Genomic DNA, 144,179 nt, shown 5'->3' with positions numbered 1-144,179 from the left:
CTAAGATAAATGGGGAACCAAATAAAACATGAAAATCGGAAGTCAATGTTGGAGAATGTGCTTTATGTCTAATGTTAAATCCCACATGTTCATACCTCCGGTAGGGTAGAGATACCCCCGGGCCAGCAGTTTCTCTCTCCCCTCCCGCTCTCAGGGACCCACTTCTATAAGACTTATGGCACATAGAGGCTGCCCAGGGTACATGCTTCCTTGATTCCCAAGGAAGGAACTGGATGATACACACTCAGTTTCTCCTAACCCACTCACCAATAATGATGGGTGAGGGGACAGAGAGAAGCCATGAGTGTAATACTAATTCAGTTCCCCTCATATGGAAAGAAACATTAGAAATGAAGAAAAAGCATTTCCTTTACATTTTAATTTGTCCACTTTTCCCACAATTTTAGAGACTGTTATTAAATTTGGAGAAACCAAATTTAGCATCAGTGAACCCAAAGAACCGGGACAGTCGGTGGTTGTAAAAATTCCAGTGATTCGCCAAGGAGATACTTCAAAGGTTTCCATCGTGAGAGTCCACACCAAGGATGGCTCCGCCACCTCTGGAAAAGACTATCACCCTGTGTCAGAAGGTATGGGAGTTCCCGGGGCCTTCCCCCAGGGGGGTGATGCTCACACTCTGTACCGGCACTGGTGCCCTTGAGAAAAAGAAGAGAAATATCCAACTGAAATAAAAATGGGCATACTCCTTTACGTTAATCTCTATCAGAAAAATAATGGCAGTAGAATTTAGTTCCAGAATTTTCCTTTTTGACTTATGGGGTTTATGCATGAGCACTTAGGGAAATTTTGAGTAGACTAGATGACCTTCTGTTCTGAGTCTATTTTTACTTTTAATAGGTTTTACCTTCATTATGGTAATCGGATACTAAATAATATCTATTCTAGAATATTCTAATACACTGAAAATATGCATGGTAGCTGAGATAGCATTTTAGTCTATGGAACATCAATGATCTAAAACTTCAAGGTAGAAAATGTTGTGTTAATGGAGGGCAGGAAAAGGCTGGTGGAATGCCACCCAAAAAGACTATGCATTTTCTGGGCCTTGGGATTTCATTAGAGGTGCTTTTCATCCATCCCCCTCCTCCTTCAAATTTTTGGACCATTTCACCATTTATTTTTATGAGGAATTAATACAAGTCAGTTCTTCTCTCTCTCTTTATGAATTATCTGCTGACAGAATAGATGTAAACTGATGTGCAAAGTTAAGTTTATAAATTATGTAGAGTTCTACTTATCCACTTTGTGTCTAGTTTCCTACTTCTTACTACCAACAATCTTTAGTTCTTGATCGTAGAGCTTCAGGCATTCATCTTGATCTCGAAACTTGTGAAAGACAAAGTTTAGAAAGTGATGGATAGGTTTTACTAAGTCCGTAATAAAGTCGATGAGACAAGAGAAAAAAAAAAAACATCTTCTGCAAAGGAGCTTGTTTTCTTTGCATCTATGGTAAAAAGTTTGACTACTGTAGAGCTTCAGAGTTATCCTCAGATTATTCTCTATGCAGATAATGGTAATATATTTGAAATAAATCACATATAATCCAAAAGGAGAGGAAAAAACACTGATTAGCTACTAAATCAGAAAAATCTAAAATAAGTCTTTCTATAATGAGCAAGAGCAGGTTTTACATGAAGGAAACATCTTCTAAAGATGGGCAATATGACCTTTAAGAGAAAATGTTTTTCTTAGAAACAAAATAATTCTTTTTGTTGAAGCACAAATAAAAATTATACCTCTGTGGTAAACTGACCAATGAAGTCAGGAAAAGGTTAAATGACAGTAAATCAGCCTGTGTCTCTTTTATCCCATAAATGTAAACATGCTGTTTATAATGCTCATGATAAAAATTTAATCTCTTCTGACCCATATTCTAATTTCTCCCTTATGGTCAAAATTCAGGTCAGTCCCTTACAAATAAACAGAAATAATAAAGATAGAAGAAAACTTAAAATATTTTTTGTGCTAAAAATATCTAAAATGACAGATAAAGACTAAAGTAACTGAGGAAACTTAACTAGATATCATCTAGCATGTATACTGTAAGAAAACAACAATTTAAATATTTAAGGGGTGCCTGTGTGGCTCAGTCCATTGAGCGTTGAGCGTCTGACTCTTGGTTTTGGCTCAGGTCACGATCTCAGGGTCCTGGGATCAAGCCAGGAGTTGGGCTCCTCGCTCAGTGGGGTGTCTCCTTGTCACCCCATCCCACCCCCCTCATGCTGTAGCTCTCTCTCTCACGTAAATAAAGATATTAAATCTTTAGTAAATAAATAAATATTTAAAATAAATACTTAAGCGTTTAACTTCTTAGAAATTGGGTTTCTATCATTCTGGGGATTAAAAACTTGAGCTCACAGGGCTAAAACAAGCAATGAATGAGGGAAATAGGAGGGGAAAGTGACAAGATGGGAACATTACTGAACCAGAAAGTCCATTCCCCGCTGAGAAAAGCTTGCACTGCCGTAGCCAGCTGACTTTGGCCAGGCAGGAAAGTACAAGAGAACTTTAAAAAAAAACCTGTGCTTTCCTATGAAATCCCCAGATATTTTTGGTTTTAGAAACTAATATTCTTCTGGTTTTATTTTTATTTTTTTTAAGAGGGAGAAAGTGCACGAATGGGGAGGAGAGGCAGAGGAGAGAGTGAATCTTAAGCAGGCTTCATGCCTAGCGCAGAGCCCAGCACTGGGCTCAATCTCAGGACCCTGAGATCATGACCTGAGCCAAAATCAAGAGTCAGACACTTAACCGACTGAGCCACCCAGGTAGCCCTAGAAACTAATTTTCTAATGAAAGGTCACACAAGTCAGACCGAACAAATTGGTGGGCTGGAGATGATCAGCTGTTTTCATTCTCTGATACAAGAACCCTAAATTCTCTCAGGGTATGAGAAATCTAAGACTAATAGACTCTAGGAACACACTAAGGCTAATGTGGAAAATGGCTATATCTAGAAAGAGAACTCATTTTACTTATTTTTTATTTTTGTTTAAAGATTTTATTTATTCATTTGACTGAGAGAGACACAGCCAGAGAAGGAACACAAGCAGGGGGAGCGGGAGAGGGAGAAGCAGGCTTCCCGCGGAGCAGGGAGCCCGATGCGGGGCTCGATCCCAGGACCCTGGGATCATGACCTGAGCCGAAGGCAGACGCTTAACGACTGAGCCACCCAGGTGCTCCCAGAACTCATTTAAAAGAGGAATCTGGCTTACTCAATTTTAAAGAAAAAAATCTTTTTCATAATTGACAAAAAAATAGAAGTAGCAGAAGAAAAACACATTGGAGACACATTTTCTTCTGCCACATTTTAAAGGATTTATAATTTAGAATTAAAATGATTGAACTTCAGTTACATCAGAAACAACATCTGCTATCTTCTCTAATTAGAACAATTATGCATTATATTTTTTTAATTTTTCTTCTGAGCCAGTTTCTCAAGAGGTATAGTAAAACCAACAAAATAGTTTATCCAAGTCTCATGGTATGGGCAGCTGCTGACTCTTGAGTTCAATAAAATCAATTAATTTTTAATGTTTTAAGACTTTTGAAATGAATCATTTAAAAAAGGGATTTTCATAATTGAGTTTAATTTTCATTATAATGAAGCAAATTTTTTTAGTGAGGAGAAACAGGATTAAGGGAAGCATAGCATTCACATTTATCGAAAAAAGGTTTTAAGTTTCCAAGATTAACATCAACAACAGAAAAAAGTCTTTTTAAAATATAATTTGATATAATATTAAAAAGCTCAACAATTTTATATCCACCTTTAATTATCCATATATATACATAATGCAAATGCCGCTCACACTTCATAATACCTTCAATTGTAGTCACCTGACTTGTGTCCTATAGATTCAGAAATTTTGGAATGAGAGGCCGGTTTATCTGGTTATGCCTCAGTATTAGAACTATTGATCTGTTCCACAACTCAGTGTTTTTTCTGTCAGTCAACAAATCAATTTAGTAGCTTCTGATTAGAATTTTCTTCAGATGAAATGGAATAGAATGGAAAATATTCAGATACAAAGCATACAGTAAAAATAGGTGATGTTTTTCAAACTCGTGATTCCATTTTATTCACACACACACCTACACACGCACACACGCATGCATGTATACACAAATATACTGGGCCACAGTGTACAATATTTTCCTTATTTTGAGTCACTGTCAAGAAAGCTTGACAAAAATTTCACGTATTCCTATGTAAAACACTTAAATCTGTGATTTTTGCATTTGTAGAAATTGAGTTTAAGGAGGGAGAAACCCAGCATATTGTTAACATTGAAGTAATCTTCGACGGGATCAGAGAGATGAGAGAGGCCTTCACCGTTCACCTAAAACCCGATGAGAACATGGTAGCAGAGACGCAGGTACGTACTAAAATATGGATAGAAATTCAGGGCCAGCTGGGGTGCCTGGGTGGTTAAGCGTCTGCCTTTGGCTCAGGTCATGATCTCAGGGTCCTGGGATCAAGCCCCACATTAGGCTCTCTGCTCAGCGGGGAGTCTGCTTCTCCCTCTCCCTCTGTGCTCCCCTCCCCCCCCTCAAATGAATAATAAAATCTTAAAAAAAAAAATTCAGGCCCAGCATTTTAATTGGGGAAAATGCATATAAGCATCCCATAGTGTACAATAGACTACTGGGATTTTGTGCAAGCCTTTATAAAGGAGATGTGCATAATCCCTTTTTCATCTCATAAATTTTGTTCCTATTACTCTTCCTTTGAAAAATCATGTGTATAGAAACTCAGGGACTAGAGTCACTGAGCCCCACGTCAGCCCACTTAGTTTTCTCATTTCAGTTGGCAGCCACTGAATTTGAGATTCATTTCCAGAGAGAAGGCATCATCTCGACACAAAGATGAGACTATGAATTCAGGGCTACTGCTCATTAAAACATACATTTTAATCCACAACACAGTTTGCTAACCCTCAGAATTCCCACTGCTAGTCTTAGTTTTATCAGTTTGATGTCCAGAGCCTCAGGGACCAAATGTTATGGTCCTAATACTGATGTTCTGTGCTTATTAAATTTATATTGTGTCATCAACCAGATTTTCTTCAAGGTAAACATTTTCCACAGAATTTTGACCTTTAAACATTAAATAATTTTTAAAACTAAATAATTTCAGGCACAGACCAATGTTTATTATATCTATGCTTAAATTTACTCTAGTTCTTTTATTATTTGTTTTACTATTAGTACGAGATCAAATTGGGGAGATTTTTTTCCCTTAAGTATTTCTTATCATTTTGTAATCTTTACTACTCGATGGTATTTCTGCTACAATGCCTTACCTTTTTTTTTAAAGTCATATTTAAAATTCAAGAAGTATGGGCAGAAAACCTTTAACACACATATTTTTTATAAGTCTTGATCACATTAAAAATGATTCTTTTAGTGTTACTTTTGTAGAGCACTGTATTAAACTCTGGGGTAAAAGGAACAGAGATTCATTCAAATTGCTTCAAGTGATAACAGCTTTTTACAAATGCAAGTAGATACAGACTTGGAAACTGTGATATATAAGATATTGGAAGGTTATTCAGGAGCTAAGACAAATTTATCAGCAAGGTGTCTTGGCACCTTACCAATAGATGTGCCTAGACTCCTCTCCTGTCTGTGACTCAGTGTCTCACTCTGCCTGGGTTTCAGGCTTTGCTTCTGGTCTCTGCTCATTTATTTTTTTTAATTTGTATTTAAAGCCAATTTAGTTAACATATAGTGCATTATTCATTTCAGGAGTAGAATTTAGTGATTCATCAGTTGCATATAACACCCAGTGCTCATTACATCAAGTGCCCTCCTTAGTGGTCTCTGCTCATTGAGAGCCTTGATTTTCGCTGGCATCCCCGTCAGCATGGCTATGCTATCACATGACCCCTAGGATCTGCTTTTTCTCAGCCTATCACTCAGCATTCCTCTCCCTAGCAACTAACTGGCTTTTTCATGGATCTTCCATGCCATAACCCAAGACAGATTCAGCCACTATCCTCACCAATCTGGAGAGAAAAATAGAACCCAAATACCTCGTGGGCCGCTGGCCAACCCAGGCTGCCCTGGGCTCATGTACCCTCCCCAGGTGCAATAAGACATGGCCAAGGTGTCAGGGTCACCTAGAACAAACCACAAAAGGCCTGTCACCCTGCTGGGGCTCTGCATGTGACAGTTTTCATCGTAATGAAGCCAGGGGCTTGTCAAGCATCATGTGTATCGTACTATACAATAGACGCTCCTAGATCCAAATATTTCAATCATCACAGATAATTATCTTTTCCTTGTAGGTGACCAAAGCCATTGTGTATATAGAAGAAATGAACAGCATGGCAGATGTCACTTTTCCTTCTGTCCCTCAAATTGTGTCATTATTGATGTATGATGACACTTCCAGAGCTAGAGATAGTGCTGGACCCATGTCTGGCTATCCTGTCGTCTGTATCACGGTGAGTAGGAAATTGACAAAATTGAGAAAAATTGTAAAATAGCTAGTTAAAATAATTATAGATGTTAACCGATACAGCATTGGCTTTGCCATGAAGAAAGGAAAGTGGGAATACTACAAGGTATAAGCTTTGAACTTTGGATAGGAAAATATCACATTAATCAAATAAAGCTGCCATTTTTCTTCCTTATCCAACAGAGGTTTATTAACTGATGTGTACACAGTGTGTTATCTCGTGTTATCTCAGGGTGTGCCATTGATAGGAAAATAAATAAGGGTTGAACTCTGCACTCAAGGAACTTAAAAATAAGGAAGAGAAAAATATATAGGAATCAGTCACTTTACCAGAGGGCAAGATGTGATCATTACCATGAGAAGGTCATCAGCCAGCTAGAGATGCAGCTCCGTGTGTGAGGCGAGGCTTGGGCTGCTTAAGTGGAATTTCAGCAGTTTAAGGTAAGAGTCAGACAAGGGGAGGCCGTTCCAGGAAGAAGTGATTACAACACAAGCGACATCTAGAGGAATAGTATTCAAAAATGGCATATTGTTACTACTTTTGTACTTGCCTTTTCTTGACTTTAAATTCTAAGTTCCTTGTGAGCAAAACTGGGAGGTACTTATTTTTATATAACAACAGCCCTGGTATCATGACCTATGTCTAATAGGCACATAATAAATGTTTACTGAATTAACAAGGCAGAAATAGTAATTTGGTGCCAAGTTACAGAGGTCTTTACATGTGATGTTAAAGACTGTGGGCTTCATTGGTGGGGTAGCAGGGGGGTTCTTGGGCAGAAGTATGGTGTGAGAAGAGGGGGTGTCACCTCACAGCAGTGTGTCCCTTGACTAGAAAGACCCCGAATGAGATGAGAGGTGGTGCTCTGAATGGGAAGGAAGGCACCCACTTGAACATTGCAAAAGAAGAATCAGCCAAAGTCACTGACCTACTTGGGGGGCAAGGTGTGAGAGAAGAGGGAAGGAGGGAGGGAGGGAGAAGAGAATGATTTGGGATCTCGGAGATTCCTGAGATGATGCAGAGAATAACAAGTTTACACGCATCAAGTTAGAGTGGAATTGTGCAGGAGGCTGTTTGAAATCAGAGTCCATGAACGCTGTTAGGGCTAGAATAGAAATGTGAAGGTTGCGGGCGCCTGGGTGGCTCAGTTGGTTAAGCGACTGCCTTCGGCTCAGGTCATGATCCCGGAATCCTGGGATGGAGTCCCACATCGAGCTCCCTGCTCAGCGGGGAGCCTGCTTCTCCCTCTGACCCTCTCCCCTCTCATGCTGTTCCTCTCTCTCTCTCTCTCTCTCAAATAAATAAATAAAATCTTAAAAAAAAAAAAAGAACGTGAAGGTTGCATGAATAGCATGTAGCAATGGAAAAAAGCATCAGGGAAAGCACTAGGCTAGAGAGCTTGAGAGTCATAACTTCCACATTGTTCTGTACTGTGGTCCTGACAGTTATTTGTTTCCCGTAGGCTTGCAACCCTAAATACTCAGACTATGACAGAACAGGCTCTATTTGTGCAAGTGAGAACATCAACGACACCTTGACCCGGTACCGATGGCTAACTAGCGCACCCGCTGGCCCTGATGGCGTCACCAGCCCTATGAGAGAAGTGGACTTTGACACCTTTTTTACATCATCCAAGATGATCACCTTGGATTCCATATACTTCCAGCCCGGCTCCAGGGTGCGGTGTGCGGCCCGCGCTGTGAATGCCAATGGCAAGGAGGGCCTGGAGCTGATGAGCCCTATTGTCACCGTCGGCAGAGAAGAAGGTAATGCGCCACCATTTTCACATGAAGACCGCTGGAATACCATGGAATATTATCAATATCTGATCTCTGGTTATTAGTTCTCCCAAATGCCCCCATGTATTCCTTAATATTCATCAAGTACTTAAAAAATGACATCCACTTTTACAAAAATATTCATTAGAAAATAAATATTTATTCATTCCACTTTTTTTTTTGATCACCTGTTATATGCCAGACTTTAAGCTTTCTGCTGGCACTCAGAAAAATGAAGCAAGACTCTTGTTCTCAATGAGTTCACACTCAAGCTGAGGACACAGATAAATTTTAGTCTGGACAAGGCACAGTGAATGTGACTAGTTCTATCCTGAGGGGGTCAGGAAACAGGAGTCTTGAAAACCACAGAGAAAAACAAAAGCATGAGCAATGACTCATAGAAGCATGAAAGAACATGCAATATTCTGGAAACTACAAGCAGAGAAATGGGGAAGCAGGTGAGAGGGAGAGTGGAGAGGAGGTGAAGCAGGATGGTATGCAAAGGTCAGATCTGGACAACGTGGCTCCTATGTGATGAGTTGGTTGTCGCAGCAGTAGGAATTTGCTGGGGACGGGGACAGAGGAATGACAGTGCAGGTGGAAAAGTATCCACAAGTGCCCATAGCTTGTGATTTTAAGGGAGGTTGTGCCCGGGGCTGGAGCCCAGACACATGGCGGGTGGAGAAGAGAATGTAGCTGGAGCAACACTGAAAAGACAAGAAATCCACTTTATAAACTCATCCTTCAGTCTGCCTGAGAACTTTTAAGTTAGATTTTAAAAATAACAGTCTGTTTTTAAGATTCTATTTTTAAAACTTTATCTGCATACAGTGGTTCAGAAGTATATTTGTTGCATAAAGAAAGGTTATATGTACCACCTTCATACACTCAGGATGAATATTTATTGATACCATATATAGTAAACATGCTCTTTTGTTAGGATTAAAATACATGGTTGTTAAGTTTCTCTTAAGACCAAACTATTATGTTGGTACCAAAAGGAAAAAAAATCAAACAACGCCTTAAAATGAGTGCCCCTATTAATAAAATAGCCCAGATGCTGGAGCCTGCCTCTGATTTTATTACTCTTCTAATAAATACTTGTTTATTTCCTTTGTTTTGTACAAATAGAAAAGAGATTATATACTGCCTAGTGCTCTTAAAATTATAAACCAGCATCTTAGTCCCTTTCATGATATTAAAATGAAAACATCACAATTCTTTTAAAGGAAGTATTGGGGCAGATTTTCATGTCAAAATGCTTGAGAGTCACTAAGAGATAGATGATAGCCAGAAAATAATCTTGTCATGTGTTTCAGTATGTATATGGGTATATCAGTATCAGTATGTTTTGTATCAGTATGTATATTATGAATTAAAATTTATAATACACATACTGAAAGAAGTTACATATAGAGAGAAAACTCTACTGTATATAGTTCTCTGATTCTAAGGAGACTTTAGTTTTTGTTTTAAAAATGAGTGCATTTTTAGTTTATTTGATTATAAATAATTATACTTTATGACTAGTCATGCACATTATTCTAGAATAAGCACCAATTCACTTAATTAAACCATAGTTAACTTTTTTCCTGCTGGCTTTTAGTCCTTTTTTACTGTGTCTGTCCACATTTTATATTAGAACGTTTTGCAAATATGATTATAACCTAGAATGTCCAGTGCATATTAAAGTACATTGAACAATAACTGTTATTTCTCAAACTTTATAAACTACCTGAAATGTGAAGAAGTAGCTACTAAACTGTCTGCTGCACTTACTTCTTATGCCAGGGCCTTTGGCTTTTTTACAGCTGCTCTTAGCAATGCCTTAGTCCACGGAGAAGTTTTAATTTTATTATTTAAAAAACTATAGTGCCCAGGGGCGCCTGGGTGGCTCAGTCGTTAAGCGTCTCCCTTCGGCTCAGGTCGTGATCCCAAGGTCCTGGGATCGAGCCCTGCATCGGGCTCCCTGCTCCGCGGGAAGCCTGCTTCTCCCTCTCCCACTCCCCCTGCTTGTGTTCCCTCTCTCGCTGTGTCTCTCTCTGTCAAATAAATAAAATCTTAAAAAAAAAAAATTATAGTGCCTAGCTTAAAAATATTCTTTCGGCATTGTCTATTATGTTCCTTGAGCATAAGTACGTTCATTTTTCCCTGAGGTCTGTGTCAGCCCCGGGTGCCGGGGGCAGTGGGGGCAGAGCCGTTCTCAGCCAAGCTGCGCTACACGGGCCCCGAGGACCCAGACTACACAAACCTTATCAAGCTCACGGTCACGATGCCACACATAGATGGTAGGTGGCTTGGGTAAGCAAATCCATGGGAGTGGTGTGGGCTCCTCATTACCTGGTTTATGCCACTGAATACCCGAAATCACCACGCAGATGATAAGATGTTCATTTTGCAATGTCACCTCAAGTCTTTCTGTTCCTTTCAAGTGATTCTGCTTTCTTTCCATCCTGTTTTTAAAGTCTGACAACTTAAGCCTTCTTTAATATTAAACAAATTTAATACATTGTCCAAACACGATGGAACGAAACTTTGGTCCATGTGCTAGTTTTTATGAAATGGTATGACTGTGTCCTTAAAACTCTTGAACTTGGACTTCCAGTAAAGCATTTCAGTATCTCATTGAGCACCTTCAACATGTATTTGCTATTTCATAGCTGGAATTTTATAAATCCAATTTATAAATTGTGTTCATTTTCTCCAGATAGGAAAGTGTGGCCAGAATTTGTGAGTTGATAACTTTATCCACACTGTCAACATTTCCCCAAGTACAGAAAACATCTTCAAGTTCTGTTCTTTTCAATTGACTTTATACCTAAATTGTTAATATTAACTTTATTACTTGGTAGTTGGTTATATTTTAAGTAGCTAAGTGAGAAGAAACATGAGGCAGTATTAGGAATGATACGGTAGAATTTATCTTTCTCAGAAAAAAGATATAATTCTGCTTTTTCTGCTTATTGCAAACCCAAATTTGTGTTGGTGGGAGGTGGGTGGACAGGAATCTGCACCTCTTTACAGCATAATGTGGGTCTCACATATGGCCAGCCTATCTCTAGACTCATGTTGGGGGTGTGACTCAGAGGTGCAAAGGGCCAAAGGGGGATCCATCAGCAAAGGGCCAAAGGGGGACCCATCAACAGATCCTAATAGAAAGACTGGTTCCTCATGCTATTCCTACAGCTGACTTTGCATTGCCTGACGTGGTCAATAGACACAGCTCCTCCAGAGCATGGCAGAAGCTGACCAGTTCTTTTGTGAGGCCAGGGTTTTGCTCTGGGAGAATCTGAGAATAAGAGGAGGGAGATGTTCCAGGAGAACACCTCTCTCGTGGTCCTTTTTGCTGCATTGCCCATGCCAGGGCTCGACAAACTCTGGCCTCTGTGCCAAATCCAGCTTACTTGCCTGCTTTCATATGATCTTGCAAGCTAAAAAATGGTTTTTATGTTTTTAAATGTTTAGAGAAAAACAAAAGACGAGTATTTCGTGGAACATGAAAATTATACGAAATCATAATCCATTGTGCATGATAAAGTCTTATTGCACAGTTATATGAATTATTTTGCATGTCATCTGTGACAGCTTTCAGTCTAACATTGAGCATCGAGCAGTTGAGACACAGACCTTATGGCCCACAAGTCCTAAAATATTTACCCTTTGACCTTTTAGCCAAGAAGTTTGCCAAACCATAGCTTATACTGTATAGTGCTAGTTTTCAAACATTTTGGTCTCAGGACATCCTTACAAATTATTTAGGATCTCAAAGACCTATAGTTTTTATGAGTTATATCTATAAATCTGAACTGGATTTAAAATTAAAACTGAGGAATTATTAAATACTTATTTTTTTGTTCATTTAAAAATAACCAATCCATCACATATTCACAAGAAAAACATACTTTAAAGAAAAATAGCTATAACTTATAAATAAAAAAAATTGTGTTTTTCTTACATTTTTGGAAATACCTTTAATGTCTGGCTTCATAAAAGACAGCTGAATTCTTTTATCTACCTCTGCATTCAATCTATGGCAATATATGACGACTCTCAAAAACTCCACTATACTGAGAGAATAATGGTGGAAAAGTCAAATATGTCTTAGAATCATTATGAAATGAATGTCACAGATCTCCTGAAAAATGCCAGGGCACCCCTGGGACACCACGTTGGTAGTAATCACCGCCGTACAGTATTTTATAACACTTGTCTTCTTGAGGATAAAGAAATGATAAGTGTTCTAAATCCTTTGCTGGTGACGATGGCAACATGATCACAATTCCTTGCAGGCATGCTCCCTGTGATCTCCACTAAAGAGCTTTCCAACTTTGAGCTCACCCTCAGTCCTGATGGCTCAAGAGTTGGAAACCACCAGTGCTCCAACCTTCTGGATTACACTGAAGTGAAGACTCACCATGGTTTCTTAACTGATGCTACAAAAAATCCAGAAGTAATTGGAGAGACGCATCCCTACCAGTACAGCTCATCTATCAGAGGCACGAGTACATTACGCTTCTATCGAAACCTGAACCTAGAGGCCTGTTTGTGGGAGTTTGTTAGCTACTATGACATGTCAGAACTTCTCACTGACTGTGGAGGCACCATCGGGACCGATGGACAGGTAGGAAAACCAGCTGGTTTTGTTCAGGTATCCAGATGTGGACTAAATCCCAACTCCGGTCTTCCATCTTGGTGGTGAGGGTCATTAGGCACAGGAGGGAACTGGCATGCGTGGTATGAAAATTCATGTTTATTTCTGGAAGAAGGTGTCAAAATTTAGACACATTTTTTTAGCAGTGGGCCCATAACATCTTTGTATCGAAAGGTCACTATATAATTGTTGCCGTAAACTCCAAATCTACTCTGATATTATAAAAATCTAAATACTAATTTTTCTTCAAAGTATACATTATCATTTATTGTGTATATGTATAGATGTCTACTATGTGTCATAAACTATCTAAAGTGAGGATTTATAATCCTTAGAGTCAGACCAATTTTTCTCTCTCCTTTTCTTATACTTCCACCTTCTTTCTCTCCTTTTATCCCCTTTTCTCCTCCCTAGTTTCTTCCCCATTCCCTCCCAGTATGCTTCATTTCTCCATCACTAACATAGTCAAAAGTATTTTCATTAAAAGCTTATTGTTATTTTCTCTCTAGAGTTACTGACTCCTCTTCATACTACACAGACATTTACATATAAAATACACAACACTACACATACACACACAAAATCCCCACCCCTCTTATCATCATCAAAGTTGTCAAAATGATAAGGAAGCAAGGTCTCCATTAGCAGTTCTGATAGAGAATCTAAAATATGTTGGGTGTAGTTGAGAAGTGTAATGACTGTTTGAACTAAAAGCCATGCTCTGTCCTACCTGGACTAAACAAAGAGTTCCTATAGGTTGGCTTACACATTAGAGTGTTGAATGGTACCCAGATATATCACGTCTTTCAGGATTTAACCAGGGTGAGGCCGATCTTGTCAGTGCTATATCCCTGTGGTGGTAGAGTATAAAACAAGTGGTAGCATAAGAACGGGAGATAATAACTGAGTATCAGTTTAACCCCATGGCAGAAGTGTGAAACCTGACACGTTCAGCTGATGCTGATGCAGAATGGGCAGCCATTCATTCCGTCTGGGGACCACTGGACTCCAAGGGAATGAGACATTATCTCCGTCTCCTCTAAAAGCAGCAAAATACTCAGAAATTTGCACGCATTAGTAAAAATCCCCAAACAGCAATAGGAAGACAGTGTGGAAGGGTGGGAAGGGCTTGAGTATTAGAATCCAGCAAATGCAGACCTAAATTTGGATCCCAGGACCCTGAGATCATGACCGGAGCTGAAGGCAGACGCTTAACTGACTGAGCCACCCAGGCGTCTCGGTTCTAGTTCTTTCTTACCATTCACTTTGTACCATGGGGCTTTTCTGTGGCTCTCATCTAGTCTCTAGTCTGTTTTCGCCCTCGAAAATGTTTTCCATCTTCTCTGCAAAATGGCAGCACTTTCTGATCTTTTATATCTGCAAGCTAGACAGCCTTGTCTAACGAAAACCCTGCACTTGCCCTCGGAAGTCCTATCCTATTACATCTGCTCCCTCCCCCAGTGTCTTAAGGGCATTTTGAATACAAATCCTGTCCCTCTAATGTGTGCATCTCTCTGACCAAATCTTACCATAAAATGCTCAGCTGAACTGACGATACTTTGCTGCGTGTGTATTTTCTTAAATTACTGGTCCTCTATTTAATTGTTTAACTTGAGTACTTTTCCTTCCCATTATCGCTGCCAGCTCAGAAAGTCACTGCCCTTCTTCTGTGGCTGAGCTGCCAGGGGCTCTGCTCCATTAGGTGAAAACGAGCAACTGCAGGTTTTTCAGTTAAGATTTACCCGCCTGAAAGGCTCCTGTTACAATAACACTAGGAATATAAGCGTTATCCCGTCCAATTCTTAACGAATTTGTGTTACCTTCTTGATTTTTTGCTTTTGCATTGTTGCAAATAAATTTAATAGCATCACCGCGATGATCAACATACATAGAGATGACCAGATTCAGTGTAAATCATTGACATTTCAGGAGCTTGTTATAAAATTTTAAAAGCCTCAGTGTGAACTCAACATTAATACAGTCTAATAAGACGTGTTGCTCACGCTTAGAGTGGAGCTCAGAGATGGTCATCTCCTTTTCCCCTACTTGGTTCCTTGGGCTTCAAACTTTTACTTCTCCCCTAGCTCTTGATATTCTCCTAAATCCCCATCTCCCCCCAACACACACATTACTTAAATATAGGCGAGGAGGAAGAAAATATAAATTAAAGTGGAAGAAATATAATTCTTTCAGATATTTCCTTAATGCTCCCCATTAGTTTTGGATTCTAGAGAAGAAGAGAAAATACCTAATTGTACCAATGATAAGAATAATGATTATAATAGTAATAGCTAACAATTATTTAATGTTGTACTGTGTGCCCTCCATTCTTCTAAATACTTTACATATTTCTACAAATTCTGTCCTCACAAGAACATTATGAAATAACTATGAGTTTCCCCCCCCCCCTTTTAGAGATGAGGAGGCTGAAGCAAAGAGAATTCAAATAATGTGCCCAAATTCAATTCGCTTGTAAGGCTGTGCTCTTCACCACATCATGATTCTTATCTGGATATTTAATTGAGTGAATTAAATGTCATTTGATTGGGTGAAGGTGAGGAATGGATTTGGTCACAGATACAACTGCAGGAAAGGCAAATGAACTTGTCTGTCGTTCTCGGGACAGTAATGCTGCCCAACGGGTCATGAACATGTCTGCCAGATTACACCTACACCCGTGCTGATAAAATTATGCAAGTCTGTGCCTTCATGACAGGGGTCCACAGACTCAGCTGAGTACCAGCAGATCAGATCGAAATGAAAACATATTTCATGAGGCTACACCTGAAGGAAAACAAACTGAATACTTGAACAGATTCTGCTTTAGGGTTTCATAAGAGTTTTGCAAACTTTCATATTTCCGAATTTAGGATGGGAAAATGGGGAAAAGTAAAGGTAAACCATCAATATGGGCTGTCTTCATGGCAGCTTTGTGGTTGTGTTGCCCACTCTGCTGGACCACAGATCCTGAAGGAAGCCAGTGCTGCCCCCAGTCTGTTTCTCCTCTGCCAAGAACGCACGCCCCCAGCCAAGTATTTAATAGACGTGACTTTTCTCTCTTCTAGTCCTTTTCTAGACTTGGCACCTTAGCTCAAGATGATCACTGTGCAAACAAATTTTACTCACTGGTAATTGCTTCCCCCAGGAACAACATGATGAACTGACTTTTTTTTCTTTGTGTGTTTTTAGTGGCTAAAGCTACTTCTACAAAACATTGGCAAGTCCCTGCATTTCTCTTTGTGATTGAAAAGCTGTTTCTAACACCCTCTGAGAAAGATTCTCTACCTTCCCTAACCTCCCACATTCAGATTATTTAACTTATAAGACAGAGTTGCCAAACTGAAGGAATCATCTGAAATATCCAAGATAGTTCTCTATTCATAGCAGATGAAGTTTTATTAAGTTTTATGCAGTTTGACTACAGCTAGCTTTAGCTGATATCAAGAGTATTTCTGCTTTTCTCACCGTATTCATTACACCTTCGTTCATTAAAGAAATATGAACTGAACACCTACTCTGTGCCAGGGACTATCCCAGGCCCCTGGTGAGGACACCAGACACAGAGCTTACACTCCCAACAAAGTAGAGCTCTAAGAGTCAATCCTCATTCTTATAAAAATTAAGAATTTTATTTGCCGAGAAAAAGAAACACGGACTTTTCTAATCTTCAATGCTAACATCATTTTTAATAGTTTCTAAAATATAAAAGCAGATGAATAACAGGAAAAGAAAAATAGAGATTAATTAAAAAATGATACTGCTCCATTGTTTTGTGTGACAAAACAGTGTTCTGTAAATAAAAATTTAAATTGTTTTGGTGTACAATCAAAAGCACTTGTGCTGCAAAATAATCATTAAAGTTAAACCAAGTTTTTAAAAACTATTGGATATTTTTGGTGGCGACTTTTCTCTTGAAAACAACTTCTTATACAAATGAACGCCCTCAATTCATTCCACTTTTCAGGAGCCTGGCTATTGGTCTTGTGAGGTCAGAATCTTAGCTCTTACCTTGTTGGGTAAACACCAACTGATAACATCCTTCAAGGAGAATAAATAAGCTACAGAAATGCAACCCCAAGTAAGTTTGCACTGAAAACATCAAATTGTAATTTACTTATGAGAAGACATGATTTTCCATGATTCTGGAAAAGTAAATGTGTTTTTTCCTAGTTGCTTGGTTTGAGGAATAATTTTTCTTCCTTGTTACTGTGTGTTGGGATTTAGAAACATGGAACTTTAGGGCAAGAATATACTTTAGAAGTCATCTCTTTCCATCCCAGTATTTTACGCTTAGTACTTGGACTTACTCTTTTACACATGTATGTTACTCTAAATCTTTTTACAAGAAATAAGAAGAATCCAAAATGTGTAGCTTACCTGGAGCACGTTACTTCTTAGTTTGTCAACTTTGTCAATTATTTTTTTTAATAATGTGGTTTCTTTGTTTTTTTTTAAGATTTTATTTATTTATTTGAGACAGAAGAGAGAGAGCACAAGTGGGGAGGAGAGGCAGATGGAGAGGAAGAAGAGACTCCCTGCTGAGCAGGGAGCCTGACACAGGGCTTGATCCTAGGACATCCCAGGACCCTGAGATCATGACCTGAGCTGAAGACAGATGCTTAACTGACTGAGCCACCCAAGCTCCCTGGTTTCTTTGTTTTTTAAGTAATGATAGCACAGTGGAAAGCTGGGGAACTAAAAAAATGTAAAAAAAAAAAAATCTTATTCCACTATCACTGTGCACATACAGATTTTTTAGTGTTTTCCAATGTACATACACATTTTTTAATAGTAGCAGTGTAATGTTAATTTATACCATCTTGTATACTGCTTTTTAACTTAACATTGTGAGCATTTTCTCATGACAAAGAAAATTCTTTAGATACATGACTTTTGATGGCTACATAATATTTTACCTTGTGTGTCATCATAACTTACTTAGCCATTCTTCTATTGTTGGTCATTTAGATAATTTCTAATTCTATTATTGTAAATATCCCATAGGGTTGTCCTTAATACTAAAGAATTTGTGGACCAGTATTGACCCTACCTCATTCCAGGGTCTCCCTTGTGCATCCCCATAGGCCTTTAGAAAGGCTTGTAATTGGACAGAAGCCAAGGTCTCTTTCTTCCAAGTGTTCCTGGATGTGTAGGCTGCTATTACTGCTAATCCCTTGGCTAAGGATTCTAACTTGTTAAAACAGTGTTCTCCACTGAGTAGCTAAGTCCATGCTTTACTGAGACTTCAAGCTATTGAGATTTATGAGCCTTCTTTACACATTCACAAACACCACCATCTTGATGATGTAGACATATTTCTGGAAACAAGAGGAGCAACAGAAATTTCAATCAGTGGGAAATCCGTACCAGTGGTAGCCCTCAGATAATATTTTAACAGCTCTAGTCCAATTTTCAATCTTTGAAGTGAGCACAAACCACATATCCCACATAAAGGAGGGTAGATATTGGATTATAACATATTTTAAAATGATTACTGTTTTCAACCTCTGTGGTCCAATTAAAGACCTTGGGTAGAAGAGTCTAATCAGTGCTGCCCAATATGGTAAGCACTAGCCATGTGTGGTTATTGAGCGTTCAAAATTGAGATGTGTTGTTCCTGTAAAATACAAACCAGATTTCAAAGACTTAGTAGCAAAAAAAAAAAAAAGTCTCAAAAATTACTTTATACTGACTGCATATTAAAATGTAATATGTTTGATATATTGGATTAAGTATTCTTAAAATTAGTTTCACATGTTTCTCTTTACTTTTTGAAGTATGGCTGCTAGAAAAATTTTTAATTACATGTGTGGCTCACATTATATTTTCATTGAATAGTTCTGGTCTACATACTTGGGTGTTAGCACTGATTGTACTGAATAATCTTGGGCAAGCTAATTGACTTCTTCACGGCTTAAGTTCAACACACGTAGAATATGGCCTTGCTCAAATGAAAGTTGCAAAGGAACAAAGTAAATCTAGGTAGTTTTCATTAGTGCATGTGTATACTGCCAACTTCTATAAGAAACAGTGCATATATATACTGCTTATTTCAATAAAGCAATATGTAATTTGGATAGCTTAAGCTGGATGCCCAAATGAGTGAAGAATTCACTCCACTGGGATTTATCTCAACACTAGTCCCCACCTTAGGCAATATTCCGTGTATAATTTCTCTTTTAGCATATTCATTTTCCTCCTTATTCTTCCCTTCTCCTACTATCTGACACAGCCCAGCAGAAGTGCTTTTGTGTCTTCAGCTGCCAATACCTCCCCAAATATATACTTGTTGCCCGTTACTAGCCACTTAGTACCAACAGTAGTAGTAGTAGAAATTTATACCAGTGTTACCTTTGCCAGAAAACTTGCATTTTATGCTTTCCCTTTAAATTTGGAATTTAAAGGCTCACTTGGTTTTGTTGAAGACACTTCAAATGTCTGTAAGGACATGTAAACTCCTGTGTCATGTCATGGTTGCTTTAAGAGCAGTGTACCAGATTTAACATCTATTTCTTTTAGTATAAACAAATCCCTTAAAAAGTCCTGTGATTCAGGCTGAAAGAAAATTAAGTGCTCATTAAGATGATATCCAGAAGTTAGATTGACGGCACTGCATTCTTCAATTTTACAAGAATGAACAGGTAGGCGACCTGGATGATTGATATTGTTCCATTGGCACCAGTTACTCTAGACAGAAGTTCCAAGCAGACAAAGAAGCCCTGGCCATGGTGAACAAGAAAATGCAATAAGATACTGATTCCATGTCCAGAAATGGTCAAGCTCTAGGTTGCCACAAGAATCAAATGAAAGAAAATAAAAATTAGTCAGGGAGCTTTGTGCCAAGTAACTCATTCATAAGAAGTGAGTATTAATAGTTCTGTCCAAAATAGCACACTCAGTAACATTTGATAGATAGAGTATAATGTTGGCAAAAATCATCAGCACCTAGACAGTTTAATTGGAAAGTCATTCCTAAAGCCTAATTTTTAAAAGATGATGGTTTATTAAAATCACAGGATGAAATATTAATCTTAATTTCCAGTGGCATATACATTGGCTTGATCACTCTTCTTTACACTGTTAAAATTGCACTACAAGATCAAGTTCTCACTGAGTGCAATAATATTGACCCTTAACAAATATTATCTCAAAGAACTTTGGTTCCAAGGCCCCTCTTCTGCTGGCTGTGTTAGCAGATGATGGGGAGTGCTAGTTCCTACACAGCTAGGAATTAAATAATTTGCTTGGATGATGGTTTTCTTTTTATATATTTTAGTTGGCGATTCAGGTCATCATTTTTTTGTGATTTAAGGAGTTTATTTTTTTACTCTATGACAAAGTGATACATTATTGTTATCATTCTTTATATTATTCACTAACACATGTGTATGATCCCTGTTGCCAGCTCAATGTGGAAAGAGAATTGGAATGGTATTAGAAAGCCCAACTGGAACTTCTAATGAGTATGATCTGACCTAAGTCCATCTCCTCTTGTGTAGAAGATAGTTATATTTGCCCAGCTCTTCTGCAGAGCTATTTTGAGAATTAAGTATGATAAAGTTGGTTAGGTGATCCTAGGACTGCCCTCAGCTTTGTTTGGAATGTGATGAGGTGTGATAGAGTAGAAAAGCACAGGCCAAAGGCTGGGTTCTAATATTGGCAGGGCCTTTCAGAAAGCTTAAAGAATTCTGTGAGAAATTTGCTTTATTTCTTTGAACCTTAATTTTCCTCTTTTTCCTTTTCTATGCATCATCTATCCATCCATCCATCCATCCATCCATCCATCCATCCATCCACACATACAACCATCCATCCATCCACACATACAACCATCCACCCATACATATAAATATAATTATGGGGGAGAGTAAAAATATTAAATAGCTTTTATTGTGAACATAGGGGCTCAATAAATGAATATTAGTTTATCCTCCACTATTCCTAACTCTCCTACAAAATACCTGAGGAAGAAAAGTATAAAATTCAAAGCAAGTCACTTCATTTCAACTAAAAATTAATTTTGCGACATATTAAGTATTACATGTCATTACTCAACATGTTTGCTTCTAGATCTTTCTTTCTTTCTTCTATATTCCTTTATGTAATAATTTGAAAGTACCTTATAGCAGTGTTATTCATAATAGCTCGGGACAGAAAGTAACCCAAATGTCCATCAACTGACGAACAGATAAATATGTGTTGCATATGCATGCCATGGGATGTTATTCAGAAATAAAAGTATTGAAATGTGCAGCAACACGGAAGCACCTTGAAAACATAAGTGAAAGAAGCCTGTCACAAAAGACCACGTACTGTATGACTCCATATATATGGAATATCCAGAACTGGCAAATACATGGAGACAGAATATAGGCTAGTGGCTACCAGGGGAAGGGAGGAGGAAGGAATGAAGGCGTGACTTCTAATGGGTTTGGAATGTCCTTTGGAGGTGATGAAAGTGTCCTAAAATTGATTGTGGTCAAAGTTACACCTCTCCCTGAATACATTAAATACTGTTGGTTTGTCCACTTTAATCAACTGAATTATATGGTATGTGAATTATATCTTAATAAAGCTTTTATGAAACAAAAAGGACTGTGTAGGTATAATATATGCTCAAAACAATGCAGTTTCCTTTCACGATTGCTGCCGCGTATCCTTTGTTGCAAAGGAAGGTAATGGTAACGACTAGTCAATTCTCCAAAATTAAGTGAGGGGGCAATAGTATAAATGCTGTCACTTCCTTTCCTTAACGGCCACTCAAAATCTCTAGTTGAGTGAAAGGAGAAAGTGGCTTGTACAAAGTTAGGCTCGTCTAGTTAACACTGAATCATGTTGACAGATAATTTTATTGTTTTAGGTCTTAAATCTAGTGCAGTCCTATGTGACCCTTCGAGTGCCTCTGTATGTTTCCTACGTGTTCCATTCCCCGGTTGGGGTAGGAGGCTGGCAACATTTTGACTTGAAGTCAGAGCTCCGCCTGACTTTTGTGTATGACACTGCCATCTTGTGGAATGATGGAATCGGCAGCCCACCAGAAGCCGAACTCCAAGGTGGGTTAATAATTCGGATGAGTTTCCTCATCTATCTGAATTACTTGGGATTTTTTTTTTACTGTAGCTAAAAATAATAAAAGCGACTTTCAATAGATTTTATTTTTATAATCAGTATTTTAAAACTATTTCATTTTGTCATGGAAGAACTAACAAAACCGTATCAGTGCCTCAAACTGCATAACATGTGACTGTTAAATATATTGTATACATTTCATGGGTATTTAACCCTTACAGTCCATTTTAGGCGATTCATCATGTATGCGTTACGCAACACAGTCCATGCGTTTCCTAGATTCTAGAAAACCTATGGAGGCAGTTCCAATTGAAAATAAGAAATGAACCCAAGAGAAAAATTTATGTTTTTTTTTGTTTCTGAAAATGAGATAGATCCTGGATTCTAGTTCTGGCTTCCACCACTAACTAGCTGTGTGATCTTGAACATACTACTTAACCTTTGTGGCACTCAGTTTCTTCTCAAAGGTAGAACAGACTTCTAATATTCTTTTTATTTTAAAATTCTATTATTCTGCAATATTTTAGCAGAATGTCTTGGAACAGTGGTGGTAAGTACAGCTAACTGCTCTGCCCATAAGCATGTGCCAAACTTTGTTTCAATCTCCCTATCAGAATAATAATTCAAAGTCCACAGGCATAAAGCTAATTTACCTATCCGTACAATGAATACTGTTTCTTTTCAGGCACATGCTACTGTTTGGGTTCCATGCCTATCTGAGCATCGTGCCTGCATTCCTTTTTATGAGCCAGAGAGGGAAAGTACTATTAACAGTGCACCAAATTTGCTATCTTATACAGATTAAGATCGCCTTAAAGCTGTGTGAAAGGCAATATGATCACCCTGAGTGATCATCCCAGATTATTTTATATTTCAATGTTTTAGTTACATATCTTGCCTTAGAAAATATATATTTAAGGAAATTTTAATGTGAATCCAGTTGTGGCTCTCAAGTTCTACGTAAGGATCTCATGGTTCCTTCTTATCTCTGGAACCAACTTTGGTCAAACTGCTAAAAGTTTTGGAAAACCTCCAGAGTTTGTATTAAGTCTATAAAACTTGGAATCATTCTGGAGAACACAAACCCACTTCCACGTTCAGATCTTTAAAACTTGACAATTTTACTGTGTCTCTCCCAATTTACAGCTTCATTTATGTAGACTAATGCTTTTAGGGGAAAAAGAAATCTTGGCCTATTGTACTCAATCTGTCTATTTCTCTTTCATATTGACTTCACTTGTGTTACCTGATTCCATTTTGCCTCCCTTCTTGACACCTTTTCTTGTTAGAAAACAGAGCAAAACAAACAAACAAAACACTTCTGCTTCTCTTATCACTCAGAATTCTTCTGATAACAGCTTTTGGCTAGAATGCTTAAAGATGAGAGTATCCAAATTCAAATTGGGAAGAAATCCTGCACGTAAGGAGTCCCTGGTCACCAATATTTCCACTCTTGTGCACTATCCCATGTAGGTTCTCTCTACCCAACAAGCATGCGCATCGGTGAAGAGGGGCGCTTGGTGGTGAACTTCAAGACCGAGGCTCAGTTCCACGGTTTGTTCGTGCTGTCCCATCCCGGTAAGCCCTGTTATCCACCAGGAGCCACTCCCTGCACCACAGGACACAGATTTCCCATAACCCACGCTGCCTGAGGAGCTTCGAAACCCTTAACTTCAAGTGAATTGTCCACGTGACTTATCTGCAGGAGGGCTTGATAATCGTTCAGCTACATCTCAGAAGCTACAAAATCGTCGTTACCGACTCAGACTTCTAGAGAAAATACAAAATGATGAAAATAAATTTAAACAAAAACTCTACTGAGTTCATTTTAAGTGGTGTTTTCTTTAGATAAAGAGCATAGCAACCACAATCCCCTTCTCTACCTCCATTCTTGTTGCATAAAAAGTTGAATTTTAAGTCGTTTGTTCAGCAAGCACTTCTCTGTTCGCAACTCTTTTCTGGATACTGTAAGAAACCTTTATAATAGAGCCAGAAGTGGTACTGCACTATGATACTTATATTTCAAACGTGTTAACTAATTATCTTTAATAAAGATTGGCTGTGTCATTTTACTATGAGGCGCTGTGCTTTGAATACCAATAAGGAAGCAGTCACTCAAGTCCAGTGTCCAGGCTTTTTTTAAATATAAAGGATATTTCATCAGAAATAGTTTTTTATTTGACTCTCCATATCACTAAATTGGTTTTGCATTATTTTGCCCATTTACCAACTATTGTCAGATTGGGCGGGGAACATAGTTCACTTGATGTCTTCTCCCGCCTTCCTTTTTCTGGGTTTGCGCTCCAAATAAGGAGAGAATAGGGCCAAAATTCAGAAGAGAAAGAGGGTTCATTGTATTTTTATGAGGCTGAGCTACAAGAACTGCCAACCCAAAAAGAATCATTTTGCTTTATAGTACTTGACAGTTCTGGAAAATAAGGATTTCTTGGTCTTTAAAGGTCCTTTGCACATGTCTACCTTTCTAATAAACTGAATCTTTGTTTATACACAATTGCAGGCAATCTAATTAAAATTAGATTCCATTTATAAATTGGTTTTGCCCAGCTCTGTGGATGCTAAGAGACTAAAGCTCAGCTCATAGCTTCGGCGCACAATAAATGCATTCACATCAGCTTTTATTACACTGCTGTGCCTTCCCTGGAAAGTAGCCCTGAACTATTTGAGCATTTCTACACAATTATCTTTTCACAGAATCATAGAGTGGAAAAAGCACTGAATTAGGAATCAGAAGGCACACATCCTAGCTGTGTGATCTTGGGAGAGTCACTATAATCAGTCTCAGCCCACATTCTCTGGGGGGGTGTGTGTGGGGGGGGGGGAATGAGGCTAATTATACCAACATTGGGGCTTTGAAGGCTTAGTATTAAGAATAAAAGCAAGCAATGCACAGTCAGGTGCTTTGAAAACTCTAAGCTGTCATGCACTCTTAAAACCACTCTACCATTATTCTTATTGGCACTTTTCTAGCATCCTTCACGAGCTCAATGATCGTGTCAGCTGACCATCCAGGCCTGACCTTCTCCCTGCGCCTCCTAAGGAGTGAGCCGACCTATAACCAGCCGGTGCAGCAATGGAGCTTTGTGTCTGACTTTGCAGTAAGTGACTCGGGCTCTTAATTTTCCTTTTCCGTGGCCTGGGACAACACCTCAGATTCTTAAATGAAAAACATAAATGTCCTCCCTTCTCCTTAAAGGTACGTGACTATTCGGGGACTTACACAGTGAAACTCCTGCCTTGCACCACTCCGTCGCATCAAGAGTACCGCCTGCCAGTCACCTGCAACCCCCGGGAGCCTGTCACCTTTGACCTTGACATACGGTTCCAACAGGTGCATCTCTTGCAGTTATTTTCCCCGGACTTCTCCAATTCCACTTCATTAAGGTCGTGGCTTACTTGTATCAGAAAAAAAAAGAGAGAGAGAGAGAGAAAGAAAGAAAAAAAATTCACACCATGACTTAAATTCTCACATGCTGAGAAAAAAGGAAGTCAGACAGGAGGGAAGCAAGAGAAGAAGGAAGGAGGAAAGAACTGCCCTTTATCTATCGTTGGTTCAGGATATAAAATCCAGAGTTTAAGAGTACGCAAGGGTTGTTCTTTTTCTTACGTGATCGTGTCTCCTCCTGGAGTGTGCTGCCTTGGAGATTTGAGGATCTTTCCCTAGAGTTCTTCTGCATGTCTTTGTCTCGTTCTTGATCTTCAAGGAAAATAAAATCCTGTAGTTCTTGCCATCTCAAAGTACCTAATTGCCATTATATAGTAAAAGAAACATGATGGCACTTTTTGTCCAAGGACGAAGACTAAGTGTTGGCTTTGCACTGAGCATGATATGTATAAGTCCCATAAAACACTCTGTGAAACCAAAGGAAAAGAGCTCAAGTAATGCTATTTAGTCCCAATCAAACCATTTCACCTCGCCAGTTTTGCCTTATCGCGAAGGATAAGGCCAGTGTTACAATTCCCTACATTAGTTTGGTTGGATGTCAAAATTGCAGTGCAGTCTTCAGGAATCTACACGTCCGTGGACAGCACATGTGTGTGTCCGTGAATAATGTATTTGTGCACCACCAGAGCAATCGAAAAACCATAAAAGGGCTTTTACACTTGGTTTTAGGTCAGCGATCCGGTGGCAGCTGAGTTCAGCTTGAACACCCAAATGTACCTCCTCTCCAAGAAGAGTCTCTGGTTGTCTGACGGATCGATGGGATTTGGGCAAGAAAGTGATGTTGCCTTTGCAGAAGGTATTCGTTTCACAAATGAGACATCTGCTCTGTTTGCCATGGCATCTGCTCTGCTTTGCTTTATTGGGATCATGTTGGAGAGGGGAAATTATCACGTCTGGTATGCTTTTGAGAATATTACTGGGTCTTTGCCACTTTGGCAGGGATGGCATAGGGCCACTGAAATTGGATGTATGTTACTGGATGGTTTTTCTTCTGGGGAAATTAATCTCTATTTCACTTACCTAAATGACTTTGGGAACAAATCTAGGTTTTTTTCTTGAATCTTCTTTCAAGTCGCATAGACTCAAATTCTGCAGCTACTTGAGGCTGTAAATGCCTCCTGGGTGAAAGTTATATCTGTCCTGCTCAGTGGCGTGTTCCTGGCACCTAGTAAAATGCGTAACATGCATGGTGGGAGTTCAGTAATAGTTGTGAAATAGATGATTGACTACCAGGGGATTTCCGCAAACTCTCCTTCAAAATCAAATAAAGCCAAGTCAGCTTTTTATCAATATTTTCTTTTTTATATACTTTATTAGTCTGCACCCTGCCAAGTAACTTATTTATATGAAGCGGACTTTAAACCACAGTGGAATTATGAATATTAAATTATAGGCCAAGCCTTGACTGAGCATGTGAGGGTCAATAAATCTGCAGTCATTTGTGGTCCAGTCCCCAAAAGTGGTCTCACCTGAGGCCTGGGAGTGGGTGACATCCTGAAGGTCTTCCAACATTTGATGGCAGATTAGGAAAAGAAGGAAGTACTCCCTAGGGGCATCATTGTCACCATGGTATGCCGTGTCACGTGGACGCGCCTTACCGCGTAACAGAAATGACCCTTCCACATCTCTGTTTCAGGTGACATCATTTATGGGCGTGTCATGGTAGATCCTGTCCAGAATCTGGGTGACTCCTTTTACTGCAGCATTGAGAAGGTTTTCCTGTGCACTGGAGCCGACGGCTATGTTCCCAAATACAGTCCCACGAATGCAGAATACGGCTGCTTAGCTGACTCTCCTTCACTCTTATACAGATTTAAAATTGTGGTAAGTGCTTTGACCCAAACAATGAATTAGACAGATGATCAAAGTTCAATGTTTTTGTCTGGTATTTAAAAACAATAGCATCTTTTCAAATGAAACGAAATGGTGACATTTTATGGTAATCTGTACTTGCACAAACCTAAAGAAACCATTCTGTACTTGCAAAAGTTGGCATTATCTACAGGACTGCTCATTTTCTTTTATTGCTTAAAGGACAAAGCTCAGCCAGAGACACAAGCCACCAGTTTTGGAAATGTCCTGTTTAATGCCAAGCTAGCAGCAGATGACCCTGAAGCTATTCTCTTAGTGAATCAGCCTGGATCCGATGGCTTTAAAGTCGACTCAACACCACTCTTTCAGGTGGGCCAGTAATAAGCTACTTACACTAGCTCTGTGAGCATATGCAAATTACTTAATAGTGGGATGATCCAGTGTCTTCTATTAAAGGGCAGTGATTGTAATATTGCGTAAGTAATAGTAACACTGAATAAGGTAATGTAGGTAAACAACACAGGACCATAGTGAGCACGTGGTGAGCATTCTGTAAAACCTAGCTATTACTATTTTTATTAGTGCATTCATATTATTTTAAGTCTACGGGTAATGAAGATCCTTATTCAGCCCAAAATATAAATCTAAGTCTGATGTTTCGAAACCCTGCTTTTCTTATTCAAAACTTCCTTCCTGTTGACTTTTCATGACCATCTTTATTAGAGTGATCTTGTATGAACTGCTGGATTCAGAAAAAGAAGCAGGCACAGCTCATAAATCTCCACTCTCAAAGACTTTATAAATCAAGACAGAATATGCTAACTGAGTGACAGACGGTAGAAGGAGACACAGGCGACCATAACCCTGAGCAGACAAATGAGACAAGATTCAGAGATGTGTTCCCACTGTGAATCCTTGGGGGAGCAAGTACACCTTTTAGGAAATTTCCTGAAAATTGTCCACACAGGATGGGCTGCAGACACGATATCTGTATTCATCCTAAAGAAGGAATCTTAAGGAAGCATATTTGTTACTCTGAATAATTTTTTAAAATTATTTTCACTGTTAATTCTCAAAGCATTAGACCCTTCTAAATCCTGAAGGCTTCAGAGAGCCATCAGAAATTCCCTTCTTTTCAGAGGCCCTAGAAAAAGCAGAAAAACGGACCCCTTCTATGGTCTTATATGTAAATATGCAGCCAGACGTACTGAAAGAGAGTCCTGAGGGTCAGAAGATCTGAGTTCTAGTCTTGCCTTGGCCACAAGCTAGTTGAGTGACATTGGCAAGTTACATAACTGCTGTGCATCCTTCTTTACCCATTTTTTAGATGAATAATTTAAAACCGTGTGACAGCTCTGACATTCTATGGCAAGTCACAGATTACCAAATATTTACCGGCACACACTCCCTCAAGAGCTGCACAAAATATTTTGGAGTGTTTTGCACAAAGCCTTGCACATAGTACCCACGCAAAAATATGAAGTGTATCAATTCTGCAGACTAAAGTAAATTATCAGTTATTGTCTCTGCCGCTAATTTCTCTTGCAGGAGTCGTGAATTAGGTCGGTGTGGTATTTAATTTTCTTTTTCTTTTTTCTTTTTTTTTAAGATTTTATTTATTTATTTGAGAGAGAGAATGAGATAGAGAGAGCATGAGAGGGGGGAGGGTCAGAGGGAGAAGCAGACTCCCCGCTGAGCAGGGAGCCCGATGCGGGACTCGATCCCAGGACTCAAGGATCATGACCTGAGCCGAAGGCAGTTGCTTAACCAACTGAGCCACCCAGGCGCCCGGTATTTAATTTTCTAACAGAGTTGCGTTTCCTAGGTCGCCCTGGGCCGGGAATGGTACATACACACGATCTACACAGTAAGATCAAAAGACAACGCCAATCGAGGCATTGGCAAAAGAAGCACCGAGTACCAGCACCACTCCTTAGTGAGTCCGGGGAAGCCCCTGGCGATGAGCCAGGGCCGGAAGAAGAGGGAGATCAGGAGCCCACCCCCGCTGGCCTGGGAAATAGGTGCTGACAACAACCGGGGAACAAACATCCAGCACATTGCCCTGCAGCGCCCCAACAGGAAGCAGAGCCCCCAGGGCCGAGTTCCTCCCGACGGCGTCCTCCCCCGCGAGCTCAACCGGCCCAGCTCCGACGACATCAGCCTGGTCACCGTGGTCGGAGGCACCGCGGTGGGATTACTCGCCGTCTGCCTCGCTGCCATCGCAGTGATGATGTGCAGGAACAAGAAGGGCGCCAGGAGGAAGGGCGCTCTGAAGGGCTCAGGCAGCAGCAAGCCCGTGACGCCCCCGCAGAGCCACCACGGCGACAGCTCAGAGGTTTGAGGGGCGCAGGTGGGATTCAGCCTTTGCCTCAAGTGCCTCGGAAAGACGGTAGGAACCCAAATGCTTCTGTCAACGGCCGAGAATTGGGGACTTCTGTTCCGGAGCTGCTCAGAGGGCCTGACTGTACTCATGAACTTGGATTTGAATTCTGTCTACTCTTTTCATGCATCAGAGAACACATGCAGACCACAGACCAGGCCTTTCCTCTGGCCCAGGAGGCAGCAACAATGTATTCACGTGTACACACAGCCATCAGTGGGCTTCTCATTTTAGGCATTTTTCTCTACACAGTGGAGACAAATCTATTCAAAGGTGCTGCAGACTTTCTCAGAAGTTTAAGAGGAGTCTATTATTGCTATATGAGTATGAATCTTGAAGGTGCAATTATCACATGGTTTACTCATTGTGTAACAGTTTATTACTAGAAAGGTTTTAATGGGCAGTCTGCAAGAATGATAAACACACTGTTTATTATGACAGGTTTTCGAATAGGTGAAGACAGCATGGAATTACGACCAGGGGTGGCTCAGCCCATCATTCACCTTTTCTACTACTACGTGGGAGGGAGTGGAAGGAAAGATAGAGGGAAGGAACTCACTAGCTTGGATTTGAATTGTTTCTCATCCTCGTCAGAGCCTCCTTATTTTATTTGCTTATTTAACTTTAAATTAAACCAAAGAATATGTTAAGTCTGGAAGAGATTGTCGAAGAAAGACTTTCCTGTTACATAGTGAGAAATAGTCGAGTTCTTGCGTGATAGTGTACCTTATTGGTGCTCAACACTTGTGGGAAATGAGAGGGTTGGTGGCGTTTTGATGATGAAGAAATGCTATAGAGATAGATTCACATTTATAAGACAATGTTCTCTAAGAACTGAGCCTAGATATTTGCAGTATTGAACCCATCAATGATAATGAGAAATATCATTACAGGTGGTGGAGGGAGAAAGTGGTATTTATTAATATCATGTGTTTAACCAAAGTGCCTCTTCTACATACTTTATGGAATTAAAGAACATTCTGACAGATGATACATGAGGTTAACCCTCAGAGTAGCATAACCACACAACCAATGTCCAGAACTTAAATTGGCCATAGGACATTTTATTAGCCTTCTAATCAGCCTCTGGTTCTAAAAATGGGAACCTCTGCAACTGTCATTCCAGAGATGGCCTTGGAGGTTGCCATCTTCTTTGATCCAGGAGGAAAGCAGCATTCTTTGACATCTCCAGTTCAGTGAGCTGATGCAGTGAGGTCCCTCTCAGTATCTGAAAAAATAACGTGTAACGCTGCTTACAGTGTTAAAAATCAAGAAACTTAGTGAGCTTGCTTGGCAAGGCTCCCGTCGCCTTTCTGAAAAAAATATACTCTCACCAAATGGCAGAAATTTTGGTTGGAAAGCGAAGGAAAATGTCAGTAGTCTAATGACCAATCTTCCAAAAGCTAGTGAATGTATTTCAAGCAAAAATTAGGGTCAGGAGAAAAAGAACTGTACGTAAGGGCTAACTAACCCTCAAGTGTTGCCTGAAATCTTTTTACTTGCGTTCCTAGCCTGGCCACACTGGACATCCTAGTGGAATGGATCTTATCTGGTGTCCGTGGGCACCAGCCATCTCTTTACTGAAAAAAAGGAATATACACTGGTGCTGAGAGAGAGGTGAAAAGTGTCTAATGCTCGCCTCTCTTCTTTTGGGCAGCTCTGCACTTCACATTCAAAGTCTTTCAAAGAATATGGTAGACTGGAGTCTCCTTTCATTGGGGAATTTACAGATATCACCTATAATTCAAAGGTCCCTCGAAGGACTTATATAAAGTACTGTATAGCCCAGGAGTTCATTTGTCAAACATTGATGCTTTCATAATTATCCCCTTTTCTTTTGCTTTGCCTTCTGGCAGATGCTTTGCTACTTTTTCAGCTACCTCATAACTTGTCTAGGTATGAGCATGAGTTAAGTCGCTTCAAATAGTGTGTGGACTTTTCATGACTTAGCAATGGGTTCAATTCACTTAGGCTGTTAGAGCAAGTACTCGCGATTGACTTCATGTTCCTTTAGTAGTTTGGATGCTTCAGAGCCTGACTCTTGTGCAATCTTGATCATCTCTGTCACTGAATATAGTAATCAGTGAAGCATCATTACAACAAGTCTGTTTGGAGCCTTTGGGCCACACTGGTTTTATATCAAATTTCACTCTACAATTAGTTTTTCTAATGAGACTGGCATATATGAATTGGAGGGCTTATAAAATACAGAACATGTCTATCCTTTCCTAACAAAGAAGAGTTTCTTCCTCTCTGCCCATTCCTTCTCTCTTTCTCTCCCTTTCTCTCCTCTTCCTTTCCTTCCTCCCCTTGAAAACAGAGTCTGTGGGAAATAGGCAGATATAGGTTTCTTAAGTATAAAGTGCTTGAATTTCGGCATCATTCTCTTTATCTATTTATTTAATGTGTGATTTTACATACATTAATCATAAAAAAACTCTCTAGTGGAAAAAAGAATCAGGGAAAAATGCTTTATTGTTCAATAAAACAGACGCTTTTCCCTAATATTTTGTTTTTAGACATTTATGCTGGTATTATCAGAACAATTACATAAAATAACTTCCCATAGACAATGGGATGTAAGCTATAATAACTCCTTAGATACCCAGTAGCTTCTGATGCTAATTAAAACTATATAATTGAAATTGTATTGCAGAGTAAACTCAAAGCACAAAAATATATATGGAGCCTTAGCAGCTCTCCCAGCGTATGAACTATGAAACATTACAATACGTAATTACGTTTTAATGATCGTTTTATTTCTTCCAATTCATTCCCTCTGTTAACATTTACTAAATGCTCACCTAGGACTAGCCACTTTGAGAGATTACATAGAAACCAAGATGTCCTGCCTGGTCTCGGGCAGGTTATAATCAAATGAGGCTCTTCCTTTAGACAAGAGTGATCAACGTTTGCATTAGGTTCTGCCCTGGACCAAGAACAAGCCAGGCATGTCTGTGAACCACAACTTAAAACTCTCTCCAGAGCACCGACAGTGGAGTCTACTCTTTTTCATCTAAAAGAACCCCACGTTATGGATCATTGTGATCACAGATCTAAGGCAAATTATTTCAGATCAATAATTTAAATGGAATTGCCTTCACAAATCTACACAGAAAGGGTATATTACAGGGATGTGGGTAGCCTGGCATATTCTTTTCCTCTTAATGGAAGACAGGCCCACTTTATTCCAAGAATGGGATATAGCACATAAATTCTTGTTCCCTTCCATTCACATCCCCAACAGCTCCTGAAGTGCACCCTCCCACAAGCATCCACAGTGTTTGAACAGTATGAGTGAAGGTCAACTAGAATTCCTCTGCCATGCTACTGCATAGCATTTGTGATATGAAGGACCAACTCTAGGCTCAGGATGAAGGGATTTAGTTCTATAAGCAGCAAACAACTTCTTTATCAAGTCATCATACCTCTTAAGTCTTTTCCAGGGTACCAACTCCAAGGTCAGCTTTGAAAATGGAAATGGACCTGCGTGAAAATCACGGAGCCTCTCCTCGTGTAAATCGGTGCTAAGGGTTAAAATAGTCCTAGATTGAGAAACGATAAAGTAGCAATAACAGCAAAATATAATGACATTTAGATCTTTAAAGTTGGAAATTTGATTTCTGCTACTATTTTGAAAATATCTACTTAGTTTTGACTTAGAAACCAATTTAGCCCTTTAAAAGAAAAAGAAAAAAGAATTTTTAAAGATGCAAGTGTTTTACAAATTTGAAATTTACATAATTGTATTCATTTGAAAACAAGGGAGCTATGATTCTTTGAAACTCTTTCGTTTCTTCTAGACAGGAGAGCAATAACAAAAGGAAGAAGACAGGCGTCTTTACTAACTGTAGGGCAAATGATCAATAGGGCTTAAGTGTTCAATCAGTCCGATGGCCATGGCTTAGAAATGTGTAACTTGGCAGAGAATTAGAAATACGACTATTATCTGGCATGCACACAGGCACGTGTGCATATAAAAACAACCAAAGATCTCATTTCTAGAAAAAGATGACCCTAAATACAGTTTTAACTGAAATGGTACATGTGGAGATTTTCAAGAAGGTCAACAGAATGGTCATTTGTGTAAACATACTGTCGTGGGATTTTCTTTGACATTATAATGTTCAAAGGTTACTATGTTTCCTTAAGATTTTTCTTAGAATGGATTCCAGTGTTGCCTGGTAATGACATAAAAATTTTCAGAAAATACTATCAATAGGTTCAAAGTTTCCCTCACTGTCTATTTCTCCTTGTTGCCATATCCTTTGACGTTAAAAATGAAAGACTGAGATTTTGGTAGTTATTTTGCTTTTAATAAGAGATTCTAAAATAGAAGTGCATGGTATTTTCCTACAGTTTTCCCTGGAAAGATTATACAGAAACTTTATAGATAAAAGAAAGCTCAAGAGAGAACTGAAGTTGATAAAACAAACTATACTAATGTGAGCCTCTCTCGAATTTAATTTTATCAGGAAAACAAATCAGAATATTGAATTGGCAGACTTAAACAGTTTTGCTGTCTTCCTTATCTTTCAAGTACATTTGTTACCTTTTCCTGATATCTGTTTGTATGTTGTTTTTTTTTTTTTAGTACTGTGTTTTACTTAAGAGCAACAACATCCAGAAGAAAAAACCAAAACCAAAGCCCTGCTGTAGCAATGACGTCTTCTTCTACTTTCCTTCCTTCCTTCCTCCCTCCCTCCCTTTCTTCCTTCCTTGGTTCCTCTCTGGCACAGACTAGGGTTTTTTCTTCCTCTGAGATTTGTTTATCATTCTTCCAGCAATGCTTCCCTTCTAGTTTGGAAACCATTGCCATTTTCACTACGTAATTAGCATTCTCATTCATCTGAAAGCTAGTAAGTGAGCCCAGCACTTGGGCAGTGTCCCTTCTTTATCAAATGTTAAGGCTTTTAGATGATGGAGAGAAGAACTCCCTTCAAAAGATCAAAAACATCATATTGAATAATGTGATGACAATCTGTGCTTTGATTTTCTCTCAATGAAGGTTCAACACTGACATTTAAGACACACACACAAAATCCCTTTAAAGGTTTAACTGAGCAAAAATAAAAGGCCAGAGATCACATATATGAAGTTGTTTTGCATGATTGAATACTTTGCAATGAAATAAATGGCAAAATAAAAAAAAAACTGTTAAAATGTTAACAGCATTGAAGTGTTTTAAACTGTAATTATTAAATGCACAATGTTCCTTTCACTATGAGCCAGATGTTGCCTACGCTGATTGCATGATTCCTTGAATACTCTAAGTGAATCTCTACTACAGATATTTATTTTTCCAAAGTTTGGATCGTCCGTTCGTGTAAGAATTGTCAGTATTGTGCCTTAGAAAAGAAGAAAGAAAAGAGAGAACTGTGAATTTTTAAGAACTAACACATTAATAATAAAGAGCACTGTAATACAAATCGCTTAAAATATAGACAAGCAATTACTGGTAAAAATAAAAGATAATCTCTGTAAGGGCCCAAATTAAGCCCATTACAAAAAGAAGTACAAAGCCTAGTCTCTTTCTGTGGTTTCAGGAATTCAAGTTTTTGGCAAGGTATTTTTTAAGCCCATTTGTCTCTAAAAGAAAACTTCAGCCTGGACAAGGAGTTGTGTGTTTGATAATTGTATTAAGTTCCTGCTTCCTTCCCCAAAGCCCTCCAAAACAGTAAATTTATATTTATCTAGCCACTGAGTGACATATCTGTGTGTAATGGAATTATTTGCAGAGCTTAATGGCCTTTGTGATTTTCCCATGGGAATTCTTCAAAAACGAACAGGGTCTAGTTTTTATCGTTGTTGTTTATTTACTGGGGTACTTCATGTTTGCTGGCTATTGAAGCTTATCCCTGGGAAACCAATTATGCCAATAATTTGGAGCCATTCAGTCTTCCATCCGTGTCTAAAATAATTCTTGCTGCCACTTGTGTTGCGTAACTACCACTGTTTTCCTTCGAAATATATCACGTTTAATATAAATAAAGCCCATGTAAATGTAAATATGTTAACGTGGTCGAGTTTTTGTGGTTCCTTCTGCAACTTTGATTTACGCTAAAATCCAAGAATTCGTGTAGTCTGCAATGAGTGTCTGTTATTTTCATTCTGGGTCTGAAGCCTAAGCTCCTGCAGGCTTCCAGAATGGGACCTGTGCTCCCAGGACCTCTCTGATGCCGGTGGCAAAATATTGTGGCTCCTCGCCAGGATCTACCTGCAGGATCTTAGTGCTTACTGGCCAGTTGTAGCAGGTGCCAACACAGGCCTGCCAGGGGCAATGTATACTTAAAGGAAACCATATATTTAGGTGAGTAGCTTTGTCCCAGGGTGTCTAGACCCTACTAGACCTTACTACAGATATGAATCCTACTAATCAGGATGAATCCACTGATCGGATCCATTGCTGGGGAGCTTCCCTGACAAGGTAGACCAGTCACCTTTAAGCAAACTTCACTCAAGTCAGTAATCATATGATTTATTATATGGTCAGATTTTTAGTAGGTGGCCACCACTATTTAACACCAGAAGGAAAGGTAAGGACAGCCTCTTATAGCTGTTGAAGGATAATCCCAAGAAAAGGGCCAAATGCACAAGAGAAGGTAGAGTGGAGGGTTGGGGGAGGAAATGGCCGTGTTATAGCAGAAATCTGTGATCAGCTACAGAAATGAGGGGCTCGATCCATCTTCATTACAGAAGAAAAGAAAAGAGCCTGTGTGCTAGGAAATTTCCAAGCTGCTACAGAGAAAGCCTGGCCTTCAGGAAGTTAGGGAAAGGGACCAAGGAAGGGAAGATTCATGATCCAGCCACATCTGGGTATTAACTGGGAGATAAGATCTCCCTGTCATAAAGTCACAGTCACCCCAGAGGCACCCAATTTAAGGGAAAACTCCCCAAATCAGAATGAGTGAAGGTAGACCTGACTAAGGCGGGGGGCGCGGGGAAATCATCAGGAACAGAGTTGGGCCCATCTGAGCCCACAAAGTACTGATTCCCCCGCACACACCGAGCAGCCAGGCCAGGAAGCTGCTGCAGAGGAAGATTGACAGCAATTTTTGAAAATCCTACTCCTAACAGACTGCAAAGCATTTCAAGATGCTGAGATCTCATCCTAGAAATTTAAATGTGACTAATTGTAAAGTGGTTAAAGGTGGTAGAGAAGGTTATGGGACAGAGTAAGACTATCCAAAGGAAGTTGAGGCAGGTCAAAGATGATGCAGGGTACTCACCAGGGGGAGAACATTTGGAGAAGGGCGTATGCAAAAAGAGGTACAAATATTTCCCCAGGATTTCCTCAGAGTTGAAACCATTCAGAAGACGATGAGTCTGAAACATAGGCTGCATTACAACATACGGTGGTTGTGGCCTGACGGTTCTGCAGGAGCCCCATCCCCCTGCACACTTCACCACCACTTGGCTTGAATTCTAAAGAGACCACTAAATCAAGAGGCACTGGGGATACTCAGGTGTCATCAGAGAAGGCCTCAAAGGCAGTGGCCCGATTCAGAGAAGTTTTGTTTATAATTTACAAACATACGATTTTCTGTGGGTATGACCTACACAGTATATTATCTTCAGAGACACTTTATGCACATTAAAACAGGTGCCTGCCCTGAGCTGCCTGGGTGGCTCAGTCGGTTGAGCGTCCGACTCTTGGTTTCAGCTCAGGTCAGGATCTCAGAATCATGAGATCGAGCCCCACATCAGGCTTCTCACTCAGCACGGAGTGTGCTGGAAATTCTCTCCCTTGCCCTCTGCACCTCTCCTCATTCTCTCTCTCTCCCTCTCTCTCATTCTCTCTCAAATAAATAAATAAATAAATAAATAAATAAATCTTTAAAACAACAACAACAGGTATCTGCTCTGTGTAGGTGAATTAGAGAGAAGTACTTTCTCTATGGAGATGAGAACCCCAGGTTCATGACTTGGTATTTTTTAAATGTAAATTTTATTATTATTCAGATATGACAAGGCCAAAGGATCAAAAAAACAATTGCCATTGAAAAGAAAGCTTAGTATGCTCACAGATTCCAAAGGGAGCTGACCTATTACACCAGAGGGGCCACACACAAGGATGCACCAGGGTCAGTCATGAGGCAGAGGAAACAAGGGAAAGTGTGCGCAAGAGACTTTCTTGTAGTTTCCATGGGCAGAAACAGCCAAGGCGGGGTAAACAGGTGGAGGATTAGCCAATCTGAGTAATTTCAATGGGGTCTAGGGCATAGGGCTCTCCCTAGTCGGCTGGTACCTGGCCCTTGGGGGATTGGGCAGTTGGATAGTAGGCCAGAGAGTGGGAGGCAGATAAAGATGGCAGTTAGGGGTAGGGGCTCTGGATTGTTTAGTCTGCCTATGAAAGGCACAAATCTCTAGGAATTGGCTAGCTTGTTTTGAATCTTAGGGGCAGAGTTAAAGTAAACTCTGGAAGAAGAGCTGGGATCTTTTATCTGGAGCCCAGGGTATTTAATTATACCCAAAATCAGAGCAGTGAGAACAAAGACTTTGAAAACCAGTCAGGTTTTGTGTAAGGGAAGTCCTGACAGGAAGAAAAAGGGGTAAAAGCCTACCTATTCTAGTATCAAGGGATTGTGGGAAAGACAGGCTGAGAGAGAGAGGGAGAGGCTGGGAGGCTGGGAAGCTGATTGGGGGGAGGGGAGGCAGGGATTACAGCAAGAGCGAAGGGGGATCTTGCCCCTTCCCTACCATTTCCCATTTAAGACTTTGGAAAGAGATCACCTCTCCAGGGATCCCTGTTCCAAGGTCAGGCACAGCCAAATACACCTTGAGACCAGTGGGTACGATACCATTGTATTGGCCCAGCGTCTAAAGGGCAATCAAAGCCGGGGACACCTGGGGACTTCGGACCCTGCCTGGGCACTCCGATCAATGCCACACCATACCTGCTGCTAAAACAGGAAAAGCACCAGCAGAGGTCATTTGTGCTGGCTTAAATCTTTTTGGGGATTACTGTGATCCAAGCCTGCATCTAAAGAGACCGGATGCTTCCCTCCCTCTAAGAGGTTGTCTGCTATTTCCTCTGCCTGGCCCTTCCAGCTACCACCCCCCTAAAAGAAAAACAAACCTCACCCTATCACCCTAATTCTGGGAGCTGGAGGGGGGGCTAGTGGGGGTGACGACTGTGTTTTGAATATCGTCTTTAGCAGTCACATTCCAGGAGAGCTGTGACCTTCCCTGATTCTTCTATGCCATTCACCCCCCAAAATACTTCCCTTCAAAGGAGATTTCTTTAGTCAGCCCTTAGTAACTGATGTAATCAATGACCTATTGCAATCCTGAAGAATTAATGAGGCTTAATGCAGGAGGGATGTAGTAATTTGAATCTCTCAGAGAGCTTTCAAACCACATCTGCACAGGGCACCTGGGTGGCTCAGTCTGTTAAGCATCTGCCTTAGGCTCAGGTCATGATCTCAGGGTCCTGGGACCAGCCCCTTGTTGGCCTGCCTGCTCAGCGGGGAGTCTGCTTCTCCCTCTCCCTCTGCCCCTCCCCCCACTCATGTGTGCTCTCTCCCTCAAATAAATAAATAAAATCTTTAAAAAAAATGGAAAACACACAATTTAAAAACAAACAAACAAGCAAAAAAACACATCTGCACAGCCCCAGAGATTCTGAATCAGCTCACACCCCTATTCCCACCCTAGGGGGATGGCCCTAGGGGAATGCCAGTGGGCTGTGTGTTTCAAAAAAGAGTTTCTAATGAGTGAGAGAACCATGACCTTCAGGGAGAACCACTGGTTTAGAGTTTGCTGTACATTGACAGGAAAGATTTGCATTTTTAGTGCAATCGTGGAAACCAAAAGAAGTAATAAGTGTGGGTTTCTGGAACAGGGTAGGAAGTGCGCTCACAAAATGTCCCTGTACAAGTAGGGCCTACCCCTCAGGTGACCCTCAGTGTCCAAGCCTGTGGTCAGTCTCTGCACCACTCACTGCTCATCAGATGTACGGTCACTGGCCAAGCGTCTACATGGTGTGACTTCATCGACTCAGATTCTGGCTGGTGTGCGTGAGCTGTGATAGGTTTCCGTTCCCAGCTTTTGTTGAAATGCAAGTATTTAGCTTATAAGGAAAAATATGAACCTCAGTGAGTTAGAAATGAGTGCTAGAGTTATAGAGTCATTAGAATCTACTGAAAAATTTATTAACTGTGAATTGTCCAGAATTCATATCAAGTATGATACGGTTTCATGAAAAAAAAGCAGGTTACAAAACCAAAGGCAGGGATGCCTGGGTGGCTCAGTCAATTAAGCGTCTGCCTTTGGCTCAGGTCATGATCCCAGGGTCCTGGGTTCGAGTCCTGCATCGGGCTCCTTGCTCAGCGGGAAGCCTGCTTCTCCTTCTGCCTTCCACTCCCCCTGCTTTTTGCTCACTCACACTTTCTCTCTCTCTCTGCCAAATAAATAAATAAAGTCTTTAAAACAAAACAAAAAAAACAAAGGCAGAATGCGATCCCTGTTTTACATTTATATACAGCTAATACCTATACATCCCATACAGGATGTGTGTGAGGGGAGCATATGGAGGGGATGTGAGCAGAGCTGGGGGGTGGGGGGGAATGTGAGGGTGGGGGATTATATAGGAAGTACATGTGCAGTGTGAAAAGGAGCATGAGATGGGCGGGGAGCATGTGCACATGTGTGTGCATGCTCTCACAGTCCTGGACACAATGAAAAACTATAGTGGGTCCCCACACTTCCAGAACCTGAAAGGCAAAAATAGAATGGGAGGGCTCTATCCCCGCCCCCTCCCACCTGCCCCAAGTAAACCTCGATGATGTTTAAGAGCAAGGACTTTGGAGTCAGACCTTGTTTTAAATCCTAACCCAAAACTAGCTGCAGGATCTTGGGCAAGTTATTCAACCTCTTGACATCACTTTCTCATCTGCAAAATAAAGATACTTCTTGGCATCCATAAAGGGCTGAGCATGGTGTTAACACATAGCTGACATTCAATAAACGGTAACAAAAAATCCTAGCCCTTTGCTCAAAATAGAACTCAAAAGAAAATTGTACCATGGCAACAAAAGAATCTCTGACAAAGCAATTTTTAAAATACATCACATCTATATTCTATTCTATGGCTTCTTTATTTTGAACAGTTCGGGGTTTTTTCGGAGGGGGTGAATAGTGTTTACAAACAATTCTTGACTACTGGTGGCTCTTGGGACTAATAATGGGGTGAAAACATGAAGTCCACAGGATGATGTTCCCCAGTGATTCCAACCAACAGAACCTGTTATAAGCAGCATTCTCACTTGTAAGCGCTGTGCCCTGTCCCAGCCGCTGACGAAGGTGCGGGGAGGCTGAGCATTGGCCACTGTTCCAGGCAGGGGGCTGGGTGGCAAGAGAGTGGGAAGCAGTCTGCCCTGGGGGTTGGTGATGAGTTTGCAGCCCGCAGCCTAGGTGCCTCTTCAGACTTTCACATTAAAATCAATCAGAATTTCAAATACTGGGTGGGGGGGGGTTGGGGGCTTGTTGTAATTATTGGAGATTTAGCAAATTGTTACTATGGAATTATAAAAAGCAAATATCTAGTATAAATAGGAGGCTTATGTTACTTTATAAATTATCTAGAGAGCTTCTTAAAACCAATCAAAAATAATGCTGAAATCTTAGTCACAGTCACCCAAAGATTTCCTCCCCCTACTGCAAGAAAGTTCCTGCCTCAAGTCAGGAACGCTTGCTAACAGACTAAAAAGGATAATGCACAGTTGTTTATGCTCTTGAATAATAAAAGTAGTACACAGCCCTCTTTTTTTTTTTTTTCCTGTAGCCTCTATGGCATTTCCCCGCTAATGCTACTCCAGCCGCAGCGTCCCTCTGTTTCAGTAATGTTGCAACTCTCGCACTTCTAAGTGCTGGGTTCTCCAGAGACATAGAAAGCAGGAGGACCTCAGGCTCTGTTCGGAGCCTTCTGGTGGTTATTGTAGCTGACACCACCAATGCCCTCCAGGATACTCATGGGCAGAGGGAACACGATGGTGGAATTCTTCTCCGTGGCCACGGTGGTTAGGGTTTGCAGGTAACGCAGCTGCAGGGCTATGGGGGACTCGGTCAGCACCATGGAGGCTGACTTCAGAGATTTGGAAGCATTCATTTCTCCTTCCGCTGCAAGGACCTGAAATGGCAGAAATAAAAGAGCTCAGAAAGAAAGGCTTACAACGGTGACTAAGGATCTCTTTTTCTGGCTGCGTCCCGATCGATGCCTGCCTGCCTGTGGGTTTCATGGAGTTACTGCTCTGGCGAGGGTGAGAGTTTCACATCCTAATGTGATTAGGGGAATTTGAGGAGGTTGCAGGAAGCGGGGAGATATTTTTACAAATTATGAGTCCATAGATTTCCTTTGCAAACAAAATAAAAGCACCGTCTTTAACCCCAACAAATCCTGGGCGGTCCGCGCCTGAGTGATGCAGGCTGATCACCCCGGAGCCCCCCCATCCCCTGCGTTAGCCTCCAGAGAAGTTTGAAATTCAAGGCCTCCGCCTGGCTTCCCTCTGTTGTCCTTACTTATCCTAGGAGATGTTTTTTCCTTTTATTCCGTTGCCAGTTTAGCCTCATCCTTACAACGTAAGGACTGTTTCAAGTTCTCTCTGCTCCTGATTACCAGGAGCAGCAAGTGCGGGTCTGAGAACACCCACTGGAAGGCTCTCTTAAGTGCTGGCTCCCCTTCTAGTTCTCTCCTGCCCAAGACGGATTTGCACCTCGGTTGCCCCAGCCGCGGCCACTCACGCGCTCTGTGCCAAAGCGCCCTCCAAGTCCACTGCCGAGAAGCTGCTGGAGCTTCTCAGATAAACCAGAGATGGGGAAGGGAGGAGGGCAGAGGAAGACTCATCGGTTCTTGAGGAAGATTCTGAGGAGGGTACGCAAAAGGCTTCTCATCTTCGTTGCTTTCTGATACTCCAGGAAGCCCATCCCCGCAGACCTGGCTATAGGTCCCGCAGAAGGCTATAGGTCCAACAGACTCAAGAACATTCGAGGCCAGGGTATGTTTACAGTTTGTCATTCTAACCTGGACTGTGAATCCAGCACGCTTACCACACGCAACAGTAATGTTCAAAAGACGGGCACCGGGTTGGCTACCGCCGAATCCCAGCTTTCAGAGGGTGACTACACCCACTGTGATGAGTACTGAGCAACCAGCACTGAGTGATGTACAGGATTGTCGGGTCAATATGTTGTACACCTGAAACTAATCTAGCCTTGTCTGTCAGTTATACTCCGATAATTAAATAAAAAAAAAAAAAGCAGAATTACTAGCTTTATACAAACGTAGATTCCTGAGCCACAAGAGACTCAGCTTCACCGAGTGTGAGGTGAGGCCTGAGAATTAGTATTTGCTATGTTGAGTTATCTCGAGGGGACTGAAATGCAGCCAGACCTGGGACCCACCTTGCTAAGTCACTGGGCGTGTTGCTGAGCAGCCCCTGTCCCAAGACCTGTTGCCCTACTTCCTCAAAGTACATTAAGCTGCCCGTTACCTTTTAATTCAGGAGGAAATTCTCAGGAAAAACTGTGAAAAAGAAACCCTTTTCTTATCAAAACCATTGAGAAGGCCTGATCTTCCACTCAAGGTCTATTTTTATCTGCTCCAGAGCTAGGCATCTTGCCTTCCAGTGTAGACGGAGTAGCTCTTACCCTGGCCCTGGCTTCCCGGGTGGCCTCAGCCTCCGCCGCCATGGACCGCTGCAGCTGCACCGGGATGCGGACATCTTTGATTTCCACCCGGGCCACCCGGATCCCCCACAGCTCGGTAGCATCATCGAGTAAGGTCTGTTTCCAGATCAAAAGAAAGGGCATTGGTCAGAAGACAGGGGATGTGAGGTTCTGATGTGCTTCATATCTGCAAGATAAATTCCTCTTCTTCTTCTCCTTTTGTATTCACAGCATTTGGAGTGAGACAACTGGGGAAAGGAAAGGGAGTTCTTACTGATCACTCCCAGGAATTGAAGGGAATCCCGGGAAGGATTCAGAAGGAGAACCTGACAGATCTTTTAGGAGGTATGAGGATTCACCCCCAAACTATTCCTAATGAAGTATATGCCATCCCTCTAGAGTTGAGCAAATACCCCACATTTTCTTGTCATTGACATTAAGCTGGCAGCAATGCATGGGCTTCTCAGATACTCCTGGATTTTGTCCTGGCTCTGCCATTTGCAGCCGTGAATCACTGGGCCAGTTCCTTAACCTCTCTGATTCTTCGTTTTCTCACCTATAAAGGTTTCCTTTCAGGATTTTCATGAGATTTGGAGATAATACATGTAAGAGATCTACCAATGCCTCACAATAACTCAATAAATATCATTGGGTACTTGTTGAGATACTCTGTGCCTTGCCCTAGTGAACCTCTGTCCTGTGGCCAGTTTTAAACAGGTAGCCAGGCATATTTTTTTGAGAGCACCATAGCCTAAAATCAAAGATATGCTTGTCCTTTGGTAAAACCGAAGACCACCGAGGATGTCCTGTTGGTTATCCTGCAGAGGGAGGGGTGAAAAAGAATGCCTTGTGAAAGAGTGAGATCAGACGGCTAGTTCCCTCCGAGGCCAGGGGCAGAGATCTCCACTGCCAAATGGCAAGCGATTGCTTGCCTTTCCACGATTTCTAGAGAACTGTGGGAGACGGTAAGACCACCCAAGAAGCTGGTGACCGGACTGTGGCAGGGGAAACATCTGAGCTGTCAAACTCATGGGGCTCTTACAAATGATATAGAGAGTTACATAGCACCGACACTATCTCAGAAAGCCTTGGGGTCTTTGTGCCACATTAAGCACTGGAAGAGATGCCAAGGACCAAAGCTGAAATTCCCTCCTAATGTACAGCAGGGAGGCTCAGAATCAAAACATTCTTGATTTAGGACCACACAGAAATGTAATCATCTATAAACTGGGGTGTGCAAGAGTTGAGATGGATACCTGCAACATCCTCATCAATATTATAATTATGATTACTTTTTTAAAGATTTTATTCATTTATTATGATTACTATCACGATAATTACTGATATCGGTGGAACCATGTCAGATTTTCCAGGGATGGCAGGCCTGCGATGTCTTGGTTGAATCCTGTTCTAATATTCCATTGAAATGCAGAAATACACGGCTGTCTGAGAAAGGGTGACCTTTCTTCTCGAGTAACCTGAATTAAAAATGACGCTAACCTCTTCAGAAAAGGCTAATGTGTACAATGCTAACTCATAGGTTGAATTCCAAAGAAAATGGGTAAGGTGTAAAATTCCTACAGCTCCCCTTCTCCTGCTCAGATATTTAAATCTACACCTTGTAATTGTAAAGGAATAAAACCACAAACTGAAGCCAAGTGTTTATAGCAGCTCTGTGTGTGTGACTGTGAGAGTGCGCGTGCACGCACGGGAGAGGGATTCTTTGAACTACTGATATTTGATCATCACTGATAATTAAAATAAATGAACTAAAGACACAGGCTATTCGTTCTCAGCATCTTTACCTGGATGCTATGGGCGATCTCTTCCCGGCCAGCTAAAATTTGGGACAGGGTCTGCATCCCTAAGACGTTTCTCAGAGTAGTCTGAGCCAGCAGAAATGTGGCTTGGTGGACATCGTTGACATTAGCCACCGCTGAGACAGCACTATAGATTCTGTAATAGACAACTCCGTCCACTTGAGTAGTCACGGAGTCTCTGGTGAGGATCTGGAGAGCAAGGACAGGGAAAATTGCATGTTTATTACGACTGTCACAGTGACTGACAAAGTGTCAGCCAGCCTAAGAGTCCTCTCCCCAGGAGGAGAGCATTCATGACAGCTCATGCCAGCATCACCCAAACTCTGCCCTGGCTCGAGTATAATGTCATCCTAGGTGGTGACAAAATCCTTATCCATGGGTAGTCTGTACCCAGCCCTGCATCTTCATCTTGGGGAAGTCTTACACCCCACAGGCAGAGGCTCTTGATATACCATGGGGAGCATAAACACTTCTATTTTAAAACGTGGCAAGTAGAAACTTTGTGGAATTCTACCTTCTACACAGAGATAGAACACTTGTTTCCCTGATACCCGAAATCTTTTTGGTTTTCAGTTTTTATCAGATTTGATGAACAGCAGTGCTTCTTAGAAAACATAGATGTCACCAGAGACCGGGCTCTGTATTCACATAAAGAGAAATCTATTTGCTTTCATCGAGGTTTTGCATTAATCATTCTGAATAATGAGACGAGGTGCTTTGCAGCCAGTGAGAGCTCTCTGGCAGGACCGTAGGAGCAGAATCTAGAGCTCCCTTCTCCCATCTAGAACGGTGGACTATGAGGCCAGAAAAGGCCCATGATAGGTCACTAAGCATCTCTAACTCTCTTATGACACAGGCTGACTCCTAAAGTAAGGACTCTGTAATTCCCACCAGTGACATGGCGATGTGATTGTTGGGTCATGACTGAGTTTCCTGGACCAGAGAGAAGAAAATTAACATCAACTCATAATCCTCTCATCACCTCTGCCCTCCCACATTGTAGGCCCTACTCACATTTTCTTTCCTCTTCCTGAATTGTTTTGGTTCTTCGTAACTCTGTTTCTCTTCTCTATTGTCCTGTTATTGGCCTTGGATATTTATTTACAATACTTTAAGAACTGAAAAGAATTATTTGAAATCCAAATGCAGGTGGTTCTGTGCTCTTTCCTTACACCCACCCACTGTGTTGCATTCAATCACACACAAAAAAGTGAATGATAGAGATTTTACTAAAAAATCTTCTGGAAAGGTGACAGCAAGGATAATATCCTAACCAAACCCTACCCTCCACCAAATTAAATTCAGCTCCTTTATACAACGACTTATCTGACTCTCCCAAGCATCTTGGCTACTGCTCTCCATCCCAGCTTCTCTGCCAACTGCATCTTTTCTCTATCTTCTCAGGGACTTTCCCCTCTGAGTCATTCCAAGTCTCACAGCAAGCCAGCCCTTGCCCTTGGCTTTATTCTGAATGGGAAAAGCAAAACCCAGTGGTTTTAGGACCTACCCAGGGCTCCTCAAGCAGGTCCCTTATAATTTGACAACACAATGTAAAACATCAACTGTCCGTGGAACAGGGAAGATAACAGGTTTTATTTCTAATGACATATCTTTAACCGGCATTACCTCTTGTGGAGGAATGTTGCAAGTAACAGTTCGGAGATCAACCTTGACAAATACATCTATGCAGGGCAGGACCAGGATCAAACCTATGAGAGAGAAAATATGAATTTTACCCTATTGAAACTTTTACCCTATTGAAACTAACCGCAACAAATTGTCTCCTAACTATATGATACATTATTTTCAAGGGACTACAAATGCTTCTCAGAGGATCTTCAATATGCACACCTCTAACTTTGGGGAAAATTAGTTCCTCCTACTAGTCAGTGACTAAAGAAAAGTGGTTCCCTAGAAATTAAAATCTTGTGGTAAAGAGCTAAAGATCCTTGACATTTAATTTTTAGATTTTATTTTTAAAACACTCAACCTACTTCTATCCAAGTGTTGAATTTGACATTAATTTAAAAGGATATTTTGGAAATTGGTGTCCTTATTAAAGATATTCATACAAAAGATTTAAGTAATAGATTTTTTACCTTAAATATCAATGACTGTCAACATTCTCATTCATCTTCAATAGCACTGAAAAAATAGTGGAAGTAAAATCTTCTCAAGATTTCAGAGTCCCTAAAACCAATGTATTTCAGAATTTTCTGTTTCTCCAGAGCTGTGTTCTAGTTCAAGTATAATGGCATTCTCCAATTATAAACACTCTTACTTCTTTTTGAATTGTGAAGTATTTGGGTTTGGGGCTGGGTGGGGGAAGGAGGGGGATAAGAAAATTCAGTTGAAGATCCCATGCATGAATCCCTGACATAAGCGTGGTGAATGTTCTCTACAGCGAGAGTCACCAAGGTTAGAACCACAAAGCATGTCAGCAAGATGCGGACACCAATCCATTTCCATTCACCAGAAAGATTTTGTGCTGGTGTTTTCGTTTTCAAAGAAGAAACAGGTTTGTAAGTTGCATACCTTGCAAAGGGCTGGTAACATCAAAGGAAAACACTGCTAAGGTGCTTTCTTTCTTTTGGTCTCTCAACTCTCCTGAGACTTGTAGTGAGGATTGCTGCTTAATTTACTTCCTTATTTGGTGTAGTGAGGATTGCTGCTTAATTTACTTCCTTATTTGGTGTCAGGTCACTGGTTGAGGTCGTGGCCCCTAAAACTAGAGGGTTAAGTCCTAGCCCTCGCCCTTACTAGCTTGTGACCTGGGAACACTCTCATCATTTTCCTGAGCTTCAGTTAGTTAATCTCTAGAAGACGGTAGTGAAGATTAAGCATGATTCAACATGATAATGAAATAAAGTACTAAACACAGTGCCAGATATGTATTACTTGCTCAAGAAGTGGCACCACTTATTATTAATACTTTCATTATTAAAGAATAATTTACAATTTACAAAAGTGGAGAGGTTTTCCATTAGCAATTTGGCTTGTTTCTCTCTAGCTCTTACGGCTCTCTGAGGTAACTCATTAGCCCCAGAGACATGTATGACGAGAGTAGTTATCCTGGGACATTTAGTGGTGAAATCTTCTGGGAAAATTCATTTAAAAGAGATCCACTTTTCTCTAAAGCCCTCCAAGTTATGGCTAGTCTACTTCTCTCAAATCCAGTTTTACTCTAACTTAGAAGCTTGGCCCCACCAGATGCAACATGACCTGGAAGGGGTCAACCTTGGTCTGTTATACCTCAGTTGGATGAGTCTAACGCTTCTATTTGGACGAACTCATAAGAATATCCATAATAGGGGCGCCTGGGTGGCTCAGTCGTTAAGCGTCTGCCTTCGGCTCAGGTCATGGTCCCAGGGTCCTGGGATCGAGCCCCGCATCGGGCTTCCTGCTCGGCGGGAAGCCTGCTTCTCCCTCTCCCACTACCCCTGCTGGTGTTCCCTCTCTCGCTGTGTCTCTCTCTGTCAAATAAATAAATAAAATCTTTAAAAAAAAAAAGAATATCCATAATAAGTCATTCTTGCCCTCTTTCCCCTCAGGTCCTTTATGAAATTAGACAAGTAGGATTATACTACTTGAAACGACCGAGCCTCTTTAACAAGCTTCTGCTTTTGAAATTTCTCATATTTTTTTTTAATGCAACAGAGATCTGAGTGCCTACCACAGTGCATGGTCAAGTGTAGAACCCATGCAGTACCAAGGTGACTAAGAAAATCCTTGCCCTGCAGAGAACTTATAGTCCAGTTGGGAAGAGAATGTGTTTACTCAAATACATCATAATAGAGGGCAAAAAACAAATGTTATTAAAGAACTATTGCAAATAACCATTCTTTCTCATGTATCTTGTAAGATGCTGTTTGTGATGGCCTCTCCTTCCAAAATATTAGAATTTATCATATGAAATTGTCATGCTTGTGAATCAAAAACAAATATTAGCAATTTCATATTGTTCGACTACATATACACCAAGAGAAGTTATGAGAATTAAATCAATACCTAACTTCCAGAGTTTTAGTGCCTAACACCTTCCCATGTCCGCTCCCCACCCCCCAAAATCCCATCCTCTTATAACATGAAGAATTTGGAACAGTCTTCATTCTAAGGTAGAAAAAGGATGGAAAGAAACACTACATTTGACCAAAGGAGTTGTGCGATAGCTTCTAGCTCTCTATTTCCATTAGTCTACTTGCCAGGAGAAGAAACTACCTTTTACTTTTCCATTAGCTCTTTTCAGAGGGTGAGAATCAAAAACCAGCTCCCGGAATACTCTCTCAGAGTAACTCAATCATCTACCTTGGCCATTTACTCCCTCCCTTCATTCTTCAGTCATTCTTCTAGTGGACTTGATAATAAGGGACGTCCGGCCAATGTAACAGAGCCGCGCTTTGCTCCCATTCACTGACTCTCTCAGAGGGAATGCTAGGAAACAGGGCTGGATTTCCAGCCTCTCAAACTAGAGGTCTAGCGGTGACTCCTGTTCACTTGCCTAACAGGAACAACATCTTTCTTTCCATTGTACAGACAGGCAAGGGCTCCAGCTTCCTGTGATTTTTCTCAGTGACAACAGTTAAGTATTAGGTGCCCATGATCCTTGTCAGGAACAGCCACAGTGTCCTACCTGGCCCTCTGGCTTTGTCAGCTTGGATGCGTCCCAGTCGGAATACAACAGCACGTTCATACTCCTTAATGATCTAAGAGATTAAGGGAGAGCATTTAGTCCTAATGGTTCATCAGCTCACAGAGAGAGCCCAATTTATTTCCCAGGGTGTTACCTTCAAGCACATCCATATGGAGATGGGGAAGGTAATGATCATCAGCAACAAAGAAAGGGAAAAGAGGATCCAGCCACATACACCGAGCCGTTTACTGCTGATGCCTAAGAAATGAGGAGGAAGCAAGCCTGTAACTTACATGGTTCTTAGAAAAGCCATTCAGCTGCATGAGTAAGGCTATTACCCAATGCGCAGGCCACGCCTGATGGCACTGAGGAGGAGATCGAAACCCATGCACACCCGTAAATGCAGTAAACACACACATACACACACACTGTTCATTCAGGGTTTTAGATTGAAATTGACCTGTCCCTTCCAAGAAAAATCTCAGAATCAATAACAAGTACCATTATATTTAGTAAGAATGACATGGTTTATTATCCTCAAAACACATAAAACACTGTTACCCAGTGTATAATTCATGGACTACTGCCATCAGAATCATTAGGGTACCATTTTAAAAGACAAATTCCTGGGTGCCCAGGATTCTCCAGGTTGAAATTGAAGACAATCTCTGAGGTAGAGAGGTAGGTACTATTATCCCCAAAGGCAGAAAGATGGCAAGAAAAACATTTTGAAGAGCCTGTAGGTATGAATTTCTATGAGAGCTCTCTTACCTACCAGTATTGTGGCTTTGGGTAAGCCACTCAATCCTTCTGAGCCTCCACTTCTCCATCTATAGTATGGGGATAGAAGTCAACCACCTTGAAGGATTTGACAATGACTAAATGAGATTTTTTTTTATATGGCACTTGGTCCATACATTAATATCTACATTAGTAAATGCATATTACTACTTCATTCCCATTTTACAGATATTACAGGGACTTGTCAGACACTGATATTTGACAATTCTGACTTTTCAAGGAATTTTGTTACATTGGCTCATTACATCGGAAGTCTTTTTGCTTCCATAACATATTATGATAACAACGGCATTTTGGCTTAAAGAATATTGCCCTGCAGTGTTAAGTTCAAATCATACTTCAGTCACCTAAAACTTTGTAGCCTTAATCACTTCAATTACACAATTTCTCAAGTCTTAGAACTCCAGTTTGTAGAACACACAAGTCTGGCTGACCCTTTTATTCTTACTTTATTCTTTTATTCACCATTCAACTTCTTTTAAATCCTCATTCCTTCTTGTTCTCTTCTTGACAACCGCCCCCATCCTCACCCCACACTTCCTCCAACAGATTCATATTCTCCACACAGGCACCCGAATTAACTATATGTATGAGATATCTTCACCCAGATAACTCCACAAACACCTTATGCTATCCCTAGCTTAATTAATGCCTAACCATCCACGTTACTGTCCACGTTAGAGACGCAGGGTTATCACTGCCCCTCCCCTGTCCAACTGCAGAAGTCACCAGGTCGAACTGGTACCACCTCACATCCATCCTCACTTATCCATTTTACTGCCCCTGACTCATCAGTGCCCACGCCATAAGTTTATGAACATTCAGGAGGGTTCTAGGATTTTGCTCTTAAAACAGTGCTGTGATGAGTGCTTTTTAATATGTGTTTTTGTACACTCATGTAGGGTAAATGCCAGGCAGGGAAAGCGTTAGGTCAAAGAGATTAGTATTTACAATTTCGTTAGATGATTAGGTGCCCTCAACGAGTTTGTACCAATCCGCACTCTCGTCAATAGCTCACTGTGACGCTGCCTACTTCCCCATGCCTGGTGCTGGTACCCACCAGGTACTTTCTCAATTAGTGCAGTCCCATAGATGGGAAGTATCTACCTCTTAGTTACATATTTAGTATTAAAAACGTTTTGTGCAAATGTCCTTTAATGGGCTCTAAATACACATAAAGATACACCCGATAGCAATAAGGACTTGCCTCCATACCCAAAGTTTATATTTTTAAAATACCACCTTCCAAAGCCTTGGACCCTGGTGAGGTGGATTGGACTATCATTATGCAGGATAAAAAGACATTTTGTGCAGGGCGCCTGGGTGGCTCAGTTGGTTAAGCGACTGCCTTCGGCTCAGGTCATGATCCTGGAGTCCCTGGATCAAGTCCCGCATCGGGCTCCCTGCTCAGTGGGGAGTCTGCTTCTCCCTCTGACCCTCCCCCATCTCATGCTCTCTCTCTCATTCTCACTCTCTCAAATAAATAAATAAAATCTTTTAAAAAAAAGACATTTTGTGCATTCTAATAGAATCTTTGTTGCATTTTATTTATTAGTGCTTTTTTTTTAAAATTTATTTATTTGACAGAGAGATAGAGAGCTCAAGTAGGCAGAGCGGCAGGCAGAGGGAAAGGGAGAAGCAGGCTCTCTGCTGAGCAGGGAGCCTGACATGGGGCTCGATCCCAGAACCCTGGGATCATGACCTGAGCCGAAGGCAGCCGCCCAACTGACTGAGCCACCCAGGCGCCCCTATTAGTGCTTTTTTTTTAATTACTGTAATGACATGGCCTGTATATAAACATTCTCATTGTAAAATTAAAAAAAAAAATCAAAGCAATACAGATAAAACTGAAGTCCCCCTGATCATCCTCTCCTTAGTCCACTTTTATCTAGAGAGGTCCCATAGTTACTGATTTGGTGTATTTCATGATAGAGCCATTCCTATGTATTTATATACATATGTCTATCCTTAGAAAACACTTGGCTTAGATTTGTAGATTTGGTGAGCTATGGCACCATTCTAACACTTCTACTGTTTTATTTTATTTATTTGAGAGAGAGAGAGAGAGAGTGCAGCGGGAGTGGCAGAGGGAGAAGCAGACTCCCCGCCGAGCAGGGAGCCCGACAGGACACGGGGCTCCATCCCGGGACACCGGGATCATGACCTGAACCAAAGGCAGCCGCTTAACCGACTGAGCCACCCAGGTGCCCCAACACTTCTATTTTTTAAAAAACTGAATATATCTGAGAGCTATTTCCATGTCAGTACATGCAGCTCTACCTCCTTCTTCTTCACTGTCGCACACGGCTCCACCCTGCACCTGGGTCTGTTTACGTAGCCACTGGACATGAAGGTCCCTTGTACTTCTGCCCCTGCCAACAAGGCTGACATAACGGTGCTTGTACACGCCTCTCCGGGACCAGCTGTCATTTCCTGGAATCTCGGTGAATGAGGTGAGAAGGCAGCGCGGTTCCGGCCGCCCGGGGTGTATTTCCCCGCTGCTGACACTGCAGTCATTGGTATTCAGGAGCCTTGGGGGTGTCCCAGGGCTGTGACTTTGGCAGGGCAACCCCCACAAACAGCTGGGACTCCACCAAGACCCCAGTTACACTTTATGCCCCGAGCAAGCTCTAGACATTTCCGGAGTAGCTGCAGCCTGAACACCCAGCTGCATAAGCAAGTGTTTGTGGCAGAACCTGAGTCCTGGCCCGTAGGCGTTCCTCCGGAGCCCCATCCAGTCCTTGCATTGCATGACGACCTGTGGGTGAGGCTCTCTTAGGTACTAACCATGCTGAGACAAGAGATGAGGGCATGAGTCCTCTTCCAAGATTTACACTTGAGCTTTAGAACCGCCCGGGCCACTGCCGCCAGGAGAACTGAGGATTCTGGAGCCTGGGGGTGTCATTAGCTGTGGTTAAAATGGGGCCGTGAGCACAGTGGTCAGCTTGCCTGCAGGGCCAGAGGCACAGGCTTCGAGCGGAGGGAATCTTTCAGCCTCCCCTCACGGTGAGCGCAGGAAGCCTTGCGGGGAAGTGGACCCGAGGATCCCAATTCTGACTGAAAAGATATGCAGGGATTGTGTTACAAAGGCTCTTCAGAAACCTCCCGTATTGCCTTCACCCACAAGGGTGCTTCCAGAGCCTTCCTTGGAGGCTAAGGGGATGGCGGAGGGAAAGGGCCCCACGCAACCTCTGCATTAACCCCGCAAGCCCTTAGCACACCTAACCATCTCCGGCTTTCTCCAAATCCATGGATGTGTATTTTCTGAGTTGCTGTCATAATACCGTATGGCCATCATCGTCTGCTTACTTCGCAGCAGAGAACTGGATTTTGCCACCCCCAACAAATTGCCCCCGATTTCTCATTCATCCATTTGACAGTATTTTGCCAGTTCTACACCAGGCACTAGGCTAGAGCTGAGGACTCAAAGGAGAATAAGGATGGGGAACTTCCCAACTAGGGTTCACGTCTAGCAGGAGAGAGGCAGTAGGGGCAGGTGTAATAATAAGGTCCGGTCCCTGCTGCGCTGCCTTCTAGGAAATAAGTGGGGATTCCCTTCTGCATGCGGCTGGGACAAAGAACAGCAGAATGTTTAGTCGACACATTGCCCTCAGTCTGGAAAGAGAAGGGCAGAGCCGTAATGCACAGAACCCGGGGCCCCGCGCTGCTGACCCTGGGGCTTCAAGGGGACTTGAGGGATAACCAAGGCCAGCCCTTCATTCTGCAGCCAGAAAATCTGGTTCGTGTTGTCATCAGCATCTTAATCTCTCTTTGAGTAAGGGGGACCCACAAGTTCCACAAACTGACAGACATTCGTGTCTGCCTTTAATGACTTATGCAGCGAGGCAAGACCAGCTTCACTTGTACAGGCTTGCCTCTGGGGCTTTGTTCCCGGCACTTAGCTACAGCCCATAGCACCGGACGAACCTTAAATGCCCTCTAGGACTAGGGGTAAACACTTAATGCAAGACTGGTAACCTGCGCAAGGCCAGGAAGTAGGGGAGATTATTCCAAATCACTAGCCCCACATATATGGCACTAGTGGTAGAAATGAATTTTAGTAAATAAAACAAGCTAGGTGACTTGGTTGCGTATTTCTTATTAAGGCTTGGTCAACAGTATTTAAATATGAGATCAATACTACATCTAATCCTTGCCCCCAGATCTGTGTCACTGTAAAAGAGCTGTTTCTTCTCTAAGCAGAAATCGCTGTTGAGGTATTATGACATTGTTTCAAAACCCCCAAACAGAAAGACGTATGTAACTACAATGAGATCATAATACACAGCTTCCAGAACGGCAAACATTAAAGACCGGACAATATCCCATTTTAGCAAGGTTGTGGAGCAACCTGAGCCCTCATGTATGCAAACTGATACAATCATCTTGAGAAACTATTTGAAAGTATCTACTAAAGCTAAACACATCTTTACTCCATGACTCAGTATTCCGCTTCGAAGTAATACCTGAGAGAAATGAGTGGTGATTACAGTGAAAACCCATTCAAGAATGGTCCTTGCAGAATTCTTAAACTCAGGAAACAAACTGAGGGTTGCTGGAGTGTTGGGGGGTGGGAGGGATGGGGTGGCTGGGTGATGGACATTGGGGAGGGTATGTGCTATAGTGAGCGCTGTGAATTGTGTAAGACTGATGAATCACAGACTTGTACCTCTGAAACAAATAATACATTATATGTTAAAAAAAAGAAGAAGAAGAAGAAGATAGTAGGAAGGGAAAAATGAAGGGGGGGGGAATCGGAGGGGGAGACGAACCATGAGAGACTATGGACTCTGAGAAACAAACTGAAGGTTCTAGAGAGGACGGGTGGGGGGATGGGTTAGCCTGGTGATGGGTATTAAAGAGGGCATGCTCTGCATGGAGCACTTGGTGTTATATGCAAACAATGAATCATGGAACACTACATCAAAAACTAATGATGTAAGGTATGGTGATTAACATAACATAACAACAACAAAAAAGGAACGGTCCTTGCAATTTTATTCATAAAATTCCAGAAATGAAGAGCCACCCAAATCCATCAACAGTAAAGTGAATAAATAAAGTTGTGGTATACTCATCCAAAGGAGGACTACCCAGAAAGAAAAAAGACAAGGCTACCGCCATATGCAAAATGTGGATGAATCTCATAAACAAAATATCAGGCAAAATAAGCCAGACCCAAGAGTGTATACTTTTGATTCCATGTATAAGAATACATACTGTATGATCTCACTTATTTCGTATCATTCCATTCAAGGACAAGCAAAACTAATCTATTATGTCTGAAGTCAGAGTAGTAGCTGTTAGTGGGGTTGTTGGTGGTTGGGTATTATCGGGGAAGGGATGAGGAAGCCTTCTAGGGTGCTGTATATTTTCCTTATCTTGATCAGGGTGGTGATTACACAGACATACATGTATCGAGGCTGTGGAAATAAAGACCGACCAAATGAGAAAAGCAAATGCTCTTTATTCAGAATTTGCTATATGGTGGAAGAGTCAGCATCTGTCCTTTGTATTTTGGCAAAGACTCAAAGGCAGGCGGAGGAGTGGGAGAGCTTTACGGTGGGACAAGGGGAAGGCTTCAGGTGTGCCTGATTGGGGAAGTTGTAAGTGGGCTAAGTGAAGGCGGGGCATCCTGTGTGATTGGTTCGGGGTGCATATTTGGCTTTCTTTAGTTGGTCCTAAGTTGGAAGCAGGGACAGAAAATAGAGAAGCTGTCAGTTACTTATCAAGTCCTGGTCTTGGGGACCGATAGAAAAGTTGTTGTTTAGCTTCCTGAATTGTCACTAGAGATAACAATCTGGCTTCTTGTAAGACTGACTTATAGTAGGCTGTCTTCCTGGGCTGTTATTATAGATAAAGGGGTTCTGGGGGGCAGGCTGCCCAAACTCCCCAATTGAGTTCTGTTTTTATATATGGTCCAGCCATTGTCTGTTTGTATATTCAGTCTCTCTCTCTCTCAAGATAAACGAACTTAAGATTTGTGCACCTATTTGTACATATCTTATACTTCAATACATAATTCAAATAAAGACCAGATGATATGAGGTCAGGCTAGTATTGAGGATGGAAAACTCACTGTTTACTCTGCTTTCTCAGAGAGAGGACAGAGAAAATAGAAAACCTTCAGCAAAGCCATCCTGTGGACAGACAGAGACAATGCCCAGCCTGGATGAGATGTGGTGGCCCTGAGTCATTCACCGTACATTCTAACTGAGCTGCCTTCACTTGAAAGCTAGATGACATCCCACCGGTCACTTACCCTACTTACATCTTAGTTTCCTCCTTTATTAACACAATAATAACTAGTTCTGGGGATTAAGTCAATTATATGTAAAGGATATTAGCCATATCAGGAGGCCCTCTAACCAACCAACGCACTGCCTAGGATTGTCTTAGAGGTGTATTTTGGCCAAGACAGTCCTCACATTTCCCTCAGACTGACTAAACATTAAATAGATTCTTCCAGATTCTCAGACCCTGTTCTCCCTTTTTAGAGTATTTTCTTTGGAACACTTATTGTAAGTTCTTTCTCTTCCCCTTCAAGACGTAAACCTTTTTAAAAGCCTCTTGTTAGGATCATTTTGTCAAGGACCTGGGAGCCATTCTTTTGAAATATAATCATCAAAGAAGGTAGCACTCCCCATTTTTGTGGGACGGGGGAGCCTGACTTCAGAGGGCACCTTGCTCCAAGTTGTAAATTTACCACCTGTCAGAAAGATATGAGAAGGGTATTAGTAAACACAGATGGCCTCTGACCACTGCCTAAGGCCATCCAGTACTTTTCGAGGAACTCACTCCAAGCCTTAAAAACCCTCTACCCCTTTGTTTCAGCACTGTTCATTCAGATTGCGTTCTGGCCTCCCTCCTCTATTGCAATAGTCTTCACTAAAGTCTTCAACTTCGGTGCAGTTTTTACTTTGACCATTTACATAATATTTTTTCTTTTTTTTTAATTTGGTTTCTTTTACCAGATAGGATTCTAAGTATCCATGGTGGATATTCTGGTCCATCCAGATGATGGCTCCTCCATATGGGCAAGAACTACATTTTCAAGGAGAATAAAGCCCTGCCCTTGAACGTGTCTACCTCCTTAAAGTAACATAGCCCCTGACTGGAAGTTCTTGCAGATAACTTTTAGAACCTTAACGACAGACAGAGAAAGAGAGAGAGAGACCAGATCTTTAGTGCAAAACTACTAAATCAGAGCCAGATGCTGATCTCACCATTGCTCCTCCTATGACTACAAAATTTCATAATCATAAGAGTTCTCTCAATGTCATAATTACATCTCAACTACAGAAGGATGATCTGTGCTTGAGAGTTACATGAACTTTAGGACACATGTGTACGGAGTTCCTTTTTACCATTTGATCTTTTATAGAAATATTGAAAATAAATTTTGAAATAGAATGTTCAAATGTTCAAGAAAGTATAAAAGTAAATGCTTTTAATACCTTATGCTCCCCCTTCAGCTTAAGAATTTAAGCGCTACCAATCCAATTAAAGTCCCACATCATGACCTCCCCGCAGACACAGCTCGCCCTGCAGCTGCCTCAGGAGGAATTCCAACGAGGCCTCATCCCATCAGTCAACTAACTGCCCAGCAACTCCCAAGCATGCCTTGGGAGACCAGGCTTGACACCTGGGCAAGTCTGTAATTCAGTTTTTCAGGCGGCAGGGCTTTGGTCTCTCACCTCCGGGTCTAGCTGCCTAAGCCACATGCTAACACATAAACACTGCCCGTGGTAGAGAAAGCACCCTGTCCTCACACATCTTTGTGCCTTTGCATGGGCCTTCATGTCCCCCAGCCCCCATTCATATCCCACATTCTTCTCTCCCTCATCTAGTCACACAGCTCAGCTCACACTTCCCCTTCTTTTCTAGGAAGATTCTTCTCTCTCACCCCTACCTTTGGGTGCTCCTTTTCTAAGTTTCTAATAAACCCTCTATCCTGGCTTTTCACAGGATGCTGTAATTTTCAGTTAACGTGGGTGTCTTCCCTGTAGATCGGTAGTGCTTTGAGAGCAGGTGTTTTATATTTATGTCTCCATCTCCTGACACACAGTAGATCCTAAACTCATTCATTGAGTGAATGCAGCGAACAGCACACCAAATGCACTGAGTTGTCAAAAATGATGCTCAGCCACATAATACAGTTATTGATCTGTTTGAAGTTTCTTGTCTGGAAATAATGATTCAGCAGAAGAGATTCTGTTTGCTCTCAAGAGAGTCAATTAAACTGGGAATCATATGTACTCACATTTTCTCCTTCATGCTACTGCTTCACTGGGGATTATGAGAAGAAAATAGAGAAAATGTTTTCCTTGTGAAGGAGTCCAGAACAAGCCTCCCCAAAATGTTCCACGTCGGCACGTGAATTATTCTGAACTGAAGACCTACAAGACCCAAAAGACTCGAGAAGAGCCTTTTACTTCCCCCTTAACTGCCTCTAAGAATTTAGATACAGGGTTTGGTGCAGGAAGAGAGCTGTCACCAGAGGTAATCACCAAGAGTAAGGTAAGCCAGGGGGAGATGAGCAGGAATGGTTTGTTTAAATTCCTCTGTGGGTCCCACTGTTTCTGCCTGGTATGACAAACATTTGTTTACCAAACATTCACTCTTCTCATCTTTCTGTGAATTGTCTTCCTCTTTTTTGAAGCCCCAGACCACTGTTCCATTAGTCTTAGCTCAGGATGGCACATAAGCCTCAATTGCCTGACTGTCTTAGAGCCTCTCATGTCCGTTTAGTTTCACGTACGCACAAAATTAAATTCGTTTTTCCCTTGTTAATCTTCCTTATGTCCATGTAATTAGTAGATCAGCTAAAGCATCTAAAAGGGTAGAGAAAAGATTTTTCTCCCCCATGCCTGCATCATGCTTGTCCCTCCTCCACCTCTCTTTTCTGTATGAAATAACAGCATTACCAGTAGCAACAACAAACACTTGTCCTTAAGATGTGTGTCCAAACAGTCTCATGATAGTGTTATTTATGACAGTGGTAAATAAGAAACACTCTGAAAATACAATGGGGAGATAATTAAGCAAACCATACCTACACAATATCATATCATGATTATATGTTTTTTAATTGATGAAAACCCAGAAATTATGATGGTATGATGTTAAGAGAAAAAAGCAGGAGAATGCAAAATTCTATGGACACTATGATCCCAATTAGCACAAAACACATGCAAAGAAAAAAATATTGGAAGAAATTGACCAAAATATTATCAGTGGTTAATTCTGAGCGGTGGAAGTATGATTTATACTGAAGGGGTCAGAACAAGTGTCCTCAAAAGTGTGTCATTTTGGCAGGTGACTATTTGGAGCTGAAATCAAGACCCAGTGGGCTCATGAGAAATTTTTGCTCCCCCTTTATCTACCTAGAAGAACTTAAACTGGAGGTTTTTCCCAGAATGAGAGTTCTTACCAGAGATGAATTTTATCTAATTGACCCATCCATCTATATGGCAGAGCAAACTTCTAATTACCCAACACCTGTCTTCTTATTGCTCTGTGAATTGCCCTCCTCCCCTTTGAGCCTCCGGCCCCCAACCCATTCCTTAGCTCAGGATGGCATATATACCTTATTTTACCTTTCTGTCTTTAAAACCTCTTATGTATGTGGGGTTCCTGTTTGTACAAAGTTAAATTTGATTATCTCCTGTTAATCAGTCTCATGTCAATTTAATTCTGAGGCCATCCAGAAGAATCTTTGAAGGGTCAAGGGAAATTTTTCCTCCCCAACAATACTGTTCTAAGTTTTCTTAATTTTTGATACCTTTATAATATTAGAGGGAGTTTTAAAATAAAAAAAATTAATCACACCAAGTAAAAAAAGAAAAAAGTCCTTTGTATTTCCAGAGCAGGAACGACTGGAGGCTTCCCAAGGGAAAAATAAAAGGTGTGTGGAATGAGAACAATCACCTTGCCTGGGCCTGGGGATGTAGTGTTAAAAGTTCTTCCCTCTTTCTATTCACTTCCAATCCTGTGGAGGAGCCAGTAAAGTACAGTCTCAGCAACTTCCTGGTTCTTTCTCCACAGAATCAAGGATTTTAAGTGTCAAACATAAAATCTAAAGAGAAACCCTCCTGGTAAATACTATCTTTTCATCACCTGAAAATCATCTTCCCTCCTGCCTAGTTCTCTGAAATGTGCACACAGCTTGCACCGAGGAACATTTTTCAGGGAAAACGCAGAATTGTTAAAAAGAAATACTGTGCTACTCAAAGTGTGTCCTCAGCCTGGCAACATCACCAGCTTGCAACTTACTTGGATGCAAAATCTTGAGTCCATCCCAGGACGAGAGTACCAGGCCTTCCAGGGATGAGAACCCCAAATCTGTGTTTTAAAAAACTCCCTGGATTTTTTTTGCATATTAACATTGAGAAGAAATTCTAAGATTTGGATGATTAAGATTCCAATTAACTTCACTTTAACTCTTAAAGAAAAAAGAGGAAAAAAAAGTGCAAGAGAAGTCAAAGGCTAATGAGTAGTGTTGTCCTACTCATTTACATGAGTAAATGTGTAACAACTGGAGGGGGGGACCCTAATTTATAGCACTCTATAGATCGGATCTACCCTTGTGATGTCACTGAACTTGGAGTTGGGAAGAGAGGCACGCTAGTGGTTTCCAAAAGCTTGTACAAGAAGCCGGCTGCACAGTACTGCTGAAGACTCCTGCTGGAGTTGATAACAAAGACTCAGTTATTCATTTAATTCTCTCAACATTTGTAAGTGGAAATTTCTTCATAGCTTGCAGCACTAGGTAATATTGTCTTGTTAATAATGTATCCAAGATGAGACGAATCATGAGAGACGATGGACTCTGAAAAACAAACTGAGGGTTCTAGAGGGGAGGGGGGCGGGAGGATGGGTTAGCCTGGTGATGGGTATTGAGGAGGGCACGTTCTGCATGGAGCACTGGGTGTTATGCACAAACAAGGAATCATGGAACACTACATCTAAAACTAATGATGTAATGTATGGGGATTAACATAACAATAAAAAATTAAAAACAAAAACAAACAAACAAACAAACAAAAAAATAATGTATCCAAGATGGAGGAAGGCAAGGGCAAATCATCCCACAAATCTCTAGAGAATGACTAATCCTATATCTCTCAGAAATTGCTAAAACCACATGAAATCAGAAGTTGTAACGTATAAGTTCCATTTCTGTTTGTAGTGTAGTAGTGCGGGTTTTTCTCATTATATTAAAAAGTCAAAACCAAGTAACCCTATGGACAGTTTATCTCACTGATAAAGCTCCAGTCAAGCCATTTACCCAGCTGATGTCTTCACTTGTTAAATGGAAGCTAAAATGTCTCATGAAACTTCTTGTTTAAAAAGATAATGGAAGGTACTTTGGAGATACCTTCCACTTAGACTTCTAAGGGATATTTGCTGCTTCCCACATATCAATTTAAGCAAATATTTCTAAATGTATACTTTTTCTTTTACAAACTGATAGCCAAGTGTGTTTTCTATTTCTATGACTTCTTTGGCAACATAAACTATAGAGAGCATGGGTTAAAACACCCCTCCCCCCCCCACACATATACACAAGTATCATCATCATCATCACTTTCTGGAACTTCAACAAGTTTTTAAACTCTCCAAGACTCAGTTTTCTCCTTCATAAAATGAGATTATGTGAGAATCTTCCTCAGAATTATTGTAGGATTTAAAAACATAATGCAAGCAAAATGCTTCATAATCTAGACATGCCATTCAAGGTAGTAGTTAGTACTTATGGGCTAAGTTTTATTTTCCTCAACTTTTCTCCAGGTACCAAACATAATGCAGGTCAAATCAACTTTTCAATCATAACATCATCAGATGATACTTGAAAATGGATACATTTCAGCCTGTTCAACATATCTTTGCTATGTAATGCAAAAAAAAAAAAAAAGAATGTAAAGATAAATACAAATTCTATCTAACACTGAAGAAAAGAGCAAGTTATAGACCACTGTTCAAGAAGGAAATAAAACCACAAAGAGCAATGAGATCAAAATCCTGGGCTCTAACTGAATTGAAGCCAATCCCAATATGTATTAATCCCCCTCGTGGCTACTTTGTAACTCTCAGAAATGCCACAACTCTCACTTCCCTTAATATACATAAAACATACTTAGGGCAGAAAAGAGGAACTTACCCACTAAATTCTCTTTATCCTGCTTCTCAGGGGAACTTGCCCCAGGATCCATCTCATTCTTGAGAAGTTTTACACTTGGCCAATTTTCATGGGTTTGGAGCCAGGCCTGGGCTCCAGGTGCTTAGGAGAGGGGAAAAGGAGAGACGGAATGAGCAAGTGAGAGAAGTTCCTTGCCTTTCGTGAGCACCCTAAGGAGCAGTTTCCCTGGTGAAGGAAGCCTGTTAACATAAACAAAAGGATTTCTTTCATGAGTTCAGACTACCTTTGTTCCTAGAGAAAATTCAAAAGAACATGACCTTCTGATGGCATTGCTTCCTGTAAAATATCTCTAGGCAATTCCCTACATCATTTATATTTTATAACCCACTTTTATGCACCTTGTGTGATTTGTTCACCACAATGAACTGTTGATATACAGGGCAAGTATATCTATCCTTATGTTGCAGATGACAAGATTTCATTCAATTCAATCTACACACCGCAGTGCGTGATCTTTTAAAACTTGAATCTGATCGTGTCGCCATCCTGCTTAAAATAATCCCATGACTGGCAATCATTAGCATGGCAAAGGCTAAAATCTTAAGTGTCCCCAAAGACCCTGCTAGTCTGTCCCTTTCTGCCTTTCCAGTCTCACTCACATGGTAATCTCCTCACTCACTTAGCAATTGGCCCACTAGCCTTTTATGAATACCACTGCATCCTCCGTGCCACCGGGCCTTTGCACATGTTACCATAGGCATAATTATTTGGTTAATGTTTGTTTCTTCCTCTAGAAAAGGGGTTGGCTAACTACCGCCTGTTAGCCAAACTTGGTCTGCCACCTATCTTTGTAAAAGAAGTGTCACTGGAACCCGGCCACATCCATTGTTTCTGTGCTCTCTGTGGTCACTTCCATACCACACCTGCATAGTTGAATATTTGCTATAGAAACCATGCAGCCTGCCTAAAATATTTTTTATCTATCCCTGTACAGAAAACGTTTGCTGAGCCCTGACCTACGTGACAACTTCCATAAGGGATATGACTAGTTGTGCTATTTTCTCCACGGCACCTGCAGCATTAGAACGACGCAGGCACATCGCTGATGCCCAACAGATACTTGTTGAATGAATGAATAAGTGATTTGTCAAAGATAACAGCTCACAAGAGGCAAAGCTCCTTCTCGAATCCAGATCCCCAGGCTCCCCTCTCAGGAGTCCTCCTTTCATCAGACCACTTCCAGTCAAGGATAATTTCGCTCTTACTCCACTACGGAAGGATCCAATATTCTACTTGAATGATGGTCATCTTTCTCCTATCAGTATTCCAAATAATATTTTGTTTTACTTTGTGTGAAAGCAACACAACACAAAGCCAACTCGGATCTTTCCTTGGTCATCCTGTCTTTGCCAGTCTTTCTTCCCCCGACCATCTAGTCACTTTCTTCTCAGGAACTTCATCTTTAAAAACCTCTCAGATTGTGGGTTACTCTTGCCAACTACTGGATATTCTTAATTGCATTCTCGACAAACTCAAATTACAGTAATAACCAAGGCTGTCAACCACAGTTTGTAATTCTAAGAATTAATATGGAATATTAGAACTTCGGGAAAGGAGGCTGGGGACCAGAAACTCAGATTAAAACGGATGTATGTGCATGCACAGAGTCAGGGACTTGTCTGCTTTAGAATACTTTCCTCCACATTGTCCTCATACATCCTTGGTTATGGCTCGATGTGGACACAGTGCCAGAGGCGTAGTGGGCAAGAAAGCAGGTCCTGGGCTCATGCTGCCTGTGTATACAGAAGTCCCGGCTCTACTATGAACCTCCTATGGGACATCGTGTAACTTATTTAATTCTTCTTCTTCATGTTCTGTTTTTTCATCTGTGAAATGGGCACGATAACAGTCTCTACCAGAGTTGTCTGTGTGAGCAGTAGATGAGAAATTACATGTAAAGTACTCAGAAGCGTGACTGGCGTTGATAAATTGTAACTGTAATTACTGTGAATGAGAGCTGGGCTGTGTTTCTCAGCACTCAGTGATCTTCTTTCTAACATGAGAATGTTGGGTTAATTTTCACGCTATGTCTCTTTTCATCCTTGTGTCAAGCACATGTAAGATGGACTAGTGATTGGTTCAGTACGTCAAAACATTCATCACCTCTCCTTTGTCTAACACCTCTCCAGTTTCCTGCAAATTTGCAAACTTGAGGGCCATTCCTGGTTCTGCCCTGTTAGTCCATCAATTCTGTTCTGTTTCTTCCTGCACCATCTTTACTTGATCACCATGTCATCGTAACTTTGGGACTAACCTCACATGGAAAAGAGCAACAAGAAAACTTCCTATGTCCATCATTTCTGGCGGCTAGGTCATAAACAATCCTTGCCTGGAACAGGAAGCCCCCCTTTCCCTCCGAATCGGGTGACCCTCTATGGTCATGCAGCAAAATGTTTTGGAAGTACTGCTTTAGCTCATTTCTAAATATAATTCCCCTTAATATTACCCGAATACCACTTACGCCAGTCACGGCATAAGGTTCAAAATATTCAAAACAACAGGAACCATAATTGTTCCCTGGTGGTGGCTGGCAAGAGCCTCTGGGGCACTTGCAGCAAATACCTCCCTACGGAAGATGACTAAGCAACTGTTTTTCTTCTTCCTGCAAAATGTCCCAAGCATCTCAGCCTAGAAAGCAAGAATGATTTCAACAAGGAAGGAATGCCTGGAACAGCCAGGGGCTTCAGGAGATGAATGAAACACAAGATCATTCTCAATGTGTCCTCCTCCTTTGTCTAAAAGAGAAATCATCGTGGGCCACGTTAATGGAATATTCTCCCCTCTGTCATGGGGGAGTGAGGATGGGGAAATGAAGCAGATCACCAATTGCTGGAATGTGCTCCCAATGAAGGTTTCTACATTTTCATTCTATCAGTGACTGAACTAGGGCAAAGTCCTGAAATGAGGACAGCATTTTTGTTTTTGTTTGTTTGTTTTAGGACAACTATGATTTTAGAAGCCCTAATTCCATTCCCGCTCCTGACGTACAGGATGTTGTCCCTAAATATGCATATTTGATTTTCCCTGAGTGTTCATCTCAGAGCAAAAATGCCATCGTGAAACAATTCGTTCTAGCCTCAGACCTTTCTCCTTTTCTAAGCTTCTGGTTTCAGGAACCCTCTCCCACCACCTGTCATCCACCATCATTTCATTTCTTGCTAAGATGCACACATATGTCCCAGGACATTTGCTACTCCCTTAGGAAAGTGTTCCCTTTTCTTTTAATGATGAAGTTCTCTGATTTCATTAAATTTTCACCAATGTATATCATCCATTCTATTCTTTTCATTCTCATTTATCCAATTCTTGAATTTCCACCTCCTAAAATAACAAATTAAGTCCACAGATCTGCATGGATATTTATAGTGATAACTCCCCAAACTGCCAATCTGACCTAGACTTCACTCCAGAATAATAAATATTTCAACTATCAGCTGATGAAATATCTCTACCTAAATGTACCCCCCCACCAATGAAATAATCTGTCCATTAGAAAACATTCTATTAAATAGACACTTTTATTATGGAAATGTTGATGATGCATGTGAAATAATATATACAATGCATATATGTATATAATGTATGTTTATTGAATAAAATGAACAATGAATATACTGCCCAACCTCAGAACTAGAATATAACCAACACCGTTAAAGCTATTTGAGTATTCTTCATAAGCCTTAGCCTCACCTCCCCATAACCACAATCCATAATTATGCTGAGTATTCTCTTGCTTTTTAAACAGTTTTTTATTGTATATATATCTTTTAAAAATTATTTTATTTATTGTAATTCTAAGAATTAATATGGAATGTTAGAACTTTGGGAAAGGATGCTGGGGACCTCCTTTAAAATTTATTTTTAAAGATTTTACATATTTATTTGAGAGAGAGACAGAGACAGAGCATGAATAGGGGGGTGGAGGCAGAGGGAGAGGGAGAAGCAGACTCTTCACTGAACAAGGAGCCCGACCCGCGGGGCTCTATCCCAGGACCCTGGGATCATGATCTGAGCCAAAGGCAGACAGACGCTTAACCGACTGAGCCACCTAGTTGCCCCTGTATCTTTTTTTTTTTTTTAAGATTTATTTATTTATTTGAGAGAGAGACAGACCATGCAAGTGGTGGGGGGACAGAGGTAGAGGATCCTCAAATAGACTCTTTACTGAGCACAGAGCCTGACTTGGGGCTCAATCCCAGGACCCTGAGATCATGACCTTATCTAAAATGAAGAGCCAGCCGCTCAACTGACTGAGCCACCCAGGTGCCCCTATCACGTATGTATACATCTTGAAACAATGTATTACTTAGCTTTATTTGCTTTTGACCTGGGTGAAAATACACATGTAGTCTCCTGTGATTGCTTTTGTGGTTCCATATTGTTTTTAAGGTTCATCCACGTTGTTGCTTGCAGCTACTATTTGCTCATCTTCAGTGTACCTCACTATTGACAAACAGGCCCCCAGTCACTGACTTATTTAGAATATTTAAAAGTCTTTGCTATTACAAATAATGCTACCATGAATATTTTTGTACATGTCTCCTGGTGCATATATATGCAAGAGTTGTTCCAGTACTGAAAATCAAGGTGTGCACATCCAGAAATGGAATTGCTAGAATTTATGTTCAACTTTACAAGATTGTTGTAAACAAGATTTTGATTGTTTTCAAGTGGTTTGTTATCAACTGGATCTTCTACTAGCAGTGTACTGCTCTCAAGAATTCCTTTTGTTCCACATCATTGAAGCCACTTGATATTGGTGGAGCTTAGTTACTATTTGACAACTTAGTGGGTGTAAAATAGTATTTCATTATAATCTGAATTTAGATTTCCCTGAATTTCAATAAGGCTGAACAATTTTCACAGGGCTATTTACAACACATGTTCTCTTTTCCCTGTATTGTACTTATGTCTTTTGCTCTTTTTCATTTTTTCCATTTTCTTACTGATTTATATATAGTCTTTATATATACACTTCCATATGTTTTTAATATGCATATATACTTTCTATATACATATATATATATACATATATATATATATATATATATATATATGCTTGACAGCTACATGAGGGGCAAATATAATTCTCTCCGTTGTGGCTTATCTTTTCACCCTTTTAATGATGCCTTTGATATCAAATATAGGAAGCTTCAATATACTTAGTGTCTGGTATGTCTTGTTTAAAAATCCTTCCTTTTCTATGGAAGACAGGATATCCTTAAGACAGGATAGTCTCCTATATTTTCTTTGAAAGCTTTTAGAGTTATTTGCTCTTTTGACTTTAAGACTTGAATCCACCCAGAGTTGCTTTTTGTGCATGGTGTAGTGTAGGGATCCATTTTAATTTTCTTTTATATAAATACCCAATTCTCAGAGCACTTTATAACAAATCGTCCAATATCTTAACTCATCTGCCATGCCAGCTGTTATAAATTGGTCTCATCAGAGTGAGCGCTCATGGTTTCCTTATTATACTCCGCTATCAATTTGGTTATCTCCAATGAATACTTCATTGACTTAGTTTCTATGGTTTTATTAGTCTTGGTATTTGGTAGAGCAGGTTCCTCATTGTCTTTAGAAGAGTATCTATTATTTGTAACCATGATAGTTGTGTAACCTCCATTTAAATAGGTTTTCTTTAATGATTGTCATAAAGTTAAAAAAAAAATTCTCCATAACTCCTAAGTCACATGTCACTGTTTTCTTTCTAAAGACTTAAAATTTTTTAGAGCAGTTATATGTTCACAGCAAAATTGAGAGGAAGGCACAAAGACTTCCCATATACCTCTTGCTCCCACACATGCCTAGGCTCCCGCATTATCAAAATCCTCCACTAGAGTGGTACATTTGTTGCAATTGATGAATTTACATTAACACATCATTATCACCCAGAGTCCATAGTTTGGATTAGGATTCACTCTTGGTGTCGTACATTCTATGGGCTTGCACAAATGTATAATGTCATGATAATGTTATGATGATGTCAGCCATCACTATAATACCATAGAATATTTTCACTGCTCTGGAAACCCTCTGTGCTCCACCTATTCATCCTTCTCTGCCCCTCCCCCAAGCCCCTAGCAACCACTGATCTTCTATGTCCATGGTTTTACCTTTTCCAGAATGTCATTTAGTTGGAATCATATGGAAACTTTTCCAGATTGGCTTCTTTCACCTAGCAATATGCATTTAGGGTTACACCATTTCTTTTCATAGCTTGGTAGCTCCTTTTTTTAGTGCCAAATAGTATTCCATTGCCTGGTGTTTCCTTTTGTTGAATGAAGTTTTTTGCTGTTGCTCATGTTTGAAAATGCAACTGACTTTTGAATATATTCGTAAATCTCACTAAGCTTTATATCTTACTTTTTAATTATACCTTTTACTGTTTTATACCTTGCCAGTATTAGCCAGACTGTGTAGTACAATGCTGAACTACATTTTACTTGACCAGCCTGATTTTAAAGGGCTGCTTCTAAAATTCCATAGTTAAGAATAATGTGTGCTATATTTTTATAGATTAACTTTACCTAATAAAGCTTCATTCTTTTCATAGTTTGCTAAATGTGTGTTTTTTAACCATTATGGTGATTTTTATCAACCATTTTTTATAGACGGAAAAAGTGGTTTTTCTCCATGTGATGATTGCCCTTTTAGATTTAATTTTATCCTTGCTTTACTATTAATAAATCTATCCTTTACTCCCGACAGAAACCCAACTTGGTTATGGTGTACTATTTTTTAGTCTTGCTAATATTTTATGTTTCACTATTTTTCTTGGGTAAGGTTGACTTGCATTTTTTCTCCTACTATGCTTGTCTGAGTTGTGGTATCAGGGTTAAATTGGTCTATAAGAATGAGTTGATGAGTATTTCCCCCTTCTATTCTCTTGGAAGAGTGTGTGCAGTAGAATGAGCCTGAAAAGACTTCCGAGGCTTCCAACATACCAACATGCTGGCAAGTAAGACTTCTTACTGTGTGCTTATTTCTTCCACTTTTCTGTGCCTTCTCCGTGTTTTTTTCTTATTCCATTTGCCCTCTCCACCAATTAGGAATTAAAAACACTAATGACTTTGAAGATTTATTTATTTGAGAGAGAGAGAGAGAGAGAGTGCTTGTGGGAGCAGGGGGAGGGGCAGAGGAAGAGGGAGAGAATCCTCAAGCAGACGCCCCATTGAGCGTGGAGCAAGAGACAGGGCTCAATCTCATGACCCTGAGATCTGACCTGAGCCGAGATCATGACCTGAGTGGAAATCAAGAGTTGGACGCTTAACCGACGGAGTCACCCAGGAGCCCCAAACACCGAAGACTTTGAACTCTTACTGTAAAACTTCTACCAGAAGTAAATTAGGAATTTCGAAATTTAGTCAGTATCAAAATGCCCCTCCTGAATACAAGTACCTGGGGATACTTTAATTTTGATCGCCCTTCCCAACAGACTTGCCAGTGTTGCCCAATATTTTGTCACTTAACTGACCCAAATGAGACATTGTTTACTAGTGTTGTGTCACCTTTAGAAACAACAAAGGCTCACTAAATTTGATTTGGAGTGAAGTCTCTTTTTTAAGTCAATAAATTTATATTTAAGGAATTTCACATGTGATTTCTCCTACTACCAATCACCTTAGTTCCCTCAAAGTCTGTCATAATCTTCCAGGTAGCCCTTTTTATTTATTTTTTATTTTTTTAAAGATTTTATTTATTTATTTGACAGAGAGAGAGGGAGACACAGTGAAAGAGGGAACACAAGCAGGGGGAGTGGGAGGGGAGAAGCAGGCTGCCCGCGGAGCAGGGAGCCCGATGTGGGGCTCGATCCCAGGACCTCGGGATCATGACCTGAGCCGAAGGCAGACACTTAACGACTGAGCTACCCAGGCGCTCCAAGGTAGCGCTTTTTAAAAAGAACTTTTGCTCAATCCACAGTTGTCATTGTCAGTCAGTCCATAATTCTTTCAGTTGGGCTTCTTTTTTTTTTTTTTTTTGAGTCGGGGGCAGAGGGAGAGAATCTTAAGTAGGATCCACGCCTGGTGCAGAGCCCGACGTGTGGCTCGATCTTGGGACCTTAGCTCAAATCAAGAGTCTGAAGCTTAACCTACTGAGGCACCCAGGTTCCCCTCAGTTGAACTTCTTTGATCTTCACTTGGATACAGACATACTTCAAAACTTCCCCACCTATAATCTTTGGAATCCAATTTCTTCAAACAATTGATCTTAGGGCCCTAGAAGTTAAAATTGTAGAAAGTTCACTGATGGCTATTTTGTCAAGTGATTTAAAAATATATTATTCCTTAATTGTTTCTAATACTGAAAAGTCTTGTTCCATCCACTTTTAACAAGAAATGTTACAGGTCTCCTTGTCGCCCCTGCAATAACGAAAGCATAACCTGTGTCTCAGTGTCACATTAACCATCTGTGGACACCACAGACAACCATGCCCATTTTCATCTAGAATGAGGCTTGGAGTAAATGAAGTCCTTTCTAAAATTCTGTGACACTAACTATATTTCATAAGTGCAGACTAAACTCACCTAGCAAATCAATTGGTAAGGCTTAAAATTAAGGTTCATCAATTACATGAATTAACAGTGTTTGCAAATCCTATATAACTATAGGGCTTTATGCGAAGAGAATGCAGAGGTACATTTCTAATCCCTTTCCATAATGCAGATCCTCACCATCTTCATTTTTAGATTTCTGCAAAAACCATCCAGTGTACTACCTCTAATTCAACCTCCATGCTATAGCCTACGTGACTTTTGCAAAGTGCTTTCTATTTCAAACTGCTGACCGGAAACAAACACCCGAGTCCTCCGCAAGGCTTACAAGGTCTTTTGCAATCAGGTCCCTTGATTTTAGAGTTCCCCAAACTACAAACTTCATTCAAACCCCAGCCAGTTATGGGATTATATTGCTGTGCTGGTCTGTCACACTTGGTGCCTCTATGAAGGATGTTATTTCTTACTCATCCTAAAACTTTAATGTCACTGAGAAGGCTTTCTGGACTCCCTCAGGCAGAAAGGTACTCCCGTTCTCTCTTGCCTATTTTCACTTGGTAGTTAAAGTAGCTTGGTATTGGTATTAAATGCTTGGTTTAAATTTACCACTTACTATGTTGTGGGACTTACATCTCGACTTATCTGGTTAATTACGTTGCTAGTACTTATCTCATAGGGTTATGAGATACATAAAACCCGTCTGCAGTAATTATTGCAAGCGCTCCAAAAATGTTCTCTTCATTTTTATATAAACCTTTATGCGCCCGATACACACAAGATGCCAGGAATACATCTAAAAGATGAACAGGACATAGTTCCTTTGCTATGATGACAGGGGCTCATGGGACAGTAAAACTAAATCTTGTAGCAGTATCACTAGAGAAAGATTACTCATTAATTTGTCTTGAGTGAATGGTCAACATATATATATAAGACAATCTTTAAAAGGTTTTATAAGTGTAGACTAAAAAAGAACAAATGACAACTTCCAGCAACTGGCATTGGATTAACTATGCAGTTACATTCTGTGTTTGCAGATAATTAAAGGCATAAATAGTCTGTTTCAAGTGTTGGTTATAAGTTTCACGTAAGATAATATATAAAGGAATGAGCAATTGAGTTTCAAATGAATTTGGACAAAAATGTTCTATGTATTAGCATATACGAAAAATTAAAAAGCCTCTCGAAGCACTTAATAAAACACTTATATTTGTCATATCCATAAAGTTTATTTTAAAAAATTGTTAAAAACTAACCATACAGGAATATTTATTAATATACTTAAAAAGTTTGTTCCCCGTGTTGAAGGAAAATACATTAGCAACATCTTCCAGACACCATCTTTATAAAAGTAAAACTTCTAGATGCTGAAATGTACTACAGTAGATTCTATAGTTTACACTTTTAATCACAGGATTGAAAATCATTCTCCCTACTCCCTGTCCCCCCGAATGTGGCAGTTCTTAGACTTAATTAATGACATTCAATCATGTTATATACTACCACAGATCCTTAGATAGAGTACACACTGCATGGTTACTAACGGAGCAAGTCTTCTCTATTTGTTGTCACGTCATTCTTTCAGATAAGCGTTGGACTTTAAGTACAAATAGAAACACTACATCCCATGATTGTAAACATTCACCAAGAGCTTCCAGAGTACAATGAGTAATAGAGGTGGCCCAAGAGTCAGTCAAATGTTCCTCACTCATTTGGATACTGCTGAGATTAAGAAATGAGTTTTGAAGGCAAATTATCACAAGCCTTACTTGCATTTCTGTAAAAGAGTTGTTTTGGATATATTTTTAGTCGAAAACACCTGAAAGTCATCCTAAAGACTATATTAAGCACCATTTTCACTTACCTGATCTATATTAAGTTAAATTCAGCAGTATATGTATGAGCATAAATGTCAGAAATGAGAAATAACCGTGGGTCTCAAGCTCCCTTCTGTGGATACATACGGAGTACTGAGTTCCAAGGATGCTAATAGGAACCACTCGTGCACACCAAGGGCAATCATGCCCCCAGGGCCAAATGCAACCCAGAAGTCTGAGGCATAACTATTACTTCTGTCAGTGGATGCTATACAAGCAGATTTAAGGCTGTATTCGGCTATAAAGAGTTCAACCTCTTTAGTATTCTTCCTACAGAGATCACATACACGACTCAAAATTTCATAGGGTGGGAGGTGAAAAGTCCCCGAACACCTTTTTAATACTATTCTCCGTACAATTCATTATCAGCTTATTTACATGGGAGAGTGTTCATACTTAAAACCATTAAAAATGCAATCTCCATGTTTTAAACTCTTATCCTAATTTCCCCAGGATTATCCTCATTCTCATTTTCTGACTTTTAGCCAACTTCACATTAGTCAGATTGTTCACTGCAGTCCTTAGGCATTTTTGATGTTGCTCCAAAGGAGAATACAAATTAAAATCTATTCACTGCCACCCACTCTGGGACAAGCCTGGTTGCAACGAAAACGGCGTTCCTGGTGTGGAAGGGTAACTAGGAAACCCATCTGGCTGAGCTGAATAGCTTTCCAAAGCTGAAGCTGAGTGGACCTGATAGAAAGAAGAACATGCAGGTTAGCAGAGGGCCAAATTCAATCAAGTTGGTACTTGCTTTTGCCTGTACCACACTACAGATATTTAGAATAGGAAAGAAAGAGAAAACGTTGGGGCAAGATAAGTCTGCATAGTCTCCTGAAATTTTTAAGAAACATTCAAAATTCTTCAGATGGTGGAGGCCAAGAGAAATGCCATTAAAATACTTAATATTCTTTCAAAAAAGGTTAATAGGTTTTCTAGAGAAAACATGATTTAATTAAAGTCCATTATGTTAGCTTAAATTATAAAAAAAACCCAGCTCAAATATAGCTGCCATGTGTAAAGATTCCATTTGTAAAATCTCCAAGCTAAGATTTGAAAGTCTGTAAGCAGGAAAAACAATTCATATAGACGAATATACTCCACCACCTTTGTTAGCCTTCTGAAGGAAGACAAGAATAATTTGCAGATTTGGGGAGATTAATCCTAAACTCTCCGGACACGCTTCTCAGAGAAGATTTTTGCCAGTGTTGGGATATCATCATTGGCCTTACACGGTTATCAGGACAGAGGCTACGCATGTATGTTTCCATTTAATTTCTGCCCGACCTTGCCTGCTTACCTGCTGTAACAAGGCCGACTGCGCAGCGGCATTATGCTGTAATTCTTGCAAGGAGGACTGTGAAGGGTTCTGGGAGAACCCTGGGATACCCGGGAGGGACAGAAGGCCTGGAAAAACAGAACTGCCTGCAGCTTGAAGGCCAGATGATAAGCTAAAACAATAGACAGAACAGGTCAAAATGCAAATAAGACAAAACCTATTGCCTCTGTATTTGTCAAAAACTACCTAGATGTAAAACAAACTTTAAACTTCCCCATTGGAAGGAACCAGAAAAGTCAGCCACTCACTAACATAAAACTTACTTTCTATTATAAAGTACATTATCCTGAATGTAATAAGTCTATGTTTTACCTGTAATACTTTCTGCTGCTTTATAATAAGGATAAATTACCGAATACTACAATAATCTGAGCAGATATATTATATATACTTAACATGGCTGAAGGGCTACACATGTTTTCTGAGTATTGAAGTTTCAGCCCAGAAATATATAATTTAGCACCACCCATCAATCAGATTAGACTCACTGGAATGACTTAACAAGAAGACTATGAACTACAAGGTAGGTCAGAAATGACCATATCCTATCTCCAAAGTATCCACATACCCGGCTTGTGCAACGAGAGCAGAGTTGAAATTGGAGCTGAAGGCGGAAGCGAATCCCGGGAGGACGGGAGCTGGCGATGGGGTCGTGGCTGCGACGGGCAGCGCTGGGACCGCCGCCACCGTGGCCGGCGGCTGCAGCCCCGGGAACGAGGGCAGGGCGGGGGCGACGCTGGGCGTGTTGGAGACGGAAAAGCCGGGGTAGGAGGGGTTTGAAGAGGGCAGGGGTCCCTGCGTGACGGAGAAGAGGGAAGGGACGGCGGTGGACAGGTTGAGGGGGAAAGGTGCCGCCGAGCCGGAGACCGGTGCCGAGGCCGAGAGCCCCGAGAGCACGGCCGCGGTGGAACTCGGAGGAGGGACGGGTGCGGACGTGACCGCGGCAGACGAGGTGGCTGCTATTAACGACCCTGGCAGAGCCGCTGACGGGTTAAGAGGCGGGTTGCCGCTTAAAGGGAAATTATTGGTCAAAGAAGTAAAAGGAGGCAGAGCAGTGAACACCGGAGTGATGGGGGCGGAGGAAGCGTGCGGCGGCAGGGCGATGGAGGAAAGGGGGTTGGACACATTCAGGGGAGTCGTCAGACTGGAGAGGCTGGACAGTGCAGGATTAAGGCAAGTCGACAAAGTGATGGGCACCGAAGCTGACGTGTACGTGCGGCCCAACGTCCCTGACAGACCTAAAGCGCCAGGAGAGGGATTCGCGGAAGGAGCGGGGCCTTTGAAGGCGGAGGGGGTGGGGCTCGTGGGCTCAGTTTTGATCAGCACAGGGCCGGTGGTGACAGCGGGCGCGGACGCAATGTGCAGCTCCGAGTTAGTCGCGTGGGGGCCCTGCAGGAGGACCGCGGAGGAGCCACAGCTGACCGGCCCTGCAGCGGCACACGACGTAGGCGTCACCAGCGGAGAAGGGGTGGGCAAAGTCGACGGGGTGGAAGCGGAGTTCGCCACGGAGGCGGGCAGGCTCGGGAACACGGCCAGCCCGGGGGTGGAAGCCCTCGGCGGGCCGGGCATGGCCGGCGGGGCATAGCACTTGTTAGAGCCCGAGGCCGGCGAATCAGAGCTCTGATTAGTAAGAGAAGACAGTGAAGCCAGCCCGCTTGTAACAGCAGAGGACAGAGCAGATGAGCCGATTAAGCTGGTATCATTTGATGTCAGAAAGCCTTTTAAAGCAGACAGAAGAGGATTATTTACACCGAGTGGGCAGGCCACACTGGGAGCAGAGCCCCCGGCAATGACAGAGGGCGCCGGGTTGGTCACACCTTGGGATGACGGCGTTAGGGGCAAGGGCAGACCTGCAAACACTGATGACAGTGAAGCAGAATTGACATTGTTGGCAGAAGCAGCAGTAGAGGTGGCAGAAAAGGGGAGGCCAGTGAAAGCGGCGGAAGTCGGAGCAAATGTTTCATTGGAAGCAGGAGCGGCCCGAGGTGTGGATGTCGCCTGAAGGGCCGGGACAGGAGGAGCGGAAGGACCTGGCAGGGGAACCAGGCCAGAAAAAACCGACGGGACAGGAGCTGATGTTGTACTGTGGGCAGAAGTAACAGGCACGGCAGGCAAGGAAGGGGTTCTGATAACCGTTGGATTCGGCGTTGATGGCTGAGGCGTATGAATGGCCGAGGAGACCTGCCCTGGGAACACCGGCAGGACAGTATTCACCATGTTCAGCCCGGATACGGTAGCAGTTACTGATGCTGATGGATGGTTTACTGCCTTGACCGGGGATGCGGTAGGGACGGGCGTCACAGCAGGTGTTGAAGGATTGGAACCATGAGGAGAGAAGAGCTGACTTGCTGGGGTAGAAAATGCTATTGCGGGGGGAGGGGGGAGAAAGGCAAGAATATCACCACGCTGAAATGTCAAAGTTTAATCCAAAAGAGATGAGTCAACATTTCTGTAACATTTGACAAACATGAAAAAAATCAGCAACAGGTATAATAGGCTACTGCAGTGTACACGTTGCTAGATTCCATGACCCTGATTTTCCCTATGCAGCCTCAGGTAGAGCCAGTTGTCTTCTAGACTCTGATTAGAAGAGCCCTCCAATGCACAGTGAGGAAGCCTTGAGAAGTTAGCAAACAAACTTTCCTTTTGTAACTTCCTAATTTTTAAAAATTAAAAATTTAATTGTGATTAGTGTTGGTGTACCGACTTTAGCTTTCATTCTCTCAAACCACTTCTCTAGAATAGTAAAACAAGTTGCTTCCCCCTCTTAAGAGTTTTCAGGACATCACTTTCCTCTTAGGTCACAATGGGCCTCCCAGGATTCATGCCTATTTCTCCAGTATTATGACCACTCTGTGAGTCGAACTTGATATTCCAGTTTATAATCTATAGAGCTTTTTTCCCCCATTTTCTCATACTGCCTCCTCCACACAATCTCAACCTCAAATGCTGCTTGCCTTGTCCGAGGAGTTCCCTTAGGGGCAAAAGCCATGTCTAATTCCTCCTTAGAGCCTTAGCACCTAGCACTGTACATGGCACCTGTGTATTTAATGAGTGTTTGCCCCACTGGATATATCACCATGACCTCAACTATAGTTACCAAACCCATCCAACGACTTACTCTCAAGAATTCCACTAGAGTTTGCTACAGTATTTTTATTCTCATAAACTCTATGAATAATTATTGTAAGTATTTGGGGGGATGATTTGTGTTTCCTCTGAATCAATTTAGTGCCAATGTTAGCCTTTGATGAAAATCTTGTTGGTGTCAAATGGAAAGCATGACTTAGGTACCTAAAGTCATAATGACAACTATCATCTGCTGCCATATTCATATCAAAGTGTATTTCACTTGTAAACAGAGAATGTTCCTTTTGCAGTGATAATCATGTGAAAGTTATTTTCATGGGCTAAGACTTAAGTTTCTAAACTTATGCATAATAAAGACTTTGCATAAGGAAGCTGACACGATCAATGAAGTAATGCACAATGTTAATCATGGTGGGGAAGGGACCACAGGAAAAGAATGGAAGAAAACAGCACATACATCATCTATTTGTACTAAGAGATGCCCAAAAGGTGCTATACTGGGCTGAACAAATTTTATGGTAGTTTAGAAAAGAAAGATGGCAGAATTGACAAACCGTAACATAGAAATACATGAACTTCAAACTCAAAAGGCCTGAAGTCTGATAATATTCATGTCATTAGCAGTAATAAAGAAAATAAAACCAGATATTTTAAATTTAGAGAACATATGAAAATGGATTTGTACTTTTGTTTGCATTTGTTTAACAAGAACTAGAAGCACAATATATACCTAGTTTTGTGTTTGTAAATAATGTACTAAACATTTATTAGGATCAACACTGGTTGGGAAATATTTGAGAATTCACTATCTTATGTAACTACATGCTGAAGACCATGTAGTGAAGGACAGATCACAAGGTCAGACCAGACTGTCCCATAGCATTCTTTATAAGCAGCCTCTGTTGAAGATCTTCTTATATAAAGCAAAAGCCATGCACTGTTAACCATACACAGGGCCTGCAGTTAAGATGCAATAAAACAACAACAAATCGAGAAAACCCCAAAACATACCATGATAAATACGACTTTCCTGCCATGTAATTTGGTTGATAACCATAAAACATTATCTGTCAGATGATGTGCTAAGTACTTTATGCCTATCATTTCATTTGTCCCCAAGTAACCTTCTGGGATAGGTACGAACAACCCCATAAATATTAAATCTAAAACTTAAAAATAACTAAATCTAAAACTAGTATTTGAAATAGCATTTAGGAAAAAGGATCTTATGTGTTTAAAGCAACTTGTTAGAAGATCATGCAGCTATTCAGTAGCGTTCAAAGGGTATCAAGTTTCAGTTATGCAAGGTAAATAAGTTCCAGAGATCTGCTGTATGACACTGTATCTATAGTTAACAATTCTACATTGTGTACTTAAAAATTAAAGAGGGTAGATCTCATTAAGTGCGGTCTTGTCACAGTAATAATTTTAAAAAAGGTCAACCAAAATTTGAACCCTGGTTTGACGGACCCATATTCTTAACCACTATACTAGTTTATCTTTTTGTTTCTTGATATGGTTCAAAAGGAAAATAAAATCTTAATCATGCTAACATAACAGAGCATAGGAAAACAAAGTATGCTATTCCTAATGATGGTTCTTATGACACTTAACCTGTTACTCCCTTCAGAAACAGATTAATGAAGCTGAGCATAAAGGCTCAAGCTTCCTCAACCTCCTTTTCATACAAGTTAAATGACATGGTCACAAAGCTAGGCAGGGTAAGAAAATGACGTCCTGACATCTCAGTGTTTTTTTCCAGCCCATTATACTACCTCCTTTAGAAACCACCAGCAAAAACCACTGTTAGGCACCCTGCTCAGGGAACAGAATTCCCACTGAGACTCCTAACTATGCACTATAATGATGTGCTACTTTGCTACACAAGAACTAAGCTCAGGCTTTGTCTCCTATCAGCACACATCTCCTTCCTGACCACGAAGATCCTCAACTAGAAGAAAAATAAAATGTTGCAGCACTGCTGCCATCTGCAGGCATGTCACCTTTCATCCTCCCATCCTCCCTCCCTCCCTTCCTTCCTTTTTTGTTTTCAAAGTAGGCTCCATGCCCAGCATGGAGCCCAGCATGGAGCCCAGCATGGAGCCCAGCACCAGGCTTGAACTCAAGCCCCTAAGATCAAGCCCTGAGGTGAAACTGAGAGTCAGACGCTTAACTGACTGAGCCACCCAGGCGCCCCTCATCTTCCTTTTTCAATTCCACTTTCTGCTTAGGCACCCCTTATTTTTTTTTTCTACATTAAGCTATGCTACTCCCAATACTTATGAAAATAATTAAAACTAGTACTTGAAATAGCATTTAGGAAAAAGGATCTTATGTGTTCATATCAAAACAAAAATGAGGCTTCTAATATCACATAATGTAAAGTGAATGTGGATGTAATGCCCACATAGCACTTGGATTATATTGCAAGTTTTTCATATAAGACACAAAGGCAAATGGTTAATTTTAAATCCAGTTAATATGTGCATTTCATTCTGTGTATACATAATGTACCACTATCAAGCCACTTTTAGCAAGTATTGATTAAATTCTTTAACTAGGAACTTTCCCCAAAGCACAGATTCCAAATACATTCAATTCAAACTGTTCTCAGTGACTAACAGAGCAGACAACCAGGACAGACTTCAGCTATATCTGGAGCAAAGTTGATACTTACTTTGATTCTGTGTAGGTTTTGACTGATTGGAAAGGTCTTCATTTTCTATATGAAAATAAATAAATAAAAGTTTGATTTCAAGTTTTATTCAAATTAATCATCACCATAATAACCAAAGACTGGCATCAAAAAAAAAGAAAAACTCAGGATATGTATGCATGCTATGTTAGGAAAAACAGTGTATGCCAGTGGAAACAGAAAGGAAATAAATAAAGATAACAGTAGTCACTATATGAAGATTGACTGCATTACAAGCCACTGATTCCCACACCCCCTTTTCTTTAACTTACCAGGTTTTATTTTATTTTATTTTTTTGAAGATTTTATTTATGTATTTTAGAGAGAGACTGCAAGGTAGGGAAGGGGCACAGGAAGAGGGAGAAGAAGGAAGCAGATGCTAGCCCTCGATGGGATGGGGCTCGATCCCACGAGTCATGAGATTATGACCTGAGCCAAAACCAAGAGTCGGATGCTCAACCAACTAAGCCACAACTTAGGAGGTTTTAAATAAGCATTGTTATTTTACAGATATATTTAGGAACGCTTTCTGGAAAGGATGGCCTGAGTGTGCCACTGAGGACAAAGTGTGGCCTACAGCTGGAATGCAGAGAAGGAGCACCGTTACTGGCTAAACCGACAGTCACTTCAACAGCAGGGAGACTTGGAGGTGGGAGGCGGATGTTGAGCGCAGAATCCACTGCCACCTGAGGGACCAATCTCGCAGGCCATACGATGACCCAAGCAAACAGACAGAGAGGGGCCCTGCCTTCCTGTTGCAGTCATTTCTGGAAAAGACCCTATGCTAGGAGCTGCTAAGAACCACCCCAGTGGAGGCTGACTTGAAGCCTGTGACTCCAACACCAAAAGCACCCTCCTCCCTACCCTCCATGGAAGGACCTAACTAGACCATCAGGCAAAGATACAAAGGGAAAAAAATTACCTCTCATGGCTTGACAATAACTGCCCAAGAAACCAACAATGGGACAGGTATGAGGTGCAGAAAGAATCTACAAGCCCTGACATAGTGAGCAAAAAAAGATCATAGCTTGTCTAAGGAACTTGGTGCAAATAAACAACCAAAACATATGGTGTCTATCAACAAAGATTCAATGAAAGAAAAAGAAGTGTAAAACCTTGTAATGCAAATTAAGAACACATACACACATAATATGCAAAAAAATACAAGCAGAGAAGATGAAGACTTTAGATATAAAAACCTGACTCCAAATTAATAAATGCAAAGAATGGTAAAGAGTAGAGATAATACTATGAAAGCTAAATTACTGAGCTGGAAATAAGAAACAAAAACAACAATAAAATCACATTTAAAATGGCAAAAATACAAAAAAAAAAAAAAAAAAGAGGATTCCATACACGAATAGGTAAGAGACTTAGAAGGCAAATATAGTGCAAAATAAGAGTACCAGAGATAGAAAAAAGACCAGATAAAAAGCAATAACTGACTGAATAATAAAAACAAAATTTTCCTAAGCTTTAAAGACTTGAATTTTCATATCCAAAGAGCTTACAGAGTTTCGTGAAAGATTAATGCTAACATCCACATCTGGACATCCTGGTGAAATAGCCAAACTCCAGGATTAAAGACATTTCTGAACTCTAAAGATAAGGAGTATTTTCTTTGTAAGCTTATAGGAAGAGACCAAGGTTCTAATAAAGAAAATTAACTGGAATTGGGTTTCTCATCTACAACTCTGTATATGTGCCCTTTTGAAAAAACTGCTTAAAAGATTTTTTTTACTAAAAGAAAAGCAGAATGAGCAGAATGAGCATATCAGGACAGGGTGTCAAAGAACAGAGGAAAGAGTAAGAAGCCAGAAGTTCAGAGGTGCAGAAGAAAACATGTATGGTATTCCAACAAAACACACAAATCGACAAAAAAGAAGAGTGAGAATGGAAGTCAGTGGAGTACGGAGCAGCTTTTTTTAGTTTTTGTGTACCGATGATGGTAAAAAAAAAAAAAAATTCATATATATATATATATATATATATACACACACACATATATATGAAGGCAATCCTTAGCAATATTAAAGATAACATTTCTAAGTTGGGGTGGGGCAAGGAGGAAGAATTGTTAAAAATAAAACAGCAATTTGACTAATACAAGTAAAAAAAAGTAAGGAAAATGAAAAACTGGGATAAGAGAATAATAATGAATACAAAAATAAAATGGAAGGACTAAGAACAAATATGCTATTTTTATGATGACTGAAAATTCCTATTAAGTCTCTCCCCACCCCGGCCCACTGGTTTAAAACTCAGAATCCAGCTATATAATCTATAAACCAACTAACCCATCAAATAAATAAAACCCTAAAATAAAAACTGAAAGATAAAAGCAAAATACTTATATAAAATGAAAACAAAAAGGTTAGGACAATATTAACACCCAATTAAGGCCAGGCAAAAAAGAAATATAGTAAAGTACAAATCAGCTCACTTTTTTTTTATACCTAGAAAACTTAAGAGACTATCAAGAAAAAAGAGAGTCAGTAATTAGTAACAAGCACCTAGAAATGAAATATTCCATTTGTAATTTTGATGAAAAATACCTCTAAAGTCCCTAGAGATAATCCCATGGCAAAGAACCTACATAAAGAAAACCATAAAATCTTCTTGAAAGAGATAAAACAAGTCCTGGTGGGAAATCACTACTACCTGACATAATATAAAGCAGACATATGATTGAAGAGTAAGACTTAATATCATAAGAATGTCTCATCTCCCCAAATTAATATATATAACTACATATAATTGTTATATATTATAATTATATATTAGTGTAATAACGTAACTAATATATAATATGTAACTATATATATATGCATACATAAATTCAACTGTTCTTACCTACATAAAATAATCTTAAAAGTTCAGATGGAAAAAAAAATTTCCAAATATAGTAAGAAAAATAGAAACTATAGGAAGAGAAAAAGCTAGCCTTACTAGATATCAGAACACACTATAAATCTGCTAGTCAAATCAATATATCATCATAACATGAAATAACTAGATTGGAACAGAATAAAGAACTCAGAATTAGAACCATGTGTGTATATGAAAACTTAAGACAAATGCGGCCTTTTAGGTCAGTGGGGAAAACAGATGAGTTAATAAATGGTGCTGGCCTGACAGGCTACCATCTGGAAAAAAATTAAGATGAACCTCTATTCACCCCTATATGAAAATAAATTCCAGACGCAGTAAGGGCCTTACAAGACCCAGGTTACCAGGACTCCCTAGGGTTAAGGGTTAAGATCTGAAACAAGATAAAACAGTTCCAGCTTTTCTTTCATAGCCTCTCTTTCTCTATGCAAAAACGTAAAACTCAAAGGGCTAAAGGTACCATAAACAAGGGTTAAGAAATAAAACAGTAATTTTGGGGAAAACTGTTTAGCAAATCTCATCGGAGTACCCAGCTGCAAACAACAGAACCACTCTGGCTAGTAAGGATTTGTTAAAAATGGCTATCAAGTAACTGAGTCTCTGGGAAGGGCAGAAAAAAAAATTAAGTTCTATCCCTAACCTACACGTATCTAGAAACAGATGGTGAGTGGATTAAAAGCTATACATTAAAAAAAAAAAATCCCTATCAAAGTAATTAGAGGATACAGATGACATTTTCATCCTGCTGGGATGGGGAAGGGTTTTCTAGGCAAGACCTAAAACTCAGAAGAGTCAAATAAACAATACCTAACAAATAAAAATTAAATTTTTGTAAAAGACACACAAATAAAAATGTAAGCTAAATCCCATGTTCCCAACAGACCCAAAGGAAAATGCTGAACTGAAGCGCGTAGGGGAAAGCTTAAGCCCCTGTGAGCATAGGCCTTTCCTCCGACAGTAGGAGTAATCTGCCCTAATGGTAATACTCATCAAGTCAGTTGTACTTTTCCATAGCCTGTCCGAGTTTCCTGCTCATGAGAAATGGTTCTTCTGTCTGCAAGCTGCTCATGTTCACACAGGCGGGCCAAGGCCGCTCTAGTGGGGCCTGTATATCACACTCAGATCCATCGTCAGGCTCGTGAGTTCCTTTCCCCGCTAGGACACACCGTATCAAACAACTGTCCCCTCCAAGTGTACGTCTGTAAGTTTTTACTTTTAGCATCCCGTAACAACATGATTTTACCTGTTCCTACTGGATTAGGAGTATATGGAGGTGGAGGGGGTACACCCGGAGCTATGACGTTGGCTAATGGTACGAGACCTGCATTGTTATAAGCACCTAAAATAAAATTATAGGGAAAAAAATTCAGTATCATTCTATGGCCAAGAATTCAAACCATATTAACAGAGCTATCTAATTCTTAAAACTGCTAATATGATAGAGTTGCATTTTACACAGAGGTTTGGGTCTAGTGTAAGGACAAAGCTGAGATCAAGTGAGACAGCTGGAGATTCTGACTTCCCACTGCATGCTCATTCCAGACGTCAGCTCACTGAGTGGCAGGGCAGGGAGATCCTGCCATACTTCAATTATCTGCCTTTTCTGTTAATCACATACAGTTGACCTTTTTAAGTGAGATGTACTGAGGATACCTTTGAACCCCAACTACTGAAATGGGATTCATGATGATTTACCAAAGTGAAAATCCATAATAATGATTAACAAGAATCTATAATGAATTTATCAAAAGGCAAATACCCTAAACTAAACTCTGTCTCCCGCACTGCTGTAGACCAAGAGACTGTGTAGCCCACCGTGGGCAGAATTAAACTCAGGAGAGCGGATTTCACAAGTGCTCCAATTTTCCCAAGTAGATATACCAACATTTACCTTCAACTTAATAAAGAGCAAAAAGAAAAAAAATAGAACACGAATGAACTGCTTACTTGGTGCAATGGTTGCGTGTGGCCGGCATGGAGGTATTGGGTAAGGAACAGGCTTATGTGGATTGTACGTTGAAGGAGGCTAGATGAGGGGGAAGTGGAGCAGTTAAAGAAAACTAAGTCAGCAATCTCCCTGCAAACAAAATACAACTTGTCTTTTGAAATATTTAGTCGTAAGAGGCTAAAAGTGCTCCAGCATATCAAATGCTACTGGCCTAATACATGGCACAAGTGAGGGAAATGTCTTTGCTTTAATAAATGTGGTTCCTATAAATTCCAAAGGCAGATCCTGCCAAAGACTGCTGTGGAGGGGTTTATTTTTAATTTCAGTATTAAATCATCTCCAATGAAGGATCAGACCTTATCCTAAATAGCAAACTCCTCTCTGACTGAGCCGAAGTTAATCTAAAAATTTTTGTCTCCTCCTCTGTAACACAAGAAATCCGCTAGGTTTAGGAACCTTGACTACCCAAGAACTTCCAATAGCCTCCAAAATTCATCAGAGATTCATCTTACCATTCTTACCCTCTTTTCTCCTTGGAAGAACAAAGTCCTATATTCTTTAGCATTCAGCACTCTGACAACTCGAGTAGAATGCAGACTGGGATTATGAATTCAGTATTTTAGTCTTTTTGCCTTTGAAATCCACAAATCTTTTATTTTGTAGTTGATAGAACTATGTAAGTAACAAAAGCATCCCAAGAATTGGTCTCTAGAGAACCAGAGGTCTCTGAAGCTAAGCCAGATGCTGTACTTCTAAGGGGCTGCAAGACGGCTGTGACAGGCCTCTCCCACTTCAGCTCGAACAATGTTTCAACCTACAGGGCTGTCTTTGGGTTCAGTTGATACCCTAACCAATCATGATCACTCCCTTCAAAATACTCTCAACCTCCGGGCTCCACTCTTGATTCACTACTATTAATACTAATTTGGCCAAACCACAACCTTAAAGCAAACTCTCCATTCTCCATACCTTCAAGGGAACAGCTGAATAGGGTTGGGGAAAAACAAAACAAAACAATTGGACTGGTCTCACTTTAAAATGAAACATGAAACCTCAGAAGGGCCTTGGACACTGTTAACTAATTATGCTATAGTTCCCTATTCACTTTCCTCGAGTTTCTAGTATACTTCAAATTTCACAACACGAAAACAGAACTGATGCTGTGTGCTGTGAACAGACAGAAAACTACATGTACGAGTTAAGGCCCGTGTCATCATTTATTCTCTAAACATACCGGTTTGGATGGTCCAAGAATCCGTGCAGCTATTCCTTTGCCTTCATTAGTACATTCTTCACCATCTTTTTTCAAGGGGGTTCCCTATTTAAATAAATAAAAAAATAAAAAGAAAGAAAGATAATTGAGACTTAAAAAACAACAAACCCAAAGGAGAAACAAAACTAAACAAAACCCTCACTGTATTACAATGAAGAAAAGGACTTAACTTGGTAAGAGTTAAAGGATCTAGATTCCAGATCCAGTCCTGTCTTGGCTGTAAGACCCTGCTAAGGTCCTCAACCTTCCTCTGCCAGAGAACCCTCACAACATGTACAGAGGAACTCAGAAACAAGTACACCACACACATGGAAGAGCAGGATAATGTAGGTTTTAACTTTTTTTCCCTGCACCATAGGAGCGCCCAGAAACAGACTTCCAATGCTCCCGTATGTATAATGGTCAAAGAATCAAAAAGAGTACCTACATTACAGTTAAAAATAGATGACAAAAAAAGTGATGTTTTCTATAAGCATTAAATGAGGTAGTTCATATTATATAAGAATAAATGAGACCTCATTCAAGACTATTATTAACAGATCAGAATAAGCGGACAGACTACTACAATGTGTCCTCCTAAGAGCGTGTGCCTACATAGTACATACTAGTAGGGAAGCCAACTTCCAAGATGGCCCCCAGACATCCTCACCTCCTACATGCCCTTGTGAAGTCCCCTTCCAGAATGAACAGTGCTAGACTGCATAATAAATAGGATATTCCAGAAATGATGGCATCTGACTTCCAAGGCTAAGTCACAAGAGACAACAAGCTTGCACTTGCCTGCTCCTGGACTATTTGCTCTGGTGGAAGTCAGCTGCCATGTCATGACGTATTCAAGCAGCACTACAGGCAGGGCCTGACCGTGAGGAACAAAGACCCCCTGCCAACCACCAACACTAACTTGCCTGGCATGTACCTGAGCCCCCTTGGGAGTAGTCTCAAGCTCTACTCAAGCCCCCAGATGACTGCAGTCTCATAAGAAACGCTGAGCCAAATCCAACCTAAGCCACTCCCAGGTTCCAGATTCATAGAAACTGTGTAAGATAATGTTTAGTTTTAATCCACTGAGTTTTAGGGTTACTTGTTACACTGCAATAAAAATACGGCACTCTTTGCAAAGATAATTTTACAAGACGTTTGTGGATGGTATAGAAACAGGTTTCTTTCCTTCAGGACTTCTCAGAGCCTTTATCATGCAATGTGACTGTCCAAGAAGGAAACACTGCACACGATTTCTCAAACATACTCAACTGTGAAACTGTCTGAGGAACACTGAGAATTTGAGAAATGCTCCTTTACTAAGTGCAAAGCAGTGCTTCTAAAATACTTGGAAAAACAAAACAAAATCATCCTCTTTTCTATTTGTCTTGTTCTTCTGTACATCTTACACAAATACTTTAATGCAGTTTATACATGAACTTTTGATCAGTGTTGAACCCATGAATTAAGCTGCTGACCTAATAAAATTCCTATCCTTGGCAGAAGCATCATCAGCTGGCATTTTCTTTAAATATCATAACTAAGCTAAATTTCATAGTAAGCCATAAGAAGTTTCTCATAGCCACAAACATATGCTTACTGGGAAAATTCCATTTATGCGACTAGGTTTTCCTTTGGGATACGGATTTCCTGGGATCGTTCCACAAGAAGATATCATAGCATGAGGAGCTTTGCAGCCCCCCTTGAAAGCCTGTAACAAAAAACAAGAGGGTGGTAATAAATAAATATACAAAAAAATTAAAAAACTCATAGGTTAAGTATTCTGGATATTTGGAGGCCCTGTTAAAAATATGAATCAAGAACAGCATCACATTAATCTGTTCATGAATTCATTAGCACTTACAGTAGTGAACATGACCAAAATTCATAAGTAAAATCACTTTATTTAAATGGAATTATTAAAGTGGTAACATAATGTTTTTAATTAGTTTTCTATTAGCCACAACTAATAGACTCCCATACAAAGATATCTCCACAGCAGATTTTGTAAACTGTGTGCCAACAAGTTCATTTACTATTTGGTATGTCCCGTTTCTCCAAACCAAGAAATGTCGTCGTCCAACTGCATAAACACCAAACTCCTGTTACAGGCAAGACAAGGAGAGCAACAGATGAAAGATACATGGACTCTGCTCTGAGGAAGTTTAGAACTGAGTGGAGAAAAACAAACAAATAACATGGGACACTGGGTATCCAAAGAGCTGTACTGCTGAAAAAGCAAGAGTTATTTAGGTATACTGTATTCAACACAGCATTACATGATTATGAGACATGTTGAGGGATGTTCTAGCTTATTTATTATTGCATTCTCAGCTTCTACAATGGTACACTAACAAATATTGAGTTCATACTCAATAAATATTGAATGAAAAACACTACATTAGGTGATGTATATTCCAATAGATCTATATTATGCTATACGGATATGAAGCTATATATAGCTATATTTTACAAGTATGCAGGATGTCATCTATTTTATTGTAGAGATATATTGGTTTTATAAATTCATTCACATTTGTTACAGAGATATATTGGTTTTATAAATTCATTCAAACACACATAATTAGCTATATAATCCAGTCACGACTAAACACCCAAACCTAAAAATTATCTCAATTTTTGGTTATTATAAATAGTACCAGAGTAAATACCCTTACATACAAATTAGTATATTTCTATTTCTTTCCTTAGAATAAATTCCTAGAAATAGAATTTTCTGCATCAAAAGACATGAACAGTTTAAGGCTCTTCAAGTTTACCTTCCAGAAAAGTTGTACTAAGTTACACTGACCAGAGAGCCTATTCCACAGAATACTCAGGGCCACATTATTTCTGAGAAGGAAAATACTCAGGACCAAATTATTTCTGACATGATCAGAATGCTTTATAAGGAAGAAAACAACAGCAGTAAATGCATGGTGCCTTAAAGAATTTAGTCAAGAAAACCAATGGAGAACTTATTAAAGTAAAGAAATGTGGGCTCAGATCTTGCTTCTGCTACAACAGAATTCATGAGTAAGCCAAGTTCTCTGCTACCCCTGAGCTTAGCAGATAGTGTTAAGGATTAAATGCGCTTGGGCTGCAAGGCCCCAGGAGAGCAGTATGCATCTTCCTCAAGCAGGTTTCTAATCATTAATTCCGTTTCCAGCCATCACAATCCTAAGAAATAACTACCTTAAATGACAACTCAAGTCAAGTAGGTTTAGGTAAATACTACTCCTCCCATTCTTAGAGATTTTAAATTAGTAAACTGGAATTTTGCTTTATTATCCATCTCTTATAAATTTGATTAACGTAGTAAGACTGATGACAAAACAAATTAAAAAAAATTTTTTTTTTCCGTCACGTTCCTAAATACATAGGATTAAAGGCAAAAACTTGGAGCCACGGCAAAGCTACCAAGGGACCGAGAATAAACACCCGCTGAGGCTGAAGCTGAGAAGCCAACTGGCGTCTCACTCTCAAGCCATTTCCTTATCCCCCAGAACCCCCCTTGCCCAGCTCCTGTCCTCCATGGACCGCAGGGATGCCATCTTGACCCATCGCACAAGAGCTGTCAGGTTATTCATCACAGTTAACACAGAAGTAAGACTGGTACTTTGCTTCCTTCATCAACATTCAGAAAAACCCAATGTTCTATTTATATAGCAATCTTGAGAAAATTACCTGTTCAAGTACTCTCTTGCACCGTTTCTTCTCAGACATATTTATCCTGAATAAATCTTCGATGGGACGAGAATTCTGTGCATCAACAATGTTTCTACCAAGGAAATGCAATTTAGCTTTTGATTTAAGAACCTGGACATATATACAAACACCAACAACCTTTACCAAACAACCATACCTGAGTAACCTTTCCCCGAATGACATATGGAGAAAAGTGATTTAGTTTTAATTGGTGAATGTAAACCATATTTTTATAAAAATGATAAATATAACTGAACTGAGGTTCATCTGGTTACCTAAAAGTAATGAAGTAGTTCTATGAATAAAAATCACTATTTTGAGATTCCTGAAAATATACCCTCTCAATGAGTAGTAGGAGATCTATGGCAACAGAAAAAAAGCCATGTGCCAAACGCATAAAAATAATGGTTGATCTAAAAATGAAGTTTTACCTTATGCTTTATTTTAACTTTGTATTTTTGTAGACATCTATAAACATATAATGGACTTAAAAATGCATGTGCTCTCAATAAACAGCAATCTATAGACTCTTCCATAATGCAGAAGAGCAGGCTTTTTTTCTCTTTGAGCTTACATTCATTATGATCATTTATTAAATGCTATGCTTAGTGTTTTCACAGATCTTCTAGGATTTAAAGTTCACATATGTGGGGCGCCTGGGTGGCTCAGTCGTTAAGCGTCTGCCTTCGGCTCAGGTCATGATCCCAGGGTCCTGGGATGGAGCCCTGCATCGGGTCCAGAAAGAGTAAGTACATGTATCAGAACCTAACTATAAACCCTATGGCTTTCTCAATGAGCCTTTCAAACTACTCAGAGTCGGAAAGCAATGGAAATCACTGAAATGAAGACAAATCAAATAAATAATCTCACTATGCCTGGTTATTTTTAAGTTGTAACCATTTGTAATAAGTACACTAGATATCTATTTATTTATTTTTCCCTTAAAGAGAGCGTGTGCAAGTTGGGGGGGGGCGTAGGGAGGGGGAAAGGGAGAGAGAAAATCTTTAAGCAGGCTCTACACCCAGAGTGGAGCCCCAAGTGGGGCTCGATCTCATTACCCTGAGATCATGACCTGAGCCGAAATCAAGAGCTGGACGCCCAACCAACTAAGCCAACCAGGCGCCCCTAGATATTTAGGTATAAAAATTCAGTCTACCCTTTCACAGATTTTATTAGAGTTCCATTTACTAATATAATTCTGAGACATTAATAGACACTAATGAGTTAAAAAACATTTAAAAAGTCTTCCAAATTTTCTCCAATAAAGTAAAAAGAAATACTCACGAAGCTAACAGTTCAAGAGCAACTAGCTTGTCTTTACTGAAGGTGAAACAATTGAGTATATTGACCACTTCTGCTGGGTGAACAGCCACCATTTTCTATTAATATAAAAAATAATTTTATTTTCAACATGAGAAATTTTCATGCCAGAGATTGCTATTTTGGGAGAAACATAGTTAAATGTTCTTAATATTTAAGTATTTGAAGTGAAACTGCTTATTCAAAAACAAGGCCTAACAACCATGTGAATTAACCTTAGACTTTTTCAATGTAACTATTTCAGCTGAAGATCTAAGTTCCCCCTCTGTGCTTTTTTTATCAATGTCTCTCAATGTATTTATTTATAGAAGAAAAATATTTACATGTACTACTTTCCTCAGAAAGGTTCTAAAAAAGGGGATATTTATAAATATGGGAGATACACTGCTCAAAAAGTTAGAAAAAATTACATTCCTTAGAGTGCTAAGCGTTCTGTAGTCAGGGCTTCCTCAAGTGAGGTCTGTGGTGCTGAATAGTGTTACTAAAAAAAGAGTACTACAGTCACCTCAGGTAGGGAAAAGATGGGTTAAACAGCATTCTTTACTGTAGAACTTTCTTAAAAGTCTTACATTAACATGAACTGTGACACTGGAAGATTGTGTGCAATGTTCTGTAATTTGACTAGGGTACTTCTGGTTTTGAAGATAAGGTTCCACCAATTTACAGATTTAATAGTGGAGGAAATTCAAAAGCAAAGTCAATGCAAGAAGATCATTTAGAATCAATACCCAATAGACTCCTAAAACTTAGAGCAATGCTATTCAGACAATTTTATTCAGGTAGCACCAAAAGAATTGGTAAAACACATACCCCTTTGCAAGTTTTTAAATTGACATCTAAAAACTATACCACAAGTTTAAACTTACAAAAAATTGATTTATATTCAGTTTATTATATATTTGTAAAAACTTTGGAACTACTCATTTATCTCACTTATGAAAATGTCTACTGCATAACCTAATTGTCGAGGTTAGTCTTCAGTGTGAAAACAACCAAATCAGACTTAGTTTGTCAGCAAAGGCTGACTTATAAGTTGTGCTCACGCTAACCTTTTCACCTCTGAATTTTAATTCTAAAGTAGGTGAACAAGCAAGCAGAGGCCTCAGAGCTTTGTCATGAGTTTGTTGTCTTGATAAAATAAAGAGAGGTCCCCATCAGTATTTCTTACAGAAGTTCTCTGCTTTGCCCTCCCTCTCAGGAGATTACATGGTCTCTTTGGTCCTTGAGAAAAGAGTGATGGGTGGATGGGTAAGATAACCTTTTTTTTTGTAGAGTTGAAAAAAACGAATTGTTAAAGAGGCGAAGCACTAACAGATCTAGCCACTTTCTTGGGCAAATTAGTTTAGGAAGCTAAGGATCTGTAGATTCCCTTAAGGCTATCCATCCCTGATAATCCAAGGAAAATCTTCCTACGTAGACAGATACTGTTTGACTTAAATGCCTCTGTTAATTTAGGCTGTGCTAATAGTAGCCACTAGGCACATGTGCCTGCTTAAATTAAAATTAAGTAAAATTAAAAATACAGTTCCACAGGCAGACTAGACACATTTAAATGCTCAAAAGCTATGTGTAGCTAGTGGTTACCATATTGGATAGCAGAGATATAAAACATTCCTATCATTGCTAAAAGTTCATTTGGACAGTGCTGGTCTAAAAAATGTAAATATAAACTCATTTGACTATTGTTCTAAGACTAAACACATGAGGATAAAGATATAAAAAAATAGAAGTACATAAAAACACTTAAGAATTCAAATTCTATGCTTTGTTTGCCTATAAATATTTTCTCTTCCAATTTGCCAATTAGGATCCTATGGTGTACAATTTAGTAGTACAGTACATACAATTTAAATCAGTTTGGGAACTCCTAATTTTTTAGTAATTATTTGATTAATCAAAGTATAATAAAATTTAGGATCAGTTTTTCTAATGCAAACAAATTACAACTTGAGATCAATTATAGAAAACATGGGAAGAATTCAAAATACTTAAATTCTACACTACAAAGAAAAATAAGTTACTTACATGCTGTAATGCTTTCATTGCCTTTAACTGAGGCTCAGCCCAAGAGAAGTATCTCAGTAAATCAACCACCTGAAAGCAAAGAATTACTTTAGCTCTAATGAAATGCGTTTGCAAACATTTCCACAAGATTTGTTTCAGGACTTTGAAATACTACTCAGCTCCTTATTGGCACAAACCACAGTTTAAATGCTCAATAGCTATAAGAAGTAGGGAGCTACCACAATGGATAGTGCAGAAAGAGAACATTTCCATCATCACAGAGTCTGGGGCAGCGCTGGTATAGAAATAAACGGAAGGTATAAAGTACAGGAAAAACAAAGTACCTAAAGAAAAGGAAGATCGAAAAAGTATTAGATGGAGATAAATGTCAGTTTAGAAATATAAAGCTATATTACAAATGGAAAACTTTAAAAATTTAGCAGAGTGACATTTGTAATCAATCACAAAAGGGTGTTCAGTGGTGTGGTTTAGTGTAGGTCCACTATCTCCTACTCTTTTCCTTGAGTCTGAAGGGCACAGTACTCGTATTTACACTACAGATCTCCTCCCTAAAAATGTAAGAATCACCATGACTTACTCCAGCAGCTTCTAAACAGTAAGTAGGTCATTTTGAGAGCACAGTTAGCCAGGCTCTCCCACCACCACCAGTGAACTTCAAATGAATGAGGGAGATCCCGTGAAATCGCTAGTGAGAGGTGCGGAGCGCATCAAGGTCATAGCAGTGAAGTCCCTGCGTAGTCACCACCACCCTGTTCACTGCGTCCAAAGGAACTCCAAAAGGAAAAAAAAGAATGACTCAAAGAAGAGAGGGTAATGAAATCTGGGTTAATGAATTCTTTTACTGTAACTTCCTGAAAATGTGTTAAGGTTTCAATTATTCTACAAAACAAAATTAATGCTAGAGACTGGAATAGTATATGAAGAAGAGTAAAAATACTTTTTACTCCTTATAAAGTGATGCATAAATTACAAATGGGTATTATGTGTACTTTCCTCATTTTCATGGGAATAATGGTTTTCTTTATAGTAAATGCTACCTGCCACTTTACCAACCAAAAAAAGTTACCAACTATATGTCTGATACAGGAAGAAAAACCTTCAATACAGTAAGTAGGCTTAGCAGGTCATACTTAGAAAGAAGCTTTGAGTTTAGCAAGTGGAATAACCACTAAGGGAAGTTTTCTACAAAATTTCACACATACACACACACACACACACAAAAGAAGGAAAGGGAAGTTGTTATCTATGAGACATTATAAATCTTTTTAAAACATTTAAATTAAGCATAAGGTGATTTTGAAAGGTAATGGGACAGCTGAAAAACACTGATTAAATAGGCAGCAAGACATGCAAATCATGAAGTAGCTTTTAAGGATTTAGCAGTCAGAACTTTCTACAGGCTTAAAGTTATTCAAAGTTCAAGTTTGAAAAGTCTTGAGAAAAAGTTGTGGAGCGTTTACTAACTCCACCTACAGATTCATCCACTGTCTACCCTCTCCACATTCCTACCCTTTCCCAGAACTCTTCTCCAGATATACATTTCTCTTTCCGCCCTATTTCTCCAATTTTAGTATATGTGCTGCCGAAGCGAGCACCGCCCTATTTCTCTATCGAGTATTTTCTAAGCATTCCTCAGAAATCTGATCTGTATATTGTATGTATGCATGCTTATGCATACATATTGTTTTTAATTAGCAAACTCCCCCTGAAGCTGGGTGAGTTTTCACTAAGCTTTAAAACATTACTCTTCTGGCAGTGACAGAAACTACTTATTAGACACTATATTTTCTTTTCTTATGGCTAAAATTTTTACGTAGCGGCTTCATATAAGAACCATTATGCACCATTTGTTCAAGTTTTCTTTCTAACGTGTAGTGAATTTTGTTATTACTGATTTATAAATTCTGTACAAATTTGGGTATGTTTACCATTAGAAGTTTATAAATTTATGATATTGTGCCCAGAATGATAAATATGCTTTTCTTGGACACTGCATTTTAAAATCATATTAACATATGATATTGCCGTGAAAGTAGCTATGTTTATAAAATACTCGAACTATAAATTCTGCAAAGTTTTCTATCAATATCAAAAGCTTCTAACGTTTCTGAATAAATATAGCAACAAAGTAAAAGCAATTCTGAACCTGACCAGCAGGTAAATAGACTTTAACTAGAACATCAGAGTAAAAAAAAGGTTTTGCTTAAATAGAACAAATACCTGTTCACTAGAGAAATATCCATGCACATACTCAATTGCTTTTAATTTGTACTCTGTCAGAACAGCCTAAAAAAACACAGAAAAAGAGCATTAATATATGTAAGCAACAGTAATATGCATATTATCAAAACTACCTAAGCAACTCAAACAAGGCAGACCTTCCTCAGCCGCAGCACACAGAGGCAGCTAGTCACTATGGTGACATGACATTCTACCTTTCCAGGTTCCATGCTGTAAGGGATACACTGAGACAGCAGGAAAACCTCCGGGCCTCCCTACTCACTCCTACAAGAAAAGGAACAGAACTGTAATAGACAAGATTTGACGTTACTAGAAGTCACAAATAGAATTCCTGTAAATATAATTAGTTTCAGAACATCCCAATTTCAACCAAATTGTCATTTTTAAGAAGACTAATTATATCAGGCATGACTCATCCATCAATTACTGAGCAGCTGTTATGTGCTAATAGAGAAACGTGAATGGTAAGTATTTCCACTGGGATATAAGAACCCAAGGAGCCACAGAGGGCCCTCGATTCAATATGTGTGCCTGCAGTGTGGTCTTTGAAAGGCATTTTAACTACCCTGAGAAGCTTTTTACCCACAAAAGGTGAACACCATTCACTATCCACCTTAAGATTAAAATAGTCAATAGTAGACATAACAATAGTAGTACTCAGTAAATTACGGTTTCTTTCCTTACATGGCCCCTATCAATGGGAAGTTCAGAGAGAAGTACGGCGACGGCCTTGACCCAGCACTATCTGGAGCCAGACGAAATCACATATGCTCTCCTTACAACTGTTTGCAGAGCTTATAGATGGAAACAATCATAATTTGGTAACTACTAATCATTAAAAATCAACTAATCCCTCTGCTTTTACTACAAAACAATTATTTGTACTTGGCATATACATCACTTTGCTAGGAGAAAATATGACCAGTTAACTGAAAGAAACATCCAAGTTGCCCGTTATTTTAATAGTTTAATTTTCACTGAAAAGGGAGGTGAGGGGGAGAGAATGGCATTTTGCATAATGTACTTTATTTTTTTTAAAGAATTTATTTAGTTATTTGACAGAAAGAGACACAGCCTGAGAGGGAACACAAGCAGGGAGAGTGGGAGAGGGAGAAGCAGGCTTCCCACGGAGCAAGGAGCCCGATGTGGGACTCGATCCCAGGACCCTGGGATCATGACCTGAGCCGAAGGCAGACGCTTAACGACTGAGCCACCCAGGCGCCCCTGCATAATGTACTTTAGAGAATGTACTGTTGAGATGTAACCTCAGGAAGTGATTACCTGGTTTAAACCAACTTACATTTACAAAGTCTGAGAGCAATTTTTTAAAAAAAACAATAATTTTCACTTAGATACGCCTACATTTTAATCCCATTTTAGCAGACTAAGACAATGCTGATGTATCTAATTATTTGGCACAGACAGCAAAAGACATATTTTGCCTGCAGACCAGAAATAAGGACTTAAATAAGAACATAAGTTGCTATCTCATGTATGATTTTCATCTCTGGAAAATATTCTACATCCCTCACTAGTATTTACTATGTGATCTTTTCATAACAAGAAGGGAGAGCATATACAAATTGCATCCTATAGCTTCCAAAAGTAGAAATCTACTGGTCTATTTGGACACACAAATTATTTCCTCATAAACAGTAGTTAAATATCAGCTCATGAACAAATTGTTACAAATTTTAAACATATAGTTGGCAAGCTGACATTTTATTGCAAATCTTAATTGCACAAATTGGATTTGCAAAAGCAGAAATTTTGTTCAAAAAGAACATCCAATATCATCAAATATCTAAATATAACCTAACATATGAATTTGAAAAAAAAAGTCTTATGAAGGATGAAGAAAAACATTTTGCTTTATAGACAATGCAGAAAAACGGCATGTACACAGGCAATTTTTTTGAAGTTCTTTTTTTTTTTTAAGATTTTATTTATTTGAGAGAAAGAGAGTGAGAGAGAGCGATCACAAGCAGGGGGGAAGCATAGAGGGAGAAGCAGACTCCCCGCTGAGCAGGGAGCCAGATGCAGGACCCAATCCCAGGACCCCGGGATCACCACCTGAGCTGAAAACAGATGCTTAACCAACTGAGCCACCTAGGGGCCCCCACAGGCAATTTTATTAATAATTTCATAAACTGAAGCCTAAAGTAACAAATCCTTCCCTGTCAATCAAGGGTCTTAAAGGTTTGGAAATGGCAAGATAATCACCCTGAAATTCTAAGCAAAGCACCCTGTATTAGCATAAGAATGGTACAGAAAGTCCTTCCAGTTCTAATTCGGTAAACTTCTTACTTTTGTGCTTTAGGTATTTATTAGGCTCAAGGCTACATCCCCAATTTTTTTGCTGTCTGGTTCATTCTGGAAGTTAGGTTACATACAATGGCCTCGAAAGGAAGCAAAAATTTGGAAAGCAGGAAGAAAAAGTTTTGAAATTCAAGTTATTGAAGCCCACTCCTAAAAACATGAGGCCTTTTGGACATTAATTTTGTCCGTCCAGGCAACATATAGTGTGCCTATCTTCAGATTTGAAAAACTTGCCATAATAACTACCATTAAAGAAATTTTATACGTATTACCTCGTTTTCAGTCTTTAGGTTACTGAAAGATGAGGTGATCAGTTCAGAAATATTAAATCACTTCTCCACAAGTACAGAGCTTTTAAAAGATGTGTACAGCCGGCTTGGGAATGAGAACTCTTTGAATATAATTTCCACAATACTGCATTGATAGTCAAGTTTAGCATTAACATAACTTAACCTCTATCTGTATAGTGAAGCGTATCAAACTACAAGCTCCCATACTGTGTACGTTAAAATTCCAATCAATTTCGCAATCCTAAAACCCACATTTTGCAGTCTGCACGCAGTCCCTCAAAGAGAATTAACTACGAGAATTGGTAGCTCATAGATTGGTTTAAGAAATTAAGTGCAATTACCTTTCTAATTTCATCCAACACCGTTTCAAAGGACTTTTTGTCCATCTTGACTACTGTCTCAACGTGGTTTTAACAGTTACACTTTCAGTTACAAAACGTTCATCCCTGGTCTGCTTCAATAGTAGAAATGTTTCTAGCTGAGGAGGAAAGACTCCAGGGGCAAGAAAAAGGACGCGAAGAGGTAGAGAGTACTTCAAAATCTGCAAAAATTTCAAAAAATGCACACTTATAAAAACTTTTTGTTAAAAGCAAAAACCGTCGGGTTTCCTCAGCTTCTTCACACAAAGCTTCAGGACACCTAGGGGAAGAGCCCGGTGCTGAGTCCTGCAGAGAAATCCAGGGTTTGGTAGCCAGGGCTGAGCTTCGATCTCCGGCAGCTGAAGGCCAGGCGCCGCCGGGGAAAGGTCGTAAAGCCGCTCTCCCGTGTGGGAGAAGAGAAGCACCTGCACCCCGGCTCCCGCGGGCGGCGAGGAAGGAGGCACTAGCCTCTCGGCCCACACCAGCGCCTCAGCCGCCGCCGCCGCCCCTCACCGCCGCGAACCTGCACTCATGGCCCGACTTGCGCTCAACCCCAGCAGTTGCGCTGGCTCCTGGGTTCCGCAGCCCGAGCAGCGGCGGCCTGGCAGGCTCTTTGTTATCAGCTGCCACGGCTTCCGGGAGCGGGCCGGCGGCCGGAGAGCACCAGGAGCCCGGCAAAGGGGGGCACGCTCCCCGGTAGGGGGACTCCCGAACACCGCGGCGCCCACAGCGTCTAGAGCCCTTCCTGGTTACCCCCACAGCTCCCACCGGTTCCTGGGGGCCTTTAACGAAACCCGTCGCGCCCCAGTAAACTCAACTCTGCGCCAACAGCTTAGGCCCCTCTTTCCCGAAAGCCAATGGAGAGGTCCTGGTGTGGGAACGTAGGTGTTCATAGCGAATGCCTGGATGCCTCGGAATCGGATGCAGTTGAAATCTCTCTCAGAGCTTGAAAGTCATCTTTTAAGGATCACATCTCTATGTTTTGGGTTTGAGTGTGCTTGAGTCTTATTTTTCAATCTGAATTTTTAAAAAAATGAACGTCAAGTGGTTAAGGCATATCTATGGATGCCCTAATTTTTGGCGGACGGGAGAAGTCCGCCGCGTGGACCGCCCCAAGGGGCGAAAAGGGGTGGTCAGTGGGTCAGCCCGAGCCACGTGACCTGGGGGCGTGGCCCCGGGAATGCTCCAGGAAACTGCTACCCGAATTCTGATTTTCTATCACCCGAGTCCGGTTCTCAAACCCCGCACGTCCAGGGAGACGGAACTGGAGATAGGAACTTCGGCTCCGAGGTGGGGCCGACGCCGTGTACAGCGACGAACCGCGTGGAGCTGAGGCTGTCTGGTGGCCCCCAGCCGCCTGCGGACTCTCCCGTTTCGTCATGGCAAGATTCTGGGTCTGCCTGGCCGGCGCTGGCTTCTTTCTTGCATTACTGGTTTTGCATTCGCGTTTTTGTGGCTCCCCGGTGAGTTGAGCAGGGAAGAAATGTCTGTTGGGTGTGTGGATAGCACTGTTGAGAGGCGACCCGCTGTCGTGGGATGGAGGTAGCGGGCCCTGGCGCCCGCACTAGCTTGTCTTTTCAAAAACTGCACCGGGAGCGGAACTGCCGACGTCTTGTTTTGTCTCTTGGTGTTAAAGAGTTTGTATATGATACATCGCCATTTTCCTGTTTTCTTTCTTTCCCCAGATCCCACTACATCTTCAAATAATTTGCAGATTTGTATTGTGATCACTTTGGTCTCTAGACTTATAAACCCATTTTTTCCGAATCATTTCTGTCCAGCAGTCTCAACACCTCTGTGTCAGCTGTCAGGGCATGCTTAAAAAATAAGCCTTTTTTTTTTCTTTTCTTAACGTAGAGCGTAAACGGATTCTTAATCTTCTGATTATTTTTTTTTAAAGGTTTTAAGGAAATTTGCTTTTCAAATTTCCTGGAGAGCCAAGGAAATTCCTTACCGGCTGGATGTGGGTTGGCCTAAGCACTCAGAATACTTTACTGGAGCAACATTTTGTGTTGCAATTGACTCCCTCAGCGGATTGGTTTACATAGCCCAGGTTAGTAAAATTGGAATTAAAAAAAAAAAAAAATTATGAACACAAAGGAAACAATTTCTTCTTGTTTTGCTGTGCTAAGTAACCATGTATGTTTATATTATGCTATTTGTGAAGTTTTTTTGAGTTGGTTTTAAGTAAATACTTCGGTTTTGAACGTAGTAGATATTAATATTGTTAGGTTTTGAAGCTCGTTTTTTAAACATTAAATTTCTCGATTAACCTTTAATTTTTGTTTCTCTCTACCAAAATAAAGATTACTTTCTAAAAACCGATCCTATCTAAGCAGTTATTTTTATATACCTTCAGAGAGGGGATAACATCCCAAAGGTATTAGTGTTCACAGAGGATGGATATTTCCTACGATCCTGGAATTACACAGTTGACACACCTCATGGTATATTTGCAGCCAGTACACTACATGAACAGTCTGTCTGGATCACGGATGTAGGAAGTGGTATGTGTAGTAATATCTATTCAATTATCTTGCTAGAAATCATATTGTTGCCCGTGTTCTTGCTTGTACGCTTTAAAATCAAGAGTTGCTAAATCTAGTTGTAATTTCTTTAATTATTTTTGAAATCACTTGTTTCTAAAAACCTCTATATTGTACTTCTGTAGAGTCAAGATATTTAGCAAGGTGGCTATAATTATTATGGTTTTTCCTTTAACTTGTCAAGGGACTTTTCCTCTTTAAAGCATCAGTTGTGAGACCATACTTTCAGGGATCATTTCTATGGTTTGTTAACGCATCAGTTGCTCTTCCCAGGCTAAAATTTTAAACCTCTTCTGTGAAGCCCCAAAAATAGCAATCTCTGTAACTTAATGGCCCAAAAAATAGCAATCTCTGTAAGTTAATGAACGGAGTCCTTGTCTTATTTTCCTTTACCAGTTCACTTTCAAAAGAAATTGTGCTAAGAAACCAGAACTGCTTTGTTGCCCAAAATGCAAGATTTGCAGAGACGCCTGGTGTTAATGTTTCTGAAGTCCTGCCTACTGCAACATGTCTGAAATCTTCTTTCCACCAAATACTTTTAGTAGAATGTGTTGCAAATCAAAGTAGGCATAGTTGGATTTATAGCTCTGGATGTTTTCAGAGATAGCTGTTTGCATGTTCTTGTGGCTTAAGACAGTACCAGAGATAACCTGGCATTATTAGCGCAGGATCTCAGGAATGAATGGGATCATAAAGACAGTCTTTGGCCCAGTTACATTCATGGCTTGAAGGACATCCTGTTTCTTCATTTCTGGCAAATTCAGATACCATTTTGGAACTAATGAACTCACAGTTTTTGTTAGAAGTGCCATTACTGTTTGTTCTCAGAACCCAAAAGATTTCTGAGCCGCAGCTGATTTCATTTCTTTCAAGATGTATTTTGGATGATAAAATTTTGGTTAAACAAAAAATCGAGAATACCTCTGAGTTCCTTGTAATGCTATAATGAAATATGACTATTTTGACTTCTTTTTTTTCCCCCAGGACTCACTGTTAAAGGCCTTTACTTTTTAATTTATTCCATTCATGTGATCGTTTTTTATAAAATACTTCATTGATTCCCAGAAATAAAAAAAAACACACATGACCTCTTCTTTCCATTAAAGGGTTTTTTTCATGCACAGATCTGAAGACACTTTTTATATTCCTTCCCATTTTTTGAAGAAATACATTCCCTTTAATAAAAATGTGGCTATAAATGAGCCTTAAAAACAAAACAAAACGATGTTATATACTGGTGTTCTATGTCTTTTGCCAACTCTTTAGAAACTTTGAAGGTTGCTTTCTTTAATAATATTTTGTTCTCTTGTTGCTACAAATTACCTCAAGCATTCAAATCAGGTATAACAATAAATATGTTTTTTAAGATAGAATTGTAATGCAAGTTGATTCACTTTATTTCCAGTGAGTTCAGTGTATCCAATTTATCTTTTGCATGCCTACCAGTTAGTTTGGTCTTGGTATGCCTTCAAGTTGATTTCTGTTAACCGCATTATGTTTTTTTTCCTAATTATTAATACCGTACTTTATGTTTTTGCTTGTAAGATAATTTTAATTCAAAGAAGTCTTGATATAAGTGAGAAAATATACTAGTGATTTGGAAAGATTTATTCTCTTAGGAAAAAAAGTTAATGGGTTGAGTTTTGCACTTGTTTCTACTATGAGAAAGTGTAGTTTAAAAAAAATATGTATTAGGGGTGCCTGGGTGGCTCAGATGGTTGAGCGTCTGCCTTCGGCTCAGGTCATGATTCCAGGGTCCTGGGATCGAGCCCCGCATCAGGCTCCTTGCTCGGCAGGGAACCTGCTTCTCCCTCTCCCTCTGCTGTTCCCCCTGCTTGTGCTCTCTCGCTCTCTCTGTCAAATAAATAAAATCTTTAAAAAAATAAAAAATAAAAAAATATGTATTATAGTGAACTTTTTTGTTGACCTACTAAAATTTGAGATCTGCACATGATTGACTGAAATAATGATTTTCAAACATAAGTTCCTTTTCCAGTTCCTTCTGGATTTCTTTTTGCAAGGAATGTTTATTCAAGGTTGTACTGTCATGCTTATGATTACAAAAGAAAATGATGTACCTATAATTTAACATCATGAGCCTTCTGTATAAGGAGCCAGTTTTGTTGGTTTTATTTATTTGAATTTAGAATCTACTTATTTTGGAGTACCTGAGCTTTAATTCATGACAGATTTGGTTGTAACTAATGAAGAAGCTCTATTGCTTGTGAAATACAGCATTTAATTATCTGAGCCTGTTAACTTTTTATTACTGTCAAATTCTATTAAATTCTTGCTCTCTGCTTACTTGAAAAATGTGAATGTTTGGACAGTGGTTATATTTGTGACGTGTGCATGTTTTTCTTTATAGGATCCTATGGTCATACTATTAAAAAATACAGTTCCTTTGGTGATCTTGTTCAAGTCTTGGGTACCCCAGGCAAAAAAGGCACTGGTTTGAATCCCCTGCAATTTGATAATCCCGCAGAATTATATGTAGATGACACAGGAGATATTTACATTGTGGATGGAGATGGAGGATTGAATAACAGATTGATCAAATTGTCCCAAGGTACATGGCTTGCATGGTATCATAAGAATGCTTTTTAATAAGTTGGATGTGTTTAATTTGTTCAATACTTGGTGTAATATTATAACTAGTGTGCGTGTGTGTATTTTTTTTAAGAGAGAGAGAATATGTTCCGGGGGTGGGGGCCAGGGGGAGAGGGAGAGAGACAATCTTCAGCAGACTCCACACCCAGCGAGAAGCCTGACATAGGGCTCCATCTCACGACCCTTGAGATCATGACCTGAGCTGAAATGTAGTTGGACGCTTAACTGACTTGACTGAGCCACCCAGGCGCCCCTACAACTATTGTATATTGTATTAAAATGAAGCTGTGTGTAAAGGGCTCGAGTGAGATGTGTGGGATGGTCAGTAATAAATGATTCTGATAATATGCTTGCTTATTCCTTTGAATTAAATTGGAGGCAGTTTGGGAATTTATAGTGGGCTGAAGAAATAAGTGTCTATCCTATCCAATTAAGAAAGAGAAGGTTAGGAACCTGGCATTCCAGAGCTGAGATACCCTTCAGTTTGATTGATCAGCTAAAGTTTCATTGTATTTATTGCTGTATGTCCTCAGTAGTATTCTAGGTGCAGGTCTATTTCAGATGAAACTGCTAAATGCTACTCTATGGTATTGATTATTAAAGTAAAGTAAGATTTGGAGAAGGAGAAATTACTGTTGACTGGATAAGTAGGGCAAGCATTCATAAAGCAAGTGGTTCTTGAACTAAACTGGTTTTGGTGGGAGGAGAAGATGGATGGGAGGAACATTCACGAGGCTCTATCACACAAGGTCTACAGGTAATTAGCAAGTCTTCTAGGAAGGGAGCTTAGGATGTAATTTTGGAAGAGTTAAAAAATAAGATTTGAGATGTTCTTGAAGGCTTATCTAAGAATTTTGAAGCCATAATTTTGCTTTTAAAATTTCTGAGGTTTTTTTAGTAGGAAAGTGATGTTATAGAAGCAGAGTTTTTATAAGACACAATACTGTATCAGGATGTATTTGCAGTAAGCTCTGTCATTTGGACAGAGCATAAACTCCTACATGAAGGTTATGTGGTCAACTTATTACCCAGTAACTAAGTTTGGTGGTGATAGTTAAAGGGAGGTGGTGCAGATAAAGCAAGAATCAAAAAAATACTGCAAAAGAAACAACCAAACTCAGGAGACAGCTTGAATACAGGTATATTGGTTTCTTGTGGATGCTATAAAAAGTTGCCACAGACTGAATAGTTTAAACAGAAATGTATTCTCTCATGGTTTTGGAATCCAGAAGTCTGAAATGTATTAAGGCCAGCCCTACTCCCTCTAATGGCACTAGGGGAGAATCCCTCTTTGCCTCTTCCAGCTTCCCATGGTTCTAGACATTCCTTGGCTTGTGGCAGCATATCTCCAGTCTCTGCCACCGTCTTTAGATGGCCGCCTTCTGTGTGTCTCTGTGTCTCAAATCTCCCTCTCCCTTCTCTTACAAGAACACTAGTCATTGGATTTAGGGTCCACCTGAATTTAGGATCTATCTCATCACAAGATCCCTAACTTCATACATCTGCAAAAGTCTATGACCAATAAAGTCACATTCACAAGTAGAGAAGTACCTGTGACTTGGTTATATCTTTTGGGGTAGAGGTAAAATTCAGCCTACAATAGGGGTAATAAGGGAGACAGACTATAAAAACATAATGTGAATTTTTTAAGTTCACAGGAATCGTAATACCAAATAACGGAATAGTTGGGAAGGGAGACACTGACATGAATCACACAGTGGTTTTGAGTGATGAAAAACTCAAGTGGAGATAGTAAAGAAGATGATAAATTGCTTGAAACAAAAGCAATTTTTGTGGGGGGGGGTAAAGCGTAACAATTAGGCAAACTGGTATATACACAGAAAGCCAAGAAATCCTGATCAATTGGGGGTATAATTAGTTTATTTGCAACTTAAGACATAAGATACAGCACGCAGATGTATAAGGTAGTTATATGTTGCTCTGACCAACTATGTTTGCCGTTGTCAGATTTCATGATGCTTTGGCTGCACGGAGAACGTGGAACGGGGCCTGCTAAGTTCAACATACCTCACAGTGTTACCGTTGATTCATCTGGTCGGGTAAAAATACACTGTCATTGTGTATGGAACTGTGTGTCTGAGTGTGTGTGTGTGTGCGTGTGTAGGCGTATGGACCTCTGTGTATATGGATCTTGGTGCACATGTGTGTCTGGATATCTGAATATGTATGAATGTTTGTGGTTATGTGTATCTGGGTGTGTCTGGGCAATTCCTCTGGGGCTGGGTATACCCACATATTCTTATAAATGTTCAGGTCCTATAATGAAGAGAGTTCCCCAAATATTTAGAAATGATCAAAATAGATTTCCTGTGTCACTTAAAGGTAGAAGGAACAAATAATGGAATAGAACTTAAGTTACCTGAAAAAGGAAAGAGTTGCCCTCCTACTAAGAAAACTACTAGGAGTGTTTGAATATATTTTTATTTTTAGAATTAAATTAATTCTAGAATATGTTGATCAAAAGGGAGATGGGAGAGATTAATCTTGGAGGCTTGAAAATAAGAGCCACTCAGGCAACTTTGTTCTCACTAGCTCCACTCTGGGGAACGGAAAACTTTAACTGAAGCATTTCTTTCTTTCTTTTTTTTTTTTAAGATTTTATTTATTTATTTGAGAGAGAGAACATGAGAGGGGAGAGGCTCAGAGGGAGAAGCAGGCTCCCTGCTGAGCCGGGAGCCCGATGCAGGGCTTGATCCCGGGACTCCAGGATCACGACCTGAGCCAAAGGCAGTTGCCCAACCAACCGAGCCACCCAGGCGCCCTTAACTGATGCTTTTCAACCCATTTCTTTTTCCCCACCCTATCCACTGCTACCTCTTTTGCTTTTATCCACCTTTAAGCATATATATCACTTCTTTGGGGTTACTTTCTTATGACCAAACCCCCACCCAAAATGTTTTATATTAGTTTCCCCTTCTGTTTTCCTATAGTAGCCTATACTTTCCTGTTATAGTAATTATCACACTATAATATCAGATCAGTCGTCTCCCTTAACAGAGTGTAGGCTGTATGAGGGCATATACTGAATCTCTTTGGCTTTGTATCTCAGTGCCTGGCACATAGTAGTCATCTTATGAGTAACTGTTCTATGACTAAATGTCTTGCAGGGTGGATGCATCAGACTATCTTGGCTTCATACTGTTAGAAATTTAATCCATTTCTACTTCTGATTCTATGTTCAGCAGACAACCTTTTGATTGTGATTTGGCTTCCTGTGTAGACAAAGTGAGAATGTTTTGATCATAAAATCTGCAAGTATTTCGCATTGTAGATAGGAAGATAACTGAACCTGTGAGTTTTGTCTGTAAATGGGGAGCGAGAAAGTTGGAATTCTGGTTTTAAACACATTACCATTCTGAGCCTGGTTAACTACTTCCTTCAATGAATAAGAATAAGATCAAGTTTCTGAGCAGGCAAGACCTAGACCCAGGTGAATTCTCCGTAGTGATAAATGCCCTTTTGAGAAAGCTTGGAGAACATTTGATGGGGATACTCTGGCATTACAGAATGATGAAAAATGAGGGTGTTCATTTCCGCACACTTGTGTTTTAACAATAGTCAATGCCATTCAGAGCATTTTACATGATTAACTCATTTAGTCATCACCGCAACCCTATAGGAAAAGTTAATTAGCTCCAGAGCTGAACTTGCTGTTTTTTTTGTTTTTTCGTTTTTAAGATTTATTTATTTGAGAGAGAGAGAGATTGAGAGAGAAAGTGCATGCACGTGCACATGTGCAGGTTGGGGTAGGGACAGAGGGAGAGGGAGAGAGAGAATCTCAAGCAGACTCCCTGCTGAGTGCAGAGCCTGATCCGGGGTTCAGTCTTACAACCCTGTGGATCATGACCTGAGCTGAAATCTCAAGTCGGGGGCTTAACCAAATGGGCCACCCAGGCGCCCCTGCTATTGTTTCTTAAACAAGATTTCTCATAATCAAGATTTGTTCAGTAGGGAAGATAATGCTAACAATCTAAAATATTCAGTCCTAGGGTCTAAACTATATTTCTTCCTTGGTCACTCATCTAAGGCAGTAGTCCCAAATTCTTCATCCTTACTAAAGAATCATGAATCAGGAAAGGGTCTTGAGAAATTACCTTACTTAGGGATCAACAACCTTTCTAAAATGATACAATGAGTCTGTATTTGTTTCTTATTATAGATGAATTTAGTGGCTACTAAAACTCACAGGCATTGACGGATACATTGTCAGGGTTACCCTGAAGAAATAGTGCCGGAATCCACAAACTCAAGAAATCCAATGATCCTGAAAGGAAGAGGTAGAGGTCAGCAGGGCTGGCCCACACTTCCAGTCCATTCTTACATACCCCTCTACAATCCTAGCCTCATGTCATAAAATCATTTCACTGTATGTATGCCATAGGTTGCATATATTAAATATGGTACATGAAATGTCATTTGGAGTGAATCTATTTTCCTGTTTTATAACAACAGTTTTCCTTAATAACTCATTCCAGCCTATAGCAAAATTAAATTAAACCTGTTGTTAGTCTACTGTCATTCTTGAGATGCTACTAAAATCTTTTAAGCATCCTCTTTCGGTGGTTTGGCACTTTGGACATTCTTTGGTAACTAGCAGGTAGATGTTTAGTGATACTGCAATAGGAATGAATACGTGGCTACCCCCTAGCCTGAGCTCCTGAGGAACTAGGCTGCATTGCTTTGTCTTTGTCTTCTAACCTAACCCAGGGACTGACAGGTTGGCAGAACTCAGCGGGACAGAGAATGCCTGTTGGAGGAATGAATGAATTCTCTTGCTTCTCAGTACTGTGCTAATCCTCTGCATCACAACAGAAGACTCCAGTTTTTTTAGTTATTCAAATGTTTAATAGAACAGAGTGTTATGTATGGGCTTTGGGTTAAGACAGATGGCCGTAAGTGGCTCTCCCACTGTAAGCTCACTTCGAACTTTAATTTCGTGTCTGAAGATAGGGCTTTTAATAACTTCTTCTTTGGGGTCCTCTAAGTACTAAATGAGGTGATGTATGTGAAACTAATGGAAATAAACATTCATACTTCCTCTCTTCCCCTTCTGTTTTCTTTCTCATTATGATGTAGATCTTTTCCTAGAAACATTTTTTTGGTTTCTCAGGTGTGGGTTGCTGACCGAGGAAATAAAAGAATTCAAGTATTTGATAAAGACACCGGGGAGTGGTTAGGAGCATGGAATAATTGTTTCACAGAAGAGGGACCTTCTTCAGTCAGGTGATTTTTTTCTTTTTCTTTTAAAATGCTCGTTTTATTAGGTGGGTGGGGGATGGGCTAAGTGGGTGATGGGCATTAAGGAGGGCACTTGCTGTGATGAGCATTGGGTGTTATATGCAAGTGATGGATCACTAAATTCTCCCCCAGAAACTAATACTACACTATGTGTTAACTAAATACAATTTAAATAAAATCTTGAAAGAAAAAAAAAAATGCTTGTTTTATTTGGTTTATGTTCGTTTCTCTGAAGAGCTAGCTGAAAGTTTAAAATATTAATTTTCAACAGGTGAAAAGGGGACAGAACCAAGTATGCAGAGAACACGTAATGGTATTTTAAATCCCAAGCAGAGCGAAAGCAGTTAAACTCCCTGTGCACTGTGGGATCCGGGTCTCAGAGAGAGCATATGCTGGACCTCCTACAGCCTTCACCCTCGGGATACATGTGATGAATTTTTAAGCGCAGAATGAAAATAGAAGTCTTGAGCCTATAGTGTCAGCCTAGCACCGACTTTCCATTAGTTTCATTTTGTGTGGTACTCGCATATTATTTTTGTTTGTTGAAACTCATCTTTGGCTGTGTCTGCCATCGCAAATCTATTCGCTCATCAACAGAGTTAGACAAATTTTAAATTCTTGTTGAAGGCATCCTTCAGCAAGTAGAGGTGTCTATTGTTGTTTAGCGTCATAGGAGATAAAAACGTTGAGAAAGTCAACATTTATATTAATTTTGCATACATTTATTCTGTAAAATGTCTTTCTCCTTAGATTTACTCCCGACGGAAAATACGTGATTGTAGCCCAGCTGAACCTTAGCAGGCTCTTACTGGTGGCAGCGCCCCCAGTGGGAAGCATCGGTAACTGTTCTGTAAGCGGCACGATCCAGCTAGCAGATCAAGTTTTACCTCATCTCTTGGATGTCAGTGGGAAGACCGGAGCAATCTATGTAGCAGAAATTGGAGCAAAGCAAGTACAAAAATATGTCCCTATGAATAGCTATTTTCCTTCATTCGGTTCGTAATGTTTCCTTTGTGGAGATCTTTCAAGTGGAAGTTCAGATTCTCAAATTCATTGTTAAGCCCTTACAAATAATGTTCAAGCATAAGAATGTGTTTATTTTTCTGTGACCTGGTGATGAGAAAAAATTGTTTTTATATCATGAAGAACCATATATTTTGTTGCTCTTCTTGTGACTTAGTTTTACTTGTAAGTGCATTAGAATATTTTAATGAAGGAAATGTAATATTAAAAAAATGGGGTTGGAAAGAGGGACTAAGGTTGTAACCTGGGTATTTGCTCTGGTAGACTAATTTTCCCTGGGAGGAAGAGGGAAAGGAATAAAAATGAGTTTTGCAGGATATATTGAATTTTATGAGAAGAACTACAAACCTCCAATTTGTTCACCTTATATAAAATGTACATTTTGAGAGATCAAGTCAGATGGGCTCTTGATTAATGAGTACCCATAGGATGCCAGCTCCTAAAGATTCAGAGATGAAGAAGCAGGTTTATCTTTGTGTGCCTTTTCAGGAGCTTGTAGTCCACTGGGGAGACAAGTGTGCAAACTGATACAACACAGTGACAGCAAGGCTTAAGTGTAGCAGGACTTTTGGAAGTCGAAGCATTACTTCTGACTGAGGGAATCCAGGAGGTTTTGCCAGGAAAGTCAACTTGAGCTCCAACTTGAGAAACTGAAAGGGGAAAACAAGGTGGTCCAAGTGGACAAGTGGTAAAAAGTTACAAACTTGCTGGGAGCTTTGGTAGGCTTTCTTTTAAAAACCCATCTTGGCTTGGGTCCTTTAGCTGTAAAATACTTGATCTCAACCTCTCAGTGTAGGAATAAAACAACAGGCATTTAAGCACTTTACTGAAAGGGATCTTTACAAGTACTAACTGCAATGTTTTTTTTTTTATTAAAGGTAACATTAAAAGTTGGGGCCTCTCTTCAGGGCCTCTTTCCTTTCTTTTTCTTTTCTTTTCTTTCTTTTTTCTTTTTGTTAAACATGTACTCCGTTCATTCCTAACATCTGTCTACCTCAAAGAAGTTTTAGAATTATTTATATGGGGATGTGTACCGAACACTTTGCACTATTAAGGTGAATAATTTCTTACCTTTCTAGGCCTCTCTACCCCTTTGGTTTTAATATTTGCTTCCCCTTCTTTTCAGTTCTAGTTTATTCTGGGTTTTGGTTGAACCTGGCCATATGATGATCTTTCAGGTCATTCCTCCCCTTTTCTTTTATCCATCTCCTTCTTTATTCTAGTCTTGCCCTGCAAATCATGTAGCATGTGAGAAATCCTGAGCTGACTTTTCTCATCACCCATTATGGCTGCAGTCTGTTTTGTAGACCTCAGGGAATTCAAACTATATTGATGCTTGGATCATATCTTGATGCAGTTAGGAAGGTAAATCGACCAACAGGAAACCTCCGTGTTCCAAGGCCTTTGATGAGTGTGTTCATGCCACTGATCAAGCTGTATGATCTTAAATGAGTTTTTCTTAGTTTTTTCTCTTTAGTAAAAATTCCTCCTCCAGGAATGCTGTTAGGATCAGATGTATGACAGATACAAATGTACCTTCTGAAATAAATAGTTTCGAGTACTTTAAAGGCAGAAATTCTTAACAAAAATCCTTCTAAATGTGCTATTTACCTGATATCAACCATCAAGTTTGCCTTAATTTTGCGTTTATTGCTTTTTTCAGAACTTATCCTCATGAACTTTATGCAGCTTAGCCAATATAGTAAATTTATTTGTATAAAAAGAAAGTGATTTGAGGGTTTTGTTTTGTTTTGTTTTTAAGCCAGTGCAAATGTCTCTTAGGAATGCAGGTTAGGTAAACTGATCTTGTTCTTTTAAAAATGTTATATTTAACTTTATTTTATACCAGATTCTTATAAAACTTGCTGAGAATTTTGTTGCCATATGTCTTGCTAGAAGTGTCTATTAGCATCCCTGTGATCATAGTATTTCACTTTTTTCCTTTGGATTAATTGATTAAATGATTTGAGAAAATGTCTTATTGTCATTTAAAAGATACAAATTAAATTTTTGGAAAGAAAAGACAATATTATCTGGCTCTCGATTTTAATGTTTGATTTTATTGTTATAAAAGCAGTTTATAACTTCTTACTCCACTGAAGAATTTCAGCAATCCTGAAATCACAGGTTGGCTCTGTGAGAATATCCTCCTTCATTCGCATGTGAAGTGTAAGCTGAAGCGCATTTTGTTAGAGGTCGCTCAGAAGTCCAAACGAAAACAGCCTGGCTGAGTTGGGGGGGGTGGGTACAAATAATAGTGATACTAGCTAACTCCATATATTTTTGCATTGGAAATGGAACCTCTTTATGCCCCTACTTTCTAGATCTATTAGGGGGTGTGTGTGGTGGGGTGGGGGTGGGGTGGCTTCTAAATGAGAAAACCAAAGGAAGGCTGGAGGTATCTTCCCTAACCTCCACTGTGACATCGGGTCTCTGCAATGGAATGTTTGTGTCCTCAGAGAAAACCTGTGCGCATTCTGATGGTAAACTAAGAAGACCCATATAATTTGTGCTTAGCTCACTTAACAGATTAAAAGACTGCTTCAAGCAATGTGGCTGTCAGGCTGAATAAAGGCACTCAAGTCCCAACTTTTGTTCGCCTTTGTTGGTTTTAAACACTGGATTTGAAAGCAGGATAGATTGGAGAGCCCACGGGACAACTGGAAACTGTCACATTTTTGCTCCTTTGACTCACCAAATCCATTAGAATCATTAAAAAAAAAAACAACTTGAATGTATGACTTTATTTTACTCTTGACTCTAAAATTTCAGCAATAATCAAATAAAAAAACTTTTTCGAAAAGTCAGAGTAAGATTCATTTATTCAACAAAAACATGAAACAACAAACGTGTGAAGGCACTTAGGCAAGTGTCCTCTACCTTGGTAGCTGACCATCCATCTGGGAAAAGCAGCCCAGAAAACCCATTTCCTTTCACTTCATCCCCGGGGGAGTTGCCCTATTTGGCACTTGCGTTGCGTTACGTTCTTGACACAAAAGAGGGCAGTAGAGTCTTGCTTATGAGCATTTCTTGAACCCAGCTGTGGGCCTTCTTTATGCTTAGATTTTTTTAAAAAATTGAAGTTAATCATACTTTTAATTTTTCTTCTTTTTCTTTAGCTTACATATTTTGAGGAAATTAGCTTATAGGTGACATATTTTCCAAGGGTTATTGGACATTTTTACTGTTTAATTGGACATTTCCATGTTTAAAAAAAACAACTTTTCAATAAAAGCCAAACTAACAGCCAGAAGTGAATAATTCGTTTTAAACTATAACTTGAATATGAGTTTAGTACAATAGAAAATGCGTTCATAATAACAGAATTATTCCTTTTTTCCTTACTAGATTTTTTTTGTTTGTTTTAAACAGTTTTGCCTTGTGGTTGCTGACTCTCTTATAAATAAAAAAATTGATTATTTATGGAGAGGCCAAGTAATTTTTCCATCAGACACTTAGCCATAGAATCCATGAGTTTATAGGGTAAGTTAATCCTTTAGACATTTAATGACATGTAGATAGTACCTTTGTATGTAAGAACTGAGTGGAATTTGAGTAATGAAAAATAGCACTTTTTGAAACTTCCGTTTCTTCCATTGTAAACAATGGAAGGATATTGTTATGATTTAATTCTGCTTGTATGTAATTTATGCCAAAGTGGCCCATCTTGGGGCAGCCTGTTTTTAACCCCTACAATAGTCTATGACCCTGGTAAACAGATTTGTGGTGTAGTTTCTTTTTGGATGCTACCTTTAAGAGAGAATCCTACAGATAGACTCTAATCCAAAAACAGTTGACCAAATAACATGGTGTTTTGGACATAATTCTGAGACTTTCAAAGGGTGATCATATAGTAGCATGAACAGACTTATTGGCTTTCCTCCAGAATGAAGATAACGAGTAGAAATAACAGTGTGGCCAGTTTGTCTAGCTTAATGAAAGAACATTCTAGCAAAGAGCTGTGTAGCAGTGGAACACACTGTGTTCATATTCAAAGTGGTAAGGTTCAGTGAGTCAGAACTTGAAATCTAGAGTTAGGTTGGCTGAGGTTCTGATCCAGGCCCTGCCACTTACTTGCGTGTTGTTTTGAGACTGCCTCATTTTTCTCTTTTGTGAAATGGAAATGATAGTATTTTCTTCATGGGATCATTGTGAATAGAAGTGAAATCGTGCATGTAGAACATTACACCTAGGCCCTGACACACAGTAAGCACTCACCACGCCTTTTTTGTGGTACGTAAGCCAGAGATGGGCAGCCGTGCCACCTCTGGGCTGAAATTCTTACTCTGGGAAGATGGTGAGACCAGATGACCTTCCCCGTTGTATGATTCAGTTTAGTCCCACTATTGAGAACTAAAGGTATAGTTGTGATCCATTAAGTCATCTATCATTCAGAAATGGCCACTTTTAAAAAGCAGAGATATTTTCAGTTCGCACTAAAGCTATTTAGTCATCCAACAGATGACTACATGTTAGATACCAGGAATATGGTGGTGAGCAAGGTAAAGACTCCTTTTCTGGAATATACATTGTACTTCGGAAAACAGAACAGTTTGAATGAAAAAAGTGAGATTCTGACTAGAATTTGTGGTAAATATTAACACCTCGTTGGCTAAATAAACACCCATTCAACTTTCTTCCTTATCTTATATACCACCTTGAAGACTGGAAGAGTGAGGTGCTTGCTTTCTCAGCTTAACTAGCATCTAGGGGTAGTCACATAATGTGATTCTGGCCAATGCAACATAAACGGAAGTCTACTGGGAGATTTCTGGAGAATCATTTGCTTTTTTTATTAAAAAAAAAAAAGGTAGGCATACTTAGCACGACTGCCTTCTCCCTTCTTGCCTGACTTGAACTTGAGTGTGATGCCGGGAGTTGCAGCAGTCATCATGGTACTATAAAGCAACAAACCCAACGTTCTTAAAGAAGGCCGAAAGATAGATGGAGGCTGGGTTTTTATGATTGGGGAACCACTCTACTGACCTGGTAATCCCTTTCTCCAGATATTTTATGCGAGATAGTTGAATGTTTTAGTTACTTAAGCCACTGTTTTTGTTGGGTGTCTTCTTACAGATAAACATTCCTAACAAATTCAATATTAAATTAATCTGCATTAGTTTGGGATGGATATTTTTTATAATTTTAAGAGTCTATATCCAGGAAAATAAGTTACTCTGCTTTTATGTCGTATTTTATGTCCTTTGATAAAATTTTATTGTTGTTTTTTTTTCAATTTAGATTCTGTGCATGTCTTTTGAGACACGTTTAGGTTCCTGTGTCAAATTTATCCTTTGCATTTATTAATTGTAGCTATTAGGGTAGGATTCCCCTGCCCCCTTTTTGAGAGAGAGAGAGAGAGCACGGAACGGGGTAGGGGGTGGGTAGGAAGAGGGAGAGACGCTCTGCATTCAGCGCAGAGCCTAACTTGGGGCTCAATCTCATGACCCTGGAATCATGGCCTGAGCCGAAATCAAGAGTCGGATGCTTAACCAACTGAGCCACCCAGGTGCCCCTTTTTCCCCATTTCAAATTACTTTTTGGTGGCATAGAGAAAAGGTATCAGTTCTTTTTATGTATGTGATTTCTATTCACCTTAATAAACTCTTACTAATTTTAATTATCTATTATAGATATTCAGATTTTCTAGGTATACCACTCTGAAAATAAAGGTAACTATACATCTTCCAATCATCTATTGCTCGTTTGATTTTTAAAATTTTAATGCATTAGCTACATTGTTCAAAACAATGTTAAATGATAGTAGTGATATCAAGTATCTTTATCTTATTTCTGATTTTAATGGAAATAATTGGTACTTTGCCAATTAATACGATATTTGCTATTGAGTTTTGGTAATTTTCATATTTAAGTAGTTTTTTTTAATCTCAGAATTTTATTAAGAATCACTACTTAATTTTATAATGGCTTTTAGCACTGATGTGTACAATATGTTGATTAATTACAGGTTTTTTTCTTATGGTTATTGTTGGAAAAATTTACTTGGTAGTAATTTCCTGCTTGGAACTTTTATTCTCGAAAGAAAGAGGGCAGTAGAGTGTCATTATGTAGAATTTATCAATTAATTATGTTCCACCCATCTCCAAAAGGAATTTGAGCCTCTTTACAATAAAATTTCTAAAATACATTAAAATAGAGTAATGTCAAAAATTGCATAGAGCAGTGTGAAAATACATTTATTCAAAACCTGGATTAATAGTTATGGCAATTAAGCATTAACTTACTTCTGAGATTTCTTGTAGCCATAGCAAAGAAGGAAATGTGCATAGTTAATTTTCATCTGATAAAATGAAATAGATGCATGGATCTTTATAGGTGAAATGAAACAATATACCTTCAACAACAATAAAAAAACACAAACTAACTTTTTTAAATGTAATCAAGGAAGGTGTGAGAAAGGGATAGGGTCTTTAAGCCAGTAGATCAATAAATATTAAGTGTTCTTATTTGGTGTATATACCACTGATTGGATGCACAGTCTTTGTCAGGGTTTGATAGAAATGATGGTGGTAATGTTCTGAATTTCTGCTGTCCAACATGGGCCATTGAGCACTTGACATGTAGGTTGTGTGTCTAAGGAACTGAATTTTCGGCTTTATTTTTAATTAATTAAATTTAAATTGTTACATGTGGCTATTGGCTACTGTATTAGACAACACAGCAGGTGACTAGGTTTTCATAATAATGACCAACAATTTGTTTTTACTCCATTTCCTTGTTCATTTGTATAATTTGCTTTCTTTGTAGTGTGACCTTTTGGCAGTGTTTCTAATAATTCCACCTAACTCGAAGATTAAAAATTATCATGCACATCGAAATATTAAATTGTTGAATCTTTTGTTAAATATTTTCCAAATGAAAGTGAAGTTAGTCTGTGAAGAACGAAGGAAAATGATTCTTACAAAGCTTTAAGTATTTATGTATGTGTGTACTTATTTATTTTAACAGTTCATCTCTAGGAACATATCTGCTTTTCTGTCTTTTTTTTTTTTCCTTAAGAGAAACCATTTTCACATGCAGCAGCTCATGTTTCAATGCAAACTTGTCTCATGTAGATTTTTTATGCGTCCCACAGAGGTATTCGCAGTATTGTTTCAGACATCCTAAAAATCAGGTTGGAAGGCAATAAAATGCAATCACAGCCTCATTACTGGTAATGTTGAATTATTACATCTTTACTAATGACTGCATTAGTTTCCATCTTTATTTGTATTTTAAATCTTAGATAATACAATTCTAAATAATTCTATTTCCATTTTTTTGAACTTTATATAATGAAATATTTCAACAATTATCACCTTGTAGACAATGTCATCTTATTGATATCCCTGTATACTTACCCTCTGCCCTTTGATTATTTTGTATCGTCTCCAACATCATATTATTTCTTTGACTAACTCAGCATGTTTTCCGTAATGTAATGATAATTTTTTTGAACATAATGTTACCTACTTTAACATTAGTAGTTCCTTAATACCATTAAATATTGTCCTTGTTCTGATTTTACCTCAGTATTCATGTATTTTTAAAATTTCTGGGGTTGAAATAAATTCCATTTTTTTTTTTTTACTTGTTTCTTAAATTTAATCTGTAGTTTCTTCCTCTTCCTCTTCTTTTTCTTGCTTTCTCTGGCTCCAGCTCTGGGTCTTGCTTTCTCTTCCTTTATAATGTATTTGTTGAAGAAAGCAGTCATCAGTTCCAGTTTCCCAGAGTCTGGATTTTGTTGATTTCATCCTTGTGGATTCGTTCAACATGTTACTCTGTCTTCTGTAGTTCCTGTAAATCGTAGTTAGTTCTAGAGGCTTTGTCAGATTAGGATTTGGTTATTTTGCTGGCAAGACTTCCCTAGGTGGTGGTATGTACCTTTGTCATGCCCACATTAACACCTCTGATTCAAACTACTGTTCTGTGCTAGGGACTTGCATAGCCAATTGCTTCCTTGACATTTCCACTTGGACATGTAACCGTTATTTCAGACTTAATAGATCCAAAATAGATACTTGCTCCCTTTCTCCCACTCTCAAGTGAGATACCACTATTTATTTATTGAGCTACTCTCCCATCAACCTGGAATACACTTACTCCAGATTTTTATTTGGCTCAATCTGTATATTCTTTCAGATTCTGCTGAAATACAACCTCTTTAAAGAGGTGCATTCTGAATGTTTGTTCTAAATAAGCATCTACTATCATTCTCTATTCTCTTACACTGTTTATTTTCTTTATAGCTTTTGTAATTCTCTGATACTGCTCATTTAATTTTTCACTTGTGTATCAGCCTGTTTCCCTCACTAGAATATAAGCTTTAATACAAGGCTGGGATGACTTTGCTTTGTTCATTACCAAAGTGCCTGGCACATAGTAGGTGGTCAAATACTTGTCAAGTATTGACTGAACAAATGGCTCTCGTTACCTTGTAGTAATAGTTTAGTATATCATTAACTAACTTAAGCTTCTCAAGTGAAATGACCTTTTAGTTTATCTACTTGGATTTCATTTCAGGCATGTATGTAGGATTCTTCCACGAGCCTGCACTTGCCCTCATCTATTTTCTTGAGACCTATTTCCTCTCATATTTCCTTTTTGCTTGGCTTTATTCATTTGTCTCTGTTTCACCATCTTCCCCCGCCCCCAATTCTGGGTTTGTTTCCTTTTTCAGAATTCAGGGCTTCATTGGAATGTCCCGACTCATATGGTGACTTTAAGCATTGTCATCTTTATTGCTTATTCTTCTCTGCAAAGATATGACTTTTACGCCATCTCCCACTTCTTCCCCATCCAATTATATACAAGAATCTTTTGTCTTTTCCTAGGTATTGAAATACTGTATTTTAACACTGTTTGAATTTTCAAAGAAACTTCAAAAATATTCTGTATTCTATATTACATTTTACACAGATATCTCCAACCTGCTCTCCTATTGTTTCTCCCCATAAATCTACTTTTGAAAGTTATTTTCTCACAACTGCTGAATTTTATATGTCCAACTGACATTCAGTGAAGCTGGGATGATATTTCATGTGAAAAAATAGGTGGTTTGAATCATGCCACCCGCCCCTCACCATCCCCAATATATCCAGGTCCTGATCTCTAGAACTTGTGAATGTTACCTTATATGCAAAAAACCAAGACATTGCAGATGTGACTACATTAAGGATTTTGAGATGTGGTTATCCTAGATTATATGGGTGGGCCCTAATATAATCATATGTTTCCTTGTAAGAGGGAGGCAGAGGGAGATTTGACATATAGAAGGGAAGTCAGTGTAACCACGAAGGCAGAGCTTGGAGTGATGCTGCCACAAGCCATGGAATGCCAGCAGCCACCAGAAGCTGGAAAAGGCAAGGAGTGGATTCCTCTCTAGCACTTCCAGAGGGAACATGGCCCTGCCTGGATCTTGATTTTGGCCTAGTGATACTAATTTTGGCATTCAATATTGTGAAAGAATGTGAATTTCTGTTGTTTAGAACCACTAAGTTGGTGATAATTTGTTACAGCAGCCGCAGGAAACATACAGAAAATAGATTGTTAGTAAAAATTTGAATTTTAAAGGTGTTGCTAGTAAAGGCTCAGAAGGAAATGAGGAACATGTTTTTAGAAACTGGAGAAGAGGGGATATTTATTATATAGTGGGAACAAGCAGAAGAATGGCTACAAATCATAAAACAATGGAATATCTTTACATTGCTGAAAAAAAATAAGGTCAATCTAGAATTCTATGTCCAACAAATGTTTCTTTGAAAACTGAAGAAAAGTAAAGATATTTCAAGCAAACAAAAACTGGAATATTCTTTGCCATCAAATCTATACTGTAAGAAATATTAAATGAAGATTGTTAGTCTGAAAGAAAATGATACCATTTGAAAACTTGGATCTACACAAAGGAATAAAAAGGGCCTGGATTGGAAAATTTGTGGCTAAATATAAAGGACATTTTTTTTCTTTTAGAAAAATTTCTTTTAAAGAAAAATCTTTAAAGCAAAACTAATAACATGCATTGATGAATTTATATAACATGTAGAAGTAAAAAGGTGATAAAAATATAAAGGATGAGATGAGGAAATGAAAACATACTATGTAAGAATACGAGAAATGATACAATATCATTTGAAAGTAGATTCTGACAATGTAAAAAGCAGTATTGTAACTTCTAGTGTAACCAAAAATGAAACAAACGTATATGTAATAGCCAATAAAAAAAGGTAAAATGCTATACAAATAGTCAATTCTAAAAGAAGCCTGAAAAAGAGAGAAATGGAACAAAACAAATGGGACAAATAGCAGCATGATTGCAGATTTAAGCCCTGTCATAATTAAATACTACATTAAATGTAAATGGCTTAAATACTCCAGTTAATATTCAGTGATTGTCAGACTGAATAAAAAATATATAAGAGATAAACTTTATATATACAAGATAATTAAAAGTGAAAAGATGAAAAAACATATTCCATTATAAACAGTAATTATAAAAAAGCTGAAGTAGCTCTATTACTGTCAAAGTAGCCTTCAGAATAAGATATATTACCAGAGATAAAGAAAGCTTATAGTGATAAAAGGATCTGTTTTTGTCAGGATGAGCTAAAAGTCAAAATGTATATATGATTAATGGCAATATTTTGGAAATAGATTGACAATAAAACAGAAATAGACAAATCCACCATCAAGGTTGAAAATTTTAAAACCCATCTCTCAGTAACTGATAGAACAACTAGACACACAAAAAAATAAAGATCTAGATGATCTGAATAACACTATCAAGTTTACCAAATGGATATTTATAGAACACTATGTACAACAACTGCAGGATACACATTCCTTTTAAGTGCACAAGGAACAGACACTAAGATAGACCACATGCTAGGCCATAAACCAAGTCAATAAATTTAATCATTTTGGAATCATAACAACATATTTTCTCCTTATTAGAATTAAATTAGAAATAAAAAATAATATATCTGAAAAATCATCAAATATTTGAAAATTAAATACTACATTTGTAAATAACTTACGTCACAGAAAAAAATCACAGAAGGAATAAGAAAATACTAAGTAAAAATACAGGTCAAAATATATGAAATGTATTTAAAGCAGTGCTTAGAAATATAATTTTAAATATGTATGTGAGGAAAGAAAAAAATCTAAAATTAATGGTCTGTGATTCCACCTTAGAAAGAAATAGAAAAGCAAATTAAACCAAAGATTAGTGAAGAAAATAAATAAATGGAAATCAATCAAGCAGAAAACAGACATTAATGAAATAAAAAGCTAGATTTTAGAAATGATCAATGAAATTTATAAACCTCTAGCTATACCGATCAAGAAAAAAACCCAAATTACCAATATCAGGACTGAAAATAGTTTTATTACCACAGATCCTATAGACATTAAAAGACTAATAAAGAAATACAAAAAACTTCATACCATAAAATTTGACCACTTAGATCAAGAGTTGGCAAACTTCTCCTGTGAAGGGCCAGACAATAAATATTTTAGGCTTTATGGGCCATGCGGTCTTTTCAAATACTCAACTCTAACACTGTAGCATGAAAACAGACATGGACAATGTGTAAATGAATGGCTGTTGATGTGTTTAAACAAAACTTTATAAAAATTACACAATCATGGATGTGGATGAATCTGAAAAAGATCATGCGGAGCACAAAAAGCAAGAAATAAAAATACATACTGTATGGTTTCATTTATCTGAAATGCTAGAAAAGGCAAAAGTAATCTATAGTGACAGAAAACAGATCAGTGTTTGTCTGAAGCCACGACGGGTGTTGGTGATTAACTATGAATGGTATGAGGAAACTTTTTTCAAATAATGGAAAAACTCTATATCTGCATTTTGGTGGTGGTTTCATGGGTATTATATATTTGTCAAAATTCCTCAAACTGTACACTTAGAATGGATGTGTTGTAGTGAATGTAAATTAAACCTTGATAGATTTGATTTAAAAAACAAAACAAGATTAGAGAATGCAAACAAACAAAACAGAAGATGGGAAAATGGAGAAGTAAAACAACAAAAAACAGACTTTCAGGTGGAGGAATGGTACATGAGAGAATACCTGTTCGATAACCTTGACCCACCAGTACATTTGGTGAGTGAGAGAAAGTGATTAGGTGTAAGAGGAAGTTAAAAAGAATGTGAGCAGCTGTTGGATAGCAGATGCCAGGAAACACAAAATGAGCGAATTCATTGCCAACTGAAACCAGAGAGCAAGAATATTGAATGTCAGGTGTTCTCATTTCCTTTAGTTTCTTTAGGCATGATTTGCAGCCTAGAGAAAGCGAGTAGGCATTACTAAGGATTAGGGATTGTAGAGCACATTTGGCTAGTAAGTGCACAGTGTTAGGAAAAGCAATGTAAATAGGGCTACATAGTTTAAGGGGTAGGAGTGGTAAACCTTGGTTAGTGAAGAAGAGGTTGAGCATGTATGAAAGATAGGAAAGGTGAAAGGTAAGAATGATTTGGACTAAGAAAAATTACTTTCTATGATTAGTTGATACATAATGCAACATGAGCTTTCCAAAGTAGTATAATGGCAGGCAGCTAAGGCTTTTGAAAATATAAAACACTCCTATCAGGCAGACTTAGAAAAAGTCCCTCCCCTTTCTGTAAGGAATAATCTCAGTGGACCTCAAGCTTATCAACTTGTAGCTTTGACAATAAAGTATTTCACATTCTCCTTAATTAATGTATGGCTCTCAATGACATATTTTTTCAAGAGTTACTCTATGCCCAGTCTCTCAATGTGTTGTGGGCCTTACAGTCTTTAATGCAAGGTATGCTCTAAGTTATAACTCCTAAAGGCAGAAGACAAGTTCACTGTAGACAGTGAATGGACTAAAATGTCTTTAGCCTCCCAGGGCCTTAATAGGGCTGATGGTGGATGATTTCTACCAAAGAAAAAGAGGACAAAGAGATTTCAGCTCATCAATAAAGCATCTCAAGAAATGGCTGGAGATTAAATTTAAAGTCAATCTTAAATTAATTTGAAAAATGCACACAAAGATTATTACCTGCACCAATTGGATATGTCAGACCTGTAAGTATCTGTGTAGAAACAACAGCTTATAATTAATAATAATAATTTAAAAAACCACTACTTTTCCTGGCTAGGAACATAGGAAAGGCAAGTTTGAAACAAAAGAGTTGTCAAAAGGGACATTTGATATGACATCAGCTATCAAGATCATGAGTATAATTTTTAATAGCTTTTGAAATTTTGATATTTTTGATATTAGCCCAGTGCTATGCGCATAATAAATGCTCAATTAATACAATCACACCTGGATTCCAAGATCCCTCAGTGGTGGAGAATAGGAGAGCTGTAGGGCAGGATTTCCAATATCAGAGCTGAGTCAAGAACAGCAATGGCATATCAAAGGAGAGTCTCTCACAGTGGCTGGCGCAAACACAGGAAGGAGGAAGCGTTCTTCCTCCAAAACCTAAGGAGCCACTTGTTAGGCCCAAAGGAGCCCTCTGTTGCCAAGTCAGAAACAAAGCCTTAAACAGATTAACATTTTTTCCCCTATGTGAATATACAAGGGTAAAAAAACCCTTAACCTTTCTCATTATGAGAAAATTGAAAATTGACAATAGCATGAGCTGTTCACCTGTATTCTCCTCTCCTCCATTAGTGGACCTCCAGAACCTGGAATGCCACCATCTAATACAGTGACTCATGGGATACAGTGGTGAAGTGAGGAATTGGAAATTCTTCCTAGACCTACTGTCCTACTGGGTGTGTCATCTGCCTCCCTCCAAGTCACTCCTCTGTACCTTTGGATCTCATAATGTCAATGCATGTTGAATAAATTTCTAGTCTACACACAGATATAAAGCAAGAAATGCCCCAAAGGGGGGTGCTTGGGTGGTTCAGTTGGTTAAGTGTCTGACTCTTGGTTTCAGCTCAGGTCATGGTCTCAGGGTCGTGGGATTGAGCCCTGCAACAGGCTCTACACTCAGCAGGGAGTCTGCGGGAGATTCTCTCTCACTTCTCCCTCTGCCTCTCCCCCTGCTCACGCACACAGGCACACTCTCTCTCGCTCTCTCTCTCTCTCAATCTCTTAAATAAGTAAATAAATCTTTTAAAAAAAGAAAGAAAGAAAAGGAAATGCCCCAAAGGCACTTCTCCTAAATAGAAGAATCCTTTGGAAATGGATACCTCCGTATTTGGGGATACACTGAAGTAAACATTTTCATTTTAACAATGCACATCCACAGAATAGTCAAATTACCTCTGGGTAGGATTCAGCAACATGGTCTCAGAGAGTCCTTCACCTTAAAAGGAAAGAATTTGGAAAAGCCTCTAGTTGCAGTGTGATCTCAGGCAAGTCACTCAAGCTCTCCCGACCCATCTCCTCCTCTAAAATGTGATCATGACAGTGGTGCCTGCTTCATAAGATTGTCATGAGGATTCATTGAAATACTGCACTTGAAGAACTTGGAACAGTGTGTGGCACATAAAGACAGTGCAATAAATACTAGCTATAATTATTGTTATTGAAAGAAATTCAACAGATATAGCTATCAGGATAGTAGGAACTTTGTAGGACTCACAAACTTTGTAACTTCCTCGAATTCAAGTCAGTTGTAGGACCTTGAAAGAACCACAGGCCTCTTATTTGGAAGACCCCAACACACATCATCTTTTTTTTTTTTAAAGATTTTATTTATTTGAGCGAGGGAGAGAGAGAACAAGCTGGGGGGAGGGGCAGAAGGAGAGGGAGAAACAGACTCCCTGCTGAGCAGGGAGCCCGATGGGGGCTTGATCCCAGGACCCTAAGATCATGACCTGAGCCTAAGTAGACACTTAACCAACTGAGCCACCCAGGCACCCCAACACACATCATCTTAAGCAAAATAAATTGTAGTCACATTCTCAAATAAATGGAATTGTTATAACATTTTTGAAAATAATGTGTAATCTTACTATTGACATCTTTTCTTATTTTGAACACTTTTTTTTTTTTGGTCTGAAACATTTTTCAAATAATTGCTGCTATGTATTGAGTGCTTAATACCCACCAGATACTGTCCTAAGAGCATTACATGCCTTAACTTATTTAATTGTCACAATAACCACAAGATAGGTACCTCTATGGCCTCCATTTTACAGGTGAGAAAAACCAAGGCACAGAGATCTTAAGCAACTTCCCATGGTGGCATAGCTAGTAAGGAGCAGAGCTCACGTAACATCCCAACATGACATGCCCAGTGATGAGTAGAACTTGAGCGATTGCCCAAGATGGCACAACTAGTGAGGACAGAGCTCAAGTTACTTGATGAAGAGGACAACTTTAGGAAGGGGTAGAGCTAAAGGAACTTGTCTAATATGGAAAACTGATAGCTAGCAGACCTCATGTAACTTCTCAAGATGGCACAGCTACTAAGGGACAGGGAGTAAGTATCTTCCCCAGTCACATAGCCTGTGAGGGCTGGAAAATGCAGGTGGTCTAGCACCACCCTTCATGCTTTCTACTGTAGTACCTGTCAGGCTTAATTGGTTTGAGGCTCTGTGCGGTGACTCTTGACAGATAAAATGGCCTTCTCCATTTTACATATGTTTTCTCCTTCATTTCTTCAAAGTGGGTCATATGATAAAAAGTCTCTTTTCTTGCCTTTGGGAGGCAAGGAAAGGGGAGCATTGAAAAGCCTGCCTCCCACTGCACGGCCAGTCTAGAATTAAGGAGCCTAAGGCTAGAATGTTGGCTTTTGAGAGGACTGGAAAGGCTGCTAAGACCTGAGGCTGGAGAGAAAAAAGAGGTAGGTTTAGAATTAGGACGAGGCAAGAGAGCCACTTGGCTTGGATATAAAATTTAAGGTTCACCAAAATACTCAGGAATTAAGATAAATAATATTTTAATAAAATATTTTTGAAAATTATTTAAAAGTTTGATATTTTCTTCTTCATGGGCTTCTTTTTCTGCCTTTTTTAAAGACAGGATCTGACACAGACGGTATTAGGTGAAGCAATTGAGGCCAAGTCATGCAAGATGAGTGTTAGAAATAATGCATTTATATATTTCTTTATCTTGATTACTGCGCTTTTGGAAACCCCTTAAATTTTATGCCTGATCTGAGTGCCTCACTCACCTCATCCTAATCCCGATTTTGGGAAGAAGAGTGGGGCTAGGGAACCAGTTGGAGCCTGAGGAATAATCCCGGGGTCACACATGAAAAAAAGAGGACACAAAGCCTCACTAAGAACATCCCATACCAAGTTCCTTTTCCTACGTTCTTTACTCCTGACAGCTACCTTTCAAGGCAGCTGTTAGCATTATTACTTATATAACAAAGCTGAATGCCAAAGTCATAAGGATAGAAAGGTTTCAAGATCTACCTGCCTCTAGAGCCTGGCTGTTCCCACTACTGGCCAGTATGTGCTTAATAAGCAGAATTTTTGACATTTTTTTCATCTTTTAGGTCACAAGCTCTACCACATGAAGACAGAAATCACAATGAGAAATTTCACTGACTTGACTCCTCTTGAAGCTGCCTGAAATCTTAAACCATAACTTCTCTCTCCTGGTACTCTTGAAAAAATTACAGTTCCTCCTGAGTTACTCATATATTACATCTAGTAAGAAGCTTCAGACATAAGAGTGTTGATGGAACACACCCTTCTCATATTGGGGCACCGTTTTCTGGGCCACAGCATATTTGGAACAGAAACATTCAGTTAAGTGAATTCAGTGACAATTTACACTTGTGTTGTAAATCCAGCCCATTATTTATGGTAATCCAATTTTGGGTGAAGCAGAAAGAGAGTGGGCTTGGAGTCTGAAATGAAATCGACTGCCAGTATGTTACTTTGAATCATTTATTGAAATCTCTCTGGGGTTTCAGTTTCCTTTTGTATTAAATAATAGGTTTTTTTTTTCATGAAAATAAGATTATACGAAATCCTGCCTTCCTTAAAGTCGACATGACCCAGTGATGAAGAACCTACATTGTGATTTCTACTTGCGCATCAGGAATCCAGGGTCAGTCAATACTTTTACCATTGCCAAATATAATTAAAGCATAGGGCTCTCCTTGATCTAAAAAATAATTAAGCCTATTAGAAAACAACTACACATAGGTCTGGCTCCACTGGTTACTTCATCATTTCCGTCTGCTGTAGCCACTTTTGGCATCTAACACAGCTTGGGCTCCCGTCCATAAAAAGACAACTATTACAAATGCATTATTGTCATCTTGTTTGTACAAGTTCTGTTGTGAACAATAACCATTTATTATCTAAAAAAATCACCTTTTGGCTTCCATAAACTAATATTCTATGAATTCATACACTGAGCATAGTCTTTCAGGCAGAAATTAATCAAATACATTTTTGTGCCCCATTAGATTTTGGGCATAACTCCACTGTGTTTAATCTTTGTATGCTCAATGGCAGGTACAATGCTTGGCTTGTAATAGGGTTCTCAAGAGACAATAGTTGATCCTTGATAGATATCACAAACAAACTTTTTGTTTGTTTCATCCTTGGATAAATAAATACTCTAAACACTAAGCTCTCCAGAGTCTGCTGTACCCATTAGCAAATGACCCATGAATCAGAGCATCAGATGGAAAAGTAAAGATTAGGGACTAAAAGATCCTGGTGAATGATATCGTCAAGCTTTTCACTTACTGGAACTAATTTAGATCAAAGGCTAATTCTTGCCAGTTAGCTTCATTTTCTAATATTTGGGCATTTGATACTTTAGAAAGACCTTCTTTGAAGGAATTCATTCATTCAACAAATATATGTAGATTAGGTATTGTTTTGGGTACCAATGACTCAAAAATTCTAAGATACGTCTCTGTCTTTAAGGATATCACAGCTAATGGATAGCATGGGCATATAAGCAAAAAGTTAAATGCAATGTAAATGAAATGATGAAAATATGTCCAAAAAAGAATATGGGCATAAATGGGAAGTGATTTGCTCTGATTTTCTGAGTCTAGAAATATTTAACAATTAAGCTTAAAAATAGTCTAAAAGATGAGTAGGACTTTTCTGGGTAGAAGAGGAGGAGAAAGACATTCCAGAACCAGGGAAAGCATCTGCAAATATATAGAGATACAAAATAGCATGAAAACCTCAGGAAGCTATAAATAGCTTGGTGTCGTTGGAACAAAGGATTCTTGGGGAGGGTGAGTGATTGCACAGAGAATTAATTCAGGGGCCAGGTTATAGGGAACACTCTATACCAGGTGAGTTTTGACTTGATTCTATCTCAACAGTCCTGAGAGATACAGGGTACCACTTGGCTCATGTTCCCATTAGTATGAGTGGCTCATCCAAAATGATTGATCTGCTTTTGCCCATGCAATTTTGGGTTGGCTTCTTCCTCTGAGAATTTCAAACTTGGCTGTGCATTAGAGTACTCTGGTGGTAGCTTTTAAAAAATACATATTTCTCGGGCCACCTGGGTGGCTCAGTTGGTTGAGCATCTGGCTCTTGATTTTGGCTTAGGTCATGATCTTAGGGTCCTGAGGTCAAGCCCCGCATCAGGCTCTGTGCTCAGCGCAGAGTTTGCTTGAGATTCTCTCTCTCCCTCTGCCCCTCCCCCTGCTCACGTTCTCTCTCTCTCTCAAATAAATAAATAAATAAATAAATAAAATCTTTTTAAAAAACATATTTCTCCTTCTCTTTCATGCTATCCCTCAGATTAATTTAACGAATACAGCACAACAGTGATCTCTGAACCCATGTGTAGGGACCATTGACATGGGAAGACATTGCAACAGAAGTATCATCAAGGTAAAATTTACTGTTTTCGGAAGGTCACAGTAGTTACCTTGGGGAGAATATTTGGGAAGGAAGATAAAGGGCACAGATGACCAATGGCAGGGATTCTCCAAGTCGTTGAAGTAATAGAGGTCAGATATGAAGAGAATCTAAGGCAATCAGAGTTGGTTCACAACCTTAGAAGTCCCCAGTATAATCTGAAGCTGGTCCCTGTACATGGAAGGCAAGGAGAGACCAAAGAAAGAGACCACTCCAAATTGGTACGTAGCAGTTTTAATAAGCAAGGGAAATGACGTATGAGGCTTGTCTTGGGTGGCCGCAAAATGAGTAGATCTCTGTAACTGCCCCTTAATCTTAAAGAATGTATATAGAGGCCTTAAATGGGGTTCAGTCCTGTGTACAGCCCAGGTGGTCTCAATAACACAGTACTGTCTCAAGGCTGAATCCCTGCGGCAACTCCCTGTATGAGAATGGTGGGCAGAATATACATTCCAAGGATGGGAGAGGAAGTGAGAAGCCTCCAATTGCCCAGGTTCAGCTCAAGGGTCCAGCAGGTGGCCATGTCCTCTTGATGACCTCTTCCAACAGTCTGGTATAAAGGAGGAAATAGAAATGAGTAATCATATGACCCTAGAGTCTATGGCACTGGGATTCTCTGGAACCTAGATGAGGAGAGCGAGGGGCACTAAGGAGTTAAGAATGACTCCAGATTTCTGGAGTGGGGTTTTTGGAAAAGGAAACTAAAGAATCTCAACAGATTCTGAGGAAAAAGCAAAGAACTTAATTTGGGACATGGTTTGAAGTTGAGATACTTGTGGTATATTTAACATTAGATTTCTTACAGGCAGTTGGATATCCCAGCCTGGAGCTCTGGAAAAAGGTCTGGGCTGAGATGGGGATTTGGGAGACATCTTTGCTTAGGCAGAAGTGGAAACTAAGCCAACAGGTGAGATCACTCAGAGTGGAAAGAGTAATAGAAGACTGAGAATTAAAGTCTCAAGCCAACAAGTTTTAAGAGGAGAGTAAGAGAGAAGAGTTAGCTAAGGACACTGGGAAGAAGCAACCAGGAGAATGGGAGGAAATCCAGGGGAGAATAATGTGTCAGAAGTTATAGCAGCAGGGTGCCTGGGTGGCTCAGTTGGTTGGGCGACTGCCTTCGGCTCAGGTCATGATCCTGCAGTCCCGGGATCGAGTCCGGCATCGGGCTCCCTGCTCAGTGGGGAGTCTGCTTCTCCCTCTGACCCTCCCCCCTCTCATGCTCTCTCTATCTCATTCTCCCTCTCAAATAAATAAATAAAATCTTAAAAAAAAAAAGAAGTTATAGCAGCAGAAGAATAGTTTTAAGAAGAGGATGTGGTCAGCACTTAAAACATGTTAGAGACAGGTCAAACAATGACATGACCATTGGGTTGAGCCCAGAGGAGGTTCTCAGTAACTGGTAACAGCAATTTCAGTTAAGCAATTAGGAAAAATTGGAACCAATTTGCTGTGGGTCGAGAAATCAATTGGAGGTGAAGAAGGAGAGATGAAGAGTGTAATTTTTCAAGAAGCTTACCTGAGAAGAGAAGGGGAGAAATAGAATGGTAGCTAACTAGGAAGGATCCAGGATTTAATGCATTTATGTGTCTGGTTTTAAGATTGGAGAGAACTGTAAATATTTGCAGAGGGGAGACTAGAATTTAACAATTGGAAAGAAGGGATAGTTGACACAGGAAGGGATGGGAGACCACAGAGTGGGCAGTGGGGTTTGCCCTAGTTTTTTTTATGCTTTGAGCTCCTTCCACCAAACTGGGAAAGTAAGAGAGAGCATACCATAAAGGAAGGGGAAAGCATTCATTTCTCCCCTGCCTCCCTACCCATAACTTCCCACCTTATTCTCTACAATGAGCCCATACCCCTTGCACTACCTCAAGATTTTGAAGAAATGCACATTTATAGGCACAGAGATTTTGTGGCAGAAAAATGTTATAAATAAAAAGTATAGGGGCGCCTGGGTGGCCCAGTTGGTTAAGCATCTGCTTTTGGCTCAAGTCATGATCTCAAGGTCCTGGGATGGAACCCAGCATCAGGCTCCCTGCTCTGCGGGAAGCCTGCTTCTCCCTCTCCCTCTGCTCCTCCCCACCTACTCATGCTCTCTCTCTCAAATAAATAAACAAAAAATCTTAAAAATATATAGATAGTGATGATAATATAAATCTCTCATTCACACCACACAAAACTGCATTGACTTGATCTCGAACACGGGGTAGAATTGAAGCTATTGTTAACTCACTTATATTAAAGTGCATCCTTAGGATTTTTGTTGTATTACAGAATTGGCGATGCTCAGTTCCCAAGACATTATAGCTCTTCTTGTGATCCCTGTGAATATTAAATTAGGTACTTCAGAAGGTTGGAGGGGGGGCGGGGAGTCTATCCCTGTACTGTCAGTTTATTAGTCAAGTGGGGCTGAAAAGATTAATATTTGGTCCAATTCTTCATCTTTCTCTCATTTTTTAGTGAAGAGACAGATTACTATGGAAAAAACTGCGCTCTCACTGCGCTGAAGTTTTATTATATGTGCCTGGAGAGCCTGATGAGGCACTATGCATTTAGGGTTTCATAAACAATTAAATAACACCCTTCCTTAGTGTAAAATTATTCAGAAACACCTCTATTGGTGTCATTTTGGAGGTTGTAAAGGCATGGAAAACATAAATAGTGCATAAAAATAGAAATTGTGCATCACAGGAAGTCAAAATGTAACCTCAAAGGGAGTAACAGGAAAGGAGGGTATTTGGACCCAACAGACCTAGATTGAGATTGTAACTGTGATAGCTGCTGTGTCCCTTAGCTCTGTAAACCTCCCCTGTTAAATGATGCGATGCCCCTTTAGTTGGACAGGAATTTCTACAGAAACTATATTATGTTGGTTTTACAGCCAGATCCTGAGCTCTCATCAGAAACACAGAATGAAAGAAAAATCTGTTTTTCTCAGATCTCCCAAACTGCCAGAATTAAGTTGTCCATCACTTTATATCCTAAAGATTAGTACAGAGATAGACTTGGGGAAAAGTAACTTCTTATTGTCTGTAAAAGTATTAGCCAGTGGGGCACCAACACCACCAGGCTGACGATACAAGAGAGCACCATGTTGGGGAGAGTTTTCTCGCCTTGAGCTGCTGCTTGAATACTTCAGTCTGTCTTTTTCTACAACCCTGTTGACTGAAGAGATGGACAGATTCCACAAGCAAAAGCCTGTATTGACCAGAAGGTGAGCTTATGCCTGAGAAATGGAATATTCAACTTTAAGACCAAAATACTACAGAGAGTGAACCAAAAGCTGAAACCCAGAGGGACTAAAATAGGCCCTTCTTAATACCCGCTTGACCATAAACTTGCATTGTTTTTTTTCTTTAATATCTGCTATACTCTATTCATTTTTTTCATTCCTAATCTTGCTTATCTGCACTTTCCTTCTTTTTTGAAAAAAATCCGTATTGCTGGACTTACCCATTTTTCTTTCCAAAGAACCTGAGTTTGCCTTTGTTGATTTTTTCTGTAATACCTTGATTTTCTCTTTTGCTCCTTATTCTTTCTTTCTGTTCTCTTTGGGTTTATTCTGTTCTTTTTCTACCCTCTTAAGTGTATGCTTGGCTCATTATTTTAAATCCTTCTTCTCTTGCATAATGCTATGGTTTTTCCCACTAAATGCCACTTTTGTTGGGCCATTTAAGTTCTCATATGTAGGATCTTCATTATAATTCCATTCCAAGTACTTTATTATTTCCATAATGATTCTTCTTTGAAGTCTGTTTTTAAGTTTACAATTATGGGGAATTTTATTCATCTTTGTGCTATTGATTTTGAACTTAATTGCATAATTGACAGAGAAAGCAGTATGTGTGATATAGATGATCTGGAATATTGAGACTTGAATTGTAGCTAAGTATACAGTCAACCTTGTAAAAGCTCCATTTATTCTTGAAAAGAAATGAGTAGTCTCTAACTATTGTCATTAGATAAAGGTTGCTATTTGTATTACCTGTAGGAGACATTTTTTTGATCTCCTTGAGCTCTTAATTGAGACAAATGAATTTGTTAATTTTCCTGGAAGCTTTATCAGTTTTTGCTTGATATTTTCTTATATTCTTTTTCGAATACCATGACAAAACCTCAGGGCCATTGAGGAGCATAAGACTTGGAGTAATTGATTTACATTCATTGGATGTATCATTAGGTGGATTTGATTAACTTGAATATCTTTGCCCTCTCTCACTTTTCCAGCCTCTTAAGTCTGAGATTTGTTTAAAGCCCTGTTACTTTTATGGTTCCATTAAAGTTTCAGTGCCCAGGACAAAGGTTTATTATTAAAGGAGGAAGGAGCTGCTTCCAGGAAATTTCAAGTCACTTCGAATGTTGACGGTGTCTGCTTGTCTGACAGCTTCCTTTTGAGGTTTACATTTCCATTTAACGGGTGACTTCAGCACTGTCCACACACCTTCTGACACAGTCTATAGTAGTCAAAGAAAGGAAGAAAGAAAGAAAGAAAGAAAGAAAGAAAGAAAGAAAGAAAGAAAGAAGAAGAGAGAAAGAAAGAAAGAGAAGAAGAGAGAAAGAAAGAAAGAGAAAAAGAGAGAGAGAGAGAGAAAAGACCCTGCCAGCCCATGGTGAGTTGAATTTAATAAATTCTTCTAGTCATGATGTACTGGTCCTTTTGTTTTTCCTGTTTCACCTTCTTTCTTGATCCTCTTTATCACCATAATGGGGTCACTGGGTCACTGGTACCTGTTTTAGCGGTTAATATTTTGGAAATATTTTTAGCTTTAAAGAATTGCAAAAACAGTATAGAATTCCCATACACCTGTCACCCTTGTATTAGCATCTTCCCTAACCAAAGGATATTGATCAAAACAAAGAAATAAACCTTGTTACAATACTATTGACTAAAGTTAGTAAAATAAAGTTGAACATTTCTCACCTTTCACCAGGTTTCCAATTAGTGTCTTTTTTCTATTCTAGTATCTAATGCAGGACCTCACACCACATGGACCTGACTCCCTCGTCTCCTCAATCTGCAACAGTGCCCCGTTCTTTCTTGTCTCTCATGACCTTGATACTTTCCAAGAGTAGTGCTCCATTATTTTGTAGAATGTCCCTCACCTTGGGTTTGTTTGGTGTTTTTTCATGATTATGCTGAAGTCCGGCATCACTGGGCAGGATACCACAGAAGTGCTATGACTTCCCAAATGCAGCCTACCAGGGAGTACATGACGTCAATATAGAGGCGTCACTCCCGATGTTGACGGCGATCACTTGGCTAAGATGATGTCTGCCAGGAATCGCCACGGTAAATTTACTATTTTCCCTTTGTAATTATTACATGTTTGGGGATAGACACTCTGAAACTATGCAAATATCCTATTTGGACTTGAACTTTTGTGTCAGGCTACCCAAGACCTCGTCATCAGTGGGCATGAGACTGAAGCCCCTTAGGTCACTGAAACTTGCACCTTCCTCAAAACAGAGGTCTTCCTTATAGGCTTACCTCACAGGTTTGCAATTTCCTTTTCATTTGGCCCCACAGGGATTGTTCTGTCTTACAAGCTCAATGAATACACTTAAAAGAATGTTTGTTACATTTTATCTAGCATTTCATGGTGTTTTGTAATGGAAGACTGTTTTTTTAGGCTAACTGTGATAACATGTTGCTGAAAATGACTGTTGCTTCCACCCACCTGCGTCCGTTGACATCTACATACATCTATATTCTGAAGGCCATCCTATGATGCCTGTATTTTCTGAGTCCGAAGTAAAGACTCCCATTCTGAAAAAAAGGCTTTTCTTGATTTGTGATTTTTTTTGTATGTGAAGAGACCTACAATTGCATAAAAATCAAATTATGTTCTGTTTAGTCAAACATTGAATCATATATTTTGGGAAGAATAAAACTACATAAAATTGAGACAAGCACAGAAAATCCCGGACATATGTTTTCTGCACCTACGGCTCATTAATCATGTTGCTCAGCTTCTCCCTTTCGGTTCAGGGCATATGATCTCCTACAACACAGTTGCATCTGTGGAACACTGAGCTCCGTTGTTTTTCTGTATTTGCTGCTGCTGCTGATATAAGGAAATAACTACTCTTTCTAAACTATGGATAGATATACAGGTATACTTAACAAAACAGTTCTTCACATTTTTTGAGAAATTGGTTCTATCATCTTGCATTGCCATCTTATTACATTGCCCATGTCTGACTTCTTTGCGATACATTTTCACCAGCATGTTTCTTTCTATAGTTTTTTTTTTTTTTTAATTTTTTGACTGCTGCCATCTGTCATTATAACTCATCTTCTACGCTGAGTGACTTTGCATGTGATGATTGCCGGTTTCCTAGCCACTTGGACCTCCCAGTTCTCCACGGAAGAGGAGGATCTCACGATGTCCATACCTGACTCATCTAAGTTGCCCGCTGAGATTAAAATCTGACATGGAAAGTCAATGAAGTGGTTTCTGTTGAGGCTGGGGTAGGGGTTGGGCTATGCACGTGCGTGTGTGTGTGTGTGTGTGTGCATGTGTGCTCACTTGGAGAGGACAGGCTAAGTCCTGTCGTTCAATAAAGCGAAGAACAGATGGCACTGTCAGTTCGAGGCACAGCACAATCACACGCCATGTGAGCATCCCTAAACGGTGCTGCATATGCAAACCCACGCTGCCAGCAATCCCTCTGGTATTTAAATCCCCGGAGCTCCAAGAGAGCATATTGCACCGCATTCCTCTGAACAATAAAAATTGCTTAACTTTCTGCCTTCCCTCCACATTCCTTCCCACTCCCTGCTCCCTGGGGCAAGCTGGAGATGAGCTTCAAACCTAAGTTTTATGAAGTCAAGTCTTTAGTCATTTGTGCTCCAGGGCAAGGAGATAGTGACACATGTGATGTTGGGAATAAATGAGTGAGACTCAGCCCAATAAATGTGAAAATTATTTATTCACTGTATGAGTATATGAAAATCTCCCTTTATGGGCAAAAACCTATATGGGATAGATAATGATAGTGAAAAAAGAAAAAAGAAAAGAAAAGAAAAGAAAAAAGAAAAAAGAAGAGAAAAAAGGCACAGTCTCTGCCCTCAAGCCAACTCAAGCTGGTAATAAATCAGAGGAGATAAGATACACAATGTGTCCAAAATACAAGTTGGAACTTAGAGAACGTAAAGTGAGAACGTTTCTATGAATGACATCACTGCTAATTGAAAGGATAAACTTGATGGAGTCAGTAGTAGCATTTGACTTGGACTTTGAGAAGGTGAGTTTTAAGTTGGAAGATAAGAGGGTTGTAATTCACTGGTGATAACAAATGAAAATTATCTATATAGTACTCCAGTAATTCCTATTTCTACCACTAATCTTTTAGCCCATCAAAAATTAAAATGAGAAAAAATATTTAGTCTTGGGATTTGGCCATTTTCTTCTTGTTGAAGAATTCCCTTTGCAGCAATTTCCCCTCTTGAAAACTTTCGGTTTAATTGGACCTCGCACACTGCCTCTTGATGTAAAGTGGTCGACCACTTTGGAAAAGTAAAGCTAACTGTGGGCCATATCCTATGATCCAATAATCCACTCCCAAAAGGCACTTTTTAGAATATTTATAGCAGCACTATCAAGTCCCACACTGGGAAGTTATCCAAATGCCCACTGATACCAATATTGATAACTATATCATGGAATATTCCCTCGATGGAATGCAGTCTCTTAACCAACCACCCAGGCTCCCTAGAACTTTCTTTTCATTAGCTCCAAAGACTGTAATGTTGTTTCCACTTGGATGTATCACAGGCCCTTTAAATGGAACATGTGCAAAATAGAGCTTGATACCTCCCCACCAAAAAATCCCTTTCCCTCCTATTCTCCCCATCATGGTGAAAGTTCCCTGCTGTCCACCGAGCAATCCCATTCACCGGTTGGTCATCCTAGACTTTCTTGTCCTTCTTCTTCCTCACTTAATCCACAGGTTCTGTCATTTCTACCTGCTAAAGAGCTCTTAAATCTTTATCTTTTTTTAGTTCCAAGCCCACCCCAAAAAACTTGTGGAATAAATGAATCTCCGTAGTCACCAAACCCCCTGTTTCTCAGCTAGCCACTTCCCACCCATCTGTTCCTTCTACAGTCTTTATATAAAGAGTAAGTCTACCCTACCAGTTCTCAGCCCAAAAATCTTTGAGTCATCTTTGACTCTTCTCTCACACATCCAATTGGATAGCTGTATCTTCAAAATGTATTCAGAATAAAATCCAGGCTATTTCTTACCACCTCTTTCCCATCCTTACCACCTGGATTCTGCAAGCCATTCTCCAACCAGCATAAGCCATTTGCACACCTATTCGTCTGCTCCACCCACACTGTTGGGTTTGCTGTACCCCAGCACATTATCCCATTTTGTGTGCACACTCTCTTCTCCCTGCTAGGGATGCTCGTTCCCCTCTTGCCAACCTGGATAATTCTTTCTCATCTAAGGTGAGCATATACCATCATTTTCTCTAGGATATCTTTCCTGGATCTTTCAGCTGAGCCAGTACTCTGTGTTTTTATGTATCTTTATATTCTGAGTGCCAAGCACATTGTCTGGCATGTAGTTGGTTCTCAATAAATTCAGAGACACATGATGAGCTAACCTATTGCACGGTAATAAAGCCCTGCCATAATGCCTTTTGCAAACATTTATTATAATAATTACCACATCCTATTGCAATCCTTGATTTCCATTCTAGCTTCCTCACCAGGTTAAAAGCTACTCAAAGTCAGGAAATGTGTGTCTTAATCATGTTTGCATCCTTTATATGCCCACAGTAGTGTTCAAGAATAATTGCTAAATGAATAAGAGCACACATGAGTTGGGAGGGCATTTATAAGTCTGTGTTTCTTGCTAACTGCTATGGACTGAATTGTGTTCCCCGAAAATTCATATGGTGATGATGTGATGGTATTTGGAGATAAAGCTTTAGGAATTAATTAGGTTTAGATGAGGGTGGGGCTCTCATCATAGGATTAGTGCCCTTACGAGAAGAGACATCAGAAAAAAAAAAAAAAAGAAAGAAGAGACATTAGAGAGTGAGCCCTCTAATCTCTCCTTCTCCATGTGTTCCTTTCCCTTCAATGTGAGGACACAGCTAGAATGCAACTTTCTGCATAGGAGGGAGAGAGCTCTCACTAGAATCTGGCCATCCTGGCACTCTGATCTTGGACTTCCAGCTTCCCGAACTATGAGAAAATAAATTTCCATTGTTTAAGCCATCCAGTCGGTGGTATTCTGTTATGACAGCCCCACCAGAGTAATATACTGTCCTATCTGAATTAGCTACTCTGGCTATTGTCAAGAGCCAGGATTGTGAAACTTCCTGAAAATACACATTACACTTTTCCTACAAACTACTGCTTTGTCTTGACTGTACATTTCAGCTGGTTCCAGATGGCACTAATAAGGCCAAGATCAATCAGCTTGTTGTAATACAAAGTCACAAATTACATCCTTGGTCACAACCAGTCATCTCAGGAAAGTGAAACTGAATGACCCCATTGCTGGGAAATCAATCCAAAGCCCATTTCCTCCTAAGCAGTGCTCTCTAAGTGCTGTGCTTATGAATTAAGAGCAAAATATTGTTTTGATATACTTTCCATTGCTTTCCTGTAATAGACTTTTGGTAACTAATTTTTCCCTCTTTATTTGACTCACAGGAAAATGAATGGCTCTTCAATGATGTCATCATGGATACTTAATTTTTATGAACTAGGTTTTTAAGACTCCAAACCTGTTTACTTTGTGTTTTTAAGAAGAATGGGGAATTCCCATAGGAGTATTTACTTCCTCCACTTATAAATTTCTCTCCAAAGAGAATTCACTTGGCTCAGTTGACGCTGATGATGGAGCAACAGGTGATATACCTACTTATAATTAGAGCTTTTGGTTTACTACCTTCAAGTCCAGCCTATATCCGTGTCAGAACGCACTGGACAGCTGTAGTCACACGCTTTTCTTAAACTGTTGCCAATGGCTAGGTTGCAGTAAATTTTAAGTTTGAAACCAGAAAGGCCCAAGTCAATTTATAACCTCCTGATTGTCTGATTTCTTAATTTGGAGAGTCAATTTAATATTCGAAAAGAAGGAGAAGATGCTCCGAGGACAGATCTAAAACAGACCAGGTAGGACGTAATTGTCTAACCCTTCCCCAACAAGCTGCTCACAAGGAATCCCACTCTAATTCTGTGTGTCTTATCTTCTTAGTTTCTGCATTGGTTTATTCCCAAATGAAAACTAAGAAAGAGACCGGTATGGCCGTGATTGTGGCTCATGCTACCAAAACATAGCTGTGGTGTGATTATAGAATGATGAATATTCTCCTCAAAAAGAAAAAAAAAAAAAAAAAGCGAACAGCAACAAACCCCAAGAAGGAAAGGCTGATTCCACAGATTTCAGAGTCATACAATCTGGCACTATTATAGTGAAATGGATCAAAATTCACACCAGGGTCCAGGCGTCTGACTCTTGATCTCACTTCAGGTCTTGATCTCAGGGTTGTGAGTTCAAGCCCCATGTTAGGCTCCACACGCAGTGAAAAAAACGAAAACAAAACACACGAGGGTACAGGCTCACGAAACAGTACTCTGCCCTCAAGCTTCCACTGTTTCATACCTCCTATGTGTGCCTCCTTTACTGCTTTCCTGAGAGTCTCAGCTTCTTGCTTTTAGAAACTCTTTTTTATTTGAGGGAGGAAGCCATTTTTCCAGGGCTAGGTGGTGAGGTACCAAGCTGTTCATTACCAGAGTGGTAAAATATTTACTGCATTGAACTGACAGTATCACAGATTTTCTCTAAGCAAACTCCCTACAGGGTCCTCAGCAAGAAAGAAAGCTATAAGGTGCAACGTGCTCTCCCAGTGGCAGCGCATCATGAATCTGACCCTTCAAAATGGTAACCGGGGCATTTCTCCTAGCTCCTCTGGGAGGGAAACCGCCTTGGTGCTGGAAAGTCTGAAGGAAACGTACGGTCCGGTTGTCCTTGGCAAGTGCTCGCTAGGATGTCAAGCATATTGGCAAGGGAGAACCAATAGAATCCAAAACTCTTTGGGTTAAATTTGCAGCTCAGTCCAGGCAGATGATGGTTCACACCTCGCCCCTGCTTCTTTCAGACCAGTCAGCTCACCATCGAGGGACCAGCCAAGCAGGGAGGCCAAGGGGGCTGCCTCCAGGGAGGCTTTTATTCCCTAAAGATCAGCGGGGGAATTTGCAACTGAAGCTCATCTCTTAGCAGACCTAGGGCTTTTAAAACTTATTTCTTCCCCTTTTCACTGTACTTGATCCTGAAAACATTAAACTAAAAACTCATGAGTGGAGGAGACTATATCCAGTCTTCAAGATCCTCATTAAGACAACTTGTCTCTCTTTTGACCTGAAGTTAGCATCCATCCATAGTTACGATTTGCTTTGACCTTTGTGATATGCAGCATGTTTTCCAGCTAAAATCTACTGATGATCAACATATTTTGCTCAATTCAATGGGAGCAGAATGTGCGTAAGTTCAAAATTAAAAAAAAAACCCTCTATTAAAATGAGAAAATGGCTGTAATTTTTTCTTAAAGAGGGTGGTCAGTATAGGTCTGAGCACTGGCTGGTGATTACATTAGTCATCAGCGAGAGTTCTATAACAAGCAAATCCTGGCACCACTTTCATTTCCATCTCCTCTCAGAATTTCTCTCTCTCTCTTTTTTTTTTCCCAAAAGGAGGGCTTTTAAGTGCATTAAAACTCATACGCCCAAGTAAAATGTAATAGAGAGCGGCTGAGTACTCAGGCTCTCTCTGTTATCTTCCCCAGATAAGGATGCCACGGAGGAGACAGTTGATCAGTTCTCACGAGGCACAACAAGAACCCCAAGGAAAGTCAGGTTCAAGTTGTCCTGATGTAATTACTGACGCCTTTAATTAAATCCTGTACAGAGGCATTAAATATTTCGGCAAGGTCTGTTTTAAGTTGTTTTACATCTTGAAAGACACTAATAGGGAATGATTTTCTCAGGTAAATGAAATTTAGCTGTGTTGGTGAGCAGAGCAGACGCAGCAGCTGCGGTTTTAATTAAATGTCCGCCTAACCATATAAAAAGACAGTGATGTGTCTTCACAGCATCTGGCAGCTTCGCCATCCTCCAGTCGTTCTTTAATTAGCATGCTGGTGAATTTAATAGAAAATGGCTTTAACTCAGGAGCAGATGGCTCTTCTGAGTGACAAGGGGAATGACAATTTCTGTCATGTTTACCTCGTATGTAGCTTTCTAGTCCGGAAGATCCCTTTGGAGCGCAGGTCTGATGAGATCAGAGGTCGGGTTTAATATCTTCTGGAAGCAACCAATTCTGAATCTTGTTCAATTAAAAACGTCTCACTCGAGAGCTTCCCGAGATGGTTTTCCTTTGTCTCGCCACGTTCACCTCTCATATTCTACGATGAGACTCGCCTTTCAGCTATTAAAAGCAAGGTTTTATAAAAATTTATATAGTTTCTCTGAGGCAGATAAAACTACGTCAGATCCAATGCAGTCTCGAATGACAATCTGCATCAGACTTTTCAAATTCAGGAACCATGAACCCCAGCTCCCTCTTAGCTGGCAATTGGCTTGAAAGAAGAAGAGAGGAAAGGATCTTTGGTTTTCATAGTTGGTGTTTTTGAAACGAAAGAAGTTGTTGCACCCCAATGTTCATAGCAGCAATGTCCACAATAGCCAAACTGTGGAAAGAGCCGAGATGCCCTTCAACAGATGAATGGATAAAGAAGATGTGGTCCATATATACAATGGAATATTACTCAGCCATCAGAAAGGATGAATACCCAAATTTTACATCAACATGGATGGGACTGGAGGAGATTATGCTAAGTGAAATAAGTCAAGCAGAGAAAGTCAATTATCATATGGTTTCACTTATTTGTGGAACATAAGGAATAGCATGGAGGACATTAGGAGAAGGAAGGGAAAAATGGCGGGGGGATTGGAGGGAGAGATGAGCCATGAGAGACTATGGACTCTGAGAAACAAACAGGGTTTTAGAGGGGAGGGGGGAGGGGGGATGGGTTAGCCCGGTGATGGGTATTAAGGAGGGCACGTACTGCATGGAGCACTGGGTGTTATACGCAAACAATGGATCGTGGATCACCACATCAAAAACCAATGATGTATTGTATGGTGACTAACATAATATAATAAAATTTAAAAAAATAAAATAAAATAAAGAAAAAAATCATAAGGAAGAAGAAAAATAAGAATATTCGAAAGTCATGGTGTGCTTTGGTTCTTATGGGGCCTGTTTTTAGAACTTTCTTCATATGTAAATGCTTTTCCTGTGGGCCTCTGGTCACTATGCTAGTTCCTGTGGGATGCCCACATTGCACCTGCGAAAATTTATTTTTATTTTTTTAAAAGATTTTATTTATTTGAGAGAGAGAGAGAGTGTGAGCGAGCACAAGTGGAGGGACAGAGAGAGAGAAAGAAGCAGACTCACTGCTGAGCAGGGAGTCCCACACGGAGCTCCATCCCAGGACCCCAAGATCGTGACCTGAGCAGAAGGCAGATGCTTACCCGACTGAGCCACCCAGGCACCCTGCACCTGGCAAATTTTAAAATAATGCCTTTAGTTCATTTTACATAGTTAAGATTGACCGAATCAAAAGTGGAAATTTTGTCTTTTTGGATGAAGAATGGTATTTCTCCATTTATTTTCAGGTTTTCAAGTATGATCGTAAACAAACTAGTCCAAACCAGTCATCGACAGCGGGCATGTGTTCCTAGCTGCCAGCTGCGATACCGAACACTTTATTTAAATTATCTGATTTAATTCTCACAATAAGCCCATAGGCCTGTAACCCGTTTGACAAATGAAGAGATGATCTCAAGAGGTTACCTGGGCCAGTTTTGGGTGCTGGTCTGTCAGACCACAATATTGTTCTGTTTTCCTGGTATGACCCTGTTTTTAGACCCAGAGACCATTGACTGCTTATTCACAGAAAAAACATGTATCACATCTAACCGTGTGCCAGACAGGTGCTGGGGATCCAAAGACACATAGATCCTTGACCTTGAGGAACTCTCCATCTCGAGGGGTAAAGAGCTGTATCATCATAAGCACAATAAATGTGATGAGGATTGTAGTAAAGACACAGGCAACTACTTTGTGAGCCAGAGGCAGGAACAGAAAATGTTTCCAGGTATCAGGCATAAATTGACATTGAATTTGGTTTCTTTTTTGCCGCCCTGCCCCAACTTTACTGAGGTATAATTGACAAATTGTACACATTCATGGTGTACAACGTGATGTTTTGATGTACATATACATTGTGAAATGATTATCATAATCAAGCTATTAACACTGCCATCACCTCACAGAGTTACCATTTGTGTGGGTGTGTGTGGTGAGAACACTTAAGCTCTAGTCTCTTAGCAAATTACACGTGTATGATACAGTATCATTAACTCGAGTCACCATGCTGTATATTACATCTACAGAACTTGTCCTGCAAAACGAAAACTTTGTACCTTTTGACCAATAGCTACCCATTTCCCTCATCCCCAGAACTTGGCCACCACCATTCTACTCTGCTTCTGTGGATTCAATTTTTTTTTTTTTGGATTCTACATATAAGTGATATCACATAGTATTCATCTTTCTGTGCCTGGCTTATTGCACTTAACATAATGTCCCCCATGTTCATCCACGTCATCACAAATGTTAGGATTTCTTTCTTTTCTAAAAGCTGAATAATACTCTATTGTATATATTTATACCACATTTTCTTTATCCATTCATCCATCGACAGACACTTAGGTTGTTCCCATATCTTGGCTATCGTGAGTAATGCTAAAATGAACATAGGAGTGCAGATATCTCTTTGAGATCCTTGTTTTATTTCCTTTGGATATACACCGAGAAGTGGGATGGTTGGATCATACGGTAGTTCTATTTTTAATTTTTTGAGGAACCTCCATACTATTTTCCATGATGTCTATACGAATTTACATTCCGACCAACAGTGTACAAGGGTTCCCTTTTCTCTACATCCCTACCAACATTTGTTATCTTTTATCTTTTTGATGATAGTCATTTCAACAGGTATGAAATGATATATCACTGTGGTTTTGATGTCCATCCCTCTGATGCTTTGTGATGTTAAATACCATTTAATTACCTGTTGCCCTTTTATATATCTTCTTTTGAGACATGTCTCTATGCTTTGCTCATTTTCAAATTGGGTTGCTTTGTTTTTTGCCATTGAATTATTTGAGTTCCTTATGTATTTTGGATATTAACCACTTATCAGGTGTATGACTTGCAAATATTTTCTCCCATTC

At 39.7% G+C, this 144,179-nt stretch overlaps 4 protein-coding genes and 1 non-coding gene across 7 annotated transcripts in view; 2 read left to right on the top strand and 3 right to left on the bottom strand.

Moving 5' to 3' along the window:
* Nucleotides 1–35,642, top strand: part of FREM2 (FRAS1 related extracellular matrix 2) — a 163,185-nt gene extending 127,543 nt beyond the window's left edge. The window contains exons 11-24 of the mRNA XM_032403116.1: nucleotides 408–590; nucleotides 4,267–4,397; nucleotides 6,312–6,470; nucleotides 7,948–8,251; nucleotides 10,420–10,551; nucleotides 12,553–12,884; nucleotides 21,775–21,967; nucleotides 23,457–23,561; nucleotides 24,972–25,099; nucleotides 25,198–25,332; nucleotides 26,116–26,242; nucleotides 27,083–27,270; nucleotides 27,481–27,627; nucleotides 29,084–35,642. Of these exons, the coding sequence (XP_032259007.1) occupies nucleotides 408–590; nucleotides 4,267–4,397; nucleotides 6,312–6,470; nucleotides 7,948–8,251; nucleotides 10,420–10,551; nucleotides 12,553–12,884; nucleotides 21,775–21,967; nucleotides 23,457–23,561; nucleotides 24,972–25,099; nucleotides 25,198–25,332; nucleotides 26,116–26,242; nucleotides 27,083–27,270; nucleotides 27,481–27,627; nucleotides 29,084–29,599 (2,780 nt within the window). The 3' untranslated portion in view covers nucleotides 29,600–35,642. The remainder of the gene's footprint in view (nucleotides 1–407; nucleotides 591–4,266; nucleotides 4,398–6,311; nucleotides 6,471–7,947; nucleotides 8,252–10,419; nucleotides 10,552–12,552; nucleotides 12,885–21,774; nucleotides 21,968–23,456; nucleotides 23,562–24,971; nucleotides 25,100–25,197; nucleotides 25,333–26,115; nucleotides 26,243–27,082; nucleotides 27,271–27,480; nucleotides 27,628–29,083) is intronic.
* A 5,901-nt stretch (nucleotides 35,643–41,543) lies between these two features.
* On the bottom strand, nucleotides 41,544–53,919 carry STOML3 (stomatin like 3). Its single transcript, XM_032402494.1, has 7 exons — nucleotides 53,892–53,919; nucleotides 49,908–50,011; nucleotides 49,754–49,826; nucleotides 46,750–46,832; nucleotides 45,109–45,312; nucleotides 43,286–43,420; nucleotides 41,544–41,768 (listed from the first exon to the last, which is right to left on the bottom strand). The coding sequence occupies exons 1-7, from the start codon at nucleotides 53,917–53,919 to the stop codon at nucleotides 41,544–41,546; spliced, it is 852 nt and encodes a 283-aa protein (XP_032258385.1).
* A 17,174-nt stretch (nucleotides 53,920–71,093) lies between these two features.
* On the bottom strand, nucleotides 71,094–71,214 carry LOC116631836. The gene has a single exon (XR_004299285.1). It is a non-coding gene; the product is annotated as a small nucleolar RNA SNORA1 (small nucleolar RNA).
* Nucleotides 71,215–72,315: 1,101 nt separating this feature from the next.
* PROSER1 (proline and serine rich 1) lies at nucleotides 72,316–99,426 on the bottom strand. 3 transcript variants are annotated; one of them, XM_032403113.1, is made up of 14 exons: nucleotides 98,586–99,426; nucleotides 95,773–95,899; nucleotides 95,615–95,680; nucleotides 93,395–93,463; nucleotides 91,334–91,428; nucleotides 90,029–90,122; nucleotides 87,942–88,052; nucleotides 86,324–86,407; nucleotides 85,089–85,167; nucleotides 84,385–84,480; nucleotides 80,235–80,279; nucleotides 75,036–76,830; nucleotides 74,429–74,579; nucleotides 72,316–73,821 (listed from the first exon to the last, which is right to left on the bottom strand). In XM_032403113.1, exons 2-14 carry the CDS (start codon nucleotides 95,842–95,844, stop codon nucleotides 73,699–73,701), a joined length of 2,880 nt encoding a protein of 959 aa, XP_032259004.1. In that variant the 5' UTR covers nucleotides 95,845–95,899; nucleotides 98,586–99,426; the 3' UTR covers nucleotides 72,316–73,698. The 3 variants fall into 3 exon arrangements, with proteins under 3 accessions (XP_032259004.1, XP_032259006.1, XP_032259005.1); XM_032403114.1 differs by lacking the exon at nucleotides 95,773–95,899 and having other exon boundaries at nucleotides 72,318–73,821; XM_032403115.1 differs by lacking the exons at nucleotides 95,615–95,680; nucleotides 95,773–95,899 and having other exon boundaries at nucleotides 72,317–73,821.
* Nucleotides 99,427–99,766: 340 nt separating this feature from the next.
* NHLRC3 (NHL repeat containing 3) lies at nucleotides 99,767–112,338 on the top strand. Its single transcript, XM_032403112.1, has 7 exons — nucleotides 99,767–100,066; nucleotides 100,504–100,656; nucleotides 100,963–101,110; nucleotides 103,518–103,718; nucleotides 105,728–105,819; nucleotides 108,891–109,003; nucleotides 109,769–112,338. The coding sequence occupies exons 1-7, from the start codon at nucleotides 99,983–99,985 to the stop codon at nucleotides 110,019–110,021; spliced, it is 1,044 nt and encodes a 347-aa protein (XP_032259003.1). The 5' UTR covers nucleotides 99,767–99,982; the 3' UTR covers nucleotides 110,022–112,338.
* Nucleotides 112,339–144,179: the final 31,841 nt, after the last annotated feature.

The sequence above is a fragment of the Phoca vitulina genome, unplaced genomic scaffold (genome assembly GCF_004348235.1).
Source record: "Phoca vitulina isolate PV1807 unplaced genomic scaffold, GSC_HSeal_1.0 scaffold5, whole genome shotgun sequence".
Taxonomy (NCBI): Eukaryota; Metazoa; Chordata; class Mammalia; order Carnivora; family Phocidae; genus Phoca; species Phoca vitulina.
The sequence above is the reverse complement of the archived record's forward strand: the minus strand, read 5'-3'. Positions and strand labels throughout refer to the sequence as shown.

Excerpts from the sequence above, each read along its gene's own strand:
- STOML3 (XM_032402494.1), bottom strand. The coding sequence starts at position 53,919 with ATGAGAAATCGGGGGCAATTTGTTGGGG. Across the intron at positions 45,313-46,749 it reads GCAACATTCCTCCACAAGAG|ATCCTCACCAGAGACTCCGT; the intron begins GTAATGCCGGTT and ends CTTGCTCTCCAG. Across the intron at positions 43,421-45,108 it reads AGATCGCCCATAGCATCCAG|ACCTTACTCGATGATGCTAC; the intron begins GTAAAGATGCTG and ends ATCTGGAAACAG.
- PROSER1 (XM_032403113.1), bottom strand. The coding sequence starts at position 95,844 with ATGGAACCTGGAAAGGTAGAATGTCATGTCACCATAGTGACTAGCTGC. Across the intron at positions 90,123-91,333 it reads GCTCTTGAACTGTTAGCTTC|AAACATTGTTGATGCACAGA; the intron begins GTGAGTATTTCT and ends TTTCCTTGGTAG. Across the intron at positions 80,280-84,384 it reads TCCTAATCCAGTAGGAACAG|AAAATGAAGACCTTTCCAAT; the intron begins GTAAAATCATGT and ends ATTTTCATATAG.
- NHLRC3 (XM_032403112.1), top strand. The coding sequence starts at position 99,983 with ATGGCAAGATTCTGGGTCTGCCTGGCCGGCGCTGGCTTCTTTCTTGCA. Across the intron at positions 101,111-103,517 it reads GATCACGGATGTAGGAAGTG|GATCCTATGGTCATACTATT; the intron begins GTATGTGTAGTA and ends TTTTCTTTATAG. Across the intron at positions 109,004-109,768 it reads GAGGGACCTTCTTCAGTCAG|ATTTACTCCCGACGGAAAAT; the intron begins GTGATTTTTTTC and ends CTTTCTCCTTAG.